The sequence below is a fragment of the Diabrotica virgifera genome, chromosome 2 (assembly GCF_917563875.1).
Source record: "Diabrotica virgifera virgifera chromosome 2, PGI_DIABVI_V3a".
In the NCBI taxonomy this organism is placed as follows: domain Eukaryota; kingdom Metazoa; phylum Arthropoda; class Insecta; order Coleoptera; family Chrysomelidae; genus Diabrotica; species Diabrotica virgifera.
In genome coordinates this window covers 82,614,761-82,758,939 of record NC_065444.1, presented here as the reverse complement: position 1 = coordinate 82,758,939, position 144,179 = coordinate 82,614,761, and the positions used below count along the sequence as shown (strand labels likewise).

The following is a 144,179-nucleotide window of genomic DNA, read 5'->3' as shown; positions in this document are numbered from 1 at the left end:
TTTCTATTTTGTCCATCATTTGACCCTTCTGTAATACCTGGAATGTTGTCCGGTTATACATCATTTGTATTATTCTAATGATCTTAGGTGGAATTTTCGCGTGGCTTAAGATGTTCCAAAGAGCTTTGTGTTTTATACTATCAAACGCTTTGGCAAAGTCTACAAACGTCATTATCAGTGCTGCATTCTTTGCTTCAATTTCTTCTATGATGATACGTGATGTAGCAATCTGGTCAATACAGGATCTTTCCCTTCTAAAACCCGCTTGTTCATTGCGAAGATTTTTATCGATTTCGACGTTAATTCTTTGATGTACAATATAGGCTAGTATTTTATTTATAGAACACAATAGTGTTACTCCTCTCCAGTTTTCGCATAGCTGCGCGTCACCTTTTTTTGGGAGATTTATTATGATTCCATTTTCCACTCTGTAGGTACGTGTTTTTCATTCCCTATCTCTATCAGCAATAGTGCCAGTAACTCCACTGTTCCCTCAATGTCAGCTTTCCACAATTCGGATAGGATACCGTCAATTCCGGCTGCTTTGTTTTTCCTCAGGTGACGGATTGCTTCACCTAATTCTTTCTTCATTGGGCTCTCCGCATTTATTTTTAAACAGTTTTCAATTGGTCCTGCTGCATGGTCTTCTTGCGCAAACGGTTCGTTTTCTTGCTCTGCTATGAGTTCTTGGTAATACTCCTGCCATCTATGGGTTTGTTCTTCTGTCGTTTTGAGAACTTGTCCTCTTTTGTCTTTTAGTGGTTTGTTATTGTTTGTGTTCCTGTTTGCCAAACGCTTGGTGTTTCTATATAATTCTCTTTGCTTATTTGTTGCTGCTGCTTCTTCTGCTTGCTCGAGCCAATCCCTCAGCCCATTTTCTCTTGTCTCCTCTAGCACTCTTTTTTACCTGTTTATTTGCAGCTTCATATTCTTGAGCTGTTTTAATTTTGTCGTCACTTCTTTGTGCTCTATTTAATGTGGCTATGAGGTCCTTTCTTTTTCTAATAAGTTGCCAGGTATTTTCACTTATCCACTCTTTCCGTTCTTCTTCTTGATATCCTAAGATTTCCTGAGCATTTTGATGTACGGCAAGTTTAATCGATTCCCATTTCTCTTCTACACTTATCTGCATATGGTTTATAGTTTCTGCATTCAGTTTTATTCTATTACTCCATTCATTATGAGTTTCGCTATCATTCAATTGTTGTATGTTGTATTTCTTGCGTCTGTTGAGTTGTTTATTGCTGTTTTTCGCCCTTATTTTTACTTTTATTTCCCCAATAGTAGGTGGTGGTCACTCCCTACATCTGCTGATCGCTTATTCCTTACATCCAGTAGACTGCTTCTCCATTTGTTACTAATCAGAAGGTGGTCTATTTGATTTTCTGTTTTCTTATCAGGTGATACCCAGGTTATCTTGTGACACTTTTTATGTGGAAATATCGTTCCTCCAATTACCATATTGTTTTCTAAACTAAATTCTATGGGTTTTTCTCCATTTTTATTTCTTTCCCCCAGCCCGTGTACTCCCATACTTGCTTCTGCCCCATTATTATCCTGACCTACTTTCGCATTCAGATCCCCCATAACTATGATAATATCTTCTTTGTTTATCTTCCTCATAACTTCATTTAATTCTTGATAAAACTTTTCTTTATCCTTTTCTTCACTTACTTCTGTAGGTGCATAGCATTGCACGATGGTTACCTTCCTCATAATCGAGTTGAATTGGGCCACTATTATTCTATCTGACACTGGATACCATTTAATTAGGCCTCTTTTGGCCTCCTTGCTTACAAGTATTCCGACTCCATTTCTTCTATCATTGGTTATGTCATTTCCTGAGAATAGTAGTACACTGCCATTTGATGTTGTCTTCTCTCTTTGTCCAGGCCATCGTATTTCAGATAAGCCCAATATATGTAAATTTAACTCTGTCATTTCTTTTTCTACTTGAGCCAGTCTGGACGCTTCGAGCATTGTCCTGACATTCCAGGCTCCAATTCTACAGCGGTTTTTGGAATGGAAGGTTTTTGTGGTCTTGGTTTGCTTCGTTTCAGTTTCTTTGATTTTAAGATTTAAGGTGAATGAGTTATCAGCTCTCTGCACCCGAGAGTCCGTTTCGCCGTCTTCTTCTTCTGCTTCTTCCACTTGTGTTTCTTGATTTTCTTTATCATTGTTTTCTTTTCGTTGCATTTCGTTTAAGTCTATTTTATGCATGTTAACTTTCTGTTCATTTTCCTTCTCATTTGTCCGTTTGCTTTGCTTAGTCGTCATCTTGGTTCCAGTTTCGTGTCATGCTGTTAGTTTTTTGCATTGCTATCTTTCTCCTTCATTTATACTAGCTTCTGTTGCATGTGATCCCATTTTAGTTGTCTCCCATAGAACAGTAAGGCTGGTATGTGAAGAAGTCCCAATTGGAAGAAGACCACGTGGACGCTCTCGAGTCCGGTGGCGAGATAATAATATAGCAGGAGACCTGAAAGCTATGGGCGTGAAAAACTGGATAGATATTGCTCAAGACAGGAAAGAGTGGAGGATGTTGTTGTTGAGTCAGCTAAAACCCACGAATGGTTATAACGCCACGGAGTAAGTAAGTAAGTAAAATATTTAAGGAATTAAATAGAGTTCAAATTTGACAATTTCATCGCTGCAAAATTTCGGATAGTAATTTAATTGGTCTTCTAACCAGCGTTTTAGAGCAGCAGTGAACAGAGTTCCAATAATCATGATGATCGCCAACCTCCGAAAGAAGATGGCATCTTAAGAAGAAGGGTAGACAGTAGACGAAATATTTGTATCAAATCGACACCCCTATCGAACAAAGTTTTAACACATTCTTAGCGATTTTACAGGAGAGACACAAAAACGAAAACATGAATTTTTAATGTTGTTCTGAAGCTATTTCCTTGTATCAATCTTTGATCAATCAATCTTTGTAATACGTCATTCTAAAGCTTTTCCATAATCTCGAAGATGTTTGTACTAAAAAAAAACATAAGATTCCCTGTTTTCCATTGATTTGAAAAAAAAAGTGAAAAATACCATTTTTTGACACTTAATTGTTTATAAAAAAAATGGCCTCTAGATTCTACGCAGGAAATAGTAAGAATTTGCCCTTATAAGTATGTATTACCTTTCGAAAAAACGCTTCAGTACCCTGGCTGTTCAAGTGTCATTGAAAAAACCTTATTACTTGTAAGTTTTTTTTGGACTAAGTGCTGGCCCTAGTCTTTGATCCTGTAGATCATTTTCGGATTTATTAAAGTAGTTAGCTTTAAAGGTTTCTTCAATGATTTTAGAACCTTTCCCCAAGATGAAGAGGGTTTAAAGTAAGAACTATACAGTAGATCCAATTAGTTTTGTTATACTGTTTCAGTATTTTATCTTCGCGGCTTTAATGCAGTAATTTAATTGCTTATCGGTAGAGTCTCTTCTATCAATTTTATTATCAAGTTCGTGAGCCCATGTTTCCAGTTTGTCAAAAAGTAAGTTTATTCCAATTACCGCCAATGGGATTGTGCAATATGTGTCCCATTCGGGTATTTAAGAAAGTGTTTTAAAGCTTCTCTGATACTGACAAAATTTACTGATCAGAATCCATTCTTTATACAATATAATTATTTAGATTTTCGATGTTATCACAAAATAAAATTAAAGCATTTTTTAAATTTAAAACCCATGTTAGCAACTCGAAAGTTGAATGCCATCTTGTAGGCGCATCTAATTTTGTAATCGCCAGTGGCAGTATAGGCCGTGTTATACTTGTTCCATTTTATCGTTGCCCATGCGTCATCATTCATTTTCAAACAAATTAAATCAAAACATAAATTGAAACGTATGTCGATGTGTATAGTATATAGTATGCAGTATAGAAAATGTATATATGTTACAGTTCAAGTTGATTCTCAGTTAGAGTTGACTCCAACTAGTTGGAGTCAACTCCAACTGAAACGAGCAGTAAAAGTTGATTTTAAAAATTTAAATCAACTTTTACTAGTTGAAGTTGACTCTTCCTGGATCGATTCAGTAAATGTTGATTATACGAGAATCTCAAGTGCATTTTTGATGAGTGTGTGTTTCTTTGTTTTGACCGTTTCAACTACTATTTGTATAGTCTGTAACGTCGCCCCCGTTAGGTAAATTATTCTGATTCGATTTTTGCACAAACTTACTCAAAGAAATACATCCGTATAACAATCCTTATAACAAATACACAGGGTGTCACGCGGTTCCGCGGTCGAAAAATTGTTTAACCAATTGTTGTTAACCAAATTCACAAAATAATTTTTATCTACTCTATCTCATATTATGTAAAGCAGCGGTTCCCAATCTGGGGTACATGTACCACTGGTGGTACATATCATTATTTGCGGTGGTACACAAAACACACAAAAACTTAAAATAGTAGTACATAGTAAGTCTTGATTATACAATCTAAAAATAAAGAAATATAATAAAAGGAACTTTAGATGGTACATGACTCAAAAAGATTGGGAACCGCTGATGTAAAGATTTTATTTTGTGAAAATTGTAAATATAGATAGCAGTACATGAAGGGTTTAAAGTGTGTCTGAAGTAACAATGTATTTTAAATGGGTTTTACTTTTTCGCACTGTTTTTTAGCACACTTTCATATAATTAAACGTCCTTATCTTTCGCCTTCGGGAGGAAATCAGACACGCCCTTGCAACGGCAACTGAAATGCTCACAAAACAGCGACCACGGAAACAAATATGGATGACAGGGGAAATATTGGATTTAATGGATGAAAGAAGAAAATACAAACAGCACAAAGCAATGTACTGTTAAATTAAAAGCATTAAATAGAACCATTGAACAAAAAATAAAAATTGCAAAAGAAAAATGGATAATAGAACAATGTGAAGAAATCGAAAACTTATATAAAAAACATGATGACTTTCATCTGTATAAGAAACTCAAGGAATTCACAGGCACGACATACTCACAAGGAACAAATAATCTAATCAACGCAGAATGCAAACTGATTTCAAGCCCTGAAGAACAAATAAACATGTGGGAAGACTATATAAAGGAACTCTTCTATGACATCAGAAAACCTCCTACATTAAATACCGAAAACGACGAAAGTCTTCCAATACTGAAGTCCGAACTGGAATATGCTCTACGTCAACTAAAAAACAACAAATCTGTAGGAAAAGATGAAATACCAGCTGAGCTGAGCTATTGAAGTTAATCAACGAGGAAAACTTAGACCTTCTTCTTGGACTAGTTAATAATGTTTACAATACAGGGACTATCCCTAAAATATGGCTTGAATCAGTCTTCATACCACTGCCTAAAAAGAAGAACGCCAAATTATGCCAGGACTTCCGCCTTATAAGTCTATTAAATAACACTCTGAAGCTTTTCTTGCGTATCATACAAAACAGAATATATTATAAAAAATGTGATGAGGTCATCGGTCAAGAACAATTTGGCTTCAGGAAAGGTATGGGGACACGAGAAGCAATATTCTCTCTTCAAACTCTGGCACAAAGATACAAAGATCAGCAAGCAGACCTCTTTATCTGTTTCATAGATTTTGAGAAAGCGTTCGATAGGGTGAAGCACAAGACCTTGATAGGAAGATTAAACGACATCGGAGTCGACAAAAGAGATTCTAAAATTAGAGGCTATTTATTGGAATCAGACAGCAATCATAAAGACCAATGGTAATACGTCAAGGACAATTGAAATACAACGAGGTGTTAGACAGGGTTGTGTGCTATCACCCATACTTTTAACGTCTACTCTGAGATAATATTTGCGAACTATTTATCGCACTCTTCAGAAGGAATCAGGATAAACGGTCAGAGAGTAAATAACATCCGCTATGCAGACGACAGAGAATTAATGACTGATTCGGACCATAGTCTGCAGATATTGTTAGATAGTTAGATAGACGATTACTGGTTTTAATATGGTATTATATATTCTTTTTTTTTCGTTTCCGGTCTTATATTTTTTTGTTATAAGAATATCAAGGAACAAAAATTTACCTCTTCGAATAAATATGTGAAACACCTACAGCTTGAATACGTAAGCCAGTACAAGTATCTTGGTTGCTGGTTCAACAATCAACTTGATTATAAACAAGAAGTCAAGAGAGAGAATAGAGATAGCCCGACAGAGGTTTATCAAAATGAAAAGCTTATTTTGTAACAGTAGCATTAATATCAGCCTTAGATGTCGTTTTCTGTTGCTATGTGTGGTCAATACTTTTGTATGGAACGGAGGCCTGGACACAACACAACACTGATGAACAAGTTGGACGCCTTTGAACTCTGGCTTTATACAAGAGACTTGAAAATACCTTGGACAACCCACACCACCAACGAATATGTTCTGAGGAGAATAGGTACAGATAGGGAACTGCTAAAAATCATTAAAGTCAGAAAAGTTAGCTACCTGTGACACATAATGAAAAACGAAAAGTACCGCCTCACGCAACTGATCATCCATGGTAAGATTGAAGGAAAACGTGGTCCCGGTAGGCGCCAGATTTCATGGCTTAGAAATATCAGAGACTGGACCGGCCTTGATTCAACATCTTTGTTTAGAGCCGCATTGGACAGAGACAGATTTGCCAGCGTAGTCGCTAACCTCCACTAAAAAAAGAAATCACCACAAGAAGAACTTTCGCCTTGTCATGGTGATGACATGTGAGCAATAAATTTCAAAAAAAAGTTTTGACAGTTTTGTGGTTTGACAGAAGTTTGAATTTTTAAATGTCAAAATGGTGCAATGGTGCATCTCACTCGCACACACATTGATAGCTGCGTCAATACTCTCCTAGCGCTCATTGTTAATAATTAAAAATAACCGCTTAGTAATAAAATAATAACAAAAATTTCTTCAGTATCTTGTAGGGGGATAGTTAAAATATTATTTGGTGACTTTCTGGACTTTCATAATAATGATTTTTAACTGAGTCTTTTTAAGCCTTGAAAATGGTCATTTTCGTATTTTGCAAATTTTAAATCGCGTATAACTCGACAACAATCAATTTTAGAGAAATATCACAAAATACCTTTTTTTGCTCAGAATAACCCAAATGATCTAAAAAAAAATTAGAAGATGAAGTGAAGTTATTCGAACTGAAAAAATTATTTTTGTGAATTTGTCTAAAAAAAATTGTTTAAACAATTTATCGATCAAGGTACTGCCTGGCACCCAGTAGATTTGTTATAAGGACCTCTTTTTGAGTAATTTTGTGCAAAAAATTCGAATCGGAGTAATTTACCTAACGGGGCGTACGATACAGCCTAGACTAATTTGAACATATTCAGTAACATTTAATTTCTAGAATCGGCTGTTTGTGTGAATCAGAATCAACTTTTACTAAATGGCATTGGGAAGAGTATACTTTTCCTAGTTGGAGTTTACTTTTACTAGTAAATGTTGAATATAAATCTTCATTTTATATTTATAATCAACTTTTACTGAAACCAGCCTTTAGAGTTGACTCGAACTAGTAAAAGTCAACTCCAACTGGATAATCAACTTGAACTGTAACATATACACATCGACATAGGTTTCACTTTATGTTTTGATTTAATTTGTTTGAAACTTGTGGGATCGGTACTCACTGAAGGGACCGCAGACGTTCGGATACAATTAGCGTGTCTTTGCAAAGGCAATGACGTCGACTTTGCAAAGTAACAAGACACTTACTCAACACACACACACACACTACACATTACACTAGGTACCTAAATAGAAAAATCCATACAGTACCATGACCATGCCAATGGCCATTAATTATCAAGGCATTAGCTAAATAAAAAAAATTGTTTGAAAATGAATCCTGACGCATGGGAAAATCACCGGACCGGGTAACTAAAAGCTTTCAAGATCTTGAAATTTCTCGATTCAAGACAAAATAATAATACTTATGTCAATATGTCAATAAAAACGTCAAGACAAAATTTTTTCAAATTTATTGATTTTTCCTCAAGGCAAGACAGAAAGTTTGTATCAAGACAAGTATTCTTGTCTTGTTGACCCCGAATTAACTCTTAAACGCCCAAAGGTGGGTAAAAAATGTCCACCTACTGCATATTCCTTTGTAACATATTTTTATTACATGTTTAAAAATTTTCCAAAAATTATCGAATTAAATTTTATCGAATGTTAAATTGGTTCTACCGATATTTTTGAAAAAAAAAGTAATATCTTGAGTTAAATGTGGGTGGGCATAAAAGTACACCCTTGGTAAAACTTGCTACTAAAGGTTTCTATATAATTTCTCGTTGATAGGAACACAATCCATATAAGTATCGACTTATAATTACATAATCGACATAATTATCCGCAAATGAGGAGGCTGAAAGAAGAATGTGAAGAAAATCGACAAATCTGAATTTGATATACATTTTAATGTTGTAAGGTTTGTAAATTGTTTATCTTAATATTTTTGAAGATGCTGTGTTTATTAAACATAAGATTCTTAAGTTTAATCCATTTCCAACAACTCTCAATAAATATATTAGCTATTTTCGAGGTGGACATTTCTACTCACCCTTGGGCGTACATGGAACCTAAAAAAGGTTGGGCGTTTAAGGGTTGGGTAGTTTGCTTTTGTATAAGGTAAGGCCAATGTGTGTGACCCAAGCTCGATGGCTCTTTCGACACATGAGAGCTAACAATTTTGTTACTAGTTTGTTTAGGGCTTATGATTGTATCAAATGTACAGGTAATTAGAATTAAGTTCATAAGAGTGGTGGATAAAATACAAATTAAAGAGAATTATAAATAACTACATTTAATTCATGTATTCAGACCGCTCCCGTCTGAAAAAATTTATGATTAGGTTTCTTTGTGGATTCCTATTCAAAAATATCTCAAACAAATCTGAAGGGTGCCGGGCGGAATTTTTGGGCAGAAATTGTTTAAACAAATACAAAAGATCACCTTTTTTGGCACAAAGAAGAGTTTTTAAATTTTTTGGGTTATTCTAAACAAGAAAGGTATCTTGTAATTTTTCTCAAAAATTGATAGTTTTTGAGTTATAGGCGATTTAAAATCTGAAAAATGCGAAAATACGCATTTTCAAGGCTTAAAAACTCATATTTATATTAGTATCTTTGAGGTTACCACGTGCTTGAATTGTAGTTTAAGCATTCATTTTCAAGATTCTGCAGCCTGATCGGGTCTAACTTAAATTTGCACCGTTGTTATTTAATTGTTAATTATGCGTGTCCATCTGATTTTTCTGCCGGTGCGGCGTGCACTATTTCCAAAAACCTCCTATTTTCCTCCGAGAAGTATATTTTTTAGATTTTTCGGGACATTCTAAATAAAATAGGTTTCTTGTCATCTTTCTCAAAAGTTAATAATTTTAAAGCTATAAGCGATTTAAAATCCGAAAATGCGCTTTAAATCGCTTATAACTAAAGCTCGGATTATAGGCAAAATGCATTTATTTGCCTATTTTGCCTATTATAATTGTTTTTTGCACTTTTTGCCTTTTTTCGTAAATTCCGCCTATTTGTGCCTTTTTTAAAATTTCATGGTACTACCCATGATATTATTCTATTACTAAACCATTCTATAATAAAATTTTTAGACAAGGCGAAAACGATGGGTTCGAAGGGAAAAATATTCCCGTGAGATTTTTTTGCATAATCACATTCTTGAAACATCCCAGAATAAGGTTCAAGAAGTCGCCCATGTGAAAAGTGGGCCAATTTTTTTTTAACAGTTTTTTTTAATCAAATTGCAAGAATCAATATTTTTGGCCTGAACAATTTTTTCTTTATATTTTTGGACCATTCTGGACAAAAAAGGTCTCTTATAATTTTTCTCTAAAGTTGATCGTTTTCGACTTATAAGCAATTTAAAATTGAAAAAAACGAAAAATGGCGATTTTCAAGGCTTAATAATTCGGTTAAAAGTTATTATTATGAAAGTCAATATATGACTAAATCAAAGTTTAAAGCCCCCCCTACAAGATCCTGAAGAAATTTTTGTCATTATTTGATTACTAAGCTGTTATTTTTAAGTAATAATAATAAGCGCCATGCACGTGTGCGGGGCTGTAAATGCTGAGTGCGAGAGAGAAGCCATTCCAGCAGTCCAATTGTGCATCTTACTCGCACTCACATTTACAGCAGCGTCAATACGATCTAACCTCTCATTGTTATTAATTAAAAATAACAGCTTAGTAGTAAATTAATGACACAGATTTCTTAAGGATCATGTAGCGGCGACTTTAAACTTTGATTTAGTCACTTTCTGACTTTCAAAATAATAATTTTTGACCGAGTTATTAACTTTTAAAAATGGCCATTTTCGCGTTTTTCAAATTTTAACTTGCTTATAACTCAAAAAAGATCAACTTTAGAGAAAAATTATAAGAGACCTTTTTTGTCCAGAATGGTCCAAAAAACCTAAAAAAAAATAGTCCGGGCCAAAAATATTGATTTTTGTAATTTGAATAAAAAAAATTGTTAAAAAAAAATTGGCCCACTTTTCTCGTGGGCGACTTCTTAAACCTTATTCTGGGATGTCTCACGAATGTGATTATGCAAAAATATCTCATGGGAATATTTTTCCCAACGAACCCGCCGTTTCCGCCTTGTCTATTTGGGTCAATAATAAAATATCAATGGTTTGTTTATATAACAGATTTCTAGGAAAATGTACCTGATCGAGACTTGAGGGTTAACTATTTGGAAATACCTAAGCTTTAAATATTAGTTTATTATCTGTTGTACAGTCGGTTACTGTATCAGAGTTTAGTCACAAATTGCTATATCCTAGTTTAGTTTTGTTGCGTATACCGAAAAGCAAAGAACACGTTTTAAAACGTTTTAGACATTTGTGTGAAAAGATGACATCTAAATTAAGACTATGGATCGCACCTTATTCGGAAATTTCTCTAGAAGGAGATGGAGCATTTTGTAAACCATGCGGAAATCGGTAAGTTTTATTTTATCTCGTCCCACAACATAACTAAATTCTAAAGCGGTTTTAGAATTCTAATTATTTTATTTTTAATTCTCAGATTTCAAGTAGAAAAAAGTACTTTATTGACCAGCATTGTGGAACCCCACTTCATAAACGTAATTTGGAAAAATTAAATTCCTCTAAGTTAGCCCAAATATCTCTGCGGGATAGTTTAAACAGTTAAAAAAAAAGGAGGAAGACGCATTTAAATTTGATTTATGCCAGATGATGATTGCATCCAACATTCCTCTATATAAAGTTAATAACCCTAGTTTTAAATGCTTTTTCGAAAAATATCTTAATATATCCTTACCGGACGAGAGTACATTGAGAAAACATACTGTGGAAAAATGTTGTGTGGAATGGATTTCAAAAATTAAGCGGGAGTTAGAGGGCAATTTTTCGTATATTATCGTGAATGAAACGAGAGATGTATGCGGCAGGTATATAGCTAATTTAATGATTGGAATTTTGAACGAAAACTCTGCGAGAAAACCTTATTTAGTTGCCTTTAAAGAATTGGAAAAAACAAACAAATTAACAATAAGTCTATTTATACAAGATAGTTTAACAAACCTCTTTTTACCCAACCCTATACCAGTGAATAAAATAGTTTTAATGCTTTCAGATACTGCGGCATATACAGGGTGGTTCATCTTATTCGCCTCGGTGTCTGTACGGAAAATCACTTGATGTTTTAAAAAAATTTCTTCACAGTAATATACAGGGCCATTATTACTACAATCTAAAAATAATGTGAATTATACAGGGTGCTCCAAAAAAGAGTGGTAAATCAAAGTTATATTTTTTCTTATGGAATGCCCTATATCTGATGGCATTACTGAATTGACCTTAAAAAATAAGCTATACTTTTATAAGGGTTCCCTATACCTAAATACAGGGTGTTTTGATTTATTTCGATTTTTATGAAAATGTAAGGTTTTAGAAAAAAATAAATATCTACGAATCTAAGAATCAGTAACAAATTCCTTCTTGGATCTTAATAATAGACTATTTAGCATACTTAAACAGATGCTTACTGCAACAAAATTTCTTACAGGGTGGTCAAAATATGAGATTGTTCTATTAACAAATTCAAGCTGTAATAACTTACTTAATTTAAATGGAACATCCTGTATCTTACTAGTCTATCGCGTAGAAAATATACTTATCTTTCAATTTGTATTGGGTTTCCTACACCTATCTTTTTACAGGGTGGTCAAAATATTAGATTGTTCTATTAACAAATTCAAGCTGCAATAACTTACTTATTTTAAATAGAACACCCTGTATCTTACTAGCCTATCGCATAGACAATTTATTTAGCTTTCAATTCTTATTAGGGTTTCCTATACCTATCTCCCTTCATTTGTTAAATATTTAAAGATTTCCTAATTTGCAAGCTTTAAAAATTAGAATTAAGTAAATATGTCGTGGATACATATTATGTACAACACATCACCAACACCGGCAATATACTTAGACATGATACTGTCAATAATAAAATTTTCATTGTTATCATGTAATCACACAGAGTGTTGTATTATTTTAGTTGATTTTGGCCTACATGTGACATTGAATAATATGTTTATATTAAACTGCATACCCTATATTAGATGCCGTATTCTGGAAGATAGTTAAATTATATTTCATTCCGTATAAGTATTTTCCATATCTTAAACCAATGGTTATTAAATAAATTTAAGAACACCACTTTTTTGTTTGAATCTTTGAATCGCAATTACAGACAATTAAATACAATGGCTACTTTGACGAAAACGAGCCTATTGTACAAAAATAGGTAAAAATGGGTATTTACAGAATAACATGGGAACTAACATTTACAGAATAACATGTGTATTGAGAATGTTTACATGGAATTGAAGAGATTTTAAATATCTTCCATTATAAAGAATAGAATATCGAGTATGTCATTTAAAATAAGAACACTCTGTGTGATTAAATGATAACAATATGAATTTTATTAACGAAAGTATCTTGACTAAGATATTTAAGTATATTGCCGGTGTTGGTGATGTGTTGTACATAACCACGAGATAGGTACTTAATTCTAATTTTTAAAGCTTACAAATTAGGAAATCTTTAAATATTTCAAAAATGAAGGGAGATAGGCATAGGTAACCCTAATAAGAATTGAAAGCAAAGTAAATTTTATACGCGATAGATTAGTAAGATACAGGGTGTTCCATTTAAAATAAGTAAGTTATTACAGCTTGAATTTGTTAATAGAACAATCTAATATTTTGACCACCCTGTAAAAGATAGGTATAGGAAACCCTAATATAAATTGAAAGCTAAGTAAATTTTCTACGCGATACACTAGTAAGATATAGGGTGTTCTATTTAAAATAAGTAAGTTATTACAGCTTGAATTTGTTAATAGAACAATCTCATATTTTGACCACCCTGTAAGAAATTTTATTGCAGCAAGCATCTGTTTAAGTATGCTAAATAGTCTATTATTAAGATCCAAGAAGGAATTTGTTACTGATTCGTAGATTCGTAGATATTTATTTTTTTCTAAAACCTTACATTTTCATAAAAATCGAAATAAATCAAAACACCCTGTATTTAGGTATAGGGAACCCTTATAAAAGTATAGCTTATTTTTTATGGTCAATTCAGTGATGTCATCAGATGTAGTGCATTCCATAAGAAAAAATATAACTTTGATATACCACTCTTTTTTGGAGCACCTTGTATAATTCACATTATTTTTAGGTTGTAGTATTAAAGGCCCTGTATATTTCTGTGAAGAAATTTTTTTAAAATATCAAGTGGTTTTCCGTACAGAGACCGAGGCGAATAAGGTGAACCACCCTGTATATGTTAAAAGCTGCTGTTAATTTAAAGATTTTTTATCCTAATTTAATTCAGCACTTGTGTAGCCCACGGGGTAAATAGAATTGCTGAAGAAATAAGAAATCTGTTTCCGTTGGTAAATAATTTTATAAATTTTATGAAAGAAGTTTGTGTAAAGGCTCCGTTGAGGGTGCAAATATATAAAGAAAGACTTCCCGGTGTCCCTTTGCCACCTAAACCAGTAATTACAAGGTGGGGAACCTGACTCGAAGCAGTTTTTTTTTACTTTCAACACTGCAATGAAATAGAATTAGTTAGGTCAGAATTTGATGATGATATTTCCGAAGCCATTCGAGAAGCAAAAAAAATATTAAAAAATCCCAAATTGAAACAGGAACTCGCTTATATCAATGACAATTATAAATTAATAGTTACCACAATTACCTTATTAGAAAAACAAGAGATAAATTTATGTGAGTCGGTAAAATTAACAGATAATTTAAAGACGAAAATTAAATCGGCACCTGGAAGTAACGGTCAATTAATTTTTAAAAAAATGAAATATGTTTTCGACAAGAATGAAGGTTTTTCGTTTTTATCTAATGTTGCTAAAGTTTTGAATGGGACATTTTCTGAGGAATTACAAATTATGCTAGATTTATTATCCGCTCTGAAATATGCTCCAATTACATCTGTCGATGTCGAACGTTCGGGGTGGGGGGTTTAATTTAAAATCCTAAATAGGAGCCCCTAATTTTTATTGCAGATTTGGATTCTTTACGTAAAAATAAGCAACTTTTATTTGACACATTTTTTCGAATTATGGATAGATACTCAGATAGCGCTATAATCGGAGAAAAATGATTGTTTCAAATGGAAAATTAAACTAAAAGATGAATGGAAGCCCCACTTTATGGAAAACTTAACCTTTTTCTGATTTTAGCACATACTCTTCACAAGCAAATAGGTCCCTATAACGCTCGAGTAACTGCAAATTTAGTATAATTTCCTCCCCTACTATGAGGATTTATTGATGAAAAACATGGATAGTTATTAACGCACATAACTTTTTTACTATCTCACATAAGTAAATGAAATAAAAAGGAAAATGTTAAGAAAGCCTAAGTCTACAGTCAAGTATTAATTTTAATATTTTAGATATACTACAATATTCCACAGGGTGTTCCAAACTTTAAGAAAAAAACACAGTATGATTGTAACACCCGGTATAAAATGACATTTACCTGTATAGCAACAGTATTATTACAAAGATATTCTTAAATAATAAGGCTATAACATACTAGAAGAATCACTCAAATGAGACCAGTGGTTTAGGAAATTAGAGACATCAAACATGTCCCATTTTTAAGGTGTTCGGCTAATTTTGCCGGTGTGTGTAGATGGCGCTAATAAATCGTATTTTTCCAATTACAGCGCCATCTATCAAAAATTATAAAAAACGGCGGGTGTAATTTCCTCACCAAAATAAGTTTTTGCCTGAGTTTGGAAGGATAGGTCATAATCCCACAGGTATTTTCCTCACCAAAACCGAAATGGTTATTTCAGGTAGGCATTACTACCTAATTATTATACACAGTAGCATACAGTAGGTACTACTAAAAGTCATTCAAGGGAGTTATTTATCTACTATAAAATTACAGTAGCTACCTATAATAATTAATTAATTATAGTATATTGTTTTTAGTCACAATTGGAGTTTTGACAAAAATGGCATGTTTTAGAAAGTAATCGAGGTAAACCTTTACTGGTATTTGAAAATTTTATTTTTTTAAAAGTGACGAAGTATTTTCTCTTGATACACTGTGTCAAAAGTAATATAATTGTGTTTAGTTGTGAAACAAATATAAGACTTTTAGTCACACTTAATTTATTATATGGATGGCACATTTTCTTACTGTACTTCTTATTATTTGCAATTATTGACTATTCAGGTGCTAATTAATGGGCATTATATTTCTTTATTATACTGTTAACTGTCAAACAAAAAAAAACAGAAGCATACAACAATCTTTTTTATTTGTTAAATCAGAAATTTTTAAAGCTTTCAAAATTGAGTTTAATCCTAGTAAAATTTTTGTAGATTTTGAAAAGGCTATACATAATGCAATCATTCAAATGTGTCTGAACATTAATACATGGTTGAATATTTCACCTACGCCAAGCTTGTTATAGAAAAATTCAGTCTCTTGATTTAACATCAGAATATGCAAAAATTATTCTGAAATAGCCAAGTGGCTCAAACATAATTTTGGTCTTACATATATCAAAATAGAAGAAGTATCAGATTGTTTTGTGTTTGATTTAATGTCATGCAAACCATAAAATGAAATTTTAGATAGATATGTTTATTATTTAGTTGAAACTTAATATAGAAAAAATGCCATATTCTCCCCATATTAATTTGTGGGTAGAGGCAAATTCTTCTGTTATTCGTACTATGAATGCTTGCGAATCTTTTTATTCGCATTTTAATTCCTTGTTTTATAATACGCATCCATCGATATATTTTTTCAGGTAGATACTTATGTTAAAATTTAAAGTTTGCATATTGCAAAACCTATCAAAGATAAACAAGTTAAACTGAAATTGCAAAATGTAGAAAACATCAGTCTAATCAAATGACTAGAATGGATTTTGTAAAGTGTGTCTCTTATTATAATACAGTGTGTCCACGGGGTGCCCAAGAGGAAAAACTTTCTTATTTTCAGTTTTAGCGAATTTGATAACACATTTGATAAAAAATTTTGCGTGTCCCAAAACCCCATAAAACGAAATTAAATTCAAGTTTTTCAAAACCTGCTTAATTTTGTAGCCAATTTTATGCAAATCCTTGTAAATTTTTGCACCAAGTTCGAAATCATAACAATAATCTAGTGTTGCTAAGCTACAATGTAGCTTAGTAACTGTCAACTCCGATACATAATTTGCGAATTGTCATTCTTTTTTGACAAGAAAATGTTAATCATCCAATAATAAATTTTTTTGAACGCTTAACATTGTCGAAAAAAATGACAATTCACAAATTATATATCGGAATTGACAGTTACTAAGCTAGGTACATTGCAGTTTAGGCAACATTGTAGTTTAGCAACATTAGATTATTGTTACGATTTGGAACTTAGTGCAAAAATGTATAGGAAATTTACATAAAATAGGCTACAAAATTAAGCATGTTCTGAAAAACTTGAATTTGATTTCGTTTTATAGGGTTTTAGAACAAGCAAAACTTTTTATCAAGAATGAAATTTTTCGCTAAAATTCAAAATAAGAAAGTTCTTCCTCTTGGACACACTGTAAAATGTAGTAATATGTAGTAAATATTAAATAAGAATTTATACGTTTTGCATAACGCAAAGAAATTAATGTTTTATATTCGGATTTCGGATGCTTTCATAATAAACATTCTTAAATTACATATATGTTTTTTATTTTATTACCTGAGTATGTTGGTGAGGAAAATACCTACCGGATTAATAGGAACCCTTAAATTTGGTGAGGAAAATACCTGTGGAATTATATGGTTTTACTGGTTGGTGAGGAATTTACCTCCACCCCTAAAAAATGTCTTCAATAAATAATATTATTTATTTTTTCATGAGATATGATATAAATTTTAAAGATTTTAAAGTTATCCCCATTTCACCTCCAGGGGTAAAACACTACGTATTTTTCAATTTTTCGATCTTATGTTCAAATGTTCATTTCGCGAAATGTTCGACCTTCCCGCTGCTTTTGGGACATCCTTTATAATGTAAACTTGTTTTATATCCCAATTTGTTGCTATCGATTTTGGTTTGTTTGTATTTTATGCATGCCCTTTATACTTCACGATTTGTTGTTTTCTGATTAGTAATAATCAACATGGCGTTCAGTAGTCATCAAAAATTCTTGATGAAAGATACGACAGCTTTAAAATGGTGTTACAAATGTGGTCTATTTTTAGCGGTTTGTCCTGCAAAGTCAAAACTTCTAAGATACTTGCTGCAAGCTATGCTACCATCAGCTGTCTTTAGTATAAATATAATTGTGTATACTATTTTCCTTTTTGATGAGGGGCTGGGACTATCAGTCGTGCTTTTTTCGATATACTTTGGACTTGTCCAATTTTTTACCGTCAGCACGTTGTACGGTGTAATTGCTAATAGAAAACGCTGGGATACGATTTTTAATTCGCTTCAACGTTTAGATACTTTGCTAGGACCTTGCTTTGTTAAGAAATGGGAGATTTTTTTAAAAGTACTAATTTTGATGGTTCTACTCGGAATCCCTGTATTTAATATATTAGAAGAGTTCGATATATCAAGAATTCCATCAATTATAGTTAACTTGCAAATAACAACCATTGTTATGTTTATAGAAGAAATCTGCTTTGTTGTCCGGAAGAGACTAAAAATAATTTCAATCGGGACAAAAATGTCCTCTAAGTCCCGTAGTCCCAAACTAAATATTATAGAAAAACAATATGCAAATATGAAAAATTCTTACACAGCTATTTTCTTACTATTTTCAAATATGAATGAGATTTTTCGTACACAGTTGATGGCGATGATTTTAATTTTGGTACTAACAGCTCTTTATAATATCGACAACCTTTATAGTAGTAACAATATGCTAGCTCGTCACCAATTGACGTTACTGGCTGAGATTATAGTAAGTAGTAAAACTATTTTTAAATAATGTAATTTCTACGGGTTGACAACATTCATCATCACCAGAAGTGGCTCGACATACTCGACAATCCGTTGTGGTTCTTTGCCTGCTCGCAAAGATGTCACCGCTCCTGTCGGATCCTAAGAGTTTCCTTCCTATGACCCCTAGAATAGAGTGCATCTAAAAAGGCGAAAAAAAATTTTTTTTGCGATGGAAAAGTAATACTTCACAAAAGTTGCCCTATCAACTGTTAAGTATTTTGGTAAAATTTTTTCGAAATTGGAAAATATCTTCTGTCCCCCCAAGACAATTAAAAATTTTGAGAAAATGTTAACAGACGAAAAAAATTTTTATTTCGAAACGAAAATGTAATAGCTCACAAAAGTTGCCTAACACACTATTTAGTATTTAAGTAAAATTTCGTTGAAATAAAAAAATATTTTCTGCCACCCGCGGCAACTAAAAATTAGAAAAAATACATTAATATGCGAATATCTTTTGTAAGGGAAATGTAATACCTTATAGACCAGTAAGGATGTGTGAAAAAAACGTCTATTTTTGGATGTGAGAGGTGGCATTCGGATTTTTGCAGATAAAGTTAGGTGACACCTTCAGTAATAGTAATTGACTTGTGCTCCTTCTCAAATATGCCCGGAACATTAATAAAAAATTAAAATATTTAAAAATTTCGAAAAACGTCGATTTTTTTCTGCTTTCTTTGCTTATAATTTTAAAACGATTTGTTTTGGAACAAAGTCGTACAGAAATAAAATAAAGATAATTAAATTTTGTATGATATACAACTGGTCAAAAATGTCTTAACGTATTACCTTTTCTGCAATATAGCAATAAAAACAAAATAAGGGGGCAAAATACGCCTGTTGTTATTCAATGTTTTTAACCACTTTGGTGGCACTTAGAACCTTAGTAATTCACTTAGAAAATTGTCTGTAATATACTTAAACCGTGTACCAAATTTCATTAAAATCGACTTAATAGATTTTGCATAATAAATTTGCAATCTAAATGTTTTTAAAAAAGTTCAAATTTTTTAAAATCTTTCTGAACAAAAAGTAGACCATTTAGAAGTTGACTAATTTTTTTACATATAAAGAGGTGCTCTACCTATCTAATACACTTTACAGAATTAAAATCGGATTATTTAAGGGGCCTCAGCAATGTTTTAAACTTATAAACAATTTTTTGGCTTATAAACAAATAGCTTTGTTTAATAATAAAAAAATCATTTTTAGCGATGCAGATAATTAAAACCGGTATAATTTGACTTAAACTTTCAAATGCTGTCAGCAGAATTGCTATTTTATTTTTTAATCAAATTTATTCGCGTTCAAAAATTTAAATTTTTCGATTTTTTTAAAGTTCCACTGCGTTTATCTCGAAAACTATGCATCCTACGAAAAAACTTGTAAGAACATTTTTTGCTTAGAATTACCCAAGAAATACAAAAAAAGTTTTATTTTGCGAAAAATCGATGTTATGTAATTCCTCAAGTTCTTTGTTTATGGACATCTTATCGACATCCGGATCAACTGTTACCCAAAAAAATCGTGTTCTACGGGTCAAAAAATACATAAAAATCTTGGGTAAGTCCATCTAAATAAAGGAGCGCGTAGCACCCCCTCCTGGCCACAGCACTAATTTGTTTATAAGCCAAAAAATTGTTTATAACTTTAAAACATTGCTGAGGCTGCTTAAATAATCCTATTTCAATTATGTAAAGTGCATTAGACAGGTGGAGTGCTTCTTTATATGTAAAAAAATTGACAAATCTTTGTATGTTCTAGTTTTTGTTGTGCAAGATTTGTTTGATTGCAAAATTATTATTCAAAATCTAGTAAGTCAATTTTAATGACATTTGGTGTACGGTTTTAGCATATTACAAAAATTTTCTAAGCGAATTAGGAAGATTCCAAGTGTAACCTAAGTGATGGAAAATCATTGAATAATGACAGGATTGTTTTGCCCCCTTATTTTATATTTATTGCTATTTTGCAGCAAGGGTGATAAATTAAGACATTTTTGACATTTTTAACCAATCGCATCTGATAGAAAATTTAATTATCTTTGTTTTATTCCTATACGACTTTGTTCCAAAATGAATCGTTTTAAAGTTATAAACAAAAAAAGTAAAAAAAAAATCGATGTTATTCGAAATTTCTAAAAATTTGATTTTTTTATTAATGTTCCGGCATATTTGAGAAGGAGCATAAAAAAATTATTATTAACGAAGTTATCACCTAACTTTATCCGCAAAAATCTGAATGCCACCTCTCACATCCACCTAAAAACAGATCCTTACTGGTCTATTATAGAAAATTGAATAAATAAATTCGGTTTAAATTGAAAAATATTTTCTGTTTTCTCAAGGCAATTAAAAAGTTAAGAAAAGTATACTAAAACATTCTTTTTATAACAAAATAGCCTAACTTATCCGTCTCCCTGACGTGACCCAAGTTTTTTAATACTAAAATAAATATAAAGCAAAGGACAAAATTAGGTATATAAATATTACAAAAAAATATGGTAAAAGCATTCTATTCGAAGATGTCTTCCGATTTAGCATTAAAGTGGGGCATAGTTTTTCTGGAATCAATTCGATTTTTTATAAATCCATCCCTCGAATACGCTTCACAAACTGCTAGAGAAATTTGTGTCACAAAATTGACACATCGTTCTATATATTGTTTGTGGCAGTAAAATTTCTCAATCTCAATGTTAAAAGGGTCTAAGTTAGGATTCTTAATAAAATCTCGCAGATTGTCACTCGAGAATCTAGAGAATATAGGTGGTTTTGTAAGGTGATATTCTTGTTAATTAATTAACTCAAAGTAGTCGTTTCAATCAAAATTTTTATAGGAGAAAGTTTGAAGACCCTCACGTTTTTTGATTTGGTCACTGGCAAACTTCTTTTGATGTCCAAGGGGTAGATCATTTGAATGTCGCAGACATACAAACCACTGAAGCGGTTTTTTAAGATGTTCTTCTAACAGCCGTATCCATCACCCTTAACGCCAGTATTTACGACTGTTTCGTCACATGCAATAGCTGGATTTGATACTTTCTGATATACCAGACAGCGGATACCCATTTCCGAAATATTTGCACACTGGCTCATGCACAAGTGTTATGTGTTCTTCCACGATCGATTGACCGTAAAACTTGGTACTGTTTTTTACTTGGGCTAAAGTTTTGTCTTTGCGTCGGTAACTTTTTTCTTTTACCGTTGATCTTTCTGATTATATTTGTTTTTGTTTTCCCTATCAATCGAGCTTATCACCATTTTTCTGGGACCTCTTTGATTTAATAGAAATTCGCGCTCATCCAGAGGCACTTTTTGAGATTTGCAACAAAGACAATTAATCAGAGTGTTACATTTGCAAGCTGCAAGATCGAAACGTGTAGTTTTACTGTTGTTCTTAAAGCCTTGAATTTTATTTTTGGAAAGTTCACTGTTTTGCCTGTTCTTAAATGGTTTCATATGTTTCATATATTTGTCATGAGAGGCTTTTAAAAGCTGAATAATTCTTGTATGTTAAATTATTGGAATTAAAGCCTTTTTCCATATTTCCTCCAATTTAATTGCAACCTGTTCGGCAATACCAGAAAATTCTGGCTCTTTCTTGCTGAGTTTTTTATCCTCTTGCAACCACAAAATTTCATCGCTTGTTTGTATTTCGGTAAAACATTTTCAGGTGTATTTGGTGGTTGCCCAAAAATGGGGCGGTCCACAGCACATCTTGATTTTATTCCCCATGGTCCTGGTTTATCTATTTTAAAAATCTTTAATTTACAAACAACAATAATAACAAAGTAAAGAATCGCACTAAACATAAGTGAAAATTACACGCACGGACTCACGAATCCGGACATTTCAAAGGGGTTGGGGAGACTAAAAGGACAAATAAAACTTTAAATATCGTTTAAATTTGTAATTGACAACATTTTAAGTTTTCTTTAATTGATCTTATATCGAGTTAGCACATATTTTATTCCAAATAATATAAATTGAAATAATTCAAGGTCGTTGGTGGGGGGGGGGCAGAAAATTCGCTTAGAAAAAAAATAAAAATACTAATTTGCTGAAAAATAACACTAGCAACATTTTCACGCTATTAGATATAACATTTCCAACTTTTATTTTTTCGATGCACCCTTCCCTAGAATCTTTAGGTCGTCTTCCACATCCTCAATCCGTCGACGACATTATACACATTACATTTAATATGTTTGTTGGTTTGCGGTCGAATGCGTGATATTTTAACGCTATATGGCAGGTACTTCAGAACTATAGCCGGTTCAGGATCGCAGAGAAATCCCAAGTTATTGAAATAATTTTGGTATTTCTTTACATGAATTATCTCCATTATACATTAGGATGGAGCGCAAATTTATTTTTTCGAATTTCATTTGCGCGGGGTGCGGAGTTGATGCGTCCTTCATTTTCGAATGAAAAACTTAGATGACATTTTTTCGTATTTTCAGTCTGAAAAGTGCCCACGGTGATATAAATTTTGGAATTTTGTAAAAAAAAAAATTTAAAAAAAAAATTCGATAGAGTCAACTAGAGTCAACGATAATGTTTTATTCATTTATTTAAGCTATTAGGACTATATTATGAAGAAAAAAAAAAGAAAAATAGTCAATATTCGTCAGAATCCGTCTCTCCTCTGTGACCCACAGAGGGCAGCACTTGCTTCTGTAACTAATTTGACATACCTTTCAGAGGATTGTGTGTGACACGGAATTTTTCCGTGATGGCCTATGATGGCCTGAGATATCCTTTCAGTACTTAAATTCTTCGTAAGTGGAGGTTCTGTCTTGGTTTTCCAATCTATCATATCGATGTAATCATCAGCATCCATATTTAAATAAAGAAATTTTACCTTTTTTTCGGAAATTTTTATTTATTCTCCATGTACATTTTATTTATCTCTATAGTAAAATTTATTTACAGTTTGCATGGTTAAGTAATAAAAATAATAGTTTTACGCACTTAACGAATATCTTCCGATCCCGCAAGGTCAATCAAAATCTATAAAAATTTGAAATTGTTGATGATTTTGATAAATTAAAAACATTTAGTTATCTCATTTTTCTGTTACATTGTGAAGATCTTCGCTTGTTTATATATTATATAATAATATTTAAACGACCCAGAACTCACAACAAGAAGGTGGTTGCACTTTTTACTCCACCCACACCCTTCTCTCCATACAACCAATGAGTGTGTGGTTTTTACATTATTTACATAGTACATTTCTTCTTCATTTGTTTGTATCCAGCTTTTAAACGTCAACTTTGAATTTTGATTTGGTGGTAAAATCTGGCAGCATGGACCTTGATTTAAATGTTGCTCTGATGAATCCATCTCTTGATTGGGTCCCAGACACATTAGACGATACTTCCGTGACCAACTCTACGTAACGCTAGACAGCTTGCGTATGACAGGGATGGTTTTGTACATTACAGTCTGGGGTGTTGCCTGATATAATGTAGGAACTTATATCTTCATTTGAAACGCTTTGAAGAACTGGCGGAGAAGATAGTTTTGCAACATTCCAATCTAATATTTCAGTGTAGTCCTGTGCTTCAAAATGTAAAGTAGGAGGGATGAAATTTCTAATACGTTTGCCCTTGGCCTTAGTCTATCCGGCTTTTAACACTCTCCTTAGACCTAGCTCTCTAATGTGTTTCCTTTCTCCCTACTACTTGAAATTTTTAAGCACGGGACTAAACTGAAATAATAGACTGGAATATTGTTGCAAAACTATTGCAGACTGTTGCAAAACTATCTTCTTCACCACTTCTTCGAAGTGTCAAATGAAGATATAAGTTCTTGCATTACATCGAGCGACATACGAGACTAGAATGTACAAAACTGTCCCTGACATACGCAAGCTGATGAGAGGTGCCTAAAGTTGGTCACGGAAGCATCGTCTAATGCAGGGGAGGCCAACCCGTCGATCGCGACCCCTAGGTCAGTCGATCAATGGCAAGAAAAAATTATCTACCTACCTATCTATTCCCGTCCTAAATATTACAAAAATTCGTAGTCAGTAGATCACAGAGAATTAGAAATGCAGACAGTAGATCTCGAGTCCGATTAAGTTGGTCACCCCTGGTCTAATGTATGTGGGCCCCAATCAACAGATGGATTCATAAGGACAACACTTAAATCAAGGTCCATGCTACCAGATTCTACCACCAAATCACAATACAAAGTTGACGTTTAAAAGCTGGAGACAAGCATGAAAAAGGAATTTACTATGTAAATAATGTAAAAATCACACTCACTCATTGGTTGGAGAGAAGGGTGTGTGGAGCTAGAAGTGCAACCACCTCCTCGTTGTGAGTTCTGGGTTGTTTAAGTATTTTGATACAATATATAAACAAGCGAAAAACTTCACAATGTAGGAGAAAAATGAGATAACTAAATGTTTTTTAATTTATTAAAATCATCGAGAATTTCAAATACTTATAGATTTTGATTGACCTTGCGGGATTGGAAGATATTCGTTAGATGCGTAAAACTGTTGTTTTTATTACTTAACCATGCAAACTGTAAATAAATTTTACTATAGCGATAAATAAGACGTGCATGGAGGATAAATAAAAATTTCCGAAGAAAAGGTAAAATTTCATTTTTTTCATAATCTTTAGGCCCGTTCGGGATCGGAAGATAAAGTCCGATTTTAATCATTTTTGTTTCGTTTTTCTTGTAATTACCAGTTGCAACTTTTCCGCAGTATAGCGATACGGAATTATCAACTTGACGTTTTTCGCACCACCCTAATACACATGCTCCTGGACGATTATTCCTCATTTAATCCCTATTTTAAATATTTAAAATTTGTTTTATTGCTCTCCTGAAAAATTTGGATTTTTGCAGTTACGTCGTTCTTATTCCGGACTGGCGACATGTACATTTAAAAGATCAAAAACATGACTTTTTTCTATGGAATGCTTGGCTAACAGTGTAATTTTTAAATTATTGGTTTGTACACAATGTCTATGTACTCCAACCCTTCTCTTTAGATATTTGTGTGTTTGTCCAATACATGTTAAATTCCAGTCTTTACAATTCACATTATAAACAAAATCCGATTGCTGATTGTTAGTAACATTGTGTTTAAAAGATAATCGACATTTTATTCGTGTACAGTATAGGGATGTCAAAAACAAATTGTACATCGATATATTGTATCATATAATACATCGAATGAAGATATCGATATAAGATATATATCAGAGAAAAAATATCGATAGGTGCGATATATCGATATATTCTTATATAATTAAATAAAATACAAGAATTACTAAAATAAACTACTAAAAAAGTAAATTATACAAAATAATAAACAAAAGGTTTTCTTCAAAATTTAAAAGTAAAGGTGCACTTCCGTATAAAATCCTTTAATATTTTTAATACATACAGAGTATCAGTAAAGAAGTACATATCAATACAGAATTTTTAATACTATTATATTAAAAATTACTTAAATTATAATTATATGTATGTTTATATAAATTTATGTCTTATGTATTAGGTCTGGATCCCGCGTATGAAAAAAAAGTTGATTAATAGCAAGCTGAAAATTTGTTAATAGCTTAAGGGTGTCTAGTCGAATAAACTTTGATATGTGTGAACACTGGAACAGGGGCAGTTTTAATTGTGGAACAGGTTAAAAATTTGGAACGGTCACAGCACTAAAACGGCACATTTATTTTGTCCGACAGAACAGACTTAAACTCTTCGAACAGAGATTAAACTCTCATGCAAAAATCAGACTGCTATTTATCACCAAATGGGCGTTTTAATGAGTGGAACATGTAGAATATGTCAAATGACAGGAATTATGACAGGTAATAAATAGCAGTCTGATTTTTTCATGAGAGTTTAATCTCTGTTCGGAGAGTTTAAGTCTGTTCTGTCGGACAAAATAAATGTGCCGTTTTCGTGCTGTGACCGTTCCAAATTTTTAACCTGTTCCACAATTAAAACTTCCCCTGTTTCAGTGTTCCCATATATCAAAGTTTATTCGACTAGACACCCTTAAGCTATTAACAAATTTTCAGCTTGCTATTAATCAACTTTTTTTTCATACGCGGGATCCAGACCTATATGTATTGATGAATCAAAATAAATTTAATTCTTGTGGCAGTGAATTCAAAAATATTAATTTTGACAACCGTTTGCCTGCTAAGCGGTTCCTTGTTTTGGTAGCAGTTGCTCCTTCCAACACCAGTAATATTGACATCTTGAGTTTTAGGGTTTTTGTCAATACAATACAATTATTTTAAAACTTTATAGAACCTGAACGTACTACGTGAACGTGACAAATGGTAAATTTGAGATCGTTTATTAGGGTTTACATAGCCTGTCCTCTTGAAAAACATTGTTAAAAGTTAAAAATTATGGTACTACCTGCAACTTGGACAACAAGTTAAGGGCAAGGGTGGGTATACGACATTCAAATAAAATAATACTGGTCAAAAATCTTGATTATGTTATTTCTATAGTGTAGTAGAATATTTCTTTAGTACCTATAATATACTAAGCGTCTCAAAAAAATAAGGATATGGTTTATATTGTAAGATTTTATAATAATTTTATATCTTGCCAATATTGCATATTAATCTTGTATGGGGACGATATATTGAATCTCAAATATCGATATATTTTGCGATAAATCGAAAGTTGAATATCGATATAAAAATATCGACAAAATTTTAAAATATATCGATAAATTTAATTTATCGATACATCGTTGCCATCCCTAGAGTATCGTTCTCTTAATTCGATCAGAAGCTTTCCTGTTCAAAATCTACACATGTCTTGATATTACTAATTATTGTATTTCCTCTCTACTTCCAAATTAATTCGATATCGAATGTGCATTTCGGACCCCTGTAGCTAATTAAGGGTAGTTTACCTGTATATGCTCAAAGTAATGCCAATATGTCATCCGAGTTAAATGACTCTTTTAATACATCGAACCCCGGCTTCGTTAGTGCCATAACCTCCAAAAAATGGCAAATCGTTTTTTAGCCTAACACGTTCCTTTAGCTTTGGCGCTCGCAGCATTAGCTAGCCCACCACAAACCATTTTGCGTCACGCTGTGGTCGACAGTGGGTTTGTGGTATAGGTAATTAGGCAATCCATCGACCTGTCAAAGGTAAACCACGTGATCTTTGGTTGGCACACAAAACTGTTCTTAACCTAAACTCAATGTAATTATTGATTTTTCTTATTTGTTTTTTGTCGTGATTTTGAGGTAGTATAGAATTTAAAGACATTAATTACATTAATTATTTTATAAACTTTACGTTTTTGGTGATTTTGAGTGCTGACAACATGCCTGTGACTTGTATACGCTGTGAGCTCGTAGGTAGAGGGGATAATTACAAATTCGCGAGAGCCAGTAGTGACAAGTTTGTAAACCTTTACTGGAAATTTGCTTTTTGACGTTCTGCATTAATAGTTGCATATTATAGCTTTTAAATGTCTCACGAAAGTTGTTGTATTAAAGAGTGTCGAAATACTGGTTACAATAGTAACTGTGTATTCTACAACTTTCCTGTCGCTAAGCATAAGGTGATTCAAGGACAAAAATGGATTGATGCAATTAGAAAAAAGTAAGTAACCACAATTTTAATTTTAAAACGGTAGAAAAATTTGAGCTAAAGGATTAGTTAGCACACTCTCGAATTTTAACGGTTTCAATTTTACAATCCAATCCTGAAACAAAATTTGAATGCATGAAGATAACGACCAATCACAGCAAACGTAGGATGCCGTTAACTGTCATTCATAAGTTAATATTTAAGAAGTATTATACTATAATTATATTAAATTATTATACTATTTTGCAGAATAAATTTTTTCTAATATTAGTTGTCAAGATAAACGTCAAAACGATACGCAAAATCTTAAAAATATTCATAATGAATAATAAATTCTGTACTTACTGCTATTAATTATCGATTACAATCCAATTACTTCTTTACGGTGTAAATATTACACGATAAGAATTAAATAATAAGTTTGAAACAACTATTATTTGTTTTTCTACTGTCCTCTTTAAAATTCCGGCCGAAATAGGAACACTAGTCAACCGTTAGATGGCGATAGCAGCCATACCAGCGCAACTCACGTAGTATGGGCAACACTTTTTTCTTTCCAGAAAATTTCCGGTAAAAGTTATACTAGTAATCCTGTAGGTAGGTGGCGATACCAGCGAAGCTCGGAGCGGGTAGTAGTGAACTGTGGAAGTCCAACTGATCGGGATAATGTTAATTTTAATTTGATTTTTGTCCTGATTTTGAGCTAATATAGCATTTAAAGACATTCATTAGATTAATTGTTTTAGAAACTTTACGTTTTTGGTGATTTTGAGTGCTGACAACATGCCTGTCACTTGTATAATAGTGAACTGTGCAAGTCCAACTGATCAGAATAATGTTAATTTTAATTTATTTTTTGTCGTGATTTTGAGTTTAATATAGTATTTAAAGACATTCATTGGATTAATTATTTTATAAACTTTACGTTTTTGGTGATTTTGAGTACTGACAACATGCCTGTGACTTGTATAGTAGTGAACTGTGGAAGTCCAACTGATCAGAATAATGTAAATTTTAATTTGTTTTTTGTCGTAATTTTGAGCTTAATATAGTATTTAAAGACATTCATTAGATTGATTATTTTATAAACTTTTCGTTTTTGTTGACTTTAAGTGCTGAAAACATGCCTGTAACTTGTATAGTAGTGAACTGTGGAAGTCGAGCTGATCGGATAATGTTAATTTTTTTCGTGTTCCCTGTATAGGGCTTTTCATTCACAGTCATTCGTTTTGAGCTTCTGTCATATGTCGTATAATCCGTGTATAGTAATATTATACACGGATTATACAACATCTAACAGAGGCTCGGAACAAACGGCAATCGATGAAAAGCCCTATTAGAAACTCATTTATGTTTCCTCGCCTAACTAAATTATCAAAAAACAGGACGCACTCATGCTAGGAATTATGGTTTTTATTATTATTACTACAATTATTTATATGTGACACTAACGTAACTAGTGACATTAATTTTATGCCAATGTGATAAACTTTATTAATAATAAATTTTAACATTTATCCCTTATTTTGTTAAAACAATATTATTTTGTTTTCATTCTATTCAAAATAAATGCAGTTTTGATAGGGAATTTGTTTTGTTATTTATTTATTCCATATAGACCTGAATCCCGCGTACCAAAAAAAAGTTGATTAATAGCAAGCTGAAAATTTATTAATAGCTTAAAGGTGTCTAGTCTGACAAACTTTGATGTATGGGAACACTGGAAGTTTTAAATGTGGAACAGGTTAAAAATCTGGAACGTCAAACTACGAAAATGTTTATATAATTTGTCAGATAAAACTTCTAATTGATTTGCTACCAATTCATTAAACTCTCATGCAAAAACCAGACTGGTAAAAAAATCACCAACTGGGCATTTTAATGAGTAGAACACGAAGACCATGTCAAACTACAGGAATCATGTTGGTTAGTAATAGCAGTCTGACTTTTGCATGAGAATTTAATGAAAGGGTAACATATCAATTGGATGTTCTGTCCGACAAAATATATGGGATGTTTTCGTAATCTGATGTTCCAAATCTGAGTTTCCAAACTGTTTCACAATTAAAACTACCCCTGTTCCAGTGTCACAATACATCAAAGTTTGTCCAACTGGACACCGTTAAGCTATTAACAAATTTTCAGCTTGCTATTAATCAATTTTTTTGGTACACGGGATCCAGACCTAATAGGTTTGTTCGTAGTACGACACAAACGATTAGCAACTGCTGCCAACCATCAGATTCATGAGCAGTTAACAGTTAGCGTTGTGCAGTTAATAGTTAGCATTCATAGACTACGAATGCGCATGTGTCTGATGGTTGGTAAGTTGCTGATCGTTCTACGAACAAACCTATCAGTAAGCACAATTTGTAATATCCATGGGTAGTTACTAACAGAAAGAGGCAGGATTCGATTTTTAAAACATTTATTTTAGAGTCAAAACATAGTCATACATTAAGTGATAAATGTATATTATCATTACAAGTTGTTACTAATTATATATCAATCGGTTTTAAAACGTCTTGCGACGTTGTCCGATGCCTAATTTCCATGACTCTCTATCATCCCATTGGCCCTCTCTAAGATCTCTTGCGCTCATCGCCTTCGTTACTCCCTCTCTCCAAGATTTCTTGGGTCTTCCTCTCTTTCTGCGGTTTGGTGGTACCCATTGCATAATTATTTTAGGGAGTCTTGAGTTATCCATCCTCTGGACGTGTCCGTACCATATCAGCTGTTTTCTTTCTATGTCTGTTGTTAGAGAGCCGTCAACCCCCATTCGCTGTCTTATCTCATCATTACGTATTCTCTCTCTGCGTGACACTCCTACTGATCTTCTAAAAGCGTCCATTTCTACTGCCTCCAGCTTTCTTCTGTTGTTTTCGGTTATCCGCCAAGTTTCTGCTCCGTACAATAGACTGCTTTTAATAAGAGATTCGTAGATATTGTGTTTTCTTCTTTTTCCTATTTCATGATTCCACAGTACGCTGTTTAGACAACCTATTGTTTTTCTGGATTGTGTTATTCTTCTCTTTATTTCTTCATCATCTTTCCCGGTTGTGTCAAAAACGATTCCTAGATATGTGTAATGGTCGCAGGGCATGATGATTTCATTATTTTCTAATGTGATGTTCGATAGTTCGGTACCTATTGGCAGGTATTTTGTTTTTTCTGTATTAATTTCTAGTCCCCACTTTCTATATTCTTCTTGTAATTTCCTTGCCATGTACTCTAAATCATCTTTATCGTTTGCTATAACAACCTGGTCATCAGCAAACTGCAACGTATATAAGCAAATCTCTCCAAGGTCTACGCCCATGCCTCTGCATTTTCGTTTCCACTCTTTCAATGCTTTTGCAACATATATTTTAAATAAGGTCGGTGATACACAACACCGTTGTTGATACTAATTACAAAAATAAATACACATTTAAAAGACCAATACATAATTACTCATGATGAAGAAGTACATTATAATTAAAAATGATAAAATGAATAACCATTTTCATATCGCTGCAACACAATGCCAAAGCCATCTTATATTTCAGTTCGTTTAGTGAGCGCAACAAGCACTCTGACCGAACAGTTTCAAAACTCATTAGTTTTTCATCAGAGAATGCATATGTTGCTATCTCCAAACCATGTAGCTGTAACATATCTACATGCATTGGGTTCTTCTTCGTCTGTCTTGCCCTGGGCCTACTCAGCTAAAAATAGGATTGCTGCAATATGGCTGCAGACTGCACTATTACCGGCCATATGCATACAATGTGCATTTGCTATGTCATCAGAGCTGGCTATCACCCCACCCAAGCATTTAGTCGTTTAGCATTAGCTTTTTGGAAATGCTTCACCTAAAAAAAATATTTAATTTTTTTGGAAATTCTTCAACTACAAACATTTATTTTTATTAGAGTATTTGCGTTCTTTAAAATGATTGAGAATATTTTATTTAAAATCAGACATTCGTATAATATAATTTTAGAACAATCATGACAGTAATTCAAATACATGGCAGTAATAAATCATTTTCAGAGAATTATGGAGTTCGCAGTTTACAGATTAGGACGACGATATGTCTGGTCTCATACAGATATATAAACGTAAATAAATCTAATATTTAGAACCAATTTATCCAAAAGACACGAATACTGTTATCCATATATTTCTTAATGGTGAATAAATAAAATAAAGGCATACCTTTCCAACAATAATATGGAAATCAGGAAATCATTAACAATTTTTACTCCATTCAAAAAAAATCCAGCTGTAAAATATTTATGTGCCTGAAGGCTTTTGTATGCTTTCATCTGCTGCTTAGAGTAGCAACTGTGAGACTCCACCAGATATGTATAAATATCTATAATAGTAACTTGATGGACTGCACTTTACTGTAAAATCCAATTCTGACTGAATTGCGTATGGATCTAAATTCCCAATTATTTTCAGCTTCAATAAATATCTAAAACAATAAAAGAAATAATGTTATTGCTTGCAAAATTCATCATTATTGATAAATGTCGGGGCAAAATGAACAGTAAATAAAAATTGTTTCGCCTACCTTTCTCGCAACATCTGGAGTTTCCAATAATAATTTCCTTAAATAATCACTTTGCATTGTGGTAAAGTTTATAAAGTTCACAAAAACAGGAAACGAAATCCAAATGAATCGAAAATAGACAAAATACGACGATAAACAATGAAAAATCATTTGAAAAATAGATACAAACATAACCTCTTTGTTAGTTTGTGTGCCAACCAGAGGTCACGTGGTTTGGATTGCCTAATAGATTTTGGGAAGAACCTTGAAAATTTGTACATAAACTTGTGTACTAAATCAGCATAATTTATAGCTCCTGTCAAAACCCAATACCTTAATAATATAACTAAATATTTTCGATTCTAAAATATTATAAAAGACTTTAAAGTGTCTGATAAGAAAAGAGATATTTACTTATATTCTTTGTGACACTTTCAAGGTCATAGCTCTTCACAAAAAAATCCTATACCTAAAGTACTGTTCATTTTTGAATATTGCCCTAACAAGTGATAATGCATTTGTTTGCCAAATTGAGTAAAACCGGTATTAGTGCCATAACCTATGATAAGGGTTAAGGCGGGTGGTTAATACACCCTTATCTTTTAATTTTGAATATGGGTGCCTTAGCATAGCGCATTATCATATTTTAAGGGTAAATTTCAGTGTAAAGTAATAACTAAAACTAAATACTAGCATTAGATGGCTACACGCATAATCAAAATGAGTGCAGAATTTGGTTAACTGAGATAAAAAAGTTGCGGAAAAAAAAATGGAAAGTTCACATAAAATCTTGTTTCTGCTCCCGTGAAGAGTTTGCTAATTTAAAGTAATAGTACTAACGAAGCCGGATGTCCGTTAATAATTTTGTTTTTAATCTATTTAGCACTTATAATATTTTATCAAATATATAAGTAATTAGAATTTAGTACAGAACAGTGTTGAGGAGCATACACATGGAAGGCAGATAACGATAATTCTTCTTTTTCTTCTTAACTCAGGCGAGACTCTAATAAGTTCTTAAACTCTAATAAGTTTTGTGGGCTCAACGAAATCCAACATATTTAGTATCTCTTCTGGTTCAAACCTCAGTTGATTAGTGAAGTCCTGCCTTACATCACTTAGCACACTGCAATAGCATAGTATGTGTATGTCAGTCTCTTCATCCATTTCTCACTTTCTGCACCATAATTAATTTAGCTTACCTAGTTTGTATAGGTGATTTCTGAAACGGCAATATCCAGTCAACATTTAAGTGGCCGTTTTGATCTCTTGTATATTGAGGCTCATCAAACTGTTCGAGGGTCAATATTCTGGATTATATTTTTAGTCTGGAATGTCTCTTCATTTCTTTTAATGATTTTTATCAGCCTTTTCTGAAGCTCGTTTTTCATAGCATTTTTAGGGATGCTACAGAAAGGCTCTGGGCCTTCAAAAGATTCACTTGAGCCCTGTTTCGCTAACATATCTGCTCGTTCGTTCCCATGCACCCCTTTATGACCCGGTACCCATATTAAAGACACTATATGACTCTCTTAGCTTTAGGGTCTTCATCGATGATTTTATCAATGCTGACCACCAAAGCAAAAATTCTAGCCTGGAACACAGTCACAGTTGTATGTTGACTTAGGCTGTAGGATTTATAATAGTTACATGTTTGCCTAAAGACTCCTGATCCAGTACCATGGGCAGTTTTAGATCCATCAGTGAACCATATTAAGTCCCCGTTGATATTTGTGACTTTTTGTTCTCTAGATGGTATAATTGTGTTAATCTTCTCAGTGAAGATTAGTTCTGTTGTCATCATATCATCATAAAGATGGTTCCTTCAAGTATAGTCCCACTAATGTTGTGTCGTAATGGAAAAAACCTACCGGTTATAACCTAAAATCGGTTTTTTACTCGACAATATTTGGTTTTTCCGGTTGTTTTTTTTTGGCCCGGTTATAACCAATTTTTTTCTTTTTAAAGTAATAACCGGTAAAAACCGCATAAGTGGAACAAATATTAAAATCAGAGAAAAAATGAGAACATTTTTCGCCCCTCGCACACGAACCAGAAAGTTTAAGCTGACCGAAACCGATTTGACAACACTAATGACTGATATCAATTCGAATGGAGTATCGCAACTAAAGAGCAATATAATAATAATTGTAACCTACTGGGTACTGGCTATTGACTAAATAAACCGAACCCCGGTTTTTGGAATAACCGGTTTTTTTGACCGGTTATAAACGCCAGGTTAAACCTTAGGTAAAAAACGGTATAACCGAAAACCGGTGTTTTGTCAATAACCGCTATCCCTATTGTTGGGTGTGGCTATTCAGTACATAAATTGGCGTCCAACTATTGTTTGCTTTGAGCCCAATAATCGTTATAAAGGCTACCGCCGAAATATAATAATAGCCCAGTCGGGATAGCATTTGACCTTGCATTACGAGCTGCCCCAAATTTTATTTTTCTAATCTTTAGGGGGGTCAATAGTAGTATAAATTTAAAATCTCGACTGAATTTGACTGTTGCGTTAGCCGCCATCTTGATCTTAAATGAGAACCGTTTTTGCTCAATATCTCCGCCATTTTCAACTATTCAACAAAAAGTGTGAAAACTGAAATTGTTGAAAATGTGATTTTTTATAATTTAGTTTATTATAATTTTTTTCTTGCGGTCGATATTTTCCGAGCTATGGGGGAAAAATAATGACAGTTAGAGCACAATTATTGATTTATTGAATTATCTCGTCTAATATTAGTTTTACGACAAATTTGAACCTATACAAAAATGAAAATAATTAAATTTTGGTTTCTTTAATTTTTTTGATAAAATTAATATTTAAGGTAGTACGCATGCGGTAAAAGTGCGACCGTAAGACCTGATTGATTTTATAGCAATTGTTTTTGTTTAATATCTCAGGCATTTTCAACTTTTCTACAAAAAGTGTAAGGACTGAAATTGTTGCAATTACGATTTACTACAATTTTTCGGGAGAACCAGTGGCAGGTCTAAGGGGGGTTGAATGGGGATATTACCCCAACAGGGTCCAAAATTGAAAAAAAATTGTTGAAATATTAAAACATGTTAGCTGACATGAAACTTAAATATCGACAGACAAATTCAACCAATAAAACCCGCTAGTTAATAAAATTAAGTGAACTTAATGCATATAAGTTATTATTTATGTCTTTTATGTAATTAGTGTGGTTGGTGTTTCATTGGAAATTTCAAAAATTGTATAAAATATAATTCCTTTTATTTTTGTTTATGTACATGTACAATTATGCCGTAAAGTTAATAAAAAAATGAGGCAATTCAATAATTATGCTTCCCCTCCCCTTCCACTATTTCCCCCCTTAACTCGGAGAATGTTGATCGCATAAAAAAAATTGTGGAAAAGAAATTGTAGGAAATTGCGTTTCCAACAATTTTAGTTTCTACCGTTTTTGTCGAAAAAATCAAAAATGGCGGAGATAAACTGCTCGTCAAAAGTTAGGGATATAGAAAATTATGCTGATTTTCATAGTGGATTTTTTCGCGAACAGACGGATTCCACTATTTTTTTCTATTTTAGCCTTTTCTTTAGTATTTACACGGTTGTGCAAAGGTTTACTCAAACTTATTTTTTGTACTTATACCGGGTGGAAGAAAAAAATATATTTTTCTTGTGTTAAGTTTGAGACACCCTGTAGGGAGAACGGGGTACAAATATGCGTATACATCAGAATAATAGTCTAGTCTTATGTTTTGTGACCATACTGTTGTTTGAATGTCCCTGATATCTTTAAAAACAAAAAAATAAACGGTTTTGTATTTTAACATGTGTTTCAACCGAAACAAAAGTTTGAGACACCTTGTAGGGAGAAAGAGGCACAAAGGTGAGCATACCCCGATATTATATTGTAGTCTCATATTTTTTGAATATTTTATTTTTCCAATTTTTCTGATATCTTTAATAACAAAGAAACTAGACGGTATTACTCTTTAATATGTTTTCTATGTTTCACATGTGTGATGTGACGCATGTCGTCAGTTAAAACACACATTAAAGAGTAATATCGTCTAGTTTCTTTGTTATTAAAGATATCAGGGAAATTAAAAAAATAAAATATTCACAAAATATGAGACTACAACAAAATATCGAGGTATACTACACCTTTGTGCCTGTTTCTTCCTACAGGGGGTCTCAAGCTTCTGTTTCGGTTAAAACACATGTTAAGTTACAAAACCGTCTATTTTTTTTTAATTCTAAAGATATCAGGGACATTCGAAAAACAAAATGTTCACAAAACATAAGACTACAATACGATTTCGATATATACTCTCATTTGTACCTCGTCCTCCGTACAGGGCGTCTCAAACCCAACATAAGAATATATTTCTTTTCTTCCAGCCGGTATAAGTAAAAAAAAAGTTTGAGTAAACCTTTGCATAACTGTGTAAATACTAAAGAAAAGTCTAAAATAATAATAAAAAATAGCAGAAACCGTTAATCTGTTCACGAAACAGTCCACTATAAAAATTCAGCAGAATTTTCTATATCCCTCACTTTTGACGAGCAGTTTATTAATCAACAACGGTTCTCCCTTAAAATCAATATGGCGGCTAATCCAACCGCGGAATTCAGTCGAGATTTTAAATTTACACAACTATTGCTCTCCCCTAAAGGATAGAATTATAAAATTTGGATTCAAATATTCAATTCAGTAATTATGTTCGTCCCACCACTTTTTACTATTTTCTCACTTAATTCGGAAAATATCAACCGCATGAAAAAAATTGTTAAAAAAAAATTGTAGGAAATCATATTTGGAACAATTTTAGTTGAAAATGGCGTAGATATTGAACAAAAACAATTGTCGTAAAACTAATAATAAACGAGATAATTAAATAATTATGCTCTAACTGTCACTATTTTGCGCCATAACTCGGATAATATCGACGGCACGAGAAATTTGTAACAAAAGAAATGATAGAAAATCATATTTTCAACAAATTTGGTTGTTATACTTTTTGTCGAAAAGTTGAAAATGGCGGAGCTATTGAGCAAAAACAATTCTCGTTTAAAATCGAGATTACGGCTAACGCAACGGCGGAATTCAGTCGAGATTTTAAATTTTCACGACTATTGACCGCCCATAAAGATTAGAAGAATAAAATTTGGGGCAGCTCCTAATGCAAGGTTAGGCCTGTTATTCGTTTAACCCGACTGGACTATAATACCAGCCAGTGGCGGTGAGGTAGTGCCATAGAGCCATGGCACTACCTTGCTAACTATGCAGAAACATATTTTTATCTTAAAAACCTCTTAATGCCTGTTATTTTTTTTGTGATTATTTCTGTGTAGCGCAATGCACATCTAACCACCGACTCTGGCCACCCAGAGCTGACCGGATAAGGGATGAAGATCATGAAAATCCCGGTGCCGAAAAGTATAGTGGCACGCCAGAAAAGAGAAAGGTTGTATGAGCATCCTATGTAAGTGACAGAGATAGAGCGGTATTGCACTTTTAATATACGTTTAAATTGGACTCTCCGTGCCAGGCTCGAAATCTCGAAAAGTAGATCTTAAGATACAATGTTTTAGATCTATTTCTAGTTTCTTTACGCGTTCGCTTGACGCTATTGTGTTTATTATCTACTACTGTATTGTATATTTGTGTTTATACTCTACTATATTTTTTAATTTGTAATAGTTTGATTATTTTCTACGTTTAATTTATTTATTGACAATGAATCAAATTAGTATATTAAAAAACTCTTATGGTGGTTTTTCGTAAGAAAAAAACTTCAAAATAAAGAACTCGGTCGGCTTTTACCCGATTTAAAAATTGAAAATCAAAGTTGAAATGGACAAAAACTTCGCTGTCGTAAGTTTAATAAAACTATTTATGATAAAAATAGCTGGTTTTTGTGGTTGCGAACAAACTAATAAACTGTTCTGTTTGATGCAGTTTTGTTGCGAATAAAAACAAGGTTTACCTTCTCCGGACATTTAGTTGCTTCTCATTTATTTATGTCAGAGTTTTCTGCTTATAAGGATAAGTTCCCCGAATCATTTCTTAATTAAACATGCACACAATTTTTATTTTTAAACAAAACTCATCTGAAAACTTAATTACAAGTATTGTATCAGCGAGACGAATTAAGTACTACCTCTGGGGCTGTTCCGTTATCAGTTTTATTAAATGATGAAGGTTTAAAATGTACATTTGAAGAAACTGTTAAACTTTTAAGTATATTAATAACCATTCCCATGTCAACATCTGAAGCAGAACGTTGTTTTTCAATGCTAAAACGAATTAAGACATTCCTCAGAAATACCATGACGGAAGAACGACTAAGTGCTTTAGGTATGCTGTTTGCAGAAAGACATTTTGTAAATGGCATTGACAATTTTAATAATAAAGTCATTGAAAGCTTTGCCACCAAAAAAGAAAGAAGGATGATGGACTTCACATATCGTAAACTTTAACAGTGATATTAAATAACTGTGTGCGTGTGTGTAAATAATAGAATAGTGTTATTTTTATAATTTTCTAAATAGGCTCTAGAGACCAAATCGTAACAACAAACTTCAAGTACATCAGCAGTGGTAGGAAGAATGAAAGATTGACGGCATAGGATTAAAGGACGTGGTGGTCGGATGAGTGCGAGAGACGGAAGCTGATGCGTGATAACGAGCGACTGAGAATCGGGCAAAAGAAGGACATTGGGGAGAAATCATGCCCTAACGGGCGATTCCACCCTGATGCCCTAGTATGAGAGGGGTGGGGTTTAGCTGGTCCCGGCCACATCGGAGTTACGGAGAGCAGGGAGGTCCGATTTAGGGCCAAACTGGTCGACGTGACACTGATGAGGTTTCAGCTCAGGAACCCAGCACTGTTGGAAATGTTTACTTCCGACGTCTGTTTGCAGATTCCCCACCTAGTGATGAAAAAAAAAGTACATCAGCAGTAAATACTGGTGGTAAGTTGAGTTTTTTTATTGTTAATTACTTAATTTACGGAACTGTGTATAACGATAATTCTTCTTTTTCTTCTTAACTCAGGCGAGACTCTAATAAGTTCTTAAACTCTAATAAGTTTTGTGGGCTCAACGAAATCCAACATATTTAGTATCTCTTCTGGTTCAAACCTCAGTTGATTAGTGAAGTCCTGCCTTACATCACTTAGCACACTGCAATAGCATAGTATGTGTATGTCAGTCTCTTCATCCATTTCTCACTTTCTGCACCATAATTAATTTAGCTTACCTAGTTTGTATAGGTGATTTCTGAAACGGCAATATCCAGTCAACATTTAAGTGGCCGTTTTGATCTCTTGTATATTGAGGCTCATCAAACTGTTCGAGGGTCAATATTCTGGATTATATTTTTAGTCTGGAATGTCTCTTCATTTCTTTTAATGATTTTTATCAGCCTTTTCTGAAGCTCGTTTTTCATAGCATTTTTAGGGATGCTACAGAAAGGCTCTGGGCCTTCAAAAGATTCACTTGAGCCCTGTTTCGCTAACATATCTGCTCGTTCGTTCCCATGCACCCCTTTATGACCCGGTACCCATATTAAAGACACTATATGACTCTCTTAGCTTTAGGGTCTTCATCGATGATTTTATCAATGCTGACCACCAAAGCAAAAATTCTAGCCTGGAACACAGTCACAGTTGTATGTTGACTTAGGCTGTAGGATTTATAATAGTTACATGTTTGCCTAAAGACTCCTGATCCAGTACCATGGGCAGTTTTAGATCCATCAGTGAACCATATTAAGTCCCCGTTGATATTTGTGACTTTTTGTTCTCTAGATGGTATAATTGTGTTAATCTTCTCAGTGAAGATTAGTTCTGTTGTCATCATATCATCATAAAGATGGTTCCTTCAAGTATAGTCCCACTAATGTTGTGTCGTAATGGAAAAAACCTACCGGTTATAACCTAAAATCGGTTTTTTACTCGACAATATTTGGTTTTTCCGGTTGTTTTTTTTTGGCCCGGTTATAACCAATTTTTTTCTTTTTAAAGTAATAACCGGTAAAAACCGCATAAGTGGAACAAATATTAAAATCAGAGAAAAAATGAGAACATTTTTCGCCCCTCGCACACGAACCAGAAAGTTTAAGCTGACCGAAACCGATTTGACAACACTAATGACTGATATCAATTCGAATGGAGTATCGCAACTAAAGAGCAATATAATAATAATTGTAACCTACTGGGTACTGGCTATTGACTAAATAAACCGAACTCCGGTTTTTGGAATAACCGGTTTTTTTGACCGGTTATAAACGCCAGGTTAAACCTTAGGTAAAAAACGGTATAACCGAAAACCGGTGTTTTGTCAATAACCGCTATCCCTATTGTTGGGTGTGGCTATTCAGTACATAAATTGGCGTCCAACTATTGTTTGCTTTGAGCCCAATAATCGTTATAAAGGCTACCGCCGAAATATAATAATAGCCCAGTCGGGATAGCATTTGACCTTGCATTACGAGCTGCCCCAAATTTTATTTTTCTAATCTTTAGGGGGGTCAATAGTAGTATAAATTTAAAATCTCGACTGAATTTGACTGTTGCGTTAGCCGCCATCTTGATCTTAAATGAGAACCGTTTTTGCTCAATATCTCCGCCATTTTCAACTATTCAACAAAAAGTGTGAAAACTGAAATTGTTGAAAATGTGATTTTTTATAATTTAGTTTATTATAATTTTTTTCTTGCGGTCGATATTTTCCGAGCTATGGGGGAAAAATAATGACAGTTAGAGCACAATTATTGATTTATTGAATTATCTCGTCTAATATTAGTTTTACGACAAATTTGAACCTATACAAAAATGAAAATAATTAAATTTTGGTTTCTTTAATTTTTTTGATAAAATTAATATTTAAGGTAGTACGCATGCGGTAAAAGTGCGACCGTAAGACCTGATTGATTTTATAGCAATTGTTTTTGTTTAATATCTCAGGCATTTTCAACTTTTCTACAAAAAGTGTAAGGACTGAAATTGTTGCAATTACGATTTACTACAATTTTTCGGGAGAACCAGTGGCAGGTCTAAGGGGGGTTGAATGGGGATATTACCCCAACAGGGTCCAAAATTGAAAAAAAATTGTTGAAATATTAAAACATGTTAGCTGACATGAAACTTAAATATCGACAGACAAATTCAACCAATAAAACCCGCTAGTTAATAAAATTAAGTGAACTTAATGCATATAAGTTATTATTTATGTCTTTTATGTAATTAGTGTGGTTGGTGTTTCATTGGAAATTTCAAAAATTGTATAAAATATAATTCCTTTTATTTTTGTTTATGTACATGTACAATTATGCCGTAAAGTTAATAAAAAAATGAGGCAATTCAATAATTATGCTTCCCCTCCCCTTCCACTATTTCCCCCCTTAACTCGGAGAATGTTGATCGCATAAAAAAAATTGTGGAAAAGAAATTGTAGGAAATTGCGTTTCCAACAATTTTAGTTTCTACCGTTTTTGTCGAAAAAATCAAAAATGGCGGAGATAAACTGCTCGTCAAAAGTTAGGGATATAGAAAATTATGCTGATTTTCATAGTGGATTTTTTCGCGAACAGACGGATTCCACTATTTTTTTCTATTTTAGCCTTTTCTTTAGTATTTACACGGTTGTGCAAAGGTTTACTCAAACTTATTTTTTGTACTTATACCGGGTGGAAGAAAAAAATATATTTTTCTTGTGTTAAGTTTGAGACACCCTGTAGGGAGAACGGGGTACAAATATGCGTATACATCAGAATAATAGTCTAGTCTTATGTTTTGTGACCATGCTGTTGTTTGAATGTCCCTGATATCTTTAAAAACAAAAAAATAAACGGTTTTGTATTTTAACATGTGTTTCAACCGAAACAAAAGTTTGAGACACCTTGTAGGGAGAAAGAGGCACAAAGGTGAGCATACCCCGATATTATATTGTAGTCTCATATTTTTTGAATATTTTATTTTTCCAATTTTTCTGATATCTTTAATAACAAAGAAACTAGACGGTATTACTCTTTAATATGTTTTCTATGTTTCACATGTGTGATGTGACGCATGTCGTCAGTTAAAACACACATTAAAGAGTAATATCGTCTAGTTTCTTTGTTATTAAAGATATCAGGGAAATTAAAAAAATAAAATATTCACAAAATATGAGACTACAACAAAATATCGAGGTATACTACACCTTTGTGCCTGTTTCTTCCTACAGGGGGTCTCAAGCTTCTGTTTCGGTTAAAACACATGTTAAGTTACAAAACCGTCTATTTTTTTTTAATTCTAAAGATATCAGGGACATTCGAAAAACAAAATGTTCACAAAACATAAGACTACAATACGATTTCGATATATACTCTCATTTGTACCTCGTCCTCCGTACAGGGCGTCTCAAACCCAACATAAGAATATATTTCTTTTCTTCCAGCCGGTATAAGTAAAAAAAAAGTTTGAGTAAACCTTTGCATAACTGTGTAAATACTAAAGAAAAGTCTAAAATAATAATAAAAAATAGCAGAAACCGTTAATCTGTTCACGAAACAGTCCACTATAAAAATTCAGCAGAATTTTCTATATCCCTCACTTTTGACGAGCAGTTTATTAATCAACAACGGTTCTCCCTTAAAATCAATATGGCGGCTAATCCAACCGCGGAATTCAGTCGAGATTTTAAATTTACACAACTATTGCTCTCCCCTAAAGGATAGAATTATAAAATTTGGATTCAAATATTCAATTCAGTAATTATGTTCGTCCCACCACTTTTTACTATTTTCTCACTTAATTCGGAAAATATCAACCGCATGAAAAAAATTGTTAAAAAAAAATTGTAGGAAATCATATTTGGAACAATTTTAGTTGAAAATGGCGTAGATATTGAACAAAAACAATTGTCGTAAAACTAATAATAAACGAGATAATTAAATAATTATGCTCTAAACTGTCACTATTTTGCGCCATAACTCGGATAATATCGACGGCACGAGAAATTTGTAACAAAAGAAAATGATAGAAAATCATATTTTCAACAAATTTGGTTGTTATACTTTTTGTCGAAAAGTTGAAAATGGCGGAGCTATTGAGCAAAAACAATTCTCGTTTAAAAATCGAGATTACGGCTAACGCAACGGCGGAATTCAGTCGAGATTTTAAATTTTCACGACTATTGACCGCCCATAAAGATTAGAAGAATAAAATTTGGGGCAGCTCCTAATGCAAGGTTAGGCCTGTTATTCGTTTAACCCGACTGGACTATAATACCAGCCAGTGGCGGTGAGGTAGTTGCCATAGAGCCATGGCAGCTACCTTGCTAACTATGCAGAAACATATTTTTATCTTAAAAAACCTCTTAATGCCTGTTATTTTTTTTGTGATTATTTCTGTGTAGCGCAATGCACATCTAACCACCGACTCTGGCCACCCAGAGCTGACCGGATAAGGGATGAAGATCATGAAAATCCCGGTGCCGAAAAGTATAGTGGCACGCGCAGAAAAGAGAAAGGTTGTATGAGCATCCTATGTAAGTGACAGAGATAGAGCGGTATTGCACTTTTAATATACGTTTAAATTGGACTCTCCGTGCCAGGCTCGAAATCTCGAAAAGTAGATCTTAAGATACAATGTTTTAGATCTATTTCTAGTTTCTTTACGCGTTCGCTTGACGCTATTGTGTTTATTATCTACTACTGTATTGTATATTTGTGTTTATACTCTACTATATTTTTTAATTTGTAATAGTTTGATTATTTTCTACGTTTAATTTATTTATTGACAATGAATCAAATTAGTATATTAAAAAACTCTTATGGTTGGTTTTTCGTAAGAAAAAAACTTCAAAATAAAGAACTCGGTCGGCTTTTACCCGATTTAAAAATTGAAAATCAAAGTTGAAATGGACAAAAACTTCGCTGTCGTAAGTTTAATAAAAACTATTTATGATAAAAATAGCTGGTTTTTGTGGTTGCGAACAAACTAATAAACTGTTCTGTTTGATGCAGTTTTGTTGCGAATAAAAACAAGGTTTACCTTCTGTTGCTTCTCATTTATTTATGTCAGAGTTTTCTGCTTATAAGGATAAGTTCCCCGAATCATTTCTTAATTAAACATGCACACAATTTTTATTTTTAAACAAAACTCATCTGAAAACTTAATTACAAGTATTGTATCAGCGAGACGAATTAAGTACTACCTCTGGGGCTGTTCCGTTATCAGTTTTATTAAATGATGAAGGTTTTAAAATGTACATTTGAAGAAACTGGTTAAACTTTTAAGTATATTAATAACCATTCCCATGTCAACATCTGAAGCAGAACGTGTGTTTTCAATGCTAAAACGAATTAAGACATTCCTCAGAAATACCATGACGGAAGAACGACTAAGTGCTTTAGGTATGCTGTTTGCAGAAAGACATTTTGTAAATGGCATTGACAATTTTAATAATAAAGTCATTGAAAGCTTTGCCACCAAAAAAGAAAGAGAGGATGATGGACTTCACATATCGTAAACTTTAACAGTGATATTAAATAACTGTGTGCGTGTGTGTAAATAATAGAATAGTGTTATTTTTATAATTTTCTAAATAGGCTCTAGAGACCAAATCGTAACAACAAACTTCAAGTACATCAGCAGTGGTAGGAGAATGAAAGATTGACGGCATAGGATTAAAGGACGTGGTGGTCGGATGAGTGCGAGAGACGGAAGCTGATGCGTGATAACGAGCGACTGAGAATCGGGCAAAAGAAGGACATTGGGGAGAAATCATGCCCTAACGGGCGATTCCACCCTGATGCCCTAGTATGAGAGGGGTGGGGTTTAGCTGGTCCCGGCCACATCGGAGTTACGGAGAGCAGGGAGGTCCGATTTAGGGCCAAACTGGTCGACGTGACACTGATGAGGTTTCAGCTCAGGAACCCAGCACTGTTGGAAATGTTTACTTCCGACGTCTGTTTGCAGATTCCCCACCTAGTGATGAAAAAAAAGATACATCAGCAGTAAATACTGGTGGTACGTTGAGTTATTTTATTGTTAATTACTTAATTTACGGAACTGTTTTGATAAATTTTGGTCAATTTCTTGGCATCCCAAAAATAGTAATATAAGATAAAAATATCTGCACCTATTTTTTTTTTAATTTCTATTTTATATCCTTTTTGACAATATCGTGAAACCGTCACTAAAAATTAAGGCAGCTGCCCGGATTCTGGCACTATCTTTCTAAAGTTATACGAGCCGCCACTGATACCAGCACCAGCGCCAGCGGATGGAGGCCTGTGATAGCCTGAAATGAAGCCGTTCCTGTTATTCAAGACGCCTTTTATTATTTAGAAGCGCTTGTGTTTGTAGGGTGGTGAGAGTGCTAACACAAAACTGCTAAGCCGTCTTTCTCCACCAAAGTACTGAACCTTAAGTGACTGTCGGTCATGTCTGTCATAATCACGATAATAATTATGGAAAACTATATTGTTATGTCGACTAAATTATATTAAGTAAAAATGTTAAATATTTAAAGTTTAACTGTTTGAAATCCCAATTTGTTTCTATCGATTTTGGTTTGTTTGTATTTTAGGTGTATACTATATTTTTGCGGTTATTTTCTGGTTAGTAATAATCATCATGGCGTTCAGTAACCGTCAAAAATTCTTGATGAGAGATACGACAGTTCTAAAATGGTGTTACAAACTCGGTCTATTTTTAGCGGTTTGTCCTGTTAAGTCAAAACTTCTAAGATACCTGTTGCAACCTATAATACCAGCAGCTATGTTTGGTATAATTCTAATGGTGTATATATTTTTTCTTTTTGATAAAGGACCGAAACCACCAGTCAAGCTTATTTCCATATACAGTGGATTTGTCGAAGTTTTCACTGTCAGCACGTTATATGGTGTAATTGCAAACATACAACGTTGGAATACGATTTTTGATTCGTTTCAGATTTTTGATAATTTGCTAGGACCTTGCTTTGTTAAAAAATGGGACATTTTTTTAAAGGTACTAATTTTGCTGATCCTACTTGGACCTCCTGTCTTCCATATAATACTGGAAACATTTTCTGCATCAAAAACTATGATATTTATAATGGACCTGCAAATGATAATCATCATTATGTCTATAGAAGAAGTCTGCTTTGTTTTCCGGAAAAAACTAAAAATTATTTCAATAAGGATGAGAATGTTTTGCAAGTCCCGTTATACCAATCCAGATATAATTAAAGAACAATATGTGATTATGAAAGATTCTTATACAGCTATTTTTTTAATATTTTCAAATATAAGTGTGATTTTTAGTACACAGTTAATAGTGATGATTTTAATTTTGGTAGAAACAGCTCTTATTAGTATCGATGGTCTTTACAGTAGTAATGATATGCTATCTCGTAACAATTTGCAAATGTCTATTAAGATTACAGTAAGTAGTAAAAGTATTTATTCTTCTTCTTGTAGTACCGTCTCCTATCGGTATCTTCCTCTTGTAGTACCGGTCCTTCAACATGGTTTTACATGTTCTAAGTCTACAACTACAGCTCTTGCAGATTTCGTCAACTTAGTGTTGGATGCTTTGGACAGACGAGAGAAGACATGTGGTTTATTTCTCGATTTGTCCAAGGCTTTTGACACTTTGGATCATAATTTTTTGCTTATAAAACTTGAGGGGATTGGTATTCGTGGTGGAGTTCTAAAATGGTTTACTTCCTACCTAGAGAATAGAAGACAAAAAGTAAAGATAACATCTAATGGACATGTAAACGAATCAAACACATTGGATATCAATTATGGTGTCCCTCAGGGTAGTGTATTGGATCCTCTACTTTTTATAGTATTTATTAATGATATAGATTTGGTAACTAATTCACTGACTGGGGTTAACATCATCAGTTATGCGGATGATACCAACATTCTAGTCACAGGAACATCTGATCAAAATTTGCAAAATAAAGCTACACAGATACTATACACCATCAACAATTATTTCTTTTCCAACAAACTAGTTTTGAATGAAGAGAAATCAAAGTATATGATTTTCACGTCAAATAATTTAATAAACCATCAAGCCACTATACAAGCAACAATAGATAAAACAGACTGCACGAAGCTGCTGGGGGTCCTTTTAGATAGTAATTTTAAATGGTCAAACCACATTTTTAATTTGAAATCCAGATTAAGTAGCGCATGTTATGCATTGAAAATTCTTTCACGTCTCTTTAATACATCAATATTTAAAACAGTATATTTTGCCCATTTTTACTCAATAGCCAAATATGGCATTGAAGTCTGGGGTTGTACCTCTGAATTAGAGCAGATATTCATACTTCAGAAAAGAGCTATTTGGATAATGTATAAAATGAAATTTAGAGATTATTGTAGAGGCATCTTTAGACAAAACAATATTCTTACAATTCATGGTCTGTATAAATTTTCGTGTATAATGTATTTACATTGCAAAATTTATGAATTTAATAAATTTCAATTTAACCGTGTTTATTCAACAAGATTCAGAGACAATCACTTTATGCTTCCACAACATCGTTCTGTTTTGTTGGAAGGTAGCACACATTATGCAGACATAAGTTTCTTTAACAAATTGCCAATAGATATACGAATGAATTTACATCAGCCAAACTTTCGGAGGTGTGTACATCAATACATTTGTGAGCTAGAGCCATATTCTAAAAATAATTTTTAAGTATGTTTTATCCTATTTGTTAATTTAAATACTTTTAAGATGTATGTCTGTAACTTTGACTAGTCTCATACATGTAATTTGTATAATGTCGCATGTGATCAATAAATTTGACTTGACTTGACTTGACTATCGGAGGCTGGCTACCATCACAGCAATCTTAACTTTGTTGGCTGCAGCTCTGAATAATTGTATTGAACTGGACGCGTACCACTCCCTTGAATTTCGCAACCAGGAAATTCTCCTGCGTCCCTTATTTCTCTTTCTCTTGAGGGAAAGTATTTATTAGATTTTAGTACCTATAAATTATTTTTGTAATTATAAAGGCCAGTTTGTTCATAATAGTGGTTATATTTGACTCGTTTCACCCATACTGCGATCCTGTTTTTTTGCTGTTCTTCCTGCTACGTCAACAAAGGTTTTTGGGCCTATGAACGTTGTATTTAAAATCCCTGGGCAAGTAAGCCATATTTTTCATTCCCTTTTATACCAGTATATCCAAGCACCTCGAGTAAACTTACTTTTTTATTTTAATTCAGGAAATTGAATTCCTGTAGCCGGCTGTATACCATGAATCACAAACAATGTAAAATTTGTTTGGAAAATGTATATTTAAAAATATCTCTATCTTATAAAAAAAGGGCTGCATCAAGACAACAAATGTTTTCCGGAATAAGAATTCCATCATCAGTATTTAAATTGCTAAATAAAGACAAACATGCTTTTTAAATTTGTCAAATTTAACTTTTGTCAAAATGCAAAACCATGTTTGTCTTAATTAAGATTATACTTGTTTTAGGAATCTAAGACCTAATGATGGAATTCTTATTCCGAAAACGTTTGTTGCCTTAATGTAGCCCTTTTTAGGGTTACTTTTAAATACACCTTTTACAAACAAATTTTACATTTTTTTTTACTTTTTTACTTTACCTGATCCGAATTAGGTTATGAAGAGAGTTCCATCGAATCAATCCGAGATCCGTTTCCAGTGCTTTTACCTCCGCTTGGCTATCATGCATAGTGATGAGCGAGACTGGTCTTGGTCTTGCGGTCTTGGTCTTGGTCTTGCAGCAAGACCAAGACCAAGACCAAGACCGCCTTTTGGTTGCAAGACCAAGACCAAGACCAAGCTTGCAAGAACAAGACCAAGACCAAGACCGAACCTTGCAAGACCACGCAAGACCAAGACCAACCTGCAAGACTCTTGCACTTTCTTGAGAAAAATTTGTTTTTATTATTTAACTTGATTTTTTTAGTTCAATATTATATACTGACATTGTAAGAAACCTTAATCAATATCGAATTTTTAAAATACATAATATTTTGGTTATATTTTTAAGTCGTTTTGATTAAGTCAAACGGTTTGCATTTTCTCAACCTTCAAAGTGTCCAGAAGGCAAGTTTTCAAACGGCGACAGTTCAAGGACAATTGAAATTACTTGTAAGACAAAAAAATGTAATTATAGAAAGGATAATCCATTAAAAAAAAAATGCAATTAAAACGGTTCTTATGTACCAGTAGTTTTCGCTTTTTTGTCTAATAAAAATACTGACACTTATTTCAATTCTTTTCGCATAATCGAGGAAAAATGTAGGTCGTTAAATTTAAAGTGAATACAAAAAATATCATAATAGATTTTGAAAAGGGATTCACAATGCTGTGAAAGCATTGTGGCCTGAATAAAAAATAACTGGTTGTCGATTGTAATGTGTCAAGCTTGGTATCGCAAAATCCAAAGCTTAGGTTCAGTTTCTGAATATAATGACAAAAATTCCGATACTGGGAAATTTTTAAAATTATTTTTTGGATTAATTTTTTACAATCAACGAAAGTTGGAAGTTGAATTATTTGTGAAAATCCCGGATGACAAACGTGTAAAGAATTTTACTGATTTCATAGTTGAAAACTATTTGGAAGAATCTAGGTTTTCCCCAGAAAGGGCCAGTAGTACAAATAGTATGTGCCGCACTTGAAATGCATGCGCATCATTTCAGTGTGTTTTAAATTCTAGTTTTTACTACCCACATCCGAATATTTTCAGCTTTTTAAATGTCATAATGGGTATTCAATCCAAAAATATGTGAAAATAAAAAGTGCGAATAACTCGTGTTACGAGAGCAATGTAGTTTAAATAAAATTAAAGAACTGCAAGATAACAAATTACAGAATTAAGCGTTTATAACTCCCCATTAGGTTTAGGTTTTATATTATAGTATTAGGTCTATAAATAGGTATGGTAAATATGTACGTATTTACTAAAAAGTATGTTTTAGTTAGTTTATAAAAAAAGTTAATTATATTAAATAATGATTAAATATAGTAAAAAATATTTGATTTTTGTGTTCTCTTAAAAAAATTTAATTTATATTCTTAAAGGACATCGCACACATCTTATGGAAAATATAATGTCGCTCAAATTCAATAAAATTTATACGAATAGATTCGTTTTAAATTAACGGTCAAATCTTATCATTGCGCCAACTCTTAATTATGATTAATTACGGCGCAAATTGCAATTAAAGTTTATCGAAATCACATTTTTGGAGTCAGTAAAAGTGTCACTATTGCTCTGGGTGCTATTCAAAAGGAGCTTAAACCCCGCTGGGCCTAAGCGGATTAGTGAAACTAATCCGCTGATTTATGGAGTACCGACAATTTGGGTATTTTAAAATATTTTTTCTCTCTCTAACTTATGTACGTACCCATTTGATTTCAGATTTATTTATATCAATTTCTGCTCTTATTATTGAAAATATAGAGTTGGCGCAATGATACGATTTGACCGTTAATTTAAAACGTATCTATTCGTATAAATTTTATTGAATTTGAGTGACATTATATTTTCCATAAGATTTGTGCGATGTCCTTTGACCCTCGTAGGATAAATACTACAGTGTTCGAGTGAAAGGAGCAGATCATTATCTGTTAACAACTATAAACCGTTTATCCCTTTTCGTAAAATCCGTGAATTGAAGGTCCCCGACCATTTGTGGCACCTTTAATAGCCCGGCTACACGCACCGTCTGCATCTAAACATTCCGTATATGTATTTGGACCATAGGAGTTTTCTATTGGTTCATTGCAGCACGCGGTAATATTTTAACCAATAGACGGCGAGGTTCCAGATGCATATACGGAATGTCAGTTGGCCCCAAATTCATATACGGAATGTTAAATATCGTACACCGAAAAAGATAAGTTTTTTTATTGCACGTGTTTCATTCACAGTCATTTGTTTCGAGTTACTGTCATGTGTCACATAATATTAATATGTACGACATACGTTATTGGTATATACAATAATACAAAACAAAAACGTATGACGTAGATATATTAATATTATGTGACACATGACAGAAGCTCGAAACAAATGACAATCGATGAAAAGCCCTATATATCAATTATGATGTCACTACCTGTATCATAATGAACTTTATTATGATACAGATTTCCATTAAGATACAGATTTTTAACTAATAGGGCTTTTCATCGATTGTCATTTGTTTCGAGCTTCTGTCATATGTTTTATAATCTTTGTAATATAATAAATATACACGGATTATACGACATATGACAGAAGCTCGAAACAACTGACTGTGAATGAAAAGCCCTATAGAATCGCGATATGACATTCGCGATAAAGGTGGCACACGCGCAGTAACCAATGGCGAGTCAAATACATACGCTTTAACAGTTCTCAATATGTAAACAAACTGTCAGACTGACAAACTACTTAATTTGTTTGCGTTACAAAATTAATAAATTTGAATATATTTTTTTGTGAATGATCATAGAACAAAAATCGTGTATACAACTTGCATTTAATTATCATTATGACGCTCGAACTCTATACGAAACTTGTTTCGTATCCTTTATACTCGCTTCATAATGACCATCATTAAATGCTCGTTGCATAATATACTATTAAAAACCAGTCTCATAGCTGTAGAACAAAAAGACGATTTTTATTAAACCCAGTTAAAATGAGACTGGTTTTTAATAGTATATTATGCAACGAGCATTTAATGATGGTCATTACGAAGCGAGTATAAAGGATACGAAACGAGTTTCGTATAGAGTACGAGCGTCATAATGATAATTAAATGCAAGTTGTATACACGATTTTTGTTCTATGATCATTCACAAAAAAAAATATATTCAAATTTATTAATTTTGTAACGCAAACAAATTAAGTAGTTTGTCAGTCTGACAGTTTGTTTACATATTGAGAACTGTCAAAGCGTATGTATTTGACTCGCCATTGGTTACTGCGCGTGTGCCACCTTTATCGCGAATGTCATATCGCGATTCTATAGGGCTTTTCATTCACAGTCAGTTGTTTCGAGCTTCTGTCATATGTCGTATAATCCGTGTATATTTATTATATTACAAAGATTATAAAACATATGACAGAAGCTCGAAACAAATGACAATCGATGAAAAGCTCTATTAGTTAAAAATCTGTATCTTAATGGAAATCTGTATCATAATAAAGTTCATTATGATACAGGTAGTGACATCATAATTGATATATAGGGCTTTTCATCGATTGTCATTTGTTTCGAGCTTCTGTCATGTGTCACATAATATTAATATATCTACGGCATACGTTTTTGTTTTGTATTATTGTATATACCAATAACGTATGTCGTACATATTAATATTATGTGACACATGACAGAAACTCGAAACAAATGACTGTGAATGAAACACGTGCAAGTCATTAAAAATTCTGAGAAAGCGAAACCTTAGTCAAATAAAGAAATATGTCTCTCAAATCTATACCCTACCATTTATGAATTTCGCACCAAATAGGTACCTAATCATTGTTTTATTTTTCTTTAATAATACATTAATAAAATAGGTATTCTAAAATCAGTCTCCTTTAACTGATTAATAAAAAGTCCCATTTTTTGGTCTACGAATAATTAACATTCCGCATGTGAATTTTGGACCAAATAACATTCGAAATACTATAATTGTTTTATTTTTATTTAATAATACAGTAACAAGTATTTTACAATCAATCTCCTTTTAAAAGACTCTAAAAAAACTTATCTTTTTCGGTGTACGATATTTAACATTCCGTATATGAATTTGGGACCGACTGACATTCCGTATATGCATCTGGAACCTCGCCGTCTATTGGTTAAAATATTACCGCGTGCTGCAACGAACCAATAGAAAACTCCTATGGTCCAAATACATATACGGAATGTTTAGATGCGCACCGTCTTGCCTGAGAGCATGCCTGCACAGTCTGGTTTGTGCAGGTAAGAGCGTGCGTATGGACGGCAAGACTGTATCGCGCACAGGCCTCCAAGCGCGGACTGTATCCTCCTCGACATGCTGAAGATTTTACCTGTGCAGTTTTTGGTTCTACAGTTTTACTTGCACGTGTGGACGGTAGTTCAGTCCGATCTTCAGTCCCGCAAAAGTTTTCGAGGTGGACAGACCAAGATGAGCGACATAAGAAGTGTTACGAAACATTTTTTTCCACCTACCTCTACCGAAAGTATACTTTTCCGGACCTGATTGTAGGGAGCAAAGTTGTACTTTTCCTCCCTAGGGAGGAAAATATTTTTCCTCCCTAGGGAGGAAAAGTAAAAGTGACGTCATGGTATTTCATTCATGAAATATAACTTATTGACGCCCTGTACAATATCTATTTTCTATTACGTAAGTATCTATACATTTCAACGTTTATTTAAAAAGACTCTGTATTTTGCAGAATGGTAAAAAACAGTAAATTGTTATTCTGATTTAACAATGTTTACATTAATAATTTGACTTATATTTGACAGTTGACAGTTATATTGTACGTACTTGTTAGTTTTAGGTTTTAGTTCTAATAAATTTTGTTGGTTAGTTACATAAATAAATTAAGTAAAAATGGAAAAATGACTTGTTATTTGAGGAAGGTGGAAAAACCATATGTATAACATGGGAGTAAAGTGTCTTTTCCTCCCTTGAATGATTACTGCCCTCCGCTACGCGTCGGGCAGTAAACTTCATTCTCGGGAGGAAAAGTAGCACTTTCCTCCCTTGTTATACAAATAGCTATTAACTGAATTTATAGAGTTTTACAAATCTTTGCCGGCATTATGGAAAGTAAGGTGTAAAGAATATTCCGACAGAAATAAGAAAAACGAAGCCTACGCTTTAATGGCAAAAAATTAAAAGAGAAAATATTTTATTTTTTTATTTTTTAATTGATTCTAACTTATTTATTTTTAGCACATAAGAAAAACGCTAGGACAGGTCGATTTTTAAAATAATCATAGTAGGTATATCATAGCATCAATGTTGAACTTTACGCGATATGTCCTCAGGTGACAGGCATAACTTTTTTTAATGGGAAAGTACATCATGTGTCACCTCATTTAAAAGATTTTAAAATACTTATTATAAAAATGTATAATACTTTATTCCTTTTTGAGAGCTTAGGCGCAAAATTTCAGTCGAATTCTTTCTAAACGCATTTATTTTTTTCGAATCCTGAGAAAACTAATAAGTTTTTTTAAAAATTTAAACGCAAAATGATAGATTTCACTAAGTCCCTTAGCATAAACAAAAAGTATCTTTTGAATGATATATTTTAAATTAAAAATCAGACTAAATTTTCTCTTAGTTTTTCACCCCTGTGACTTATTAAAATAGACATAGAATTTCTCAGAAACTTTCTACCATCCATTATACTGTAGTATTTCATTCTGCTTTGAAATTTTTCAAAAATACTTGTTAGTTTTCTCAATAGAATTTGCATTTCAAAATAATTCGACCGAAATTTTGCGCATACGCTCTCAAATGGCATTAAAGTAATATACATTTTTGTAATCAGTATTTCAAAAGCTTTTAAATGAGGTGTCGCATGATGTACTTTCCTATTTAAAAAAAATTAAGTTACGTCTGTCATCTGAAGAGGGATAGCGTAAAGTTCGAAACATTGATGCTATAATATACTATCGAGAACTAAAGTAAAGAAAATTATGAAAATTTGAATATAGGGGTTTTGAGGTGTGAACTATTTAATGAAAATATTTTGGTCTCTTTGCTACTTCCGGTTATACCGGAAGTTGACTGTAAGTTCGTTTTTTTTAAATGGGACACCCTATATATTTTTACGTTTTTGGATTCTCCTCGATTTCTTATTTCTTAAAATATAAGGTTTTCCAATATTATACAGGGTAGATTAAAAGATAATTACGTTTTTTTATTAATTTCGTAGAAAAATTCACACCCTGTAGAATTGTTTGCTTTTGAATTTGTTGCTTTTTTATTAATAAACAATACAATAACGCTTCCATTAAAAAAACCTCTTCCGTGCTGCTCGTCGTGTCGAATTCTCTGAAAGACTGAAGTTTGCGCAGTCCAATTTTTTACATGGCCTGCACGTGTGGACAACGTACGGTGTACAGTTATTTTGTTCCGCCATGCCTGCACAGTTTTGGACTGCACAGGCAAGACGGTGCGTGTAGCCGGGCTATAAGAAGCTCTTTATCTTTAACATTTTATTAAAATACAGAGGCAATAAAAAATAATCCAGACTGAAGACGTGGTCTGAAGGCAGGCGGCAGATATCGACAGCATGCAAAACACAACGTGACACAACCGAAGGCCGGCAATTGCAACAAGGGTTGTAAATGCAGGTTTTTCCTACTGATAAACATTACCATTATAAAAATATACTCTAATCTCTTTATATAGAGAGAAATAATTAGGTCATTAGGTGAATGTATAATGTTAAAATTGGTATCCGTTTGAAACTACATTCTACATTCTGTTAAAATTTTAAAGCAAAAAATATAGTTTCATTATTCACATCTTTATTTATTTCAATGTACATTTTATTCGAAATTGTTTGGTTCAAATTATTACTACCAAAAAAGCAAGACCAGCAAGACTCTTGCAGCAAGACCAAGACCAAGAACAAGACCGGCTATTGCAAGACCAAGACCAAGACCAAGACTGCCTTTTAGCTGCAAGATTAAGACCAATACCAAGCTTGCAAGAACAAGACCAAGACCAAGACTAGCCTGGTCTTGGTCTTGTTCTTGTTTTACTCATCACTAATCACGCATATAAATTTCCACCTAGTGGATAATTGAGTGATTACCTAGGCTTTTACTAAGGCTCATCCTTGGTTTCCTTCCGTATACTCCACCTCCAATTCCTTCATCGGTTTTAGAGCAGTCAGTGTAGCTGCCAGCATTGGTCTGTCGTTATGAAATTAAATTAATATTCGGTTCCAATTTGCCCCTTTCTAAAAAGAGGACGGTAAATGGAGTTTCGAAATTAGATTTAGGATACATTGCGTCTGGTCCAGTTTCTAACTCTGGGTGATTATTATTATCTCTACGAATTTATCCCTGTATTCTTTTTTCCTGCTTCCGGGTATCTTAACCGCACTCTGTATGCACTTACCTTCGCCCTTTTCTCCATCTATATTTATAATGGAGGGAGGCAGGGCCGCCGCCAGAAAAAAATTTAGAGAGGGTCAAAGTCGCTTTTCTATTCTAAAAATAGAAGTAACAGTTGCGTTATGGGTCCTTTTTTTTCATTTTGTGAGAAGGAGATGGAGATGCGATGGAGGGTTCCTGAGGGTAAAATGTTCCTGATTGATCTACTTTGAACTAATTTATATTTGATTCTCCCATCTCAATGTAAATAGTATGTATGAATTAGTGAACTAAATAAACTAAACGAGTTTCAGCCACGAAATCCTTCGCCTTCCTGGTCCTCGCTTTCCCTCTACTTTTCCCTGTAAGACCAGTGGCAGTAGTCCGTATTTTTCACTGTTCCTCATGATGTGACTGAGGTATTCGATTTTGGCTGTTTTTATTTTGATTAACAGCTCTTTCCCTTTTTGCATTCTCAGCAAAACACCCTCATTAGTAATGTGGTCGGTATAAGATATCTTCAGGATTCGATGATAAAGCCACATCTCAAAAGCCTCAATTTTCTTGCAGGTGGCGTCTGTGAGAGTCCACGACTCAACTCCGTACAACAGTATAGGAAAGATGTAACATCGTAGTAATCTGACTTTTATGGGTATCGACAAATCATGACATTTGAACAACTTTGCCATTTTTTGAAATGCAGATCTTGCTTTCTCTATCCTACATTTGATTTCTATAGAATGGTCCCAATTTTCATTGACGTTCGTACCTAATACAGTTTATTTAATCTACCTATCATAAATATTTTTTGTCAAAATAGGAAAATCCTTTTGCACTCATACCGCCTCATTACTAAACGCGCCGGACAGTCACACCACCGGATTACAGATATTGTACCTAGAATCTATAAACCGTCATTGAACCATTAGCATCTTACTCACTTTCTGTTTTAATAGCGGTCTGGTCAATGTCTTTGTGGAAGTTTTCCACAATGCATTTTTTGTGATTTATTTTCTGTTAACATTTTAGCTAAACGTAAAATTTTGGATTGCCGTACAATATTGTAAAATTTATGAATTGAGACGGATTTGATTTATCTTAAGCTGTAATTATCAGTGGCGGCTGGTCAGTGGCTTGCAGGGTCGGCAATGCCGACCCACACATTTATGGACACATTGTAAATTTCTTTAAATACAGAAAAACCTGTGTTAACGGCCACCTGCCAACATCGGCCACCTGTCCTGCCCAGTTTAAAAATTTCCCAAACCAATTATATGTGTAGACTACAAAAACTGGCAATAGCGGCCACCTTTCTATATCGGCCAATAGTTCTTTCATTTTTAGTGGCCGTTACTGACAGGTTTTACTGTATTTAAGTTAATCAGAGTTGATGATATTCGTTTCTGTGAAATAAAAAAAAATCTGTGAGATAATACAGAATAAATTTTATTCATTGTTTTTAAAAGAATTCGATCGATCCGATACGTTAAGTTAGTGATCCCTGTGCGCTGTGCGTAAGAGACTTTTCAAATTAATGATCCTAGCCATGCACCCGATTACGATTGTGTGAATTCTTATAAGGCCCGCTTAGACAAGCTGTCCCCAGATTGGCCATTTGCTTGTAATAAGAAACTATGGAATATTAGCCGATAGGCAACCAATTATACATTCCCCGTATTTATTTGAATGGCAAGTACGGCAGATAAACAATCTGTCAAGCGGTGATCTGCAAACGGCAACAAGACAAGCACCTATTATAGACCAGGGCGCATCTGTAAAAATATTAGTACATTAATTTGGACGTTAAGAGGTGAACTAATATTTGTTTGCAGAAATTGCTTGAAAATAACTCATATAATAACATTTGAGTTATCCTCCCACTCAAAAAGGTCGGGAACATTGTTTAAATAATCAAAATGTCAAAAAATTAAAAAAAAATTCGATTTGTTTCTTCATTTTTTGATTATAACTTTAGAAGTATTCATTTAGAGAAAAGTTGCACTGACATAAAAGTTTCGTAATTAAATTTACTACAATATAGGTTAAGCTAAAAAATTTTAAAAATTGTCACCCTTGTTGCAAAATAGCAATAATTGCGAAAAAATCATAAAAAAACGAGTATTCGTATTTTACGTTTTTCAACCATTTATGGTACACTTAGGACCTTCATAATTTTACCCAGAAAAACTATATCATATAGTAAAACAATACCGTAAATTTCATTAAGATCGGTTCAATAGATTTTGCAAAATAAATTTTGAAATCCAGCGTTTGCAAAAAATTCTTTTTTCAAAATGTTGCAGAACTGAAAATAAAGCAGACAGAAAGTTGAATTTATTTTTACGTATAGAAGAATACTGTATCTTTCTTCTATATGTAAAACAAAATTCAACTTGCTATCTGGTTTATTGTCAGAACTGCAACATTTTGAAAAAAATAATTTTTTTGCAAAAGCTGGATTGCAATATTTATTTTGCAAAATCTGTTGAATCGATCTCAACGAAACTTACAGTTTTGTTTTATTACATCATAAAGGTTTTCTGTTTAAAGTATGAAGGTCGTAAATGTAGCATAAATGGTTGAAAAACGTAAAATGCGAATACTTGTTTTTTATGTTTTTTTTTTCGAAATTATTGCTAGCAAGCAATAATTGCAATAACAATAAAATCTTGCTTATTGCTATTTCGCAATAAGCAACATTTATTCGAGACATTTTTTAGATTTGTTGATAGGTGGCTCTAATAAATCTTATTTTTCCAATTACAGCGCCATCTATCAAAAATTTTAAAAAATGTCTTCAATAAATATTATTTATTTATTTTTACGCCTGGGAAATAAGGCAAAAATATACCATGTTCGGGACACTTGAGCAGCCAGGTTGCAAATGGGTTTTTTTGGGTACTGTATACCTAATACATTATAAATACAAAACTGCCCGTCACAGTTCGGACGAGAATTTGAATTATTAACAAAAAAGCTTCAAAAATGGCAGTTTTTCGTATTAATCGCTACAGATAAAAATAGCGTAATTAGATATCTTATTTATAGTATCCCTCTTTTAGTAGATGAGCAAAGGTTTAAAATGGTAGTTATTGAATTTTAGTCCGATCCTTTGTTGCTTCGGAAATTTCAAAATAAAATTAAAATTTCAAAAATAAAAAAATTGCTATTACTTTTGCGAAAATGACATTAAGACTTTCATATTGCATGAAAAGTTGAGTCAAACAGTCCATGTAATGCACAAAAAATTTTAAGACGATTCGTCAATTAGTTTAAATATTATTCAATTTGTTTATCCCAAAGAGCTTTTTTTGTAATGTTATTGTTCAGAAAATAATAACGATATAGGAATTCTGTGGAAACCACGTGAAAAAAGAAGAGTTATATTTTCAAAGCATTTAAAAAAAAATTATTATAATGTCATTTTTATCATTCCGAAAACTTTTTTCTTAGGTAGGGTCATTTTTGGCTTATAAACAATTTGAATACCTTTGTTAATATTAATTCTGGGTTAAAACTACTTTGGGATTCAAAAAGCTGGTATTTTTACACGAATTTTCAAAAAAAAACCTTTTTGCCTAGGTTAATTAGGGTCAAAGTTAGCCACTTTTTTTTTTAATTCACAGCTACTTTGTTTATAAAAATTAAACAATCTAACTAGCGCCATTTTGAAGTTCAGGGTATATAGTTTATGTGTAAAGTTTGAATAAACTTTGAACTTCAATAAAATGGTTAATAAAGCTTTAAAAATTACGTCCTAACGAAATCCATTCGTGGACGGTGGATGGGAATAATTATTAAAATCCGTGCACTCAAAAAATGAAATTTATTCTTGAAACATATGCTGCACTTAATAATTTCGGAGCTTGTTGATGGATTCTGATCGTATTTTTTTTAATTTGTATGTACTTTTAGTCTTGTAGAGTACGTTATGTACACATATCCCCACCTAATATTACAAAATGTTAGGGGGAACCCCCTTTCTCACTCAGGGATATGAAAAATAGATTACTACCCATTCTAAGACCTACCGAATATTATACATATATAATTTCATAACAATCGGTCAAGCGGTCTCGGAGAAGTATGGCAACTAACAGTGTGACAGGAGAATTTTATAGATGCAAATATATAGATGGCTATTAAAAAATAGGGGTTGGTGATAGAAGAGTGAAAATTAAGGGTTGTATGTATTTTTTAATTCTACACCATATAAAATTAGGATAGACAATTTTGTCCAAAACAATAAAAAAATGTCAAGGGGCAACCCCACCTATAATCTATGGGCATGAAAAATAGATAAGAATCTATTCTCAGTCATACAGGATATACGTGTAAAATTTCATAAAAATCGGTCAAGCCGTTTCGGAGGAGAATGGTAACTAGCACTGTTACAGGAGAATTGTATGTATATAGAAGTAACTGTGAATTAAATAAAAGTGGCTAACTTTGACCGCAATTAAACTGGGCAAAAAGGTTTTTTTTTGAAAATTCGTGTAAGAATACCAGCTTTTGAAAGCCCAAAGTTGATTAACTCTACAGTCAATATTAACTAAGCTTTTCAAATTGTTTTTAAATGACTCTACTTTAGTAAAATGTTTTCGGAATGATAAAAATGACTTTTTATAGATTTTTTAAATCGTTTGAAAATATAGGTGTTCTTCTTTTATGTGCTTTCCACAGAATTGCTGTATCATTATTATTTTCTGAACAATAATTTTGCAAAAAAATGCTCTTTTGGATAAACAAATTGAATAAAATTTAAACTAATAGGGAACTTGCATATATTTTTAAATATTAAAATAGTATTAAAAAATATAAGGTAACATGATCATAAAACGCATGCATGCAAAAAAACAAATATTGTTAACCCATAGGCTTATTACGAGAAATTGAAAAAGCTATAAAATTCAAATTTCTTCAGAGGCGCGTAAACGGGTCTGACGTCACCACCCACGTCTACCTGCTAGATTTCTATGAGTCGACAACAAAGCCGCTATAGTCCAGGAACCGAAGCATTTCACCTCGCAATTTTTACAGAATGGATCGATTTGCTTGAAAATTTGAAAATTAGTAGTGCATAGTTCAAGGATCAAAATCTATATGACGCCGAAAGGCGCTTTTACCATGGGAGAGGTTGCCACCCCATCGTAGGGGTGGAAATTTTTTATTATATTTTGACTGCAAAAGTTGATAAACATATTCATTCTAAGCAAAAAATGTTCTATACATTTTTTTGTAAAATTAATACTTTTCGATTTATTCGCTATCGAAAGTGTTAGTTTTATACAGAAAAAATCAATGTTTTTTGATATATACTCATTTACCATTCACTCAATTTTTGCCGTAGAAAAAATTTTTTCAAACCAAGTTCTTGGGAATTAAATAACCCACAATTTCATATAAAAACATTTTTTCGTATATCTGATGCTAATCTTTCTATTCTGAAGAAAATGGCATTTTTGCCAAACTACGAAAAGTCGTTATTCGCTTTTAACTCCAGTTTTTTTAAAACTAATCATTCTAAGCCAGTCAAACTTCTAGAATCTATTAATAATACATTAATAAAGAAGAATGCATAAGGCCAATGACTAAAAGCAAAGCTAACTTACATTATTATGCTTCCAATTGGAATTCTTTTTTTTTTCTCAAAAAAATATATTGATTTTTTAACCGTAACCTTTTTAATTTTTATCTTAGAAAGTTTGCTGAAAAATAATTTTGTAGGTTTTTATAAGATCTATAAGACTATTAATATTAAATTCTTTTAAAATCCTCAGTCGCAAAAAGTGGTGACTTTGAAAGGGTTGGTAAAGGTGATTTTTGCATGTTATTACAAGATTTAATTGTCAATAGCTCACTCAATTTTTACCGTAGACAAAATTTTTGCAAAGCAATTTCTTGGAAATTAAATAAGCTACAATTTCATATTTAAATATTTTTTCATATCTATGATGATAGTCTTTCTATTCTGAAGAAAAGAAAATTTTTTACCACACTTCAAAAATTCGATATTTGCTTTTGACTCAATTTTTTTTAAAACTAAGCATTCTAAACCAGTTAAACTTCTAAAACCTATTAATAATACATACGTAAAGAGGACGAAATAAGGTCAATGACTAATTTTATTCAGGGTGGTGATTAGGGGTTTGCTTTCAATCACTTTTTCGCTGAAAAATATAGGGTCTGACATTCTTTTCATTATAAGCCACTTAATTTTTGAGCTAAAGACTTTGTTTGATTTCTGGAGATAGATATTTTTAAATACTTCAAATTAGTTTAAACAAGTTATCCTCGAAAAATGCATAGTTTTCCCGTCTTTTGACTTTGAAACTACAATATTTAGCATTTGACGAAGAAGAGCTAACATATAATAAAGTATAGCTCGATTACTATTGGTCCTAAAGAAAATTTAAAAAAACGGTTTTGTTTATTTTTTCAAAAGGTATATTTTTGTTAAGCAAAGTTGTTTTGATAAAACGAAAACTTTTTGAGATATTTGCAGAAAACTGATTAAAAACATAAATTTTTTTAATATAAAACTAACACTTTCGATAGCGAATAAATCGAAAACTATTAATTTTATCAAAAAAATGTATAGAACATATTTTGCTTAGAATGAATGTTTTTACCAACTTTTGCGGTCAAAATATAATAAAAAATTTTCACCCCCGACATAGGGTGGCAACCACCCTCATGGTAAAAGCGCCTTTTGGCATCATATAGATTTTGATCCTTGGACTATCCACTACTTACTCTCAAATTTTCAAGCAAATCGATCCATTCTGTAAAAATTGCGGGGTTTTGTCCTATTTTAAGCTTCATTACTTGGACTACTAGGATATTTCGAAATTATTTACAAATTCATTCACATTTACTTAAAACTCTCATGTAGAAGTTGATTGTAAATAAAAGTTCAAAAAAGGTTGTTTTGGGGATTGTATAAAATATTTTTGATAAAATATATATATTTTTGATAAAATTAAATTCCATTTTAATCATATTATTTAATTGGAAATTCCAAGGTATTTGGGTTCTTGTATAGTTCCATAATGAGTATATTTAGTTTCAAACTGAAATTGATCATTTTGAGTGCTACTTTATAAAGTAGTGTTTTTAAATGTATAATATGACTGACTAGGGTTTTTCAAAAAGTTAATCTGACAATCTACAGTAGTTGATGTCTTTATGGTGGCAAATTTTATAAAAAGCAGTGAAAGTTATTCTATTGGATAAATGCGAGGAGGCAAATAACTAGGTACCTATTTAAAGTATTATTAATAAACACGTTTAAATTGTTTATAACAATAGTTTTTAGTTACTCTGACTTTTATTACTAAAAGTTTTGTTTATTTTTAAGTGATTTTTATTTTAAATGAAGTAAAAGTATTGATTGTAAAGTAAAAGATTGAGAGTAAGTCTGACTTTTACTTCATTTAAAATGAACTCTCACATGCAACCCATTCAAGATTTATTTTTATTTTCTTTCTTCTTTGTTATGAATTTAAAATATTTATAAATTACAGGTTTTAGTTTTGTTTATTACAAAATATTACGACCAGAAGTACATATATTTGGAGCATTTAATAACCAATAGACAACCAAATAGCCAATGTTACAATGTACAATGCAAAAGTACAGTTGCAAATAATGTTTCTATTTGAAAAAAAAGTGTTGATTTTGCGTACCAGATACACACTTTAAAAATAATTCAAAATTTACTTATATTTGGATAGAATAGGACGCAGATCTTATCGAGAGTTTGATTAGTATAGCAAGACTTTTGGAGTGTAAATATTTTCCCGCATCTATTTGGATCTGATAATTATTAAAAATCAGTTCGATTGTAGCAGCGGAAGCGAATAGTTCTCTGTGTGATCGAAGTGCTAATTATTAGAGTTGTTGTTGTTTTTACCAAAAAATGGAATTAAATTCAGATGGCAGAGGAAATCCACCTGACAGAGGAAGGATTGACGATGTTGCTAGTAATATGGATTATGAAGTTAATGAAAAACAAAAACAGTCTGAGGAAATTATAAATATTAATATTAATACACAATCAAAACAGGTACCGATAACAAATCCAAAAAACTTTTTACCAGATTATCAGGTAAGCAATAAAACAAATAATAATATAGGCCAGTCCATAATGTCAGAGGTGAAAAATAAATACAGTCAAGGTGACCAAGGTCCTTATTTTGTTTTTATGCAGAATAAGGAAGGGAACATCGGCCGATTGCATCGTATCGCGACAGCTCGGTTAATTTTAGGTGCAGTACCTGCAATTAAAGATAATATTGTTAATATTAATATTATAGGAAAAAATAAAATTAAAATTGAATGTAACACATATAAAAGCGCTAATATTTTAGTGGAATGTAAAAAGTTAATAGAAAGAAATTACGATTTATATATTCCAAATTTTTTTACTCAAAAGAGTGGGGTAATTAAAGGGGTAGACAAAAATATTTCAGAAAACGAATTAAAAGGTATTATTGTTCCAAGATACGGCAATTTTAAAGTAATAAACGTTAAAAGAATAAAGCGAAAAGAAAATGATCAACTGGTGGAGACGGGTACGATAGTGGTGTCTTTCAGAGGCCAAATGATTCCAAAACAAGTAATCATTGAGCGAATGATATACCAAGTGGAACCTTATGTTCCAAGAGTAATACAATGCCTTAATTGCATTAGGTACGGGCACGTTACGTCACAATGTCGTGGTAAGAAAAGATGCAGCAAGTGCGGACAGGAACATGATTCAGATGTATGTGATTTAACAGATCCCACTTGTATATTATGTTTTGGAAACCATTCAGCATTAGATCGAAACAAATGCGCTGAGTTTGAAAAACAAAAGGGTATTAAATATATAATGGCAAATGAAAATTTACCTTTTGAAGAAGCAAAATTAAAATACAGCAGTAGCTATAGAACAGTCCTAAATTCAACAAACACAGGAAATAGGTACACAGTGACAACCAAAAGAAAATGGAGCGAAGGAGCTCAAAATAAATCAGTTTATCCTTATTCAAAAGAACACGAAAATATACTGGACACTGCAAGCGCTTCTGCTTACCCGTCGCTACCAGTTATAAACAACCCATTATATCAAAATCAAACAAAAATAGTCCAACAAAACTCACTAACTAGTAAACAAATTACTGATAATATAGTAACAATATTTAAAAATTTCTTAGACAAAAACTTAATTCCAATAGCAAACAAACAAATTCTAGACGACATTAAAAGTAATATAGAAAAAGTTTTAAATGGCCCTAGTAAATAATAAGATTTTACAATGGAATTCACGATCAATAGTGAACAATAAAGGCCATTTTGAAAAGTACATTTTCGAAAATAAATTCTTAGCTATTCTTTTAAGTGAAACTTGGTTAAAACCAAATTCAAAGATAAGCTTTTCCCAATATAACATCTTCCGTGAAGATAGATCAGATGGTTATGCAGGAGTAGCGATATTATTAAGAAAAAATATCAATTTTCAGAACAATTTAAATTTTTATAAAATAAATAATGTCATGTGCGTTGCAGTACAGATTAAGATAAATAATAAAAACTTAAACTTATATTCCATTTATGCAAAACCCAAATTATGTGTGTCAAAAAACGAATGGGTTAAATTTTTCAGTAGTTTACACAAACCTTTTTTAATAGGGGGAGATTTCAACTGCCATAATAAAATGTGGGGGTGTGATGTCACCGATCAAGAAGGTATTTATCTTTTTGAGGCTATGGAGCAATGTGGACTTAATTTCCTAAATGATGGGTCAGAAACATTAATTCGTAAACCTATGCATTTAAATAGATCTGCTATAGACTTAACAATTTGCTCTAGGGATATTTATTACAAATTTGATTGGCACACAGAAACTTTGAGTCTGGGTTCTGATCACTACCCAATAGTAATAGAATTTAACCATAATACTGATAGTAACGTTACTAATAGTAATGCTGTCATTGACACTAATGATATATCTAGATCTAGAATTACATGGGATATTAAAAAGGCAGACTGGGCTTTCTTTACCTATCTCTTAAACAATGAAAAGAATAATAATATATCAGATGGTTCAGAGCAAGAATATTCCACATTTTGTGACTCAATCAATTTAGCTAGTAAAAGCTCTATTCCAGAGAGGAAGAGAGGGCCCAATGCAAAATTTAATAAACCATGGTGGAATGATGATTGTAGGGACGCTATAAGACAACAAAAAGAAGCTTTTTTGCAGTTTAAAAGACTATCTAATTACGATAATTACTTAAAATATCAACAAGCAGAAGCTTATAAAAAAAGAATTATTTTAGGCAGCAAAAGAGCTTCTTGGAAAAACTTTTGTAGTAGTTTAAATAAAAATACACCTATTAGCAAAATATGGAATGAAATCAGAAAATTAAAAAACGTTTATAATCCTCCCAATAATCCGATAGTTGAAAATGAGTGGACAGATATATTTTTTAATAAAATTGCTAGACCTTGGGTTATAGAAGGAGAAATTAATCACAGGAACCCAACGGATAATAGACATGACAATGACGAAGCAAACGAAGACAACATGTTTCTCGCTGAAGCATTTAGTCTGGAAGAAATAAAGAACTGCCTAAAAAGACATAATAATTCAGCTCCAGGATTAGATGGTATACACTATAGTATGTTGTATAATTTACCCATACATAAGAAAGTTCAACTACTAAACGTAATAAACAATATCTGGATGAGTATGGATATACCACGTGCATGGAAAGAGTACATCATAGTTCCAATTCTTAAGCCACACAAATCACCAAACTGTCCGGATTCGTATAGAGGCATTTCACTATCATCATGTGTGTTAAAAACAATGGAAAGAATGATTAAATGTAGACTAGAATTATGGTTAGAAAAAAATTCTAAAATACCTGCAACACAATTCGGCTTTAGAAAATCATGTTCTACGATGGAAAATTTAACGCACTTAATACTGGATATATATAACTCATTTTCCGCCAACAAGTCGGTATTTGCTACATTCATAGACATAGAAAACGCATATGACAATGTGAACCTACAACTTCTATACCACAAAATGAAGGAAATAGGACTGCCAGATACACTCTGCTGGAAACTTCATCAACTTTACATCAATAGAACTCTTTATCTTCAAATCAATAACAAACTAATAGGACCCAGAGTTTCAAACATCGGGTTACCCCAAGGGAGCATCTTAAGTCCAATATTATACACTATTTATACAGCGCATATAGGTCAAAGCATAATTACTAGCAAACAAGGTAAAATATTACAATTCGCAGATGATATATGCATATATGTAGACCAATTGGAAATAGAACAAGGCAGTAGAAAAATAAATACAGTATTTAAACATCTACAAGAAGACCTAGATCAAATAGCATTAAACATATCAACAAAAAAAACACAAGCTTGTATATTCTCCCGAAAACGAAACATTCCAGAAGTAGTGGAGTTGCAAAATGTCTCGTTTAAAGTTCAACCTAAAGTTAAATATTTGGGTATTATACTGGATAGGAAAATGATTTGGAAAGATCATATTGAGTATATCGTAGCAAGAGCTGACAAAGGGTACAATGCGTTACGAGCAGTAAACTATACAACCTGGGGAGCAGATCCCAACATAGCATTACTAATGTATAGGTCATATATAAGGTCAATATTAGATTACGGATGTTACTTTTACAATCAAGCCGCCAAAACCCATCTTCAAAAAATAGACATCCTTTCTAATAAATGTCTCAGATTATGTATAGGAGCTTTGATGAGTACTCCAATATCAAACCTAAGCGTAGAATGTAATGAACCACCGTTATGGTTAAGAAGGAAAATTCTGTGTGAAAAATTTATAACTAAAATGATAACTAAAGAAAGCATAATATGTAACAACTGCCACAAACTTTGTATAAATGACCTAACCACAGAATACTGGAGGAAAAAGACAACATTACTACTTGCTGAAAGTTACAATAGATTAAGACAATTTAAAAATAAACTACATACATCAACTCTGCCATCTATGTTTCAGATAAATCTAAACAATATACCAAACATACAACCAACCTACATGAGAGATTACTCGAAATTTCCAGTGTACTTAAGGAATGCCATGTTTAATGTGGATATAGAAACTTTATTTCCGGGACATTACCAAATTTATACCGATGCCTCAAAAATGAATTCGAGGGTGGCCGCTGCCGTGTGGGACCCTAGGACAAGGTATAAAGAGGGTATACGACTTAATGAAAATTTTACAACATTTTCAGCAGAACTTATTGCAATACTGAGAGCATTGCAGTATATAAGCAGTATAAACAATAATGAAGAGAAATTCCTAATCCTTACAGACAGCAAAAGTGCTTTACTTAAACTGGAAAGTTTGAAGGACATATCAAACTACATATATATTGATATTATTAAGGCATATATCGCACTTAAGGATAAGGGCAAACAAATATCATTTTGTTGGGTAAAAGCCCACTCTAACCTTAAACACAATGAAATAGTAGATACTTTAGCTAAGAAGGCTACCGAACAAGAAATTGAAAGTGAATATAAATTAACATTAAATGATATTTACGCTAATATTACTAGCAATAAAACCAAAACCTGGCAACAATGGTATAACAACTCAACAAAAGGGCTATTCTATAAAAACATACAATTAAATATTCCAGCTAAATCCTGGTTTAATCATTATCACGGCGAAAAAATCGTTGTTTCATATATATGCAGACTTAGATTTGGACACTGTCTAATTCCAGAACACAAATTTAAAATAGGTCTTAGTGATAGTAATCTTTGTGAATGTGGTGAGTTAGGATCTGCAGAACACATGATACTAAACTGTAGACTAAAGATAATCGAAATAAATCATTTCATGAATCAAGTATATAGAGAAACCAATATTACAAGACCTTTTAATCTAATAACAATATTATCTAGTTTAGACGAACGTGTATATGAGATCCTAATTAAACACATACTTAGTATAAAATTAAAATTGTAAACTATAATACCTGTGTTTATCCCATTTGTCTACCTACCTTTCCGTGGTCTAGTCTTGTGTGTGTGCATTGCTCTGAAAGACCCCTGAGCAGAAGTACTCCTTGTTGACATTCCTTATAATACAATTAAAAAAAAAAGACAAAAAAAAATAATAATAAAAAAAAAGAAAAAAAAAAGAAAGAAAAAAAAAAAGAAAGAAAAAAAAGAAAGAAAAAAAAATATATATAAAAATAAATGAAAAAAAAAAAAAAAAAAATAATAATAATAAAAAAAAACATAATAAAGAATAATATTGAATAATACTAGAATATATTTATGATATAGATATACGTATATAAATGTGTAATATTGTATGATTGTAGCTAAAGATTAAATTATCCATTTATTGTTATAGAATCTAGGTATATCTTTAAAATACAAAATCTTATTTGAATAGTAATATGTGAGATAAATATCTGTAGAGCAAAAATAAGTTCGGCTAATGGATTAAGTCCACAGTCAGGAAATTCGATGACACACACACACACACAATTATTAAAAATAAATGTAATAAAAATTTGATAAAATAAAGTTTCATCCATAAAATATTTTTTATTTCTTTATGTGAGAACAAAATTCATATTTTAAACTAAATATATACAGTCGAACCCGCTTATTGGAATAGACTTTGTGCAAGGCAAAAATATTCTTATAACCGGGATATTCTAATAACCGATCATTGGTGGCTAGTCGAAATAAGTGTTACCGAATATACTTAATAATATTATTTACATACTATGCCAATGTGTAGTTTTATATACTATGCCAATATGTAGTTTTATTACATACTATGCCAATATGTATATCATATATGTATGTACATGATCAGTGTATGTAAATTGTTTTAGGTCTTTTTACGTCAATAATACAGTAGTGTAACTAGTACTTATCTATGTATGTGTTAAATACCAAATTACATTACATGTATGTGAATGAATACATTAGGTAATTAATATGAAATGTATGCAATATGTAGATATGTAAATACATATTTTCTTATTAAAATGCATATATAACAAAATTACTTTTTTTTTTCTTGAGAAATTATTGGTAATTAGAGCTTTTTCGTTGTTAATCCGTGTGGTCATCCTTAATCCTTAATCCATTGGTTGAATAGAAGTTTTATTGGCGTCAAGAAATGGATTGTTACATTCTTGTTCTTTTCCCTTCTTTTCGAATTTAACAAAGCCATAATTCGCATCTTGTAAACAAGTAGCCTACTCTCTGAGTGAATTCTAAATAAACTGCTTCTAACAATTTTATAACAGGTAACAGTGCCTTTGTGTAGACAAATAAAAATTATTTTATGACCCATGCATTTGTCGGCCATGCTAAAGATCGAATTGGTATTCGTAACAAAGTAATAAATATTTATTACCCTAATAATATCTAATCCAGCACTACCGGCCGTTGACGACAAACCATAATACCAAACATAATTTAAATTTTTACTAAGTTGTAAAAAAATATTCTTTCACCTGCAAAATATGCTAATAAGCGGTATTATCTAGTTAGATCCTATTCCAATAAACAGATAAATTTATTAAGGAGTAAATGGAAATGTTTCGGGAACTTGAATTTATATTCCATAAACCGGGATATTCCTATAACAGGGATTCTAATAAGCGGGTTCGACTGTATTTATATATTATAATAAAACATTCTTTCTTTTTCTTTTTATAAGTAATTTTCTAGTAGTATCTATGTACTTACATTTTTTAAGAAATATGATATTAATGTAGGTATTTAATTTTGTTCAAACTTTATAATATAATTTGGCATTTGAGATACCTATGTTGTAAAATAAAAATTTATTTCCCTAAACTAAAAATAATATTATGAATGCATGAAAATCTTTACAAGATATTATCTGCAGAGTGCACGTCTGGCACTAGGCAGTAGCCAAACGAGAACAGTGGTAAATATCATGGTTGGTGACGTCAGACCCAAGCGCGCGCTTTTAAAGTTGTTTGAAACGGTAATTTCGGGCGCGGAATTATAATCAGTTGTTGTACGTACACTATTAATTGTTAAGACGTAATATTTTGAATTTATCATTTTTAAACATAAATTAAAAATTTTATGCAAAAATATTTTTATGTGCAAGTTCCCTATTGAGGAATCGTCTTGAAATTTTTTGTGCATGATATGTACTCGTTGTCTCAACTTTTCATACAATATCACAGTCTTAAGTTTGCTCTATAATCTTTGCTCATCTACTAAAAGATGAATAAAATCCACCAGGAAAATAAACTTCCTGTAGCTGGCTGTATACCATAAATCACAAAAATACCAAGTTTTTTGTAAAAGCTATATATTAAAATACCCTAAATAAGGGTCACAATACAAAACGTTTTCGGATTAAGGAATCCATCATCAGTGTTTAAAACCCCTAAAATTAAGTATAACCTAATTAAATGAGATAAAAGTTAAAATTGATAGAGGTTTTCAAGAACAAGAGGCCATACTTACAAAATTTGCATGCCTGAGCCACCAAAATGTATAGGGTAAAAACCCTTTAAATGTAAATCATAAAGTTATTTTACATATTTATATAAAATTCATCCGATGTTATAGATAAACCTGGATGTTACCCAGGGCAACACAGGACTCTCCCCACGTGGTTGGAACTTTTTTTGGAGAAAACCTCACATATTGGATTTCAATGGCCAACTGACAAGTGAATTCAAGAGCAACCCAAAATGACATCAAGAACTGTCAATTTAACCTAGTTGTAATATTACTTCAGCCACAACGTTAAAGATTAATTTGAATGTTTTAAGATAAAAAACAGTATCAAATTTACAAATATTAAAAATAAAAGATGTTCGCAAAATATGAAAAATGTTTCCCTTAAAATAATGCATTAATTAAGTATTCAAAATAGCGAAATAAAATGTTTACGTTACAGGAAGTTATGCAGTCAACAATACCAATAGGTGTTGTATTAGTGGTATGAAATTATCAATACCATTAGACAAATAATGATAAAGGCCTTATACTAGGAACACAAAATAGTATGTAATGTGTACATATGTGTACGATTTTAAGAGTATTGATTAAATGATAATTGTTTAATGACTGATAACTTTCTTGGTAGTCGACCCAACATAATTTGTATAATGATAGAAAAAGTGATATGATAATTATAAAAATACTGTTTGGTTTTTATCTGATTGAAAATGAGACTAAAGTAGCTTGTTGAAACTGAGTCCTCCAGAGACCTGACATCAAATTGGTTAAAAATGAAATGATTGTAAAATATGAGGGGGAGTAGGAAGGTATGAGAAGTCTGACAGAGTATGTTGTGATATTGGACCATGGAAGATGTGTAGTGTGTTGTTATCAAATGAGAGTTATCTAATCTATAAGCTATGAGATGAGGCTAAGAAGACAGGTGGCTGGAATGAGACTCAATTCTGATAGATGTGGTTGTATATGTGATGTAGGAGCTAAATTTTGGAAAATTAAAGCTGGTGTGAAATAATGAGAAAGTAGGAGGATGAAGTACAAATGAATATTAGAGGGTTAAAGTAAGATGTTGCTTATCGACAATTGGGAGTGAAATAGATGTATGTGGTAGTCGTGAATGGTGTAGCAAAGAAGAGAAAATTGTATCTGATGTGGTTTATGAAAAAAGTTGACGGTGTAGGGGTTGAAAATCTCGGTTAAATGACACATGGCGATTGACACAATTAGGATTTCTCTGCTTCTCTTTAACTATTTCTAAGTCTTCATACAGGTCCAATTTTAGAAAGTTTTTTTGTGAAATATTATGTAATAACGAGACATCTTCTGGGATATTAAGAGTATGTTTGTTTTGTACAAGATGTTGTGAGAAAGTAGAAGTGTTTTCTCTTTTGGTGTGCTCTAAGGAGCGTGAAGATAGGGATCTACAGGTCCTACCTAGATATGTAGCGTCACAATCAGAACATTGTAATCTATACACACCACTACGATCCATGTAGTTGATAGGGTCTTTGGAATTGGTAAGACACTGTCCCAGATTGTTAAGCACTTTGAAAGAAATATGAGTATTATCAACTGCTCTTTTAAGAATATATCTAATGTCTCCAGAAAGATGAATACTCTAGATAAGAAATTTAAATATCCAGAAAGATATTTACTTACCCTATTTTTACATGTAGCGATTTAAAAGAAAAAACTGCATTTTTGACGCTTATTTGTTAATAATTAAAATTCTCTTTCGAGCTTTGACGGGCATTTTTGTATTTATAATGTGCTAGGTATATAGTACCCAAAAAACCCATTTGCAACTTGGCTGCTCAAGTGTCCCGACAAAAACCTTATTTCTTTGGACTAATTCATGAGATATGATATATAAATTTTAAAGATTTTAAAGTTATCCCCATTTTACCTCCAGGGGATGGAGTGGATGGTATCATTCGATATATTTTTAAACAGTATTGCTCTTTTAAGTATTTTTCAATTTTTCGATCGAATGTTCATTTCGCGAAATATTCGAGCGTCCCGCTGATTTTGGGACATCCTTTAAAATGTAAACTTGTTTTACATCCCAATTTCTTGCTATCGATTTTAGTTTGTTTGTATTTTATTTTATGCATGCGCTTTATCCTTCACGAGTTGTTGTTTTCTGGTTAGTAATAATCATCATGGCGTTCTGTAGTCACGAAAAAATCTTGATGAGAGATACGGCAGTTTTAAAATGGTGTTACAAATGCGGTCTATTTTTAGCGGTTTGTCCTGCAAAGTCAAAACTTCTAAGATACTTGCTGCAAGCTATACTACCAGCAGCTGTCTTTAGTATAAATATAATTGTGTATATTACTGTCCTTTTTAATAAGGGGCTGGGACTATCAGTCGAGCTTATTTCGATATACTTTGGATTTGCCCAATTTTTTACAGTCAGCACGTTGTACGGTGTAATTGCTAATAGAAACAGCTGGGATACGATTTTTAATTCGCTGCAACGTTTAGATACTTTGCTAGGACCTTGCTTTGTTAACAAATGGGAAATTTTTTTAAAAGTAGTAATTTTGATGATTCTTCTCGGAATCCCTGTATTTAATATATCAGAAAAATTTTATATATCAAGAATTCCAGCATTTATAATTAACTTGCAAATAACAACCATTGTTATGTTTATAGAAGAAATCTGCTTTGTTGTCCGGAAGAGACTAAAAATAATTTCAATCGGGACGAAAATGTCCTATAAGTCCCTTAGTCCCAAACCAAATAATATAGAAAAACAATATGCAAATATGAAAAATTCTGACACAGCTATTTTCTTACTATTTTCAAATATGAATGAGATTTTTCGTACACAGTTGATAGCGATGAATTTAATTTTGGTAACAACAGCTCTTTTTTATCGATGCCCTTTATAGTAGTAATAATAGGCTAGCTCGTCACCATTTGATGTTACTGGCTGAGATTATAGTAAGTAGGAAAACTATTTTTTAAATAATGTAATTTCTACGGATTGACAACATTCATCATCATCAGAAGTGTCTCCACAATCCGTTATGGATCTTTGCCTGCTCGCAAAGGAGTCGCCGCTCCTGTCGGATACTGAGAATTTCCCTCCATCTTACGACTCCTAGAATCTTTAGGTCGTCTTCCACATCATCAATCCGTCTTCAACATTATACATATTGTGTTTAATACGTTTGTTGGTTTGCGGTCGAATGCGTACTATTTTAGCGCTATATGGCAGGTACTTCAAAACTATAGCTGGGTCGCAGAGAAATCCTGAGTTATTGAAACAATTTTGGTATTTCTTTATATGAGTCATCTCTCATATACATCTTTTGTTGTAGCTATGTTCTTTCTCCAAGATATGTACACTTTTAAGATTAAAAACTTCTATTTTCTGTGGAACGCTTGGCTAAGGCCGTAGTTTTTAAATTATTGGTTTGTAAACAATGTCTATGTACTCCAACCGTTCTCTTTAGATATTGGTGTGTTTGTCCAATACATGTTAAATTCCAGTCTTTACAATTCACTTTATAAACAACATTCGATTGCTGATTGTTTTTTTTTTCCCTGGAAACCGTCTGTTGTGAACCGGTTTTACTGCAGCCACTTGGCTTATTGTACATCTTTCATTGTCTATGAAACCCATTCCAGAATTCTGGAACCCTGTACCAGCTTGTACAGGTCTAGTGGGTGGGTGCCATATAAATTTGGAGTCATTTCGATGTCTCCGAAAAGTGTTTGCCGCCTCCGATCCAATGCCTCATAGTCATGCAAGATATGGTTGACTGTTTCAGGTTCTCTGTTACAGAGTCTGCAGCTCAAGTCTCCATGAAACAGCCCCATTGTATGTAGGTGACCCTTAACTGGCGCATGTCCAGTGAGGAAACCTGTTATGACTCTGAGCTGATTCCTGCTTGTTTTCAGCAGTAACTCAGCTTTACTAGCACATGTCCGTCCGATATACATCTTGCCATGTGTTTGACCGGGTACACTCTCCCAGTGTGAGCTGTGTTGGCTTCGGATCCAGGCTTTTTTTCGTTCGCGGACGGTGCTTTTTGGCACTCCCATGGCCGGCTCTGGACCCAGGTATTTTGTAGCTGATGCTCTCTTGGCAAGTGCATCAGCTCTTTCATTGCCGTATATGCCCCGATGACCTGGAACCCATACCAGTATAACACTGTTTTGTTGTGCCAGTCTATCAAGTTCTTGTCGACATTCCCACACCAGCCTAGAGTTCACCTTAGGGCTTATAAGAGCCCCAATGGCTGCTTGGCTATCTGTGCATATGTTAACCCGCTGCAGTTCGAATGCCCTCAGGTTGTTTTCTCTTGCACACTGCAAGATTGCAAAAATCTCTGCCTGAAATACGGAGGTACATTCCCCCGGTGGAATAGAAATGTTGAAATTTCCACCACTATAGAATATTCCTGCGCCCGAACCGTCTGCAGTTTTAGACCCGTCCGTATACCAGGTGCAACCCTGCAGTCTGTGTCGAGAGTTTCCTCTGTCCCATTCGTCTCGTGGGCAAATGTCCACTTGAAAAGGTACTTCAGGCATATATCTTGATGTCATATGGTCAGAAATCATCATCCATTCGGCATCATTAATTTCATTCGTTATTTTACTATGTCCTGATTTAACTGGTACGTTGCACAGGTTTTCTCGCAGTCTATAATAGCCCATTCTAGCCTCACCTCTTATTGTTATATGTAAAGGAGGGAGATCCAGTAGTGCCTCCATAGCTGCCGTAGGTGTGCCCCTCATAGCCCCCGTGATCCCGAGACAAGCAAGTCTTTGCACCTTGCTTAATTTGATGATGGCACTTTTTTGCTGCACTTTTGGCCACCATACCACTGATGCATATGTAATTGTGGGTTTTACCACCATGTTATAAGTCCAATATACCATGTCTGGTCTCAAACCCCACATTTTTCCATGAGTACGTCTGGCTACCATTAACGTAGATACCGCTCTCTTCGTTATTCTTTCTATCTGCTGATTCCAAGTAAGTCTTGAGTCTAATATTATCCCGAGATACTTTACTTCACTCACCAGATTTAAATGTACACCATTTAGACTTAGAGGACCCAATTCTTCTGAATTCCTTCTTTTAATAAATTTCATGATTTTGGACTTTAGAGGAGTGATGTTAAGCCATACATTTGAAGTCCATTCTGTAACTACGGTCAGAGCCTCTTGCATTCGATCTCTGACTGTACCATTAAATTTTCCGTGGGCTAAGATGACTAGGTCATCCGCATAGCCCAGGACGTGATGCCTATCGTTGTCGAGTCTAGCTATCAGGCCATCCATGACCAGATTCCACAATAAAAACTTCTATTTTCTGTGGAACGCTTGGCTAAGGCCGTAGCTTTTAAATTATTGGTTTGTACATAATGTCTATGTACTCCAAACGTTCTCTTTAGATATTGGTGTGTTTGTCCAATACATGTTAAATTCCAGTCTTTACAATTCACTTTATAAACAACATTCGATTGCTGATTGTTAGTAACATTTAATTCCTTAATTCGATCAAAAGCTTTCCTATTCAAAAGCTACACATGTCTTGATATTACTAATTATTGTATTTCCTCTATATGCTTCCAAATTGGTTCGATATCGAATGTGCATTTCGGACCACTGTAACTAATTAAGGGTAGTTTACCTGTATATGCTTGAAGTAAAGTCAATATGTCATCCAAGTTGGATGAGTCTTTTAATACATCGAACCCCGGCTTCGTTATTGCCATAACCTCCAAAAAATGGCAAATCGTTTTTTGACCTAACACGTTCCTTTAGCTTTGGCGCTCGCAGCATTAGCTAGCCCGACACAAACCATTTTGCATCACGCTCTGGTCGAGAGTGAGTTTGTGGTATAAGTAATGTATTTTGAGAAGAACCTTGAAAATTTGTACATAAACTGTACTAAATCAGCATAATTCATAGCTCCTGTCAAAATCCAATACCTTAATAATATAATTAACTATTTAGATGGGAAATAAGTCACAATTAATTTGAAAAAAATAATTTTATTAATGTTTCGACGTCCAAATCGGGTGTCGTTGCAAAATACATGGTAAAAAGAGAAAAATCAAAGAAGCGGCTCTAATTATGCTAAATAAAACCAATTGTGTCGCAAATTCCTCGGTTGAATGCAGTAGGATGTGGTTACTCATACTAAAAGAGGAAGTCAATAGAAACAAAATACCACGATTAGTACGTCAATAACATATCGAGTTAGTACATTTTATATTTTAGTATTACTTATATATCTATGTATTAATAATATTATTTATAATTTAAACAACAGAGATATATTAATATATTAAAGTCAGAATTTGGTATTAGCTTTGAGAGTAAACTAAATGTAAGACCAAATACTTACGATGTCGGGATAGTATCACGAGGTTTTTTTTTGGTTTTCCCTCGTGATTTACTATGGAATCTCTAACGCAAGAATGTTACTGTCACCGTTGCATTTGGTTGTCTTTTTAAAGACAGATCACATGCTATCATTTTTTTGTGGCGGATATTCTTGAGTTGGGGTTGATTTCATGTAATCAATTCAACTATCTTTCAGTAAAGTCGTCCCATTAACGCAACTCATAAATATTGGAAATATCATTTTAAAGTCTTCTACTTTAAAATGTATAATATTTTAAATGTCTGAATTGCCGATATAAATGAGTCAGATTAAATAAATTATTAGAAGAATTTTTTTTACTAAGCAACAACATTTTTGTTTAATTTAGTAGTATTTTTTATTTTTACAACGACACCTGATTTGGGAGTCGAAACGTTAATAACATTATTTTTTTTAATTTAATTGTGGCTTATTTCCCATCTAAATAGTTGATTATAAAAATGCCACAAGGAAATAGCTTCAGAACAGCCTTAATAATATAACTAAATATTTTCGATTGTAAAATATTGTAAAGAGTCTGAGTAAGAAAAGAGATATTTACTTATATTCTTTGTGACATTTTCAAGGTCATAGCTCTTTACAAAAAAATCCTATACCTATAAGTACTGTTAATTTTTGAATATTGCCTTAACATGTGAAAATGCATTCGTTTGCCAAATTAAGTAAAACCGCTGTTAGTGCCATAACCTATGATAAGGGATAAGGCGGGTTAATATGCCCTTATCCTCTAATATTAAATAAGGAAGCCTTAGCAGTACTGCCGTGCTAGGCCCAAAGGCGGTAACTAACATTTGAAAAAATGGTGGCAAAATCGATTTCAAAATTGAATGCTACAATTTTGGCCCGTTAGGGATTTATGGACTAGCTAATAGATTTAATGCATGGATATATGCCCCAGTTTATTAAAGGGAACCATTAATTATATTTTAAAACAAAGTTTTATATAAAAAGAAGTAGATACTGCTAAAACGTTTTATCAAAACTTGCTATAATACTAAGCCTATTAGCGGTATGTGGTTTACAGTTGTGATTGATATGAAATAAGTGTATTAAGGTTTATTAAATTGAAAGAATTAAAGTACTACTAATTGTTATTATTTTGTTGAGCCACGATATGACAACAACAAATTGAAAATATTTAGTTGTCGTTATATCTGTTTTCTTTCAAGAGTCAATAAATACATATTGGTTCATTAATAATAATGTTCCATTTGTGATTCAATATAGACAATTATATAGACAACCGAACAACATACCTTGTGTCTGGTACATACCGAAAAACCTATTTAGTATTATATCCCTTCAGATTGTTATCTGCTGATGTTAAGCGTTTTAAAGAATTCTTGAACTGTGAATGTGATTGTATACCATACTTTTCACTTTCTATTTTCAGCTATTATATTCTTAGCGACAAAGGTTCGCTATTTATTTACGACATGTTGTTATAGAGCTTTAGCATTTTTATGATAGCCGACACCTACCCTAATAATATTATGAATTGTTATATTATTGGGTATTTCACAATATCATATTGGGTATTAGAATACCATTACTTAATGTAATTAGGGCAAATTTTAACATTTTATTAGTTGTATTGTACAAACTAGTTATATGTTATGATTAAAATATGATCACATTGTCTTTTACCTATTTATAATAGCATTGTATAACTAGACTACTAGATATTGTCTAGTTAAACAACGATAATAGCTTGTATTTAAACAAAAAAAATGTAATCAATGAGACTGCTAATCCCATGTACGACCAACAAAGGGTTAATTACAGAAAACTTTAAGTATGAAACAAACCTTGCGCCTGTAACGGCTAAACATAATTTTTTTTCACCTCTTGTGATTACTTTACAATAAATTGTCCTCTTTCTATAATAATGTCTTCAGTAGTTTCACCTCGTGTTTCACAACTCTTACTCGACTCTACTTGATTTTCTAAAAAAACAAAATATTTTAAGTCTCTTTTTCTAAAAAGGCTTGCGGACAGCGTGTGGATATATTATTAAGTTTTTAAAACCTAATTAAAAAAAAAGGAATATTTTTAAATGTGAAAATCTCTTACTTCCTAATTCAAGATATAAATTATTCACTTGGAGCAGAGTCATATGGTTTAGGACAACATAATTGGTTAATCCTTGAAACACTATAAACAAAAATGAAAATACATTTCAATAGATATAATAATCTCGAAAAGTTCCCATCATCCTCGCTAATTATTTCTTTTACTAACACAACTGTTTTAACTAACACAATAATTTAACCCTGTAAAGTTAGGCCGAATTTACTTCGTAATACTAAGGCGATTTGGCGGTTTCTAAATATAGGCGTAGCATTCTTTAAAGTAAATTAGCGGTAAGTGCAATATGCTAAGGTATATGGACGGCAACTGTAGCAGATACCGTCAAAACGCCATAGTATTTAACATTTACTGCCAAGTGGCTTAGTATTTTAACTGAAAAGTGTAGATACCACTAACAAAATTGCAATTTTATTTAAAATATAATGCTTTTACAACTCCAAAGACTTTATAAATATATACTAAATACCCTATTTTACCTAAAAATACAAAAATCTCATTTTCGATAAAAAATCGGTTACCGCCTTTGGGATTAGCACGGCAGAGTAGCGCCTTATCATATTTTAAGGGTGAATTTTAGGGTAAAGCAATAACAAAAACTAAATACTAGCATTAGATAGCGACACACATAATCAAAATGAGTGCAGAATTTGGTTAACTGAGATAATGAAGTTGCGGAAAAAAATGCAAATTTTGTGGAATCGCGAAGTCCAACAATTTTAGTATCTCTTCTGCTTCTAACCTCAGTTGACTAGTGAACTCTTACATCACTTAGCACACTGCAATAGCATAGTATGTGTATGGCAGTCTCTTCATCCATTTCGCACTTTCTGCACCATGGTTAATTCAGCTTACCTAGTTTGTAGAGGTGATTTCTGAAACGGCAATATCCAGTCAACATTTAAGTGACCATTTTGATCTCTCGTTTATTGAGGTTCATCAAACTGTTCGGGAGTATTTTGTCAATATTCTGGATTATATTTTTAGTCTGGATTTGCCCATGAGTTCTTTCATCACCCTTTTCTGAAGCTCGTTTTTCATAGCATCTTTAGGGATGCCACAGGAAGGATCTGGGCTTTCAAAAGTTTCACTCGAGCCTTGTTTAATTAACATATCTGCTCGTTCGTTCCCATGCACCCCTTTATGACCCGGCATCCATATTAAAGACTCTATATGACTCTCTTAGCTTTAGGGTCTTCATAGATTATTTGATTAATGCTGACCACCAAAGCAAAAATTTTAGCCTGGAACACAGTCACACTTGTTGTATGTTGACTTAGGCTGTAAGATTAATAATAGTTGCATGTATGCCTAAAGACTCCTGATCCAGTACCATGGGCAGTTTTAGATCCATCAATGAACCATATTAAGTCCACAGTAATATTTGGGACTTTTTGTACTCTAGACTCTACATGGTATAATTGTGTTAATCTTCTCACTGAAGATTAGTTCTGTTGTCATCATATCTGAGTTCATCAAAAAGATGGTTCCCTCAAGTGTAGTCCCACTATTGATGTATCAGAATGGAAAAAACCTACCGGTTATAACCTAAAACCGTTTTTTTTACTCGGCAATATTCGGTTTTTCCGGTTGTTTGTTTTTGGCCCGGTTATAACCAGTTTTTTCTTTTTAAAATAATAACCGGTAAAAACCGGATAAGTGGAATAAATAATAAAATCAGAGAAAAAATGGGAACATTTTTCGCCCCTCGCACGCGAACCAGAAACTTTAAGCTGACCGAAACCGATTTGACAACACTGATGACTGACATCAATTCGAATGGAGTATTGCAACTAAAGAGCAATATAATAATTGTAACCTACTGGATATTGGTTATTGACTAAAAAAAAACTGAAAACCGGTTTTTGGAATACCCGGTTTTTGTAACCGGTTATAACCGCCAGGTTAAACCGTAGGTAAAAAAAAACGGTATAACCGAAAACCGGTGTTTTGTCAATAACCGCCATCCCTATTGTTGTGTGTGGCCATTCAGTACATAAATTGGCGTCCTACTATTGTTTGCTTTAAGCCCCATGATCGCCATAAAGTCTACCGCCGAAATATATCATACCAGCGGATGGAGATCTGTGATAGCCTCAAATGTAGCCGTTCCTCAAGACGCCGTTATTCAAGACGCCTGTTGTTACAGTGGAACCTCGTTATCTCAGATTAATCGGGACCGCGGCCGATCCGGGTTATCGAAAATCCGGGTTAGCCGGAGAATATGGTAAAAATTAATAAAATACGGTATACTAACAGATAAACTCCGTTATAATTGAAATAACATGAAATATATATGCCCCGTACACATCTAAATTACGTATCAATTACGCCTTTATCAATTCTACCTAATGCTTCTAGTTTATTTTGCATTGTCACTACAACATTTTTACGATTTGTTGCCATTACGTAAACAACAAACACGCAAACACAAAATCTGAATAGATTTACGAACGATTACAGAACGGAAGCGAACAATACGACTGTTACTACACATAATACGATCTCAATCGCAACGATGTTATTAGTATAAGAGCTGTGAGACATTTTTGAGTAGGTATTTTAGGCAACCTGAAAATTTTTCAGGTCACTCTTCTATGATAGCCTAATACAAAAATGCCGGTCTGGCTGGAGGGTAGCGGTTATTTTCCCCAAAAATCACCCCCAAAGTTAAAAAAGGGTAAAAATTGTTATTACAAAAAATATCATTGATATGACTTGAAAGTAAATTTAAGTATTCAAATATAAAGAGAATAAACAGGCCAGGCGATTTGAGGGCGATTTTAACTCTGCAAGATACTTGCATGGGCGCCCCAGGATTATTTTCAGGGGGTGCATCTGAACTTCAGAAGATTTCATCTGAATCTGTACATACTATTAACGAGTATACAATATACAACTATATACGCATAGCTATGTACATTCCTTCCGGACAGGGAGGTGCAATTGTTATTTTGACAGGGTATTTTTTAATTTTAAAAATAAATATTCTACGAAAGACAGGTTTTTTTTTGGTGACATTTTCCAATTGCCATGTGATCAAACAAATTACGCGTGCATATAAATGAAAACCGCTATAAGTAAGCAGCAGTGTGAGAAAGAGCGTATACCGATAGCTATTTGCGTCCTCTGTTGTAGTTGAGTGAGTCCGTTCGCTCGAGAAAATCACGTGACCTGGCGATATCCATGTTGTTGTGCCTCGAAACGTTAGAGTAATTATTATATATTATAATTTTTTAAGTAATTTTTTCTTAATTAAAGTAAAATAATACGTACTATACAATAGATTTTGCAAATATGATAGAAAATGACAAATTTATTATTATAAATATATAATATAGGTAGAAAATATAAAACTATAAACTAAATTAATTCGGTGTCCGAATCTTGTACTGCTTCTTCAAACTCCTTATCTGAGCTTAAATGTTCATTATGTTCTTCTTCGTTAGACTCCCCTCGAGACTCAGATTCCTCTTCTACATGATCTGTAAATAGTTGTAATATGTGTTTAGAATTAATTAAAAATTAATCAGTGATTAATTAATTGAGTTATAATTGAGCTACGTATTCTCTGTCCTTTTATACTGTTAAGTGTTTCTTTCCTTCATAGTGTTGAGTATTTATTTTGCCTTTTTCATCTTTATTAATGTTTCCGTGTTTGTTATGTGTGTCCATGATATATTTAATATTATTCGATAACTCCACATCTCAACAACGGCAAGTCTTTCTTCAGATGCGCCCGTGATTGTCCAGGCTTCGACTCCGTATAAGAGGACGGAGAATACGTAGCAACTCAATTAGTTAATCACTAATTAATTTTTAACTATTTCTAAATACATATTACAACTATTTACAGATCATGTAGAAGAGGAATCTGAGTCTCGAGGGGAGTCTGACGAGGAAGAAGAGAATGAATATTTAAGCTCAGCTGAGGAGTTTGAAGAAGAAGTACAAGATTCGGACACAGAATTAATTTAGTTTATAGTTTTATACTTTTCTACCTATATATTTATAATAATAAACTTGTCTTTTTCTATCATATTTGCAAAATCTATTGTATAGTACGTATTATTTTTCTTTAATTAAGAAAAAGTTACTTAAAAAACCATAATATATTACTCAAACGTTTCGAGATACCATAATATATTACTCAAACTTAATAAATACTCAAACGTTTCGAGAAACAACAACATGGATATCGCCAGGTCACGTGATTTTTTTTTCGAGCGAACGGACTCTCTCAGCTACAACAGAGGACGCAAACAGCAATCGGTATACGCTCTTTCTCACACTGCTGCTTACCTATAGCGCATTTCATTTATATGCACGCGTAATTTGTTTGATCACCTGGCAGTTGAAAAATTTCACCAAAAAAAACTGTCTTTTTTAGAATGTTTATTTTTAATATTAAAAAATACCCTGTCAAAATAACAATTGCACCTCCCTGTCCGGAAGGAATGTACATAGTTATGCATGTATAGTTGTGTATTTTAAATTCGTTAATAGTATGTACAGATTCAGATGAAATCTTCTGAAGTTCAGATGCATCCCCTGAAAATAATTCTGGGGCGCCCATGCCAGTATCTTTCAGAGTTAAAATCGCCCTCAAATCGCCTGGTGTGTTTATTTTCTTTATATTTGAATATTTAAATTTACTTTAAAGTCACGTCAATGATATTTTTTGTAATAACAATTTTTACCCTTTTGTTTAAATTTGGGGGGATTTTTGGGGAAAATAACCGCTGCCCTCCAGCCAGACCGGCATTTTTGTATTAGGCTATCATGGAAGAGTCACCCGAAAAATTTTCAGGTTGCCTAAAATACCTACTCAAAAATGTCTCACAGCTCTTGGACCATATGTTATTTAATAACAGTGAAGACTAAGACCATTGTTTAAAATATAATTTTTTAATAGTCTTTTAGTCTTTTTTAAACAATGCTAAGACAGTTTGAAATAAATAAAAGATACTACAGGTGCCTGTTGTTTCCTATAACACGACAATGAACGTCGTGAACCATGAGTCATTTTTACTATCGTATATTATGTAGTTCAAATTACACAAATACTCATTATCTGTCAAATATTATATTACATACTTTTTTATTGTTGAAATGTTGATCTGATAAAATCGGTCCGGGTTAGCCTGACTTCCGGGTTATCGGGAGCCGACTTATCGGAGTTCCACTGTATTTAGAAGCGCTTGTCTTTGTAGTGTGGTAAGAGTAACAAAAAACTGCTAAGCCGTCTTTCTCCACCAGAGTACTGAACCATAAGTGACTGTCGGTCATGTCTGTAATAATCACGATAATAATTATGGATAACTACATTGTCATGTCCACTAAATTATATTAAGTAAAAATGTTAAATATTTAAAGTATAACTGTTTGAAATCCCAATTTGTTGCTATCGATTTTGGTTTGTTTGTATTTTAGGTGTACACTTTATCTCTTGCGGTTATTTTCTGGTTAGTAATAATAATTACGGCGTTCTGTAACCGTCAAAAATTCTTGATGAGAGATACAACAGTTCTAAAATGGTGTTAAAAATTCGGTCTATTTTTATCTGTTTGTCCTGTTAAGTCAAAACCTCTAAGATACCTGTTGCAACCTATAATACCAGCAGCTATGTTTGGTATAATTCTAATGGGGTATATATTTTTTCTTTTTGATAAAGGGCCGAAATCACCAGTCAAGCTTATTTCCATATACATTGGATTTGTCGAAGTTTTTATTGTAAGCACGTTGTACGGTGTAATTGCAAACATACAACGTTGGAATACGACTTTTGATTCGCTTAATAGGGTAGGAAACAGAGGTTGAACCTCGCAAAATGGACACAAGTCCGGTTTTATTTTTTTTTTCTGGTATATCAAGGGGTGCTTATTATGAGACTAACTTTTTCTTAAAAAATTTCGCCCCGCAACCCCCGCAACCCTTTAAAGGGGGTAATTTGTGGTTTTTGCAAAATGTAGCCCTTCCTGTACCTTTTTCAAAAAATTTACTTAATAATAAAATAAAGAGGACTATATTGCCTACTATTTATTTCCCGACAGCATATGGCTATCACCCACAGTTTAGCGGGGGTGGCGCCCAAAATTTACATATAAAAAAAAATCTGTTTTAAAAAAAATTATTTTCTCTAACTGTAATGAAAATTAAGAAGAAACCCTGCGGCAATTAATCACATATTAGTGACTGATTTTTTGGTATAGGTGTCATTTAAGGGCAATTGCAAATTTTTAAATTACAGGGTGTTACATTTTAAAAAACCCCTTTTTATACCATCTGAACCACCTATGCTAGAGTACAAAAACTTTCTGCGATTATCCATGTACTAGTGCTATTTACAAATTTGTATAATGCACCCCCATATTTTCCCCGGAACCTCCCCAAAAAAAGGGAGAATTAATAAAGAAAATAATCAAAAATTTATTTTGGGCCACCTCTGTGGCTTTAGGGTGGAAAGAAAATAAAATATGCACAGGTCATAATGTGTAGCAGACAATGTGTTCTTTTATTTTCCATAAGTACGATATCAATAAAATGAATAGGTGACGAAAAAAAAAAACTGGAGCCCGCCAAAGCAATTCTGAGGTTTACGGCGCCACTGTGCCGTAACGGTTGCTTATACGAAAAAAATGCATAGGACCTTATTTGTAGAGAAAATAATAGTCTTTAATTCTGTATAAGTTTTGTTTTAAAAAATGCATGAATAATGAGAAAATTCTAAAAACATGCTCTCCAAGGGATAAGGGTAGTTTCTGCAGTTTATTTTCAAGGATAGGGGTAGTTTCCGCAGGTTGCAATATTCATATATATTTATGAAAAACTCTATTGATAGAGAATATGTCCGTATGGGTCAAAAAGCAAAAAAAATATTTTTTTAAACCCCCCCCCCCCCCGCCCGTTATTTATTTTTTTTTTTGGCTACAGGGGTTGCATCAAGAAATCGCTTTTGGTGTCCATACATGGGTAATAATAAGAATGTGCACAAAATGATATATGAAGCATTTTAATAAAGGGCATGGTGTGTAAAGGATTCCAAGAAAATCACTTTCTTTATTAATTCTCCTTTTTTTGGGGGTGGTTCCGGAAAAAAAATGGGGGTGCATTATAGAAATTTCTAAATAACACCAGTACCTGGATAATCGCTGAAAGTTTTTTACTCTCGCTTAGGTTTTTTAAAATGAAACACCCTGTAATTAAAAAATGGGCAATTGCCCTTAAATGAAACCTATACCAAAAAATCAGCCACTTATTTGTGATTAATTTCCCCAGAGTTTCTTCTTAATTTTCTTTACAGTTAGGGAAAATATTTTTTTTAAACATCTTTTTTAAAAATTTGCCAATTTTGGGGCGCCACCCCCGCTGAACGGTTGATGATAGACATATGCTGTCGGAAAATAAATAGTAGAAAAAATAGACCTCTTCATTTTACTATTAAGTAAATTTTTTGAAAAAGGTACAGGAAGGGCTACGTTTCGCAAAAACCACAAATTACCCCCTTTAAAGGGATGAAAAGGGGGGTTCCGAGGAGAAATTTTTTAAGAAAAATTTAGTCACATAATAAGCACCCCTTGATATGCCAGAATACCATTTTGTGAGGTTCAACCTCTGTTTCCTACACTATAAGATTTTTGATAATTTGCTAGGAACTTGCTTTGTTATAAAATGGGACATTTTTTTAAAAGTACTAATCTTGCTGATCCTACTTGGACCTCCTCTCTTCCATATAATACTGGCAATATCTTCTGCAACAAAAATTTTAATACTAATAATTATTGACCTGCAAATGATAATCATCATTATGTCCATAGAAGAAGTCTGCTTTGTTGTCAGGAAAAAACTAAATAATATTGCAGTCAGGATCAAAATGTTTTGTAAGACCCGGTATACCAACCCAGATATAATTAAAGAACAATATGTGATTATGAAAGATTCTTATACAGCTATTTGTTTAATATTTTCAAATATAAGTGTGATTTTTAATACACAGTTGATAGTGATGATTTTAATTCTGGTAGAGACATCTCTCTTTAGCATCGATGGTCTTTATAGCAGTAACAATATGCTAGCTCGCAACAATTTGCAGAACTCGATTAAGCTTACAGTAAGTGATACAACTATTTACTAGATTTTAGTAAGAGTTTTAAAATATATTTTTAATTGTGAAGCCCCGTTTGTTCATATTAGTGGTTACGTTTGATTCGTTTTACCCATAATGCGATGTTGTTTTTTTTTGTATTTCCTGCGATGCCAACGAAAGTTTCTGGTTCTCTGAATACTTTATTTACCCTCTCAGGGTAAGCAGGTTATATTTTTCCTTCCCTTTAATATACCAGTATGTGAAGGTACCCCGACTTACACTTTTACTCTATCTGATCCGAATCAGGTTCGAACAAGAGTTCTATCGAATCAATCCGAGATTCTATTCCAGTGCTTTCACTCCCGCCTGGCTATTAGGCACATCTCTATAACATTTCCGACTGAAACAAATTGGGTCCAGACTTTTAGTCTGATTCTCATTAGACGTGCAAGGAACCGGCAAGGCACGTGCTCGGCAAAGATTGTTTCGAAAAGAACGTCGCATGTCTGGCACGCATAGTGTGAATTACATCCCGTGCAGTGCATAAGATTTTATGTAAAATGTATCTTGCCGAGCCGATGCCTTGCCTATGCCGAGCACTTGCCTTGCGTTATAATGAGAATGAGCTCGCATACGCATCTCAATTATTGAATTGCCATTTTCTTTCTATAGTGCAGTCACTGAAGGTAAAAATCTATTATGACTTTCGATTTCGGTAAATCTCCATTCATTTTCACGAAAATTGGTGAGCGGATAGAGGATACGTCAAGAAAGAAAATTAACAATAACAACTTAGCCGGGGGTATATGTCACCCCTTCTCGGGGGTGAAAATTAATTTATTAAAAATAACCCCAAAAATCAAGAGAGGGACAAATTCTAAGCAAAATTTGTTATATAATGTTATTAAAATAAATCAATCTGCCCCCCCAATCAATCAATCTGCTGAATCAGCCCCCCCAATAAAGTATTGAATTCCTGCTCAGTGGAACGAGCTCAAAATTTTTAGTTTACGGAATATGAAAGCTCATAAGTAGCTCATAAACCAGGGCTATTTGTTTTTTGATTTTTGCAAGTGGGGGGGGGGCAGCTCAACACGGGTTAATACCTTGACGAAAATTATACCTATATCGTCCCCTCAAAGCAACAGTAGGATATGTACATATCCTACTCTTGCATGAGTGCACCGTATATGCGTATATACCATACACATCGCATCGGTCCCATATGATTTAACTGGTTGATCGGTGCACTAGTGCAACAGTAGGATATGTACATATCCTACTGTTGCTTTGAGGCGACGATATAATTTTAAAATTTCATCTTGTATTATTCATAATTGGTCCTGTATAATACATTTTTTTTGTGATAATAATAATAATAATAATAATAATAGCTTTATTGCCCAACAGTCTCCCATTTACAGGACAATGATAAAAATATTACATAATTTATAACACCTATTATAGGTAAGATAAAGATTTAAGCAGTAGTACCAAAAAAATAACATTAATAATACAAGTTAAACTAAAATTAATATAAATTCAAACAGAAAAAGAAAATAAATTAATAAAAAAAAAATAAAAAATTAGTGCTTATTTCAGACACTCAATAGCTACTTTTATAAAGTTCCTTTGAGAACATGAAAAAATGTCACAATGCTTACCAATTTTGATGAGGTTATTTAGCAAATTCCAAAAACATAAAAATATACAGGGTGTCTCATTACAAAAAAAGATTATGGACTATGGTAGACTTGTGTAAATCACCCCGTATATTTAAATTTATATTTAAACAGAGCAAATTTGAATTTAAAAGATGACATATCCTAGCGTTTTTTAATATTTTCTAAAATAAGGACACAATCCATACACTATCAATAATTTCAAAATTTCACGCTGGATTATTCATAATACACCATACACATGATATGGGTCGTTGAAATCAGGTTATTAAGTAGCTTTTAATGATATAAAAATATATAGGATATTCCATTAAAAATAAAGCTTATGAACTATATTAGGCTTGCGTGAATCACCCTGTACATTCAAATTTTGGTTTAAAAAGCTTACATTTATATAAAAAAAGAACGCGGTTTTTAAATTTTTTAAAACAAGGACATAAATAATTTTATTCCATAAGTGCCTTATGTTTAATCACTTTCGTTCTTTTATCTTATTCATTAAATTTATTATCACACGACTATTTAAATATAACTCTGAATATAAGATTTTAATATAAGAATATAAGATTCTGTTCTACTCACAGAGTGACGTAGCTACGTAGGCCCCGCCCACCTGCTGCATGTCATATCTTCAGAGTTATTGTATCATGCTGAACCATAAGTGACTGTCGGTCATGTCTGTCATAATCACGATAATTATGGATAACTACATTGTCATGTCGACTAAATTATATTATGTAAAAATGTTATATTTACAATGTAATACCTGTTTTAAATCCCAATTTGTTGCTATCGACTTTGGTTCTTTGGTTTGTTTGTATTATAGGTGTATACTTTGTTTTTTGCGGTCATTTTTGGATTAGTAATAATGATCATGGTGTACAGTAACCGTCAAAAATTCTTGATGAGAGATACAACAGTTCTAAAATGGTGTTACAAATGCGGTCTATTTTTACCGATTTGTCCTGTTAAATCAAAACGTCTAAGATACCTGTTGCAACCTATAATACCAGCAGCTATGTTTGGTATAAGTCTAATGGTGTATATATTTTTTCTTTTTGATAAGGGGCCGAAACCACCAGTCAAGCTTATTTCCATATACAGTGGATTTATCGAAGTTTTTACTGTCAGCACGTTATATGGTGTAATTGCAAACATACAACGTTGGAATACGATTTTTGATTCGTTTCAGATTTTTGATAATTTTCTAGGACCCTGCTTTGTAAAAAACTGGGACATTTTTTTAAAAGTACTAATTTTTCTGATCCTGCTTGGACCTCCTGTCTTCCGTATAATACTGGAAACATTCTCTGCATCAAAAACTATGATATTTATAATGGACCTGCAAAAAATGATAATCATCATTATGTCTATAGAAGAAGTCTGCTTTGTTGTCCGGAAAAAACTAAAAATTATTTCAATTAGGATGAGAATGTTTTGCAAGTCCCGTTATACCAATCCAGATATAATTAAAGAACAATACGTGATTATGAAAGATTCTTATACAGCTATTTTTTTAATATTTTCAAATATAAGTGTAATTTTTAGTACACAGTTAATAGTGGTGATTTTAATTTCGGTAGAAACAGCTCTTCTTAGTATCGATGGGCTTTATAGTAGTAACGATAAATATGCTGTCTCGTAACAATTTGCAAATGTCTATTAAGATTACAGTAAGTAGTAAAAGTATTTATTCTTCTTCTTGTAGTACCGTCTCCTATCGGAGGTTGGCTACCATCACAGCAATCTTGACTTTGTTGGCTGCAGCTCTGAACAATTGTATTGAACTGGACCCGTACCACTCCCTTGAATTTCGCAACCAGGAGATTCCCCTACGTCCCATATTTATCTTTCTCGGGAGGGAAAGTATTTATTAGATTTTAATACCTATAAATTAGTTTTTTAATTATAAAGGCCCGTTTGTTCATAATAGTGGTTATATTTGACTCGTTTCACCCATACTGCGATCTTGTTTTTTTGGTGTGCTTCCTGCTATGTCAACAAAGCTTTCTGGGCCTATGAACGTTGTATTTAAAATCCCTGGTCAAGTAAGCCATATTTTTCATTGCCTCTTATACGAGTATATCCAAGCACCTCGAGTAAACTTACTGTTTTTTAATCCAGGAAATTGAATTCCTGTAGCCGGCTGTATACCATGAATCGCAAACAATGTAAAATTTGTTTGGAAAATGTATATTTAAAACAAGCTGAAAATGCGAGCATTGTCATAACGAAAACTTTGTATATTTACGTATTTTAATTCATAATATGGAAAATTTCTATTATGAAAAGTAGTTTAGAATTAATAATTATATTTTAATGTGCAATTATATCATTCTAATTTAAATGTTATGAACTATAAAGGTAGTTTACTCTTGATCGAAATTCATATTTTTTATATACCTCGTATAAAATTAATAAAATTTTATACAAGTTGTCCCAAAAGTAGGGTAACGGTCGAATATTTCGCGAACTGAACATCGGATCGAAAAACTGAAAAATACGTGTTCAATCATTTTCAAAAATCTATCCAATGACACCAAACACCAACCTCCACTATACCCCCTGGAGGTGGGGTGGGGGTAACTTTAAAATCTCAAATGGAAACCCCTAGATTTTCTTGCAGATTTGGATTCTTTACGTAAAAGTAAGCAACTTTTGTTCAAGACATTTTTTTGAACTGTGGATAGATGGCGCTATAATTGGGAAAAACGATTTATCCTGATACCATGGATAAATTATAGAAACGGTCCAATATCTCGAGAAATACCTATCTATATCAATATCTATCCAAATGAGAAACCAAACAAATTTTTTTAATACTTTTCGAAAACCTATCGAATAACATTAAACATGACCCTCCAACCCACCCCCCTGGAGGTAAGGTGAGGGGTAACTTTAAAATATTAAATAGCAACCCCCACTTTTTATTACAGATTCGGATTTGTCATGAAAAACTAAGCAACATTTATTCGAAACATTTTTTAGAATTGTTGATAGATGACGCTTTAATTGGAAAAATACGATTTATTAGCGCCATCTATCAGCATTTTTAAAAAATATTTCGAATTAATGTTGCTTAATTTTTCATGAAAAATTCGAATCTGCAATAAAAAGTGGGGGTTGCTATTTAAGATTTTAAAGTTACCCCCCACCACACCTCCAGGGGGTGGGTTGGAGGGTCATGTTTAGTGTTTATCGATAGGTTTTTCTAAAAATATTAAAAACCTGTTTTTTGGTTTCTTATTTGGAAGTGTATTTCTCGAGATATTAGACCGTTTCTATAATTTACCTATGGTATCAGGATAAATCGTTTTTTCCAATTATAGCGCCATCTATCCACAGTTCGGAAAAATGACTTGCATAAGAGTTGCTTACTTTTACGTAACGAATGCAAATCTGCAAGAAAAACTAGGGGTTTCCATTTAAGATTTTAAAGTTACCTCCCACCCCACCTCCAGGGGGTGTAGTGGGAGTTGGTGTTTGGTGTCATTGGATAGTTTTTTGAAAATGATTGAACACGTATTTTTCAGTTTTTCCATCCGATGTTTAGTTCGCGAAATATTCGACCGTTCCCCTACTTTTGGGACACGGTTGCAACATAAATCTTAGAACAAGAAGAGCTTTTTATGAAGAATAACTTTTATTTGTCAAATTAAAAATAAAAGAGTTATAAATTAAAATGTTCTTGGTATCCATAATTTGAGAAAAATCTTCAAATATTTTTTTCCATTAGAAGGATGTACACAGACACAATACTGGCTAGTGATTTTAGTCAATAATTTTGCCAATTCGACAAAAAAATAATTTCTAAATAGTTAATAATTATTACTAAATAATTAGTAATTTTGCCAATTTCGGCAAAATTCTCAAAAAACAAAAAAATTACCTTCTACAATCACTATCCAGTTGTGTCGAGTTTAGGGAACGACTAGGTATAAGTACATAATATTTTAATTTTATAGCAAATGGAACAGTCCATTTATCATAAAGGGGAGGCCGTATTTATACTGGTATAAACCTTTTTAAAACTGTTAATAAATTACTGCTTTTAAAATATTTATACTCAAATTGTATTTTTGAACATCTTATTTATTTTATATAATAATTAAATTCACTATCAAATGTCATTGATGTTGTTTGTTTATTTGGGTTTATATGACTGCGGACACTAAATCCATTCGCCAATTCATTTAGTCCAGAAAGCCACTGAAAAAAAAGCCACAAAAATATTCTAATTCGGATTTTTTGCACAACCTTACTCAAAAAGGAGTCCTTTTAACAAATTTGCATGTTGCCAGGACCAAAAGGTGGTCAAAAATTTTTTAAACGTTTTTTTTTTGTTTTTTTCCTAAAATAATTTTTTTTGCATGGAAAATCTTTTTTTAAGTTTTTTGGATCATTCCAAACAGAAAAGGTCTTTAGTGACTTTTCTCTAAAAATGATAGTTTTTGACATATAAGCGATTAAAAATTGAAAAATTGCGAAATCGGTCATTTTTAACCCTCAAAAACTATATGATAAACGGAAAATTTGAATGTTGCCAAGGCAGTTAGATATTCTTTAAACATCGATTGGTGAAATCCCGAAGAGTTTTTTGCAATACAATATTCAAAACTACTTTGTTTTTTAATTGCTAATCAAGCGTGCGCGACACTATTTTCCACCGACATTATGGTGCAAATGAAAGGAATAAATTCGTTATTTCGTAAACCGGCGACTTTAAGGAAAAATCCCGAAACAAGTCGATTTTTATTTTTAAGTTATGATATTGTGGCATATATGGTGTACTAGTGACGTCATCCGTATGGGCGTGATGACGTAATTTATGATGTTTTTAAATGAGAATAGGGGTCGTGTGCTAGCTCATTTGAAAGGTTCTTCAATTCTCTATTCAGTAATATAAACATTTACATAATTATTTATACAGGGTGTCCAAAATTTTTTTATTAAATTAAATTATTTGACACAAAAGAAGTAGAAGGACACCCTGTATAAATAATTATGTAAATATTTACATTACTGAATAGAGAATTGAAGAACATTTCAAATGAGCTACCACACGACCCCTATTCTCATTTAAAAAAATCATCGATTACGTCATCACGCCCATACGGATGACGTGACTAGTACACCGTATATGCCACAATATCATAACTTAAAAATAAAAGCCGACCTGTTTCGGGATTTTTCCTTAAAGTCGCCGGTTTACGAAATAACGAATTTATTCCTTTCATTTGCACCATACTGTCGGAGGAAAATAGTGTCGCGCACGCTTGGTTAGCAATTAAAAAACCAAGGAGTTTTGAATATTGTATTGCAAAAAACTCTTCGGGATTTCATCAATCGATATTTAAAGAATATCTAACTGCCTTGGTAACATTAAAATTTTCCGTTTTTCATATAGTTTTTGAGGGTTAAAAATGGCCGATTTCGCAATTTTTCAATTTTTAATCGCTTATATGTCAAAAACTTTCATTTTTAGAGAAAAGTCACTAATGACCTTTTCTGTTTGGAATGATCCAAAAAACGTAAAAAAAACTTTTTCCATGCAAAAAAAATTATTTTAGGAAAAAAACAAAAAAAAACGTTTAAAAAATTTTTGACCACCTTTTGGTTCTGGCAACATGCAAATTTGTTAAAAGGAGTCCTTTTTGAGTAAGATTATGCAAAAAATCCGAATTAGAATATTTTTCCTAGCGGATGCGCAGTGGCTTTCTGGACTAATTGATGTTTTATTAATACTTAATTTAAAATTTAGTTTGACATTCACGAAGTGTCAAACTCAAATGTAAATAGCCTATGCTTGGCAAATCGAGATTAAAAAAAAAGTAGCCTACTTCCTAATCAACCATTTGAGCTGACGTTTAGTGCGTCTGTAGGAGATTAAAGTCTAGTTTGACATTCACGAAGTGTCAAACTCAAATGTAAATAACCTATGCTTGGCAAATCGAGATTTAAAAAAAAGTAGCCTACTTCCTAATCAACCATTTGAGCTGACGTTTAGTTCGTCTGTAGGAGATAACCGGATTGTGACGTCACATTTTAGATTTTGAGTTCGATTATCTCGAAGATGGTTAGATATATCGAAATTCCGTTTTCAGATTTGGATTCAGAAGGCAAAACTACATAAGAATCCATTGATACACCTGCTCTAAGTATTGCAGGAGCGGCAACGCAATAACACACAGACTTTTGCAAATTTTTAAACGAAAAGTTTTCGTTGAAAATATCTCTAAAAAGGGCTACATAAAGACAACAAATGTTTTCCGGAATAAGAATTCCATCATCAGTATTTAAATTGCTAAAATAAGTATAACCTTAATTAAGACAAACATGGTTTTTAAATTATTTGTCAAAAATTTGTCAAATATAACTTTTGTCAAAATTAAAAACCATGTTTGTCTGAATTAAGGTTATACTTGTTTTAGGAATTTAAAACCTGATGATGAAATTCTTATTCCGAAAACGTTTGTTGTCTTAATGTAGCCCTTTTTAGGGTTATTTTTAAATATACATTTTACAAAAAAATTTTACATTTTTTTTACTTTTTGATTTTACCTGATCCGAATTAGGTTATGAAGAGAGTTCCATCGAATCAATCCGAGATTCGATTCCAGTACTTTTACCTCCGCTTTGCTATCATGCATATTAGTACATTCTTTCACGGTTTTTGCTCTACATTTTAAAGAACCGCTTGGATTGACATGAAATTTGGCATACGCATAGCTTACATGTCACAAAAAAAAAGTGATATTGTGCCGATGTGTGCTTTTGCCCTGGGGGTGACTTTCACTCTCTCTTGGAGGTGAAAAAATATAAGTCCAAAATAAGTCCGGAAATGGATAAACTGACTAATTTTAAGTAACTTTTGTTCTATAGAACTTTTTCGCCAAGTCAACACTTTTCGAGTTATTTGCGAGTGAATATGTTAATTTTTCAACAAAATAACTACATTTTTAGACGGTTTTTCGCAAATAACTTAAAAAGTAAGTATTTTGTCGAAAAAAATGTTCTTAGCAAAAATATGGCCTGTAAAAAGTATTACGCGTTAGGTCTCTGGACCTCGTAAATCCATAGTTATAGCCAATGAAAAATAGATTCATATTCACCAAATTTCAAATAGAATAATTTGAAGTGAAATATCCAAAAAATTAAGCACTTTTTGGGGAGCATCCATTATAACTTTTTTAAAGTGTTTAAAAAGAGCTTTATTTCTGCTTTTATAAAAAGTTTTTATCATTAAATTTAAGCAAGTTACGCTCAAAATAAAGTTGGTCCCTTTTGTTTTGGCAAAAAAAAAATCGGAAAGACCACCCCCTAATTAGCAACTTAAATGAAATAAATCATTACCGCTCCACAAATTATTTTACTTATGTTGTGTTTATATGATCTGTAAGTTTCATCGATTCAAAGTGCTTATTTTTGAAAAAATTTGGTTTTAAAATGCAATTTTTAAAAATTTTAATTTTGAAAAATATGATTTTTTCAAACTAACTTAAAAATTGTTAGAGATGCCAAAAATCTCGAAAAACAAAAAAGTCAGCATTGCTTTTCTGAATATCACTTATTTTTTTGTTTTTCTGTTAGACAAAAATTGATTAAGGTGTGGTGTTTCTAAATTTGCATATATTCGTGATCAGTGATTCGTTCAACCTCTTTTAACTACAGCCCTTTCAAAAATAAGGACTTTGAACCGATGAAACTTACAGATCATATAAACAATACATACGCGAGTCAAGAAACTTGTGACGTCGTAACGATTAAGTTCATTTGAGATACTAATTAGGGGGTGATTTTCCCGATATTTTTACAAAAAAAGGGAATAACTTTATTTTGAGCGTAACTTGTTTACTTTTTTTGCTAGAAATTTTTTTTATAGAAATGAAAGAAAATGATGAATTTCTAAATTCATTTTAGAAATGAAAGAAAACTCAAGAATACCGAAAAAGTAATGTTCAAAAATCCTGCAGCAATTGTTGGGTATACCGTATACTAAACCAAAATAATTAAAGAAATTTCTTAAAGATAGGATCAAATTTACAATTTAATTGAATCTGGGTTAGTGTTAACACAGTTTTGAAGATTTCTTTTCATTTCTCTGCTTATTTCTAGATCTTTTAGTAGATTCATTTTAGTATAGTTAATACTAGGTATGCTATGTAGGATCCTACTATCTCTTTGGGGACTAAAGCTATGTTTCGATGCATGCAAATGATGATCAAAGCTAGATTTATCGATCTTTGACAGATGTTCTTTAATACGTGTATCCAACGGTCGCATCGTTCTACCCACGTAGGTCACAGGGCAGTCACCATATGAAAATTTATATACCTATGCCACTTTTAGAAGTTTTTTTAAATTTGTCTTTAGTATGAGAAAAAATAGACCTGAAGTTTTCTTTACATTTAAATGAAAGTTTTAAGTTAGGAATGTTATTTAAGATTTTAGCTATATTGTCTGAAGGATAACCTATGTATGATATAGATCTATACATAACTGCTGAATTGGAATTGTCAGGAGCAGCATTATAAGCTAGATATCTGTTCCTTTTATTCCTTAATTTGTTGAGTATGTTGTCAACCAAAGTTGGGGAGTAACTATTACTATATGCAATTTGTTTAATAATATCTAATTCAGAAGTAAAATTTGTGTCTGATAATGGTAAACTAAGTAAACGGTGGATATAGCAATAAAAAGAAGCCATCTTCTGTTGAAAAGGATGATTAGAAGATCTAGGGATAGTGTGGTCAGTCTGAGTTGGTTTTCTGAAGACTGAAAAACTTAATTTATTCTCTATTCTAGTCAATGTTAGGTCTAGAAAATTAATAGAATTGTTAGACTCTGTTTCTAAAGTGAATGTTATGGCTGGATGTAAATCATTGAGCGAAACTAGAATATTTTCTGCATCAGAGGAATTTCCATCTATAATAGCTAACACATCATCCACATATCTGAACCAATACAAGATTTTTTGTAATAAAGGATTATGATTTGAAGAATGATTGTCAAAGATATTACACTCAAGGTTATTTAGGAATAAATCTGCTAGTAAAAGTGATAAGGGATTTCCCATTGCAAGGCCTTGTGCCTGTCTATAAAAAATATTGTTGAAAGAAAAGAAATCTTGTGATAAACAAAATTTAAGTAAACCCAATATGTGGGAAATTGTAGGTACAATAATTGTAGGTACTATTAGTGTTACTGTTAATAAGTAAATTCTCCACTATAGGAATGGTTTCATCTCTTGGTACGTTCGTAAACAAATTACTTACATAGAAAGAAACTAGAAAAAAGTCTTTGGGTAAGTTTTGAACTGACAATTTATTTACTAGATCAGTATTTTTAACAGAATAATTAGGTTGCAAAGATATTGAAGATTGTAAAATAGTATTAATGAATTTGGACAGTGTAACAACTGGAGTGTTATAAAAACTAAATACTGGTCTCATAGGAACATTTGGTTTATGAATCTTTGGTAAACCATATAGTCTTGGTATTTGAGGATTTGACAAAATGAAGGTTTTTTCTTTCATCTTATGTACTAGAAGGAAATCTTTATGTTTAGATAAGGTAGCTTTTAAGTTGGTAACTAATTTATTTATAGGACTTCTATCTAAAACGTCAGCTGTTGTTTCTTAAAAATTCTTTAGTTTCTGAATGTAATCACTATGATGCATGATAATGAGGCAGTTACCTTTATCAGCTTTAGTAACGATAAGGTTATTACTATTGGTAGGGGAGCCCAAGCGGGGATTTTTGCAGTTACTCGAGCGCGTCAGATTATCATATGGGGAGAAACCTGGCGCCCTGCAGATGTAATTCTACCATATATTGGCTCTTAACACAGGGGAGTTCGTTAAGGGGGGTCCGAAAAAAAATATATATATCCTTAAAAATACTCGAAATTGTCAGATTAAGATAAGGTAAGTTAAGGACATGCAAAACAGTGTATATCTCAAAAATCTCACGATTTGAGCGGGGCGTAAGGAAAAGGGTGAGTTAAAAAGTTTCACAAAAAAAAGCGAATAATTCGCGAAATGAATGTTAGATCGAAAAATTAAAAAATAATTCTTCAATATTTTTCAAAAATCTATCGAATGATACCAAACATGAACCCCCACGGAGAGGGGTGGAGGGTAAATTTAAAATTTTAAATACAAATCACGAAATATTTCGCAAAATAAACATTAGATCGAAAAACTGCAAAATACACTTAGACAATATTTTTCAAAAATCTATCGACTGGTACCAAACACGACCCCCACGGAGGTGGGGTGGGGGTTACTTTAAAATCTTAAATAGAAGCCCCAAATTTTTATTCCAGATTTGGATTCTTTGCGTAAAAATAAGTAACTTTTATTCGAAACATTTTTTTAAATCATGGATAGATGGCGCTATAATCGGAAAAAACCATTGTTGGAAATGGAAAATTAAATTAAAAATGGACAAGTCACCACTAAAATGGAAAACTTTACTTAACTTTTTTTGGTTTTAGGACCTACTATTCACGACCCAATAGGTCCCCAAAGCGCTCGAGTGACTGCACATTTAGCATACTTCGCTCTCCTACTACACACCGGCAAAATTAGCCGAACACCTTAAATATGGGGCATGTTTGATGTCTCGAATTTCCTAAACCATTGGTTTGATTTGAGTGATTCTTTTAGTATGTGAAAGCCTTATTATTTAAGAATATCGTAATAATAATGTTGTTGCTAGACAGGTAAATACCATTTTATATCGGGTGTACCAATCATACTGTGTTTTTTTCTTAAAGTTTGGAACACCCTGTGGAATATTCTAGCATATGTAGAATATCAAAATTATTAGTCGGTTGTAGACTGAGGCTTTCTTAACATTTTTCTTTTTGATTGATTTACTTATGTGAGAGAATTAAAAAGTTATGTGCGTTAACAACTATCCATGTTTTTCATCAATAAATCCTCATATTAGGGGAGGAAATTATACTAAATTTGCAGTTACTCGAGCGTTATGGGGACCTATTGGATTGTGAAGAGTATGTGCTAAAATCAGAAAAAAGTTAAGTGAAGTTTTCCATGAAGTGGGGGACTTTTCATTTTTTAATTTAATTTTCCATTTGAAACAATCATTTTTCTCCGACTATAGCGCTATCTATCCATAATTCGAAAAAATGTGTCGAATAAAAGTTGCTTATTTTTACGTAAAGAATCCAAATCTGCAATAAAATTGGGGGCTCCTATTTAAGATTTTAAATTAAATCCCCCACCCCACCTCCGTGGGGGCTCGTAACACCCCACGGAGAGGGGTGGGGGTAAATTAAAAATTTTAAATACGAACCCTGCGATATTTCGCGAAATGAACATCAGATCGTAAAACTGCAAAATACACCTATTCAATATTTTTCAAAAATCTACCGAATGGCACCACACAAGACCCCAAAGAGGTAGGGTTAAAATTTTAAATAGGAGCCCCCAATTTTTATTGCAGATTTGGATCCTTGACGTAAAAATAAGCAACTTTTATTCGCAACATTTTTTCCAATTATGGGTAGATGTCGCTATAATCGAAAAACGTTTGGTGGAAATTTAAAATTAAATTAAAATTAAAAATGGAGACTCCCACACGTTATGGAAAACTTAAATTAACTTTTTTGGTATTAGGACCTACTCTTACACAATACAATAGGTCCCCATAACGCTCGAGTAACTGCAAATTTAGCATACTTTCCTCCCCTACTATGAGGATTTATTGATAAAAAAAACATGGCTAGTTGTTAAAGCACATAACTTTTTTATTTTCCAACATAAGCAAATGAATCAAGAAAGAAAATTTTAAGAAAGCCTAAGTCTACAATCGAGTATTAATTTTAATATTTTACATATGCTAGAATATTCCACAGGGTGTTCCGAACTTTAAGAAAAAAACACAGTATGATTGTAACACCCGGTATAAAATGACATTTACCTGTTTAGCAACAATATTATTACACCAATATTCTTAGCTAATAAGGCTATAACATACTAAAAGAATCACTCAAATCGGACAACAGGTTTAGGAAATTCGAGACACCAAACATGTCCCATTTTTAAGGTGTTCGGCTAATTTTGCCGGTGTGTGTATATTCAATTTGGTAGATATTTGTCTAATCAAATGTAGTTGTTTAAAACATTTGATTTTAATGTTATTGACATTATTATTAAATTTGATAGGATCTTTTTGTAAAGAAAGAAAACAATTACTTTTCAAGTTGGTTTTAGAAATGTAGTCTAAAGGTAAACTTTCTATAACTGTGTCTATGTCAACTGAAAATTTTTCAACCATTTTATTGTTAAAAGAATTGTAAATAAAAGTAAAAGTTGTACTAAAGTAGAGAATTTTAATCCGTTACACAAAAAATTCCGATTATTATTATCTCTACGAATTTATCCCTGTATTATTTTTCCCTGCTTCCTGGTATCTTAACCGCACTATGTATGCACTTAATACCTTCGCCCTCTCTCCATCTGTATTTGTAATGGAGGGAGGCAGGGCCGCCACCAGAAAAAAATTTAGGGAGGGTCAAGGTCGCTTTTCTATTCTAAAAATAGAAGTAAAAGTTGCGTTATGGGTTCTTTTTCTTTTTCATTTTATGAGAATGAGATGGAGATGCCATGGAGGGTTCCTGCGGGAAAAATGTTCCTGATTAATCTACTTTGAACTAATTTATATTTGATTCTCCCATCTCAATGTAAATAGTATGTATGAATCAGTGAACTAAATAAACTAAACGAACTACTCTTTTGTACTATTCATTTTACTGAGCGAGATTGAAAGATCGAAGTCCACGTAGTGAACTAAACTTTCCAGCTCTAATCTTAATGACAAATGAACCCTATGGTTAATAATGTTTGTTGCTTGGTACGGACTAGCCTTTTCCAAAAACTAATACAGTTTAGGTAATCTACCTATCATAAATCTTTTTTGTCAAAACAGGAAAATCCTTTTGCACTCATACCGCCGCATTAAGGCCGATGCCACATTATGCGTTTTGACCGGATGCGGTGAAAACGCATCCGTTTCCAACGCAACCGGACCGACCTGTCACACTATGCGTTTAGTCTGGTGCAGTTTGTAAGCGCGTACCGATGGCTCAAAACGCATCCGTTTCCAACGCAACCGGACCGATCTGTCACACTATGCGTTTTCACCGGATGCGGCGGAAACGCATCCGGTCAAAACGCATAATCTGACATCGGCCTAAGGTCGATGTCAGATTATGCGTTTTAACCGGATGCGTTTCGCCGCATTCGGTCAAAGGTCGAAAAGAATATATTATTAGTGTTTTTAGTAAATATATTTATTATAATTTTTGTGTCTTTGGATTTGTCTTTCTCAGGAGTAAGATAAGTATTATTAAAACATTTTATTGTATATTTATTCACCTTGTCTGTTTGTTACCGTGAATTGTCATTAGGTACGTCCGAACCGATACAGACACAGTCCTCGTAGCGTATTTGGTATAGCATTCGGTCAGGTATCGAGAGGTCTTGAGTTCGAGTCCGGAGCAATCCTATACTTTTTTTATTTTTTTGAAAGCGGTAAGCACACAATTAGTTTGGTGTTTAAAAAAAATTAAAACAAACTGTTTAAAGTATATTTATTTTTAAGAAATCATATAATATAAGTATAAATCCTTACGTACGTACAAAAGTACACACACATTTTTTTTATTTTTTTACATTGGTTTTGGTAATTATTATTAATTTGTTGCATTGTATATGTTAAGTATATTTATTTCATCCTGGGTGTTTTTATATCAATGCTTCAATGCTTCATTCTTCGTTCTGCCTCCATATTTAAAATGTAGAACCTACTGGCAATTTAATTTATAGGTTTGTCCCTTGTTCAGTGTGTAGTTAGTTGTTAATTTAAGTTTGCCACCAAAATGATCTATAATAATTAAATGACATTCGAGGATACCTTCTTTTTATTGACGAAATGCCCCTGAGGATGCTCTTGTAAGCGAAAGTATACTTGGGCAAGATTTAATTAAATTCAGTGCTCGATATCTGCCTTTTGACTTTAAAATTCATATATTTATTTCGTTGAAATTATATAATAGAAGTATAACTTCTTACGTGCGTACAGAGTACCCACACATTCTTTTTTTATGTATCTGGCTATATTTGTTGTTATCTTGCTAGTATATGTGATAGAGCAGAAGGTACTGGGTTCTTCTTGTGGTGGTAGCTAGACCAATTTCAGGGCTTTCTTATGGAGTTTTTGGTTTAAACTTTTGTTAATTGTTTGTTCGTTATAACCATTGTTTACTGCTATTTGTTTAATGATGTTCAGTTCTATCTCGAAGTTACTTTTTGACATGGGAATTTCTGTCAGTCTATGTATCATGCTATTATGGTAGGCTGTTAGTTTGTGTTGTGTAGGATAGGATGGTGAATTGTGTAGAGTTGTGTCAGTATATGGGTAGGTTTATGATATACGGAGAACTCATGTTTGTTGTGTAGTCTGGTTATTGTTACGTCTAGAAAGTTTATGGACTTATTCTGTTCTGTTTCTATTGTGAACTCAACGTTACTATGAAGTGAATTAATGTATAATAGAAATTGGTCAAGTTGCCTGTTAGTTCCTGTAAAGCATACTAGTATATCATCCACGTATCTCCACCAATATAAGAACTGTTTAAATACGTTATGTTTAGAAATTGTTGTTTCACGCTGGTTCATAAATATATCTGATAACAATGGGCTTAGAGGATTACCCATAATAAGTCCTGCACTGTTGTTTGTGTATATTTGATTATTGAATTCAAAATAGTCTTGATTTATGCAAATTTCAAGTAGGTGTAAAATTTCAGATGCAATGATCGGATTTGTACTATTATGGTTTAAAAAATTTTTAACTAAAACAAAAGTTTCTGTAGGAGGAACACTAGGAAAAAATTTTATCTGAAAAATGAAATTAGTCTGGAGCTGTTGGGCAATTGAAAATGTTGTATTTTTTAAACTAGTTCTAGTGTTTTTATTACGGTGAATTTAGGTGAAAATTTAGTGTATTCTGTAATAGTATCTGACAGTTTTTTTGAAAGTTTATAGGGCCTGTAGTTTCTTTTTATACAGCTCCGTCATATAAACTTTCAAAAAAACTGTTAATGAACAGTTTCAAATTCTGCATCTTCAAAATAAGGGCCTTAAGCTGTCTTTATTAAAATCTATGGAAATTAATAAATTGAAAAATACAGATATAATTCTGAATGACCAACTCGAGACAAACAGCTCCCCACTCCTCAACCTCTTCAGTTAAAGACTTTAAATAGGCAAACCATTGTAAACTAAATCACTTGATAAAGGCACTCTGCCGAAACAGCTGTAGTCACATAGTTGTAATAAATTTCGTGGAAGTATAGAAAACAAACGTTTTCAGTGTTTTATTGTTAGATTTTTCTAAAGTGTTACCAAAACCAGATGTAAAAAAATCTTATTTAAAAAAATTATTTTGAACCTTCCAAATAAAGGTTTTTGTATTCAATCCCGTGGGATAAAATTAAACAAATCCCAAATTATATGTATGTAATTATGTATATTATTATGTAATAGGTATAACAATAAATAATAAAAAAACTAAAGATATTATTCTACCATAAAATTAACATAAAAATGTGAACAAATAGGAAAAGAACATATTTTGAAAACTGTTGTATATATTTTAAGTCTTCCATTTTCAACAATTCTTTCATTCTTCCGTTTCTTCAAAATTATATATAAAAAAATATACAAGAAGAATGACTTTTCATGTAGTTGATCAATTCCGCAATAGGCAGCAACACTCTTCCATATTTAAATGCACGCACACTGTAATCTGTAATAGGTAATAAACCAACGTTACCAATCCAAAAAATGGTTCCAATACTGATATACACAGCGTGCCTACGCGCCGCGTCTAGAACAGTCGCGTCGCTTCTTCAAGATTTTCAGAAACGAGCTTGACGAGCTAGTCCCGAGCGATAGCGAGGTTCTTTCTGCGTTACCACTGCGAAATGTTGTAACGATACTATTTTACTATTTCAAAATATATTTCAAGATACTATTAACAAATATTTCTGTTTGTAAAAAATATAAATGGAATTATTTCATAGTAGTCATAAAATATTTATTTGCAAGGTTTTTAACTGTTACCACTGTAACAGTGGTTACATGGACGCTTCGCCAGTGCACTATGCAAATAATTGTCAGTAATAAACTGATTAAATACCTAGGACGTTGGATAAACGAGACACTAAATACGGATGAAGAAATTAAAACTCGTATAGAAATTGCAAGAGGACCATTTGTGAAACTTAGATTTATTCTGAGCAACTGTCAGCTGAATTTACAATTAAGAATGAAGTTCCTAAAATATTATGTGTATACTGTATTACTATATGGATGTGAAACCTGGATCATGAAGGTTAACATGAACAAATGAGAAGCCTTTCAGATGCGGTCATATCGTAGAATGCTCAGAATATCTTGGATTCAACGCATTTCAAACAGAGAAGTTTGAAACAGAATAGGTTAAGCCGAAGATGACTTATCAAGATGATAAAAAATAGAAAACTTGAATATCTCGGGCATATAATGAGAGGTGGCAGATACAGGATACTGCAGTTAATACTTAACGGAAAGATCGACGGAAAAATATGAAATGGTAGAAAAAAATATTCATGGCTCCGAAACCTTTTTCTGTCGACTGGCTTATCAGCAGATCAACTATTACATGCCGCGAAAGATCAAGAATGATATCGGCAAATTGTCATGGAAGCTACCCACGCCTAAAGGTATACCGCACACATCTTATGGAAAATAAAATGTCACTCAAATGAAATAAAAGTTACATGAATAGATGCGTCTTGAAATTTCAATAATTTGATACCATTGCACCAACACTAATTTTTGCTTAATTAGGGAGCTAATTGTAATTAAAGTTTATCGAAATCGCATTTCGAAGTCCATAAAACTGGCATTCATAAATAATATTAGTATATAGGCTATTTAAAACATTCTATTCACCACTAGCTTACGCCGATTCGAGGCGGTACAACTAATCAAAGTATACCTACTTTATTATCAATAATAATAGGAAAAGATAAGAGTAAGCCAATGTCTTAATCCGTCAGAAAGATTTATGGACTAAGCGAATCACAAGATCTTTTTTCTCTCTTTGACACACGTACATTCCTATTTGATTTTAGATTTATTTTTATCAATTTGCGCTCTTGTTAATCAAAATACAGAGTTGGCGCAATGGTATATAATTACTGAAATTTCAGGACACATCTATTCATGTTAATTTTACAAGAATAAAAAACAGCTAAATGCCGTAAAAATGAGTGGCGCATACAATATTCCAGCTACAAAAGATCTGATATGAATATTACTTGGCGCAAAAATATATTTTCATTTTGATGCAAAAGAAAATTCTAGTTTTATTTTAAAAGATTTTCCCATAATGTTTGCTAAATTTGAAGAAAACGCGCCACAAAAGAGTTTCAAAATTCAAACTGTATCAAATTTACTCTTTTGTGGCGCGTTTACTTCAAATTTAGCAAATATTATGGAAAAATCTTTTAAAATAAAACTAGAATTTTGTTTTGCATCAAAATGAAAATACATTTTTGCGCAACGTGATATTCATATCAGATCTTTTGTAGCTGGAATATTGTATGCGCCAGTCATTTTTACGGCATTTAGCTGTTTTTTTATTCTTGTATCAGGAGTTTTTCAAAGTTATTTATAAATTAAATGTATGAAGTTGAAGTTAAATGCAATGTTTCTCGATTACACGTTCAGCTTTATAAATAGTTGCCTTTGTCGCATTATCCCCCAAATGATCTAGTGTCCATCGAATGTACACTAGATTTTTTTTCTATCCGAAATAGATTGGAAAAAAGTATTGGGATGGCCGGTAAATTAAGTCGAATTGCCCGTTGCCAGATCAAATTTAGCGTCGTGACCACTACAACTACATTAACTATTTAGGGAATAATCGTTAATTGGATTATACCTTTGTAGCTTAATAACCTTTAAACGGCTTAACTGATATTGATCACTAAACATGAGTTTGAAACGTATTGACAAGTAATATCTGATGAATCTAAGGTCAAGTATGATAACTGAAGCTATTACAGGTGTTATTGAGCTTGAAAAACCGTTTTTCCCAAAAGAAATAGATTTGATCATGCTTATGAAACTTAAAAATTCGAATTTTCCCGGATATGAGGTATACACCGTGAGATTCGCCTAGAGTCCTTCTACAAACGCTTAGTTATTGGCACAATTCGTAGGTTGAAATTTTGAGTAATTGTCGAAAAACCAAAATTTTCAAAGTTTAGTTTTTCAGCTTTTCGGCTATACTGAGCTGTCTGTATGTCTGATTCTGGCGGCTTAAACATCATTTGAAAGCTTAACTCAATGCTATTGATTTGGTGTATTTGCGCTTCTCTTGTCTCTTCTGGAACCGAAGATATATCCCCCAAAAAAATATGACGTTTTGTACCTACCAAGTCCTATAGCTGGCTTATGGATGGTCAAAAGTCACAAACTACATCGGTTCTGAATCGGCCCTGACCCCCTCTTCAAACACAGAAAAAAAAATTTAGATCGGTTTAACTTTTCCACATACATACTGTTATGCTCTACTTTGAATATTTATTTAGATTGATTGGTAAATTCTTAATTCAATTAATTATTCAATTACTTTAATCACTTCCTATGTAAAACAAAAGTTAAATTCATATTAATATTCCAATAAATTTTATTCTCAGGGCTAATTCTGTATTTGATACAATACCTATGATTTGTGGCTTCTAGTATTTTTAGTTGCTTACTTCTTTCAGGATGGAAACAGGGAAATTAAAAACATTCAATATTATATAAATGTAATATATTATTCATTTACCAAATAAGCCGTGTACGTATGATTTAAAAATACTAAATTGTTGCAAACTAACTTTGTTGCAACAATTTCTTACTTAATAAATCAAACTTTAATTCTGATATATCTTTGTTTTAAGAAAAAATTTCTTTAAATAAATTATTATTTTCTCATATAAAATTTAATAAATTTTATTTTATTTATTTGAATTGAATTCTTAAATTTGAAATGACTAACTGCGTTATAGTAATGTTTAATAAAAACATAAGCAAATATGTTTCTGATATAAACAAATTCTCTCCCTTCCGACAAATTATTTAACTAATCTTTTTGTTTCTTCACTTCCTCCTTTTCCGAAATGCGTGGTTCTCTATTCTCCCAAGGTACTCTCTGGATGTTGCGAAAAGGTCCTTCTCGTCCAAACTGCTTCCAAAACAACACACAGGAACTTGCTCGAATTCTCTTACTAAATTTTCTCCTTGCTCGATATCTTGTGCAAATAGATATCAATCAGCTACTCGTTCTAGACAAAACAAAGGAATCTCCCTTGGACCAGGAAAAACTAACTTTTCAACCGGTCGACAATTCTGTTTCAACTTGATTCTGCTCGCCAAGGCCGATCACAACACTATACACAGATCTCCCACTTTTGTAAACTCGACTGCTCTCTTTAGATATCCATTATACAGTGACCCTCTCTTCTCTCGCAAATTCAGACTCCAACTTTCTTATCCCTTCTACCGACCTTTTCTACCCAATCAAAAACAAGCCTCTCTTAAAACCTTCCATACCACATTTCTCAAGAAACAAATATTTTTCTATATAACTTTCCAATTTGTCAAATTTTAAGAAATATCATAATTAGATTTTTTCTACATACTACTTTCACTTCTAAAAACTAAAACAAAGTGTTTACAATCATCAAACCTTCCCGGAAACATATTCAAAACATTATTGTTCTCGCCAAAACGATATGTCCACTTTCTAAACCCGAAATTGTTTGTTAGTGTACCAATTCATTTCGTAGAATCATTATCACTAATCGTTTTAACTTTCCCGAAACGCTGTCTAACAGCTAAATTAGATTGCGATGAGAATCTATGATCTAATGGTCTTTGATATAAATTTATTTTTTTTTAAATGATGAACTATAATTTTTTTTGAATTTTAACAAAAAAAATTCTACAACAATATATACCGAAAGATATTTTCCTTTTTTTAAATAAAAATTGAGTCATATTTCTGAGCTCGGTAACTTTTGAATGATATAACCGATTTTCAAAATTAGACATGCGTTAGAAAGTTAATGATCAGTACTATCAGAAGCAGCAAATGTCGTAGTTAAATTTTTGAAGTTTTTGGGAGTTTTGGGGACAAGAACGAAAAACAGACCCTAAATAGGAAGGGCCGTAAAATACACACCCGTGGACCAAAATGGATGGTTGACATATGAATGGGTGAGTCTTTTCCTGAACATTAAGATGAGAGTTGGCCCAATTTTCAATTCAGTCAGATTTAGAGAATCGAAAATTTCGTGTATATATAGTGTCGCGTGTAGGGGAGTGTGGATGTGCGCCACTGGCGAGAACTGCCGTTCTCTGGTAAAATTTCATTTGAATGACATTAAATTTTCCATAAGATGTGTGCGGTATCCTTTGGCACGGTACGTAAGGAAAAAGCTAAAGTCAATATCTCGGTAATCCGAGCTCGACGGCACTTTTAACACATGGCACTTAACAATTTTTTTATTAGTAATTTGTTCAGCACTTTTGGATTTATCAAACATACAGGTTATTAGAATTAAATACAGAAGAGTGGAGGGGAAAGTACAAATAGAAGGCAGATCACAGATTACGGATAGACGACATTGTACCTGATTGTACCTATACGCTGTGAGCTCGTACGTAGAAGGGATATTTACAAATTCGCGAGCGCCAGTAGTGGCAAGTCTGTAAACGTTTACCGGAAATTTGACATAAATGTCAAAGTGATTAATTTAAAATTAAAATTAAAAACATTAATTATAAAAAATATTAGTTGGTCAAAGCTGTTGTATATAATTTTACCTTAAATATACTTACGTTTTAAATACTGAATTTAAGTTTTTTTAATGTTCCGTAATATGTAATTATAAATTATTGTATTAATCTTGGCGCCATCTACACGATAATAATTGTGAAAGTATCCGAAGTAAGAAATTCATATTTTATCAATAGAACGTCAAAATGTTTAGCAAAATCTTTAAAAAATCGATTACAATTTAATTACTTTTTCACGTTGTAAATATTAAGCGATAACAATTAAATAATAAATTTAAAAATTACCGGTAAAAGTTGAATTAGTAATCCGCCAGGAGCGACACCAGCGAAGCTCAGAGCGTATACATACACTCGGCTAAATGTGTACATTAAAAATGCTTAAAACACGTAGACATGCATAATGTATACCTGTTTTGCATCCAAAAATGTTGCTATCGATTTTGGTTTGTTTGTATTTTAGGGGTGCTTTTATTTTTTTACGATTTGCTGTTTTCTGGTTAGTAATATTCATCCTGATGGCGTTCAGTAATCATCAAAAATTTTTGATGAGGGATACGACAGCTTTAAAATTGTGCTACAAATGCGGCCTATTTTTATCGGTTTGTCCTGCAAAGTCAAAACTTTTAAGATACCTTCTGCAAACTATATTACCAGCAGTACTAGTTAGTATATACCTAGCAATATATATGTATTATTTTTTTACTGAGGATATGGAACTATCATTCATACTTATTTCGGTATACGCTGCATCATCCGCAATTTTTTTTATTTCCAGCACTCTTTACGGTGTAATTGCAAACAGAAATCGGTGGAATTCGATTTTTAGTTCGCTTCAACTTTTAGATAATTTACTGGGACCTTGCTTTGTTAAAAAATGGGAAATATTTTTAAAAGTTCTAATTTTGCTGGTCCTACTTGCAATCCCTCTATTTAATATAATAAAAGAATTTAGTATATCGATAATAATTCCAGCATTTATAATAAACTTGCAAATAGTAACCGTCGTTATTTTAATAGCAGAAATCTGCTTTATCGTCCAGAAGAGACTAAAAATAATTTCAATGGGGACGAAAATGTTTTGTAAGTCCGGTTATACCAACCTAAACATTCTAGAAACACAATATGCTATTATAAAAGATTCTTATACAGCTATTTTCTTACTGTTTTCAAATGTGAATGAGATTTTTAGTTCACAGTTGATATCGATTATTTCAGTTCTAGTAGTATCAGCTCTTTGTAACATAGATGGTTTTTATAGGAATAGTAATTGGCTAGCTCGTCGCAATTTGATGGGGTTGACTCTGGATACAGTAAGTAGTAAAATTATTAATTAGACATTCATAAATATTTTTCACTGGTATTTCAGTTAACTGGTACTTAGAAAGCTGTTAGAAATGAGGGTTGGTGGTAGAGTATGATGGTAGAAGTACTCCTTCATCAATATACAGTATCCGCCAAAACAACCCAGCAAACAGACCGACGTGTTAATTACGTGAATTTTGGGTACATTTGTCACCAATATACGTAAATTGCTTACGTGAATTTCACGTGAAAATTTAGTTAGAATGTCACATTGAAAATACGTCTTTAAATTACGTGAATAACTCGTCTTCAATTGACGTGTTATTTACCTTAAATAGCAATAAGATATTTTGGGAAATTCACGTTGCAAATACGTGTTGATTAACGTATCTTTTAGGGAATGTATATATTAGTATTCACGTGAAAGATACGTCCTCGGTTCACGTAAATAATTCGACCTTAATTAATTTATGAATCACGTAAATATTATCCTCATATGATTATTAACAATGTATTATCCTCAAAGTATTAACAATGTATTTATTTAGTAGAATTTAGAGACTTTAAAACATTTGCCTTGTAAAATTATTATACAAGATAATGAACCAAAAATGGTACCGACCTAAAGACACATTAAAAAATTTGCCAACACAAACACAAAACATAACACAGGTCACTTTTTATTTCTAGGAGGACACTTCGACACTTTCTTGTTTTTTCTAATTGCGTCAGCGGCGGCACTTCCACCCTAGAGCAGTGAGGTAAACGTTAATACGAAAGATATTTTTATAAATAAACCCGCCTAAAATAAAACGAAGGAAATAAAGCTCTTCACGTTTCACTTTCACTTTTTGTTGTGAGAAATGTGAGAAGCTGATATTAGAGGTTATGATCATCGATTTTAAAAATCGATTATTTTTAAATTACAGTTAAACTATTCTACTTACTTTAAATTAGTATTACGTATTTTCTTTTTGTTTTTAAATTTCTTCTACTATTAACTAATTGGTCTTACTAAAAATCTATTTCAATACCAGAATATAAAAAATAATCCTATCGAAACGTATCTATTATTCGATAAATCGATTAATTTAGTTTTGGAACCAACTATGCTAATCACGTACCGTGGTCACGTGATAGTATTTAAAGGAGGAGAAAGGCTTGGTAGTACGTCATCACCGCGCGCGATTTGAAAATTAGACTCAACATCATTTTAGCTCCTGTGGTATTTTTAAAGAAAGAAATAGCAAAAATAGCGTCAAATCAAGGTTCGATTGAAATAGTTATGCTAAATAATTTTAAATGCGAAATCATAAACTTTTTGTTTAAATATTGGTATTATTTACATTACTTTTACGTGAAATACATCTAATTTTTCGACGTCCATAAAATACAGTGAGTACAATTCAAGCGATACGTATTTAACCAACACCGTTGTAAAATTTTGTTTTCCAAAATATTTCTCAAAATTTAACCAAAGGAAGTTATTTCTGTTTCGTGATTATTATGTGAAATAAACGTACCTTTGCGATGTAACCGACATTCACACCTATTATAAAAAACGTGTACTATATTCGTCATTATGATTTTATATTATTCTAATCAACACATGTATAAAGAAAGCACTAATATATAGGTCAATGATTTGGCACTGAAATACGTTTTTTTCCCGTCATAAATCACCGAGTTACGTATTCGTTGAAATTTGCCGTAAATTTAACGTAATCATCACGTAACTGGGCTCAAACCTGTTTGCTGGGAAACGGCACTGCTTTATTAAGCTTTATTAAAAATGAAAAATTAATTATTTTTGGAGAATTGTTTCTGGAAACGTTCCGGGGAGAAGATCAAGAGGACGATTACCAATTAGATGGTCCGACCAAATAAAGAATTCAGCTGGAAACTCATTCTGCGAAGCTCTTAGAGCAGCTGAAGATAGAGACCAATGGAGAAACATTGTTAGGAATATTGGAAGAAATCACGATCCTCAGTAATGGGGAAACGACAGGAGAGAGTCAATATTTCTGAAACTATACTTTAGCGTAAACAATGTTCCATAAAAAAATGTTCTACACAAAATTTAAAACAAAAAAGGTTCTATACATAAGTGTAATAAAATCAATGGTTCCAAAGTTACGGAGGGTGAAATGTGGAGGTTTTCGATACTTTTTAAAATTTTTGGGCAATTGATGATGATTTTGGGTGGTGAGGTTGACGTTTCTTCAAGGGCTTATCACTAACATACCATCGGCCACTGAAATAGCAAATTTGATGTATAAAACACAATCTTGTTGAAGAAAATCAGTAGGAAATTGAATATAACTTTAAAAATTGTAATTTTTCAATTTTTTTCATATTAAATTGTTTATAACTCGGAAACGATTAATTTCAGAGGAAAATTACGAAAAAACTTGTTTGTTCCCAATGGTCCAAAGAACCTAAAATAATGTCTACCTGGGCCAAAAAAATTGATTTTTATAATTTGTTAAAAAAATTTTTCTTAATAAATGTAGCAATAACTCCGAAATTATGGCATTTAGGTATGGGGAATATAACATGAAAAATAATCAGTATTTCTTATGGACTTCAAAACGCAAAAAATATACAGGGTGTTCCATTTGAAATAAGAAAGTTCATTAAATTTCCAGAAAAACGGAAGATTTGACAACAATGTAATTATCACTATAATATCGACCGCATTAGAAGATCCTCACAAACTAAAACTTATAAGAATCGTTCTAGCGGTTTCCGAGATATTACAGTGTTTCCATAATTTGTCGCTATCCTGTATAAAGGCGGGTTGACATTACTAGTGAATAACGAACGTAGCTCACGCTTACGTATTTTGCCAGTGCTATTGCTAGATATTTTATTATCTATTTTAAAACTCGAGCAGTACATTTGTATCTATGCATTGCATTAATACAAATGTACTGCTCGAGTTTGAAAATAGACAATAAAAGATCTAATACCAGCACGGGCAAAATACGTAAGCGTGAGCCACGTTCGTTATTCATTAGTAATGTCAACCCGCCTTAATGTATTAGGTATATAGTATTCAAAAAACCCATTTGTAACCTGCCTGCTTAATTGTCCCGAACATGGTATAATTTTGCCTTATTTCACTGGCGTATCACGAGAATTTTGGATAAGTACATCGTCATGTTGACTGAATAATATGTTAAGTAAAAATGTTAAATATACAAATAGACCAGGGTAATAAGACAAAAATATACCCTGTTCGTGACACTTCAACAGCCAGGGTACTCAAGCGTTTTTTCGACAGGTAATACTTATAAGAACAAATTCTAACTATTTCCTGCGTAGGATCTGGCGGTCATTTTTATTTATAATCAATTTAGTATCAAAAAGCTTCCTTTCTCCTTTTTTTTTCAAATTAATGGAAAACAGTAAGAACTATGGTTTTCTTAGTACAAATATCTTCGAGAGAATGAAAAAAGCTTTTTCCACCTACTTCTATCGAAAGTATACTTTTCCGGACCTGATTACCTCCCTAGGGAGGAATAGTATATTACTTTATGAGGCGGAGAAGCATGACTTTTCTTGATGCGCTCGATATGCGCCTCACTTCGTTCGGCGCGTAATAGAGGGCAAGTCAAGAAAAGTCGCTTCTTTGCCGAATAAAGTATACTATTTTTTCTTCAAACGTAGCAATTTTCAACCATAAATAGTACAATTCATACGCTATTTTTACTCGAAATTAACTGTGACAACTATCAAAGTCGTCTAGATGTTAGAAATTAAAATAATTAAGTCGTCAGTGGGATTTGCGTCTCCCTGGTTACAGTTGTTTGACAGTTGTCTAGTTATTTAAATTTAAACGATGCAAGCGCATACACGGGTCACTCTTTACGACGAACTTCAGCAACACTTTTAATTGATGGAGGCGGAAATCTAGAATGCCTCAAACGACATGGGGGCTGGAAATCAAGCACGGTTGCCGAAGGATATATAGAGGATTCAATAAGAAATAAGAACGATAATGCTCAAAAAATTTTAAACCCTCATGATTCGCCAACATCGGGAATGATTGCTGAAAGTTGTGCTCGACCATCAGTATCATCAACAATTACCAATGCGTATCAAGAGTCGGGAACATTCTTGCACGGTTTCAATTTTGAAAATGCCTCATTAACTAATTGTACTTTTAATATTACTATAAATAAAAATGATGTTTAATTGTTGTTAATGACATTTGTACTGTTGCTTTGTGACATGTTTCATATTGTTGCCATGACAACATTTTTCCCTCCGCCGTAAAGAAATGGGAAAAAAAACTGCTGCTAGCGGAGACATCAAATTTTGACAGGATCAAGTTAGATAAGTAATGTAATCATTATTTGACGTTTGAAGAAAAAATATTTTCTCTTCAAACGTCAAATAATGATGACATTACTTATCTAACTTGATCCTGCCAAAGTTTGATGCCTCCGCCGGGAGCAGTTTTTTTTTCCATTTCTTTACGGCGGAGGGAAAAATGTTGTCATGGCAACAATATGAAACATGTCACAAAGCAACAATACAAATGTCATTAACAACAATTAAACATCATTTTTATTTATAGTAATATTAAAAGTACAATTAGTTAATGAGGCATTTTCAAAATTGAAACCGTGCAAAAATGTTCCGACTCTTGATACGCATTGGTAATTGTTGATGATACTGATGGTCGAGCACAACTTTCAGCAACCATTCCCGATGTTGGCGAATCATGAGGGTTTAAAATTTTTTGAGCATGAATTGTACTATTTATGGTTGAAAATTGCTACGTTTGAAGAAAAAATAGTATACTTTATTCGGCAAAGAAGCGACTTTTCCTGACTTGCCCTCTATTACGCGCCTCACTTCGTTCGGCGCGTAATATCGGGCGCGTCAAGAAAAGTCATGCTTCTCCGCCTCATAAAGTAGTATACTATTTCCTCCCTAGGGACGAAAAGTAAAAGTGACGTCATAGTATTTCATTCATGAAATATAACTTACTGACGCCCTGTAAAATATCTATTTTCTATTACGTAAGTATCTATACATTTTAACGTTTATTTATAAAACACCCTGTATTTTGCAGAATGGTAAAAAATAGTAAATTATTATTTTGATTTATCAATGTTTACATTAATAATTTGACTTATATTTGACAGCTGACAGTTATATTGTACCTACTTGTTAATTTTACTTCTAATAAATTTTGTTGGTTAGTTACATAAATAATTTAAGTAAAAATTAAAAAATGACTTGTTATTTGAGGAAAGTGGAAAAATCATATGTATAACATGGGAGTAAAGTGCCTTTTCCTCCCTTGAATGATTACTGCCCTCCGCTACGCGTCGTACAGTAAACTTCATTCTCGGGAGGAAAAGTAGCACTTTCCTCCCTTGTTATACAAATAGCTATAAAGTGGCGTACTACAAAGTTTAATACACTCATGTATTGTTAATACAATTGCGAAAAAAGGTCGAAATTTAAAAAAAAATAATTTCGCAATAAATATTGTAAAAATAGGTATAGGGCTTTGAAATTTTTGTCAAATGAGGGTTCTTTGGTGCTTAATATGTGACAAAAATTTCAAAGCGATTCATTCAATTGTTTAAATTTAATTCAAATTGTTTATCCCACAGAGCTTTTCTTTGCAATAACATAAGTCAGAAAAAAATAATGTTAGAACCATTATATAGGTCTCAAATGAAAGAGCATGAACTAAACTTTCAAATTGGTTTAAAAATGTGAACAAAAAAGGCATATATTAGTAATAAATAATTGCGCAAAAGTATCGCCAATTTTTCTTTTTTTGAATCCTTTAAACTTTTTAAATAACTTTTTCCAAAAAAATCTATTTTTTACCGATTTGTAGATGCTTAACTACCAAGTAATAAATATATAATATAATAACTAAAAATTGTAATATATATATATATATATAATTTATTATATAAAAAAATAAAAAGTTTATAAGGATAAATAGGATAACTCATGCTCTTTCATTTGACACATGTAAAATGGTTCTAATATTATTTTTTCTGACTTATGTTATTGCAAAAATAGCTCTCTGGGATAAACAATTTGAATAAAATTTAAACAGTTAAATGAATCGCTTTGTAAATTTTGTCACATAATAAGCACCAAAGGGCCCTCATTTTACAAAAATTTCAACGCTCTATACTCATTTTTACAATAGTTATTTTCTTTTTTTGAAATTTCGACCTTTTTTCTCAATTATATTAACAATAAATGAGTGTATTAAACTTTGTAATACGTCATTTTAAATCTTTTTCTATTCCCTCGAAGATGTTTGCTCTAAGAAAACCATAACTCATACTGTTTTCCATTAATTTGCAAAAAAAGAGGAAAAAAGATCTTTTTTGACACTAAATTGTTTATAAATAAAAATGGCTGCCAGATCCTACGCAGGAAATAGTTACAATTTGTTCTTACAGGTATTACCTGTCGAAAAAACGCTTTAGTACCCTGGCTGTTGAAGTGTCATGGAAAAAACCTTATTATCCTGGAATAAAAGTTTCATTGTTTGAAATCCTAAATTGGTTGATATCGATTTTGGTTTGTTTGTATTTTAGGCATGCTCTTTATCTTTTACGATGTTTTGTTTTATGGTTAGTAATAATCATCGTGACGTTCAGTAATCATCAAAAAATATTGATGAGAGATACGACAGTTTTAAAATGGTGTTACAAATGCAGATCTATTTTTATCGATTTGTCCTGTTAGGTCAAAGCGTCTAGGATGCCTGTTGCAACCTATACTACCAGCAGCTATGTTTGGTATAAGTCTAATGATGTATATATTTTTTCTTTTTGATAAGAGGCCGAAACAACCAGTCATGCTTATTTCCATATACAAAGGATTTGTCGACGTTTTTACGGTCAGCACGTTGTACGGTGTAATTGCAAACATACAACGTTGGAATACGATTTTTGATTCGCTTCAGATTTTTGATAATTTGCTGGGACCTGAATTTGTTAAAAAATTGGACATTTTTTTAAAAATTCTAATTTTGCTGATCCTACTTGGAACTAACAGTAACAGTATCACCTACCTTGGTTGTAATCTAAATGAGAACTGAGACATGAGCAAAGAAATTAGAATACGTATAGAGAAGGCCAGAGCTGCATTCTTTAAGATAAAGAAACTTTTATGTGGAAACAACATTACTTTGAATCTTAAAATTAGATTAGTGAGATGTTATGTGTTCTCTTCTCTTTTGTACGGTGTCGAAGGTTGGACTTTAACAGATACTCTTCTCAAGAAATTGGAAGCCTTTGAAATTTGGGTATACCGAAGAATCCTACGAATAAGTTGGGTGGATAGAGTTCGTAACGAAGTTGTTTTGCACCGGATGGGAAAAGTCATAAAAGTCGTCAGAACAGTTAAAAATCGAAAACTTGAATATTTTGGCCATGTTATGCGACACCCAGAGAGATATAATATACTCCATTTAATAATACAAGGCAAGGTAGACGGAAGAAGAGGGCCAGGTCGAAGAAGAACGTCATGGCTTAAAAACCTGAGAGAATGGTATAACAGATCCTCTGCATCCCTTTTCCGAGCTGCCGTTAACAAAATTACTATAGCCAATTTGATAGCCAACGTTCGATAATCGAGCACGGCACATGAAGAAGAAGAAGGCTTGGAACTTCTGTCTTCCATATACTAGAAACATATTTTTCTGCATCAAGGACTGTAATATTTGTAATTGACCTGCAAATGATAGTCATTATTATGTTTGTTGAAGAAGTCTGCTTTGTTGGCAGGAAAAAACTAAAAATTATTGCAATCAGGACAAAAATGTTTTGTAAGTCCCGTTATATCAACCCAGATGTAATAAAAAACAATATGTGATTATGAAAGATTCTTATGCAGTTATTTTTTTAGTATTCTCAAATATAAATGCGATTTTTAGTACACAGTTGATAGTGATGATTTTAATTATGATAGAACAAGCTCTTTTTAGTATCGATGGTCTTTATAGTAGTAACTATAGGATAGATAATTACAGTTTGCAGATGGTGATTAAGATTGTAGTAAGTTGTAAAACTATTTTTATTATGGTATGGGAGCCCAAGCGGGGACTTTGCAGTTATTCGAGCGCGTCAGATTATCATATGGTGAGGAACCTGGTACCCTGCAGATGTACCTCTACCATATATTGGCTCTAAACACAGGGAAGTTCGTTAAGGGGGGCCCGAAAAAAAATCTATCCTCAAAAATACTCGACATTGTCAGATTAAGATAAGGTAAGTTAAGTACATGTAAAAGAGTGTATATTTAAAAAATCTGACGGTTTGAGCGGGGCATAAGGAAATGGGTGAGTCAAAAGGTTTCACAAATAAAAGCGAATATTTCGCGAAATAAACGTCAGATCGAAAAACTAAAAAAAAAATCTTTAATATTCTTCAAAAATCTAGCGAATGATACTAAACATGACCCCTCACGGAGAGGGGTGGGGGGTAAATTTAAAATTTTAAATACACACCCCACGATATTTCGCAAAATGAACATCAGATCGAAAAACTGCAAAATACAGTTACAGAATGTTTTTGAAAAATCTATCGCATTGTATCAAACACGACCCCCCACGGACGTGGTGTGATGGGTTACTTTAAAATATTAAATGGGACCCCAAATTTTTATTACAGATTTGGATTCTTTACGTAAAAATGAGCAACTTTTATTCAAGATATTTCTTCGAATTATGGATAGATGGCGCTATAATCGGAAAAAGCGATTATTGGAAATGGAAAATTAAATTAAAAAATGGAAAGTTCCTACCAAAACGGAAAACTTTACTACACTTTTTTTGGTTTTAGGGCCTAATAATCACAACCCAATAGGCCCCCATAACGCTCGAGTGGCTGCAAATTTAGCATATTTTGCTTCCCTCCCATTAGATTTTAGTAATATTTTTAAATTATAGTTTTTATTTGTAAAGACCCGTTTGTTCATACCGTAATTGAAAACAAACTTGATACAAAATTGAAACAATTGCGGAAAAATATGGCGTTAAGCTTTTGAGACTGCCGCCTTACCATTTCGAGCTGAACCCGATTGAGATGGTGTGGAGTCAAGTGAAAAGAGGATGTGTGTTTAGTGTGCAAGAAATATAATATACGTTATATTAATATAATATAACTTATTATGTGTGTACGGAAGGTACGCATGCATGCTATTGGCTTAAAACTGATGATGGATTACCAGTTAATGCGAAAACATTTTGTTTTGTGATGAAACCCTTATTGGGGTCTTTTAAATATACCTTTTACAAAGGATCTTGTATTTTTTGTGATTTATGGTCTACAGCCAGCTACAGGAATTTTATTTTCCTCGTAGATTTTTATAAAGTCTTGACTACTGACGTAGATGTTTCAGAACCTAGACTTTGATAATTGCGGTATGTCATACCTATGCCTATTCGCCTTTGTTTTCAATATGAATTTATCTTATATATCACTTAATCCATTCTTTCACGGTTTTTGCTCTAGATTTTAAAGAACCGCTTGGATTGACATGAAATTCAGCATGCGTATAGCTTACAGGTCAAAGAAAAAAAGTGATATTGTGCCGATGTGTGCTTTTGCCCTGGGGGTGTCTTTCACCCCCTCTTGGAGGGTGAAAAAATATATGTCCAAAATAAGTGCGGAAATTGGTAAACTGACTAATTTTAGGTAACTTTTGTTCTATAGAGCTTTTTCGCCAAGTCAACACTTTTCGAGTTATTTGCGAGTGAATATGTTCATTTTTCAACAAAACAACCACATTTTTAGAGGGCTTTTCGCAAATAACTCAAGAAGTAAGTATTTTTTCGAAAAAACCGTTCTTAGCAAAAATATAGCCTATAAAAAAGTAAAAAAGATGGTGTACGCTTTAGGTCTCTGGATCTCGTAGAACCAGAGTTTTAATCAATGAAAAATAGATTCATATTCACCAAATTTCAAATGGAATATTTCGACGAGAAATATCCAAAAAATTAAGCACTTTTTGGGGAAAACCCATTATACTTTTTTTAAAATGTTTAAAAATGGCTTTATTTCTGTTTTTACAAAAAGTTTCTAGCATTAAATTTAAGCAAGTTACGCTCAAAATAAAGTTGGTCCCTTTTGTTTTTGCAAAAAAAAAATCGGGAAGACCAACCCGTAATTAGCATCTTAAATGAAATTAATCGTTACCGCTCCACAACTTATTTTATTTATGTTGTGTTTATATGATCTGTAAGTTTCATCGATTCAAAGTGCTTATTTTTGAAAAAATTTGATTTCAAAGTAAAAATTTTAAAAATTTAAATTTTGAAAAATATGCTTTTTTTCAAAATAACTTAAAAATTGTTAGAGATACCAAAAGTCTCGAAAAATAAAAAAAAGTCAGATTTGCTTTTCTGGATATCACGTATTTTTTTGTTTTTCTGTTAGACAAAAAGAAATTGATTAAGATTTGGTGTTTCTAAATTTGCATACATTCGTGATCAGTGACTCGTTCAACCCCTTTTAACTACAGCCCTTTCAATAATAAGGACTTTGAACCGATGAAACTTACAGATCATATAAACAATATATACACGAGTCAAGAATCTTGTGAAGTCGTAACGATTAAGTTCATTTAAGATACTAATTAGGGGGTGATTTTCTCGATTTTTTTCGAAAACCAAAAGGGAGTAACTTTATTTTGAGCGTAACTTGTTTAATTTTGATGCTAGAATTTTTTTTTTATAAAACGAAAATGAAGCTTTTTTTAAACACTTTAAATAAGTTGTAATGAGTTTCCCCCGAAATGTGCTTCATTTTTGGTTATTTCACGTTAAAGTTTTCCATTTGGAATTTGACGAATATGAACCTATTTTTCATTAGCTACAACTCCGATTCTGCTAGGTGTAGAGACGTGATGTATACACCATTTTTTTTTAAATTTTACAGGCTATAATTTGATATGAATGTTTTTTCGACAAAATACTTACTATTTGAGTTATTTGCGAAAAACCGTCTAAAAGCGTGGTTAATTATTTATATGGGAAATAAGCCACAACTAAAATGAAAAAAATAATTTTATTAACGTTTCGACGCCCAAATCGGGTGCCTTTGTCAAAATACAAAATATTACTAAAATAAAGAAAAGAGTTGTTGCTAAGCAAAAAAATTCTTCTAATAATTTATTTAATCTCACTCATTTATATTGGCAATTCAGACATATATTATACATTTTAAAGTAGAAGACTTTAAAATGATATTGCCAATATTTATGAGTTGCGTTCCTGGGACGACTTACTGAAAGATAGTTCATTCGATTACATGAAATCAACCCCAACTCAAGAATATCCGTCATAAAAAATTATAACATGTGATCTGTCTTTAAAAAGACAACCAAATGCAACGACAGTAAAATTCTTGCGTTAGAGACTTCATAGTAAATCACAAGGGAAAACCAGGAAAAACCCTGCGATACTATCCCGACTTCGTAAGTATTTAGTCTTACATTAATTTACTCTCAAAAAATAATACCAAATTCTGACTTGTAACATGTTTAAATTATAAATAATATTAATAATACTACATATATATAAGTAATACTAAAATATAAAATATGTACTAGCTCATATGGCTTATTTCCCATATAAATAATTAATCATAAAAATGCCACAAGGAAATAGCTTCAGAACAACAAAAAGCGTGGTTATTTTGTTGAAAAAATGAACATATTCACTGCCAAATAACTCGAAAAGTATTGACTTAATGAAAAAACTCTATAGGACAAAAGTTACTTAAAATTTGCCAGTTTATCCATTTCCTGTCTTTCTTTGGACGAATATTTTTTCACCCCCAATAGGGGGTGAAAATCACCGCCATGGCAAAAGCACATATCGGCACAATATCACTTTTTTTCTTTGACTTGTTAGCTATGTGTTTGCCAAATTTCATGTCAATCCAAGCGGTTCTTTAAAATTTAGAGGTTTTTCAATATTTTACCGTTAAACAACGGACTAACAGTATTTACTTTTTACATCAACTACGAAATAATTCTTCACACTGTTGCAAAATAAAATACTGCTTCAAATAAAATATTATATAAAATGCATACTATTAAAAAATGGTAGAGGTTTTTACAAAATCTTTAAAACCGGATTACTAGACAAATTTGAGCCTTAGTAACTAAAAAATAGTAACATAACGTTGAAAGCGGTTGAAAGTAGTACGACTGAATGAACTTGATGCCATACTAATAGCGAAAGAATGCACTACACTGCTTTTAACTATAGAAACGTAAAACGTAAACGCTGACATGCGTTACGTAATACCGCAAGAAATATTTACGTCAACGTAGCTCAAAGACTAACCATACTAAAACTGCAGCCGTTGTGAGCAGCTACAATTATTACACAGCACTTGAATCTGGATAGTTGGTGTTCTAGAAATCTTTTATACATCACGTTTTACAACAAAATATATTTTCGGCGCGGTATGGTATACCGCATGTCAGTAGTTCAGGGATAATTAACTGTAATTTGTAAATTTTCACAAGCATACCTCTTATACATTCATTGAATACTCATACAATATTATTCTATAATTATTTACTATTTGGTTTGTTGTAGATATTCGTTTTGGCTGTAACTTTAGCTGGTGATAGCATCGACGTTGCAGGACAAGTTCTAATTAAACATTTCAATATACTGAAATCAGAAGTATCTGATGTTTTGATTAGCAAGTATATAAAAGAGCTCTCTGTGGTTTTCGTGGAACTTAGACCTCAACTATCAGTTCCAGGATACTTTGACATAAATAGACGATTGCTACCGATGATTTTTTCTACGATTTCCACATATGCTATCATCTATATTCAAATATATTATGACAAAAGCTAAACAAAATCAAACAAGAATTATTTAACATTGTTTTAAAAGATTCTTTTAATAAAGTTTATATTCAAGCACGATAAATTTTTTATTTACAGAATTCAAGGTGTATGTTTTTCAAATCATTACATTACCAAAGAACAGCAGTTCCCGCCAGTAGCGCACACCCGCACCCCTCTACACAAGACACTATAATGTATACACGATATTTTCGATTTTCTAAATCTGACTGAATTGAAAATTGGGCCAACTGCCAACTTAAAGTTCAGAAAAATACTCACCCATTGATATGTCAACCATTCATTTTTTTCCAAGGGTGTGGATTTTACGGCCCTTCCTATTTAGGGTCTGTTTTTCGTTCTCGTCCGCAGAAACTTCGAAAGTTTAGTCCGGCCTTTGATAGTATTAATCATTACCTTTCAAACGCATGTCTAATTTTGAAAATCGGTTATATCATTCAAAAGTTACCGAGCTCAGAAATATGACTTAATTTCTATTTAAAAAAGGGAAAATGTTTGTGGATATGCATGTATGTACTATGTATGTACAAAATGTATGTATGTATTATTATGTATCACTTTATCAATCAAAGATAGAGTAAAAATTTTAATTTTTAATTATAACGCGGGCACATAAATTTGATACACCCCGTATATTGATTTATAACTATTTAGTAGAAGGTAGCTTTTACGCAGTGGGTTTCTCCTTAATGAGTTTTTCCCTGAAGACTTAAAGACATTTATAAATACAGTGAAGTGAAAGAAAATTTATTTCGGACTATAATTTTAAAAAGATTGTTTGTTACGGGAAAGGTAAAATCCACAGGTAATTTCAATTATTAGTTTTTAGAAAAATAAAGGTAGAGAGATTTGGAATTTTAAGTCTGTTTGTTTAAACACAAGAATTTTTGTATAATTTCCGAAAAGTGATTAGTTTGAGTAGAAGTATTGTTTGAAAGAATACCTGGGATTTCGAATGGAAAAGAGAAATGTTCCTGATTGGCTTGGCAATTTGGAAGGGGGAAAGAGAGGTTTTGAATGTTCAGACAGTTTGGAAAAGAAAGATTATTGTGTGGTCGGTATCCGAGAAAGGCAGTCGAAAGTTTTCGCGTATAGTGCAGAAGCAAGTACTAGTGGTTGTTTGATAGTGGAGAGTAGCTGAAAAGTGGAACGAGAGACAAATCAAATTGAGAAGAAAAACCTCTTTGATTCTGTAAAGTCCAAGAGAATAAGTTACAAGAACTATAGTTATTAAAATTATTTGTGACACCAAGTAAAAAAAGATACTTGGGCCTCAGGAGATTATTATTGAGAAAAAGAGAGGAGAGAGTTTTGGAGTTTATTGAACGAGTACTGGTCAAAAGCGGCCTGACTTGTGTTTTGGAGAAATAGTTGCTGGTATGCTGCTGGATTGATGCTAAGAACGGAGAGGGCTTTAATTGGTAGCCTAACATAATCAACAAGGAAGAGCTGTTTGGGTCAAGAGGAGACATCATTGTGTGTGAATCAAAAAGATCAGTCAATAACTTAGGTCATAGATGTTCTTTATAATCAGAAGTTAAAATATTTGCGTAAAAGCATATGAATTAAGGTTCCAACATTTCAACAATTTAATAGGAAGTATAAGTAGTTTTGCAAATACCTAAATTTGTTTTGTTTAGTTTATTTTACAAATGGTATCAGGAACAAAGCGATAAATATTTGTTTAAATTAGATTAATTATATGGTAAAAGTTTCATTTGGACAATTATGCCCACAGGATTTAATTATTAGATTTTCAGAGCATTGCTTTTGATAATAAAGGTATTTGTATGGGCTTATTTATGATTTTTCTATTTATTTCCTTTTCCTATTTTGTCCCGATAAGGATCAACTAAGGGTAAGCACAGAACAAGTAAGTCGCGGTGGAGGTGTAGGTCGCGGTAGATGCTACTAGTTAAGTCGCGGTCGATGTCGAGAGCACATAGCAAGGAGGTCACCTGCGCTGTCAGTCGAGCTAGAACCACTATCAATTGGCTGTAAATAAAAAGATCCTCCTTCATGTTTCAAAACTTTACTGAATTTAATTACTTTAGAAATTCAAAAATAAACTGAATAAAAAAAGGGATTATATAAAAAGTATCATCTCAGATCATCCTTGTAGGCCGCGCAGTAGACATCCATGTAAAACAAACTCATTTTAGTTTCAAAAGCATCGATGTAAACCTCCTGGATGGCATCGCGCTAAACCTCCATCGCGACTTACCTGCTCTGTTCGCTTACATTCATTACAATGTGTTTGTTTTACATGGATGTCGACATCGACCGCGACCGACACATACAGTTCCACCGCGACTTACTTGTTCTGTGCTTACCCTAAGGGTAAGGACATAACAAGTAAGTCGAGGTGGATGTGTAGGTCGCGGTAGATGCCACTAGTTAAGTCGCGGTCGATGTCAACAGCACATAGCAAGGAGGTCACCTGCGCTGTCAGTCGAGGTAGAACCACTATTAAGTGATGTAATTTAATGAAATTTGAATGACAAAAAGACTGGGCTTTTGCGATGTTGTGTCAGTCAAGTGATGACAGTGATGAAATGTCAGCTGTAAATAATCATTTCCTCCTTCATATTTCAAAAATTTACTGAATTTAGTTACTTTAGAAATTCAAAAATAAACTAAATAAAAAAAGGGATTATATAAAAAGTATCAACTCGGATAGCGCAGGTAATAACGACTTGGCTTCTAACAACGAATCAATCACAGGAAAGCATCACAGGGTCGCGCAGTAGACATCCATGTAAAACAAACTCGAAAGCATCGATGTAAACCTCCTGGATGGTATCGCGCTAAACCTCCACCGCGACTTACCTGCTCTGTTCTCTTTCATTCAGTACAATGTGTTTGTTTTACATGGATGTCGACATCGACCGCGACCGACAGCTACAGCTCCACCGCGACTTACTTGTTCTGTGCTTACCCTAAGGGTAAGAACATAACAAGTAAGTCGAGGTGGATGTGTAGGTCGCGGTAGATGCCACTAGTTAACCCATTTAGCGCCAAAGGTGCGAAAACGCACCATTTTTTTGTAGATTTTTTTTTGGCAATTCGTTAATTTTTTTTGAATCTTTGTATTTTTTAAGCAACCAGAAGATATAAGTGTAACTAAATTTAATTTTGTTTAATTTTCAAACTCATGCTTTCATCATAAAAATATTTTCTAAATGTCCGACATTTTCAATCCTTCGATGCAACTTTATTTTTACTGTAGTAATTTTATCGGCATAACACTTTTGTGGTCAAATAAATTAAAACATTATTTTTTTAACCTACTTGTACACCAATTGTTATAAAAATACAAAAAAAATAATTTCTGAGTCATCAAATCTCGTGTTTGAAAATAATGGTTCGATAACGAACCATTGGCGGAAGTCGACATATAATCCTGTCTGATCAGGAATAAGTTCAAGGTGATGCACAGGCAGTAATTTGTTGGGATATTTCTTTATTATGTAATTATGTGTAAAAACACGTATCCACTATGCTTGCACTCCGAGCTCCTGCAACTGCTCCACATAGTGGACACGTTTGGCGCTCCCGGGCTGTGCAATTGAGCGCACTCTGCCTCGGCGCTCCAATCTGGGGCGGTTTATATGTAAGGGAGCGCATACCGTATCGATTGGAGCAGTTGCAGGGAGCGCGGAGCGCAAGAAGTTCGTGAACATAGTGGATGGTTGGCGCTCTCGGACCATGCAACAGTGTGCGCTCCGCCTCAACGGTCCAATAGGTGGTGGTTTCTATGTAGAGGAGCGCATGCATGTAGATGGGAGCAGTTGCAGGGAGCGCGGAGCGCAAGAGGTTTGTAAACATAGTGAATGGTAGGCACTCCCGGACCGTGCAACAGTGCGCGCTCCGCCTCGGCGTTCCAATTGGTGTCGGTTTATATGTAGAGGAACGCATACCGTATCAATTGGAGCAGTTGCAGGAAGCGTGGAGTGCAAGAGGTTCGTGAATATAGTGGATGGTTGGCGCTCCCGGACCGTGCAACAGTGCGCCAACGACCGTGCGGCAATACCTCGGTGGTCCAATATTACGAACATAGTGGATACGTACCTTTAGAAAGACGGGTATTCTGGTATTCAGTTTTGTTATAATCTAGGCTGGGGGAGGGGCGGCTCCATAAGGGAGTTTGTGTAGTGTTGTAGATAGTAGACAATATGTCGATTTGTCGAATTTATGCAACTGGCACAGTGCAAGATACAGGATTGGAAAGTGTAAACTTGAAATATCTAAAATAATTTCTAAAAAGGATAGAGAGCCGTTCGACTTCGTTTTTGACAAAGAAGCTAAAGAAGGTGTAGGCAATGTTCTAACCATATTATTTTTGTTTATGAAAACTTCCAGGTCCATTTACACTCTAAATGTTTTGAGACTTTTCACAACAAATAAAATTGTGTATTTCAATTTTTATATCTCATTTTCGCCAAAGGTTCGAAAACTAACCAATTTGTTGTTGTGACACCTGTCATTATCAAAGTGTAAAAAAATTTTTTTACGAATGTTAAGTGTATTTTACTCTAGTTAATCAAATATATTACATATTATTGCAGTATTTCTTTGCTTGGCGGTTAATGGGTTAAGTCGCAGTCGATGTCTACAGCACATAACAAGGAGGTCACCTGCGCTGTCAGTTGAGCTAGAACCACTATCAAGTGAAGTAGTTTAATGAAATTTGAATGACAAAAAGGTTGTGCTTTTGCGATGTTGTGTCAATCAAGTGATGATAGTTATGAAATGTCAGCTGTAACCAAATGGTGGATGATAGGTAATATATCCAACAGACGGTTCTCAGTGCATCCAATAAATTTGAAAAGAAGTCGTTTAGGGGAATATCATCATCTTTTTCACGAACTGAAAAATGACCCGGAACGATTTTATTTGTATATGAGGATGACGCCTGAGACATTCTCGTACTTATTGGAAACAACTACTCCCTATTTGGATGGCTTTGTATCTCACCACAACTTTGACTTTTTTTAACAGAAATAAAGCTTTTTTAACACTTTAGAAAGTTGTAATGTGTTTTACCCAAAAATGCTTCATTATTTGGATATTTCACATTGAATTATTTTATTTGCAACTTTTCGAATATGAACCTATATTTCATTAGCTATAACTAAAGACTGGATTATATGCAAAATGCATATGCATATATATGCTGCATATTTCTCATGTTTTTCATAAATGCATATGCCTTGCATATTTGGAGATTTAAGAGCATATAAATGCATATTTTGATGGGAATTTACTCTACCCCATTTAAAAATAAGGTATATATTAGTAACATCAACATCCATTAAAATAAAATGTGAAAGTAAATATTTTGCTGTTAAGCTCCTTTGTTGTTGTACCCATAAACATAATGGGCGTTATTTATAGCTGCAGGTATCATTATCCGGATATTTAAGATTTATAGACTTCTCAGAATTTACAAATTACCTAAGTAAATACCGATTATATTTTGAATAACATTACAAATATTACCTGTACTTTCTGCTGGTGTCGGCCAACTATGAATTATTCTGGGAAAACCAACCAAAACGAAATTTTAAGGCAGCGTTGCCAATTTAGCTTATTTTATGCTAGATTTGGCATATTTTTGTGTTGTTTAGCTTATTTATTTCTTGTTTAGCATATAGCATATTTTCTAGCATATTAAATAATATAAAAATTATTTAGTAAAAATCGAAAATCTTCTAATTCAGAACAAATTTTTATGTTGGCCTTACAATTACTAAAACAACTTAGGAACTCTCTCACAGGAACTTGAAACTGATATCAGTGAGTCAAATCTGATTCCTAACAAAAAATGTTTAACCATTCACACATACACACCTACATCAGCAAATCCCTTCGCCTTCAATAATGTTTATATTAGTACTTATGTCTGTGGACCATGAGATTACTATTAACTACAGGATCATGTTTCAGCATTTTTTAAAACAAATAATTTATCTGTACTGGGTTATGGTAGGGGAGCCCAAGCGGGGATTTTTGCAGTTACTCGAGCGCGTCAGATTATCATATGGGGAGAAACGTGGTACCCTGCAGATGTACCTCTGCCATATATTGGCTCTTAACACAGGGGAGTTCGTTTAGGGGGGCCCGAAAAAAAAATCTATCCTTAAAAATACTCGAAATTGTCAGATTAAGATAAGGTAAGTTAAGTACATGCAAAACAGTGTATATTTAAAAAATCTGTCGATTTGAGCGGGGCGTAAGGGAATTGGTGAGTCACAAAGTTTCACAAGAGAATGGCGAATATTTCGCGAAATGAACGTCAGATCGAAAAACTAAAAACTACACGTTCAATATTTCTCAAAAATCTATCGATAGATACCAAACACGACCCCTCGCAGAGAGGGGTGGGGGGTAAATTTAAAATTTTAAATACAAATCCCGCGATATTTAGCAAAATAAACATCAGATCGAAAAACTGCAAAATACACTTATTTAATATTTTTGAAAAATATATCGAATGGTACCAAACGCGACCCCCCACGGAGGTGGGGTGGGGGGCTACTTTAAAATCTTAAATAGGAACCCCATTTTTTATTGCAGATTTGAATTCTCTGCATAAAAGTAAGCAACTTTTATTCGAAACATTTTTTCGAGTTATGGATAGATGGCGCTATATTCGGAAAAAACCATTAATGGAAATGGAAAATTAAATTAAAAAATGGCAAGCGCCCGCTAAAATGAAAAATTTTACTTAACTTTTTTTGGTTTTAGGACCTAATAATCACAACCCAATAGGTCCCCAAAGCGCTCGAGTGACTGCACATTTAGCATACTTTGCTCCCCTACCATTATGCTTGCTATAGGGATTTTTTATTAGTTGATAATGGAATACCTACTGTTGAACTGATCATTCCATCATTCTTGTGAGGTTTGGCAAATACTATATTGGTCGAGTTGGCAACACTGTTTTAAGGGTAGGATAGATTATTTTATTTTATGAATGGTTAGTCTTAAATCAATCGCCGATTATTCAACTTTTGTGATTGCAAGTTATTGACTATACTGTGTAAAAAAATCATTTTATTATTATTGTGAAAATGCCTAAAGTAGCAAGGGAAAAATCAAGTCTTCTCAGAAGTTGGATTGGAAGTAACAATCATCTAAAAGTTATCGACAGTGAAAGTATGTTTTGCACCATTTGTGATAAAAAGGTAAGTTCTCCACTTCAATAGATTTTTAAACTTATCAAACTTCTTTGCACATCTATGTGTCTGTCTATTCTAAAATGACAAACCGTCCCATTTCTTCAAAAACTGTTTTTTAAAGTTCGCAACGGTTTGGCTTATACAGAGCGAGGTGTTGAGAGTGGCCCACCCTGTATACTACGGTACACTGACTGTACTTTATTGTTTGACGATTTCAATTTCACTTTGAGAAATAAAAAAAAATTGGGGGAGGTTTAAAAAGTTTGATCATTTTAATGTAGGTATCTATTTACGAAAACATCTAAAACATCATTATCATTATATTCCAGATTCCATGTCAAAAGAAATTCCAAGTAGTTCAACACATAAAAACTTCACTTCACCAAACTAAGCTATCAAAAAATGATAATAAACCTCGCCAGCAGATTCTACAGAACAGTTTGCAGATTCAGAATACGTCAGTTGGGCAAGAAACCTTTGCAAAGGATTTATGCCATTTTTTTTTGAACTGCAATATCCCTCTGCACAAGTTAGAACATAAATCGTGTCAAAACTTTTTAAAAACTTATTGCAAGATTAAAGATAAACCAGCTCAAATACCAAGTTCTTCAACTCTTCGGAAAAAATATGTCAGTGCATGTTACAAAGATGTGATGACGAGTATTAAAAATCAGTTAAAAGCCGATTATCTTTGGATTTCCGTCGACGAAACAACGGATACAAAGGGTCGACAAATTGCGAATCTAATTGTTGGAGTTCTTAACGACTCTGGCGATTTTAAAAACTCATACTTAATTAGTGTAAAATGTTTGGAAAAAACAAACTATGCTACAATAGCTAGATTTGTTAACGAATCCCTAACAAATTTTTTTTTACCTGATCAAGTACCATTTGAAAAAATATTATTAATGCTTAGTGATGCCGCCTCATATATGATGAAAGCTGCATCCAATCTTAAAATCTTTTTCCCTAATTTAATTCACTGTACATGTTTGGCGCACGGCCTAAACAGAGTTGCAGAGAAAGTTAGAATTGAATTTCCCAATGTAAACACCTTAATAAATAATGTAAAAAAAGTATTTCTGAAAGCACCACTACGTGTACAGGTATATAGGGAGATGCTTCCCGATATTCCTTTACCACCAGAACCAGTATTAACCAGATGGGGAACTTGGCTTAAAAGTGCTATATTTTTATCTGAACACTACGACGACATCAAAAGCGTTATTTCAAGTTTTGATCCGACTTGTACCGCTATTGATAACTGTCAAAATATTTTTAAAGAAAAGTCTATTAAAAATCAATTGTTGTATATAAAATCGAATTTCGATATCATTGAAAGTTCAATTACAAAATTAGAGGCTCAAAATTTATGTCTTCACAATAGTATGTCTATTGTTGATTCGGTTAAACAGAAAATAACAAATCTGAATGGGGAAATTGGAGTAAAAATTAAAGATAAACTTGATGACGTTTTAAACAAAAATGAGGGTTTCACTTTATTGCGTTCAATAAATAATATAATCAATTTTGGAAACTTCGATGAAAATATTAATATGGATCCGTCTCTAATAGCAAAGTTTAAATATGCCCCAATTACATCTTGTGACGTTGAGAGATCTTTTTCTGCCTATAAACAAATATTAACAGATAGAAGACATAATATTAGTTTAGAAAATATGAATCAATATATGATTATTTATTGTAACAATAAAAATATGTAAATTTGTTTTATTGTACTCTTTTTATAATATTAGTTTAGAAAATATGAATCAATATTGTAACAATAAAAATATGTACATTTATTTTATTGTACTCTTATTTATCTTGTGGTCAAAATAAAATATTTTGCCGTTTTATTTGTCACAAAACCTGAAGTTAAAAAAATATATGAAGAAATAATAATACAATTTGGTTTAAATTCAAACCTATTTATTTATTTTTATTATTTTTTATTTATTTATGTATTTAACGTAAACCATAAAATTATTCATATAAAAATAAGTGCATATATAAATGCATATTTGCATGTTAATTGTGCATATTCAGCTTGTTTTAAAATGCATATTGCATGCATATTTTAGACATTTTTTAGTGCATATTTTCCAGTCTCTAGCTATAACTCTGCTTTTGCTAGGTATAGAGACCTAGTATATACACCGTGTTTTTCACTTTTTTATAGGCAATAGTTTTGCTAAGAATATTTTTTTTGACAAAATGCTTACGTTTTGAGTTATTTGCGAAAAAACCGTCTAAAAACGTGGTTATTTTGTTGGAAAATGAACATATTCACTTGCAAATAATTCAAAAAGTATTGATTTGGTGAAAAAACTCTATAAAACAAAAGTTGCCTAAAATTAGCCAGTTTATCCATTTCGGGACTTATCTTGGACATATATTTTTTCACCCCCGAGATGGGGTGAAACCTATCCCCAGGACAAAAGCACACATCGGCACCATATCACTTTTCTTCTTTGACATGTTAGCTATCCTTATGTCAAATTTAATGTCAATCCAAAATCTTTAAAATTTACAGCAAAAACCTTGAAGGGATGTACTATATTCTCATTTTTATTAATTATTACCTCTCGTTCCAATTTGAGTTGCTATCTCCTTCCACTCCTTCGCAAGAACATGCCGGTTATGATGTTGTCTGTGGGTCTTGTCCCACAAAACGGAAGTTAGCTGCACAATTGCTATCAGATCCTTCTTCATATTTAGCACTTCAAAAACTTACTGAATTTATATACTTTAGAAATTCAAAAATAAACTGAATACGAAAAAAGAATTATATAAAAAGTAGCAACTCAGGTAGCGCAGGTAATGACAACTTGGCCTCGAACGACATGTACCTAAAACAAAGTGATTTTCAAAAGCATCGAAGCATCGATGTAAACCTCCTGGATGGCATCGAACTAAACCTCCTGGATGGCATCGATCTAAACCTCCACCGCGACTTACCTGCTCTGTTCTCTTTCATTCAGTACAATGTGTTTGTTTTACATGGATGTCGACATCGACCGCGAGCGACACCTACAGCTCCATCGCGACTTACTTGTTCTGTGCTTACCCTAAGGGTAAGCACAGAACAAGTAAGTCGCGGTGGAGGTGTAGGTCGCGGTAGATGCTACTAGATAAGTCGCGGTCGATGTCGACAGCACATAGCAAGGAGGTCACCTGCGCTGTCAGTCGAGCTAGAACCACTATCAATTGGCTGTAAATAATAAGATCCTCCTTCATGTTTCAAAAATTTACTGAATTTAATTACTTTAGAAATTCAAAAATAAACTGAATACAAAAAAGGGATTATATAAAAAGTATAATCTCAGATCATCCTTGTAGGCCGCGCAGTAGACATTCATGTAAAATAAACTCATTTTTTTCGAAAGCATCGATGTAAACCGATGAAGATGGCATCGCGCTAAACTTCCATCGCAACTTACCTGCTCTGTTCGCTTACGTTCATTACAATGTGTTTGTTTTACATGTATGTCGACATCGACCGCGACCGACACATACAGTTTCACCGCGACTTACTTGTTCTGTGCTTACCCTAAGAGTTACTGAAGCCACGAGAAAGGATAAGTGTAACCTAAGATAATTATAGTTAATTTTTATGACAAAAAGGCACCCTGAGAATTTTTATTAATTGTTTATGTCAATTCAATATTTGCGTCAATTCAATAATGAATTAAATAAATACTCAATTAAAATAAAAGTAATAGAAAGCAGATCATAACAGTATGTATATGGAAAATTTAAACCGACCTGAATCTTTTTTTCTGTGTTTGAAGAGGGGGTCAGGGCAGATTCAGAACCGGTGTAGTTTGACTTTTGGCCACCCATAAGCCCGTTAGAGGACTTGGTCGGTACAAAACGGTATATTTTTTGGGTTATATATCTTCGGTTCAAGAAGAGAAAGGAGAACCCCAAATACACAGAATCAATAGTGTTCAGTTATGCTTTCAAATTGTGTTTAATCCATCAGAATCAGACATACACACGGCTCAGAATAGCCCAAAAACTGAAAAACTAAACTTTGAAAATTTTGGTTTTTCGGAAATCACTCAGAATTTCAACCTACGAATTGCGCCAATAACTGAGCGTTTGTAGAAGGGCTCTAGGTGCATCTAACTGTGTATACTTTAAATCTGGGAAAATTCGAATTTTTAAGTTATATGGTTCAAAAATATGATCAAATCTATTTCTTATGGGAAAAACTGGTTTTCAAGCTGAATAATTCCTGTAATACCTTCAGTTATCATACTTGACCTTAGATGCATCAGATACTACTTGTCAATACGTTTAAAACCCATGTTTAGTGATCAAAATCGGTTAAGCTGATTAGAAGTTATTAAGCTACAAAAGTATAATCCAATTAACGATTATTCCCGAAATGGTTTATGTTGTTGTAGACTACGCTTTTGATCTGAGAACGGGCAATCCGAGTTTATTTACTGGCCATTCCAATATTTTTTTCAATCTATTTCTAATAGACAAAAAATTTAGTGTACATTCGATGGACACTAGATCATTTGGAAGATAATGCGACAAATGCGACCATTTATAAACCTTAACGTGTAATCGAGATACATTGCATTCAGATTCATACATTTAATTTATAAATAACTTTAAAAAGCTCCTGATACAAGAATAAAAACCGCTAATCGCCGTAAAAATGAGTGGCTCATACAATAGTCCAGCTACAAAATATCTGATATGAATATTACGTGGCGCGAAAATTTATTTTCATTTTTATGTAAAACAAAATTTTAGTTTTATTTTAAAATATTTTCCATAATATTTGCTAAATTTGAAGTAAACGCGCCACAAAATAGTTTCAAAATTCAAACGTATCAAAGTTACTCTTTTTTGGCCCGTTTTACATTAAATTGAGCAAATATTATGGAAAAACCTTTTAAAATAAAACTAGAATTGTGTTTTGCATCAAAATAAGAATACATACGTAATATTCATATCAGAACTTTTGTAGCTGGACTATTATATGCGCCACTCATTTTTACGGCGCTTAGCGTTTTTTTATTTTTGTTTTATAATACGAATTATTCTACTTACTTATATTCTATTAAACAGGAATTTACCAAAACAGAAAAAAAAATATATTTATTCTTTTTCAAAAGAAACAAACAAGGAAAAAAACCAAACAAATTTTTTTAAAGAAAACCACTTAAGTAAGAAAAATTAACTTTTCAGTTAATGTAAACTAAACTTCTTGACATTCATCATCAGTTTTATATTAAAGGGTGCCCCTTTTTGTTAAAACATTTTATAAAAAAATCTTAAAAAAATGTTTTTCTTCGTTTTTCTTCACGTTAGTAGATACACCTGGTCCAGCTAATTTCAAAAAGTCTACTTGACGTTATCCACAACCTACAGTTTGGCTGCAAAATGGAAAAGTCGGTACCAAAGCTAAAAAATACATTCTGAGCATAGAAAAAGAAAGAACATGAAATTTTATGTAAGAAAAGTGCTACAGTTTAACTCTTAAAGTCAAGTAGGACGAATTATGATTTTTTTTAATTTTTAGAGAATTTTTCCATTTATATGTCTCTAAAGGGAAGCGGTTTTCTCACGAACTGTAGGTCGTAGAGAAATTCTGCGCACACCAAAGGAACGAGCGGCAAATTTATGTAAAAAAAGTGCTACATTTTGACTCTGAGACTTCAGTGTACACCAGTATGTCAAATTAAAGAATTTTGAAAAATCCAAGGTCCAATTGTGTTACGGTTTTTTTTTTCAAACCTTCACAATTCATTTATATATGTTAAACTGAATCTCACCGTTATTTAACGGGGTTGTGCCAGTGACGGATTTAAAGCTAGTAGTGTATTGTATGTGATAGTGATAAGTTAGGGTCCTTTTAAGTCTTTACAGTGTTTTATATCTAATAGTCTTAATAGTTCAATAGTCACTACATTTTTCTAATATTTTGCTTCACTTTCTGTTTTATTTTATAGTTTATGTTAAATAAATCTTTGTAGCTATTAGGTTGTTTTAATACTCAGAATTAACGTGAACCAACTGTAAATCGCTGAGATAAGATAAAGAGAGATTAACTGAACTTTGTATTTTATATTATAGAGTATATTAATGTTTATTTTATTTACTCAGTAACATCTCTCGAGCTTTATTTTAATGTAACAGTTGGTTGTATTTATTGTTGTAACTATTATTCCTGATGGTATAAAATTGACACATCCCTTTTGAATAGGTATAAACTCATTGAGATGAATGCATAATGCCATATAAAGTGGTTACCAAACGGTTCCAATATTTTCTTTTATATTTAATTTACTTAATTAAATTACTCTTTATTAAAGTTAACGTAGAAAATACAACGACAATCAAATTATAAAATGGAGGATTATAGTCAAAATATTTTAGTTTAACCCACTTGAAAATACAATTCATCCAGATTTTCGAATTCTATTAGGATATTCTGGTATTGTTCCAAGTTTCCTTTATTCGTCACCGATCTTTGCATCGTTTCTAGGTCTTAGAGTGTAACGGGTAGTTCCTTTTGGATAACAAACTCGGCAAAATCCAATAAAATATATATTCTTGTTCTTTCAATAAAAATACGATAAAAAAAAATAAAATATTCTGGTCTTCGGTCCGCCCTCGAATAAAGCTCCTAAGGAGGATGCCTGTAAAAGAAAAAATTTTTATTTACTACTATCAAAAATGTAATCACAATGGTAGTACAATACAAGAAGTAATTACGCTATATCTCAATATGGAATTAAAATATTAATAATTACAAACAGATTCCCGATCACGATATTCCTCAATACGGAATCAAAATAACAACACCCACGCTCCCCAGTGATTGCTCATTTAAAAGGTTGTTAAATTATGTATTCACTACTATAAACACTAACATAATTATTTATACAGGGTAGCAAAAAAAAATTATTTTTGCATTAAATTAATTGACGCAAAAAAAATGTATGTAATTGATTTAACTCAAAATACATTTTCCTACTGTCAGAAAATAGAAAAAAACGTTTTCTTCCAAAATATACATTGTTTTTTGTTGAAATTAAATGTTCAAACTGCCACGAGGCAAGTGGGAAGCTGTTTGACTTTAGTTTAAGCGAAAATGAATGTTTATTTGTGAAACAAACATTTTTTTCTATTTAATGACATCAGTAAAATGTATTTCAAGTTAATTCAATTACACACATTCTTCTTTTTGCGACAATAACCTGAAAACTGAAAAATTATTTTTTGGCCTACCTGTATAAATAATGATGTTAATGTAAAATATAGTTTTGCTTGCTTTCGATTACTTTTCTATCTTGAATTATATATCTGTATATGATATATATTCAGATTTGAGTACTAGGAAGTGTGTTTCTGTCCTTTTCCTAGACGAATGAAAACGGAATGTGTCTGCATATAGTAAAGTCCTTTTGTTTTCTATATTCCTCATCTGCTGTCTTACAAATTGTAAAAGTCTCAGATTAAGGATGTACCAGAAAGAACTTTCAACAAGAAAAGTTTCAGATTTAAATAACTATTTACCATTTTAATTTTTATTATATGTAATGGTGAATTCTGCATCTGACACTTTTCAGTTTGTTTAAATGATGTTAATGTTTATGGTACTGAATAGAAAATTGGACAGCCTTTCAAATGAGCCCAGACGGATGACGTTACTACTATGATATACACACACCCAAACTTATAGGGAATCACCATGTATTTCAAAGTAATATTTATTTCTTTTGAAATAACTTGTTACTTTGCGAAGAATAAAGGTTTTTATTGAAAATAAACAAATATATAAGACAATCGGATAGTACAGGTCGGTACGGTAAAGGTTATTTGCTTGAGTTGCAAATTGAACGAAAATAAATAAACTAACTTTTGCGTCCAAAAACGAAAATATGCCTAATGTGGGGTTATAGAACTTACAACGAGGAAAGATTATTGGTCTTGTGGAGAAAGTAATGTTCTCAAAAGAACATAGCTAATGTTCTCAAAAGAACATAGCTGTAGAGCTAGGCGTAATACAGGGCGTTCTGTCCAAAATTTATGCTAGGTGACAGGAACTAGGAAAGCTCAAAAATAAAGCAAGAAAAAGTCGCCAAAAGTAATAACGGCTCTCCAAGATCGTTTAATTGTCCAATCAGCTGGAAGGCACCCAACCACTTCTCACCTGCAGCTTAAAAGGCAGCTTTTGGAAGCTACAGGTGTAACTTTTTCAGTTAAAACGATAAGAAGAAGAGTTCGTACCAAGAAGTATACAGCAGGAGACAGTTATGTGTTCCCGAGTTTTCCAGGCAGCACAGGATTGATCGCCTAAATTGTTGTCTTCACCACCAAAACTGGAAAATTGGGAATTGACAAAATGTGCTATTTTCAAAAAAAGTCAATATTTGTGTAAAATCAGATGACCCACGAAATCGTATACTTAGAGGTCGAGAAAGACAAGTAAGAACGAAAACTGTCAGATCTGTTCACAAATATACAAGGGAAAGTGTAATGTTCAGGAGAGGAGTTGTGATCGGTAAAGAAACTCCTTTAATTTTCATCCAATCAACTTTAACTGCTCACAGGTAGATATGTTGATAACCTATAGTCAGGCTCTGTGAGGTGCAACAGGAGAAAATTTAATTTTATTGCATGATAATGGACCTCTACATACCATTAGAGTGACTACAGACATCATTGAAGCAGAAGGTATCCCTTGTTTGGAGTGGCCTGCTTGCTCACCCGAGGTTAATCCTATAGCGTTTTTGTAGGATATGCTTAAAAGAAAAATAAGAGCTCGCCAGGATAATCCACAAAACACCGCACGGCTAGTACAAGTTGCTCTTAAATAATGGAGCAACCTACCACATCAAAATGTTGATAATTTGATTAGAAGCGTGCCCAAGCAAACTGAAGCTTGCATAAGGACTAGAGGTGATAACACTGACTATCACAAAATACAAAAAAAATAAATAAAATCAATTTAAACATTATTCGTTTTACATTGAAATTTTGTATGCTATTGACTTTAAAACAACTACTTCTAATTTGTTTGCTAAATACTTTATTGTTTTGTTTAATTGTTATGTATTTGTTATTAAATTGGTTTAAAATAAATATTGTTTGACTTCGTGTGTTTGTTTTTTTAAATTGGCACGAAATAGTAAGGAATATCAGATGAAGTTTGGGTGTGTGTATATGCCATTTATTATAATTGTAAAATAAAAATCGACCTATTTCGGGATTTATCGCTGAAATCCTCATTTTTAGAGAAAATTAATTTATTCCATAATTTTGCCCCTCTCTGTATACATATATATTATTTATATAAATGCTATTAATTACACAAACAAAAATACAATGAACAGGTATATTATCAGAGAAATTATAAATTACAAATTCATTTGTATTTAAATTACATTGGTAATTGGTTATATGTACATCAAATTTGAAACAACCCGTAATAAGGTACAATGAATTTATACAGTTAATATACCGTTATAATGGAGGTTTGGTAACAATATTACAACTGGTAACGATGTAAATTCCATGTAATCATATTTTGATAAATATATGTAAATTTACATTAATAAACTGTTACGAAATACTAAAATCGGATATTAGCTACAAACTATGAGTTAAATCTCAGTTAAATGCATTATAATAATCTAGTTTTGGAATTTGCCATGGAGAAATATTTGGATATATAATGACATTATTTGATTCGGGATAAACTAGTAAAGGGCTTTATTAGTTAAATATTCGATAAAAAAGCAATATTAAGGATTTTCTAATTTTTTTAAGAATTAGAACATTTTAATACTTAAAAATACAAAACTGCCAGAGATAAGTATTAGTGGTACGTTCTTTAACGGTAAAATATTGCAAAATCTCTTAATTTTGAAGAACCGCTTGGATTTACATGAAATTTGGCATACACCTAGCTAATAATTCAAAGAAAAAAAGTGATATTGTGCCGATGTGTGCTTTTGCCCCGGGGGTGGTTTCATCCCCCCCCCTTGAGGGTGAAAAATATACGACCAAAGTAAGTCCAAAAATGATTAAACTGACTAATTGTGAGTAACTTTTGTTCTATAGAGTTTTTTCATTAAGTCAATATTTTTCGAGTTATTTGCCAGTGAATATGTTCATTTTTCAACAAAATAACCACGCTTTTAAAAAGTTTCTCGCAAATAACTCAAAAAGTAAGAATATTGTCGAAAAAACATTCTTAGCAAAAATATAGCCTGTAAAAAATGAAAAAAATGGTGTATATATTACGTCTCTATACCTAGTAGAAGCAGAGTTATAGCTAATAAAAAATAGGTTCATATTCGTCAAATTCCAAATGGAATAATTTAACGTGAAATAACTAAAAATGAAGCGCATTTCGGGGAAAACTCATTACAACCTATTTAAAGTGACTAAAAAAAGCTTTATTTCTGTTTTATAAAAAAAATTTTTAGCATCAAAAGTAAACTAGTTACGCTCAAAATAAAGTTAGTCCCTTTTTTTTGGTAAAAAATCGGGAAAATCACCTCCTAATTAGTATCTCAAATGGACTTAATGGTTAAGACTTCAAAAGTTTTATGACTCGAGTATGTATTGTTTATATGATCTGTAAGTTTCATGGGTTCAAAGTCCTTATTTTTGAAAGGGCTGTAGTTAAAATGGGTTGAACGACTCACTGATCACGAATGTATGCACAATTAGAAACACCATACCTTAATCAATATTTGTGCAAAAGGATACAGAATATTCAGAAAAACAATGCTATTTTTTTTTGTTTTTTGAGATTTTTGGTATCTCTAACAGTCTTTAATTTATTTTGAAAAAAACCATATTTTTCAAAATTAAAATTTTTGAAAATTTTATTTTGAAACCAAATTTTTTCAAAAATAAGCACTTTGAATCAATGAAACTTACAGACCATATAAACACAATATAAGTAAAATAATTTGTGGAGCGGTAACCACTAATTTCATTTAAGTTGCTAATTAGGGGGTGCTCTTCCCGATTTTTTTGCCAAAACAAAAGGGACAACTTTATTTTGAGCGTAACTTGCTTAAATTTGATGCTAGAAGCTTTTTATAAAAACAGAAATACAGCTTCTTTAAACCATTTAAAAAAGTAATAATGGGTTTTCCCCAAAAATTGCTTAATTTTTTGGATATTTCACGTCGAGATATTCTATTTAAAATTTGGCGAATATGAACCTATTTTTCATTGGCTATAACTCTGGTTCTGCGAGGTCCAGAAACCTCACGCGTACATCATTTTTTTTACTTTTTACAGGCTATATTTTTGCTAGGAACGTTTTTTT

The 144,179-nt window shown here is 32.6% G+C and overlaps 1 protein-coding gene across 1 annotated transcript; it reads left to right on the top strand.

Annotated features, from left to right (window-relative positions):
- Positions 1–64,549: 64,549 nt before the first annotated feature.
- Positions 64,550–125,720, top strand: LOC126879542 (uncharacterized). Its single transcript, XM_050642695.1, has 2 exons — positions 64,550–64,841; positions 125,392–125,720. The coding sequence occupies exons 1-2, from the start codon at positions 64,653–64,655 to the stop codon at positions 125,659–125,661; spliced, it is 459 nt and encodes a 152-aa protein (XP_050498652.1). The 5' UTR covers positions 64,550–64,652; the 3' UTR covers positions 125,662–125,720.
- The last annotated feature ends 18,459 nt before the right edge of the window (positions 125,721–144,179 follow it).

Excerpts from the sequence above, each read along its gene's own strand:
- LOC126879542 (XM_050642695.1), top strand. The coding sequence starts at position 64,653 with ATGGAATTAAATTCAGATGGCAGAGGAAATCCACCTGACAGAGGAAGG. Across the intron at positions 64,842-125,391 it reads ACTTTTTACCAGATTATCAG|ATATTCGTTTTGGCTGTAAC; the intron begins GTAAGCAATAAA and ends GGTTTGTTGTAG.